The 144,179-nt window shown below is 36.5% G+C and overlaps 1 long non-coding RNA gene across 1 annotated transcript; it reads left to right on the plus strand.

The window, feature by feature from the left end:
- The first annotated feature begins 60,382 nt into the window (after positions 1-60,382).
- On the plus strand, positions 60,383-86,503 carry LOC109258941 (uncharacterized). The gene is made up of 3 exons (XR_002076516.2): positions 60,383-60,457; positions 61,783-61,918; positions 86,270-86,503. It is a non-coding gene; the product is annotated as an uncharacterized LOC109258941 (long non-coding RNA).
- Positions 86,504-144,179: the final 57,676 nt, after the last annotated feature.

Raw genomic sequence — 144,179 nt, forward strand, 5'->3', positions numbered from 1 at the left:
CATTTACTGACTTGCGTATGTTGAACCAACTTTGCATCCAAGGGGTAAATCCCATTTGATCATGACGTATGATCCTTTTAATGTGATGTTGAATTCAGTTTGCTAGTGTTTTGTTGAGAATTTTTGTACTTACATTCATGAGGAATATTTGCCTGTAGTTTTCTTTCCTTGTAGTGTCCTTATCTGACTTTGGTATCAGAGTCATGCTGGCCTTGTAAAATTAGTTTGGGAGTATTCTTTCCTCTTCAATTTTTTGAAAGAATTGGAGGATTGATGTGAATTCTTCTCTAAATGTTTGGTAGAATTTACCCATGGAGTCATCTGGTTCTGAGCTTTTCTTTCTTAGGAAGTTTTAGTTACTTATTCAATTTTCTAACTTGTTATTGGTTTGTCAAGATTTTCTATTTCTCAATGCTTAAATTTGGGTAGCTTGTATGATTCTAGGAATTTATTGATGCATTTCTTATCCCCTGATTTCCATCCACATAAGTGTTTTGTCTGTATATCCCTGCAGCATATTCCTCTGCATCCACTGGATTGGGAGCAGCAATGTAATGATATGTCACTCCAGCAATACTCTTGTTTAGCATTAAATGTGATGCTCTGCTTTCAACACCTCTGGCTACATCTAACACTGGGGTCCACATTATAAATGTTGAGGAAAGAAAAATCCTGGAGTTATTTGAATGATTACTATTTAATATTTTGGGTGAACCTGTGCCAGGAATCTCACATGAGACTGTCCAGCATGGAAAAGGCTTCATAAAGTCTGAGTAGAGAGAACTAAAAATCCCAGATGCAGAAATATGAGCTGTGTGCCCTGTCAGCTACATTCCTCCTTCCAGGCTTCTAATCCCCAGAATCCTTTCTTTGCTACAGGGTAGGAATGTGACCTTGAGATCTGGCTTCAAATGTTGATCTAATGCATGTGTGCATGTTTTAAATGGTTATCTTCTGAGAATTGTATTGTCCACGTCAATATTGCTATACATTGACAATTGGATTAGGGAAATAAGGAGTAATTGGGAATTTCTCCTTCCTCTCTATAATTCTAACCTTTAACTCTGGAGCTTGGTGCACAGTTAAGCCTGTGTCTTTTGTCCTTGTATTGACATACGACTCAGAGAACCTCCTTCTCTTTTTTAAACAGCCCCCTGATCTCACTCTATGCTATTTTGTGATTCTGTATAGAGTCACCTCTCGCCCAGATTTCACCATGGTTCCACCATCTATCCTCTCTTCCTCTAACTCCAACCTCTCCCATTGTGACTACACTGCAGGGAGGCTTTGTGGAGGCCTAGGAGGGATGTCATGAACAGTTTGATAACTGAAAAACTAATTAGAAACTAAAGGGAAAAAATGAGAATAGTATTTGGCCAGTAGCTATCCCTGGAATTAAAACAGGTTATTGGAACTCATTCCAAACCTACTGAATTGGAAACTGGATGAGGGACTCAGCCATATATGTTTCCCCAAGTTCACCAGATGGTTCTGTCTCATTCACTGAGGTAGACTATAGATTTATCAGGCCTTGAGTAAGAAGTAAATGAAAAGCACAGCTCTCTAAGTCTTAACCAGGATGTAGCCTTACTTAATAGTGACAAATGCTCTTCCTGCTCTCTGTTTTTGGGACAAGGCTGGATATTACCCCCATCTGGTCTCTGTAGTGACTGTACCTGTGCTCAGAACATATATGGGGAAATTTAGGAAGATAGAGAGAAGCTAGTTTATTTCTGTTTACTTCTTTGTAGGTTTTTTTGTGGGGGGAGAGGTTTTTTTCTACCTGACCATTCATCTCTCTCAGTCAATATAAATGATCTGCCATTTTATATATTCGCCCTGAATTTTGTCCCCTTTAGGTCCCCAAGCCCCACTGAACTCTTAAACCATTTTAATACTGAACATAGAATAGGCTTCACTGTGGTAACAAATAAGTCCCCATTATCAGAGGGGCTTATGAAAATGTATTAATAAAATCTCTAATAGTAATTCAAGACATAGATTGAAAAGTAAAGGGTGTTTAAGTTAAAAATCCAGTGCAGCCAACATGTTTCTTAAGCAATGAATGAGAAATAATAGGATGCTTGCTGGTACACCTCCCTTCATGACTATTAAGAGTTCCCTAGCTTTGTGCATTTCTCATTCTGGACCTCTGACAACTAGAAAATTCTTCCATGAGGTGGTTGAAAATGGCATATTTGTGATTTGGTTTCTGAGTGTTAAAGCCTTTCAATTGGATTCATTTATAGACACATTATGTAGACTTATAATTCTATAGATTCATTTTTTGAGAACACAGGAAGTTTGCAGAAAGTTAGAAAGGGAAAGGAGAGGAAAACACTTGGAGGCTTCTTTGCTAGCAAACATTTTGTTCCAGAGTCTTACTGGAGGTCCTACATTGTTTCTGTGCTTTCTGTTTGTATTCTCGAGGGCTTACTTGAAGAACAGAGATGTAGAGAGTCTGCCTCCTGCTTTCCTCTCCTCCCTATGCTCATCTATTCAGTTGTTTTTTGTTTTGTTTTGTTTTTTTGTCTTGTTGACTTGTAGAGAAAACAAGTAGGGTCATCCAGGGTTCTAAATTCAGATCAATTCTCCCCTGTCCACATGTATTTGTCAAACATTGTTTTGTTTAGGTCTGTGAGAATCCACACTGAAAGAATGTAGAGAGTTAAAAACTAAATTCTGATAAGTGTGTATTGAAATTAGAGGCTGTAAGGGAACAAATATCTGTGAGTGGTGAGGGATTTCCCAGAAGGCTGTGTGGATAGTTTATCTCTTTGGGAGCTTTTCTAATCACAAATATGAGCTGATGTTCCATCCATCCTCATTCTTTATGCCAGGCTGCTTTTTCCTTAAAGTACATTTTGTCTAGAGGCGTGTGGACAAAATACTCCACATGTTAAGCTTAGCATGGAAAAGAATGTTTAAACCAGAGATAGGATTTTATTTTTACTTAAACTTCCCAGTGTTTAATTTCTTTAAGTTTGTTTTTAATTTTATTTTTATTTTTTTTAATTTACATCCAAATTAGTTAGCATATAGTGCAACAATGATTTCATATTTCAAAGTATGGAAAGAGCCCAAATGTCCATCAATGGATGAATGGATAAAGAAGATGTGGTATATATATATACAATGGAGTATTACTTGGCAAACAAAAAGAATGAAAACTTGCCATTTGCAATTACATGGATGGAACTGGAGAATATTATGCTAAGTGTAATTTCTTTAAGTTTTTATTTAAATTACAGTTAGTTAATACATGGTATAATATTATAATCACATGAATATTAGTGATTTAGCACTTCCATACAACAACCTGTGCTTATCACAAGTGTACTCCTTAATGCCCATCACCTATTTAACCCATCCCCAACCCACCACCCCTCTGATAACTATCTGTTTGTTCTCTATATTGAGTCTGTTTCTTGGTTTTCCTCTCTCTCTTTTTTATCCCCTTTGCTCATTTGTTTTGTGTCTTCAATTCCACATATGAGTGAAATTGTATGGTATTTTCTTTCTTTTACTGATTTATCTCACTTAGGATAATACTCTGTAAGTCCATCCATGTTATTGCAAATGGCAATATTCCATTCTTTTTTTATGGCTGAGTTACATATGTGTGTGTGTGTGTGTGTGTGTGTGTGTGTGTGTGTGTATAGATCATGCTGCTATAAACTTTAGGACCCAGGTATCCCTTTGAATTAGTATTTTTGTATTCTTCAGGTAAATGCCTAGGAATGCAATAGCTGGATCATAGGGTAGTTCTAATGTTTAATTTTTTGAGGAACCTCCATACTGTTTTTCAGAGTGGCTACATCAATTTACATTCTCACCAACAGAGCAAAAGCGTTCTCCTTTTTAACATCCTCAAAAACCAGACAGCACGATGCAAAAGAATGAAACTGTACCACTTTCTTAAACTTACACAAAAATAAATTCAAAAAGAATTGTAGAGTTAAATGTAAGACATAAAACCATTAGATTCCTGGAGGAGAACACAGACAGTAACCTCTTTGACATTTGTAGTAGCAACTTATTACCAGATACGTCTCCTGAGACAAGGGAAACAAAAGCAAAAATAAACTATCAGGACTTCATCAAAATAAAAACTTCTGCACAGCGAAGAAAACAATCAACAAAACTAAAAGGCAACCTATGGAATGGGAGAAGACATTTGCAAATGACATATCTGATAAAGGGTTAGTATCCAAAATCTATAAAGAACTTATCAAACTTATCCAAAAAATGAATAATCCACTTAAAAAATTGGCAGAAGATATGAATAGACATGTTTTCAAAGAAGACATCTACATGGCCAACAGACATATGAAAAGATGCTCAACATCACTGATTATCAGATAAATACAAATCAAAACCACAAATCTCACACCTGTCAGAGTGGTTAAAATCAACAACATAAGAAATAACAGGTGTTGACAGGATTTTTGTAATTGAAGCCTTTAGGTATGGCTAGTGTTCAGGTGTCTACACAAACTATGTCAGCATGAAACTCATTTAACTCTCTGAGCTAAAAAAGACCATATGGAGACTTTGTTCCTTATTCTCTGTGACACATTTTTTGCACCTGCTTCCTGACTGGATCCCTGTACATCCCTGGTTGTGGATGTTAGGTGTGGTAGGATTGATTTTCCCATCTACTTGCCCCTCCCTTTATCTGAATCCAGGGTTTCTCAAGATCTGTGTTTTTACCTTTTACTGTGAAACAATTGTCAGGATAAACTTCTCAGAAGTTTGCCTTTTCTGCCCATATTTTACCCTTCAACATGTAACTTGGAGTTCTAGGAAAGGGCACTGGAGGGGCTTCAAAGATGTGGAGTTAAAAAAGAACCCTAATAACTTATGACTATATGAATGAAACAGAAACACAATCATAAGTTTAACAGGTGTGTGGTAAAGGCTTCAGAAGACAGAGAGGAGACTAGAGGATTTCTAAAAAGAACAACTGTGCCTGAGGAAACCTGATCTCCAAAAGCTGAGACCTTCTCCTGCCAGCTCAGTTCTTCACAACCAGTCTCTGATTTCCATAATTCCTCTCATCTAGGAGGCTGCTGTAGCTGCCTAAGTCATGCTGTGAAATGGGTTATACCAGGGAAATCTATTATAGACTGATAATCATGTTATTATATTTTCCCATGGGGGCAAAAGAGCTGTGTCTTTTGCAAGTGGAAAGGAGGCAAGTGGAAAGGAGGTGGAAAGGACATGGAGAACATCTGTAATCCTTTCTAATGAGAGAACTCTGCCTGGTGTCTGCTTGGTGTTCATGCGTCTCCTATGATTCTCCATGGCACCTACACTCACACAGTTTCTTAAAAAAAAAAGATGAAGCTGTGGCTCAGAAATTTAGGAGAAGTGGCCATGTCAATCCTCCCTTTAGTGGCATGCAGTCCATATTATACTCTTATACAGTCCCTTCTTCATTGTGTACTTACTGGTTTCTTATCTAGAATTGAAAAGCAACTCTCTGCCCACTCCTGACCTGACCCTGTCTCATTTTTGGCTAGGAGGAATGTGCATGGAGCCTGCACACTCTTCTTGGTAAACCAAGGATTTCCAGGGTCATAGCGAAGGCTGAATGGGTTTTGGGAAAATGATTCGCCCTTTTTTCCTCATATATTTATTTATCTCATGTGGTTTCTGATAAGCAATGTTAATTACTTTATCAACATAACTCATATAAATATATTTCCAATTTTTTGCCTCATTTCACCAAATCCTGACTTTATTCAGAAATAATTATATTTTATTATGCACAATTTTACATTTAATATCTTTAAATTAGTGAGACTTGAAGTTGGGTCATTATTTACTTGTTCTTTTTTTTTTCTCAATGCTACATAAAGTAATGGTGTACTTGAAGTCAGTGACCTCTTAGACTTAATGAAATACATATTTTTGATGATTTGGGACATTGGGTAAAATATAAGGATCCCTGCTTGTGATGTGGAGGTAAAAGACAAATTCTTAATACTGGTATTTTAAGATACAGAATTACAAAGCAAGTTTGAGGAAAGATGAGATAAAAGCTGGTGGTCCTGTGTCATTATTTAGAAAACATGACACTGATAACACTGAAAGACAGCCAACTGTGCTTATTGACATAACTGGAGGGGGCCATCTCTAGGAACCAAAATCCTCACTCCACACCTCTTATCACCAGAGGTCCCATCAGAAACATTCAGGATCAAAGCACTTGTATAGGCATGAGATTGTCCAAGGCATGTGAGATTCAATTTTCCGAGAGTATGAGATATATGGGTTATTAACCGTGTACATTATTTTTATGAGACTTCATAAAGTGATCTGTAGACCAACTGGGAAGTGGGAAAGATGACACACTTCTGACTTTAGTACTTGGGGCTTTGTGGAGCATGAGTACTTGTATTAGCATGTGGTAGGGAGGTTTGCATCTGAATCCTAACTTGTATTCTGTAGGGGGAAAGCTAGGTAAAGGAGTGTTGAGGGGTAACTTCTAATTGCTTTGTCCTTGCTGGCTCCTTCCTCCTCCACTAAGCTCAGGTGTCGTTCAAGGCTATTTGCTATCTTTCCTCTGTGAAATCAGAACAAAATATGGCCTAACAGAAATGTGTGTGTGCTCAGGTACTAACTTCTCCCTCTATTTGTATGTCACAGCACTGACATTTGGGACCCTCATGAAGGGTCCCAAATTTACCCTTACCAGGGTAACTTTTTCCTTAACAGGAAATTTACCATGAAATAAAGAATAACTTTTTTAAGTTTACTTATTTATTTTGAGAGAGAAAGAGAGAGCAGGGAAGGGGCAGACAGAGAGGGAGAGAATCCAAAGCAGGGCGTGAACTCACAAACTGCAAGATCATGACCTGAACCAAAACCAAGAGTTGGTCATTTAACCGACTGAGCCACCTATGTGCCCCAAAAATAATTTTTGTATAAGGTGTGAATTAAGGGTCCAGAAGCATAAGAGGATTTCTAGAAGACCCCTAAGCAGACTGGCTGCAGCTAATAAACAGATTTTCAGATTTCAAAGATGTTAGTCACATTCCTTGTTAATGGAATTCCTCATTCTTGGCTGCATTTTTCTAGAAGTTTTTCTAGTGATGGAAAGGGGACACACTGCTGAAGGAGCACTGTATGATTTATGTGGTACAAACTAGAGTCTTCAAATACAGATCAGGATTTATAAAATCAGTGCTTCTGATTAAAACTGATTTTCAAATCTATATATAAAATCTTTGTTTCTGAGGACAGAGCTCAGTAGCAAGCAGAAAGGGAGGTAACAGAAGGGGGATCCTGGGAGCACTGTAGACCTTTCCTCATTCTAAAAGGAATATTTGGTGCCACACCCTGGCTAGTACCCTTCCACAGAGAGGAATAGATAAGAATTTGACTATAGCCTGGATTTCTCAGTGGGGTATTTGCACATAGATAGAGAAATAAATCAATGAATCAAAGACAAGAGAGCTCAAAGCAGATACATGCATATAAAACAAATAATTTATAAGAAAGATCAATGGGGGGAAAAGATTTTCCCATAAATGTTTGAACAGATTGAATAGCCATGGGGGGAAATATAATCTAATCTTTCATCTTACATTATACACAAAATGAATTCCATATGGGTTCTACACCTAAAATTTATAAACAATTTAATACAGTATCTAAAACCTAATTTAAGAAAATGATATTATGACATTATGGTGGCTAAAATTTCTTAAACTAAATGTAGAAGAGTATTTTCCATAAAAGAGAAAAGGTATTCTAACACAGTTGATAGAAAGACTTGAGACAGAATGAGTTATGCTTAAGATTCTTCCAATTTTTCACTTGTAGGAATTTAGCTCAGATAAAAAAAATGGAACGTGGGACTCTTAGTGCCTGTCTCTTTAGATGTGAGGATTGAGTAAATTAATAATACATAAAGTATGTAGACTAAAACCAATTCTATAATCATGACCAAGTCAGTACTTGCTAATAATGACAGCCTTTTCTAAGTAATTACAAAATTTATTTGTATCAAATGTAAGGTGCATCATTATTGTGTATATCATGAGTAAAGAATAAAGCCTGTGACAAACTGTACTACAAATATTTCTTGTCACTTAGAATTATCATATAATTGTTGAAAAATCTCTCAAACTTATATAAAAGTGGATATTTATCTTCTGTCACTTTTATGATTACAAGAGATGAAAAATGTAAGCAAATAGCACTGACAGAAGTATTCCTAAAATTTCTCCCATTCAGTCAGACTCCTCTGAATCACTTTTCAGCTCATCGTATCTATGATTTTCCTATTATCATCATATGTGCTAATCAGAAGCTTTACAGATGCCACATTTCTTGAACAAGTCTTATACTTCTCTCTGTGAGATTATCTTCCAACTTACTGAAACCAAGCCTGCAAGTTTTGATAATGTTAACATTCCCAGAGAAGTAATGGAAAGTTTTTAGAACAAATTTCATGCATGTGCAGCAATGACAGCATCACTGTGATCAGTAGTGTTTGTACACTATCGGTTTTAAGATACATCTCTATTGGAAAGATGTGAAATGTGTGCTCTATCATCAATGGAATATACTATTTTTCTCTGTAACTTCCTATTTCTCAGTGTTAAATAATGGCGGCTTATCTGTTGCATTATGATCTATTACTGATGAAACATACTGAAATTTAGTTTTATATAAGTTGACAACTCCATATGCCTCCTACCTGATTATTAGAGATATTTGAATTTTGGGTGGAACTACTGATATTCCTAGATTATATATGGAGATGTCATTTTATAAATTATGGCTCAAGAATTCCACTGAGGGGCGCCTGGGTTGCTCAGTTGGTAAAGCGTCAGACTTCTGCTCAGGCCATGATCTCATGGTTCATGAGTTCTAGCCCCACACTGGGCTCTGTGCTGACAGCTCATAGCCTGAAGCCTGCTTCAGATTCTGTCTCCCTCTATCTCTTCCCCTCCCCCACTCGTGCTGTCTCTCTCTCTGTCCGTCAAAAATAAATAAAAACATTATTTTTTTTTAAAAGAAAGAAATCCACTGAGAAGGAAGGTAGAAGTGGCTAAGATTAGTTGAAAGTTTATATTGGAACAATAGCTTCCTAAAAACTTAGAAGAAACTTCATCTTGAGAATTTCTGTCCTAATCTTAGAAACATGAGCAATGATCTGTGTAAGTGGCATTCCAAATTCAATTCTTCAATCCATAACAATTGTATATCTATATTTTCCTTCTTTCATTCCTCCTTCTGATAAGATGGATGGTGATCATACAAAACACTTTATGATTTATCAGAGACTAAGCATATGTACTATGGTCTCCATAAAATGTTTTTTTTTCTTATCCTGCTTGCTACTCTGACCAATTCTACTTTGGGAATTGAAATAAGCTTCGGTGTCCCCTGATGAACTTATTAAGTGAAGAAGAAGTTCACCTAATTCATGATTTAGGATGTTGATGGAAATTGTAGGCAAAAGTTCCAGGCAGAATGAATTAAGTGTGCATCCAGTCCTGATCTCAAATATATGAGTCATGCATCCACTAGACTCCACAATTTATTCAAGCTAGAGTATGAAGACAGGGTAATGGGTTCTTGCATTGTGATGTGTTCTGAGACTTAGGGATGTTTTCAGTGGCATTTTTCTGAGAATTCTGGTAGCCAGATGAGACTTTGTGAAGTCTGGTCACAGGTGGCTTAATAGATTGTGATAGATATTAGACATAGTATCAGAGAGTAGTTTTGAGTACTGGGTACTCATTTGTGCCTGTGGACATCATGTCACTACAATTCTATTTATGTCTATCACCTATCTTCTCTGAATCCTAAGCACTTAGGGCTCATTGTTTGGTTCTTCTATTTGACAGTATTTAAAATTTATTTATTTAAATTAAATTTAGTTAACATACAGTGTACTACTGGTTTCAGGAGTAGAATTCAGTGATTCATCACTTCTATACAACACCCAGTGCTTATCCCAACAAGTGCCCCCCTTAATTCCCATCACCCATTTAGCCCATTTCCTCACCCACCTCCTCTCCAGCAATCCTCAGTTTGTTCTCTGTATTTAAGAGTCTCTTATGATTTGACTCCTGTTCTGATTTATCTTAATTTTCCTTCCCCTCTCCTACATTCATCTGTTGTGTTTCTTAAATTCCACATATAAGTGAAATCATATGATATCTGTCTTTCTCTGACTGACTTATTTTGCTTAGCATAACACACTCTAATTCCATCCACGTTGTTGCAAGTGGCAAGGTTTCATTTTTTATTGCTGAGTAGTATTCCATTGTGTGTAAATACACACACACTACAACTTCTTTATCCATTCATCAGTTGATTGACATTTAGGCTTTTTCCATAATTTGGTTATTGTTGATAGCGCTGCTATAAAATTGGGGTGAGTGTGCCTCTTTCAATCAGCATTTTTGTATTTTTTGGATAAATACTTAGTACTACACTTGCTGGGTCATAGGCTAGTTCAATTTTTAATTTTTTGAGGAAGCTCCATACTATTTTGCAGAGTGGCTTCACCAGTTTGCATTCCCACCAACAATGCAAAAGGGTTCCCTTTCTACAAATCCTCATGTACATCTATTATTTTCTGAGTTGTTCATTTTAGCCATTCTGACAGGTGTGTGGTGGTATCTCATTGTGGTTTTGATATGTATTTCTCTGATGATGAGTGATTTTGAGCATCGCTTCATGTGTCTGTTTGCCATCTGGATGTCTTCTTTGGAAAAATGTCTATTCTTGTCTTCTGCCCATTTCTTCATTGGATTATTTGCTTTTTGGGTATTGAGTTTGGTAAGTTCTTTATAGATTTTGGATACTAAGCCTTTATCTGATATGTCATTTGCAGATATATTCTCCAATTCCATTGGTTGCCTTTTAGTTTTGTTGAGTGTTTCCTTTGCTGTGCAGAAGATTTTTGTCTTGATGACATCTCAATAGCTCATTTTTTGTTTTGTTTCCCTTGCCTTCAGAGACATGTCAAGTAAGAAGTTGCTGCATCCAAGGCCAAAGAAATTGCTGCCTGTTCTCTCATGTAGTTTGTTGATAGTTTCCTGTCTCACATTTAGGTTTTTCATCCATTTTGAATTTATTTTTGTTTATGGTGTAAGAAAGTGGCCCAGTTTCATTCTTCTGCATGTAGCGGTCCAATTTTCCCAACAGCATTTGCTAAAGAGACTGTGTCCCCCGCCCCATTGGAAATTCTTGCCTGCTTTGTTGAAATTAGTTGGTCATATATTTGTGGGTCCATTTCTGGGTTCTCTATTTTATTCCATTGGTCTATGTGTCTGTTTTTGTGACAATACCATTGTATCTTGATGATTACAGCTTTGAATAAAGGTTAAAATCTGGGATTTTGATGTCTCCAATTTTGTTTTTCTTTTTCAACATTACTTTGGCTACTCAGGGTCTTTTGTGGTTCCATGCAAATTTTAGGATTATTTGTTCTAGCTCTGTGAAGAATGCTGGTGATATTTTGATTGGGATTACATTGAATGCGTAGATTGGGTGGTATTGACATTTTGACAATATATGTCTTTCAATCCATAAGCATGGGATGTTTTTCATTTCTTTTTTATCTTCTTCAATTTCTTTCATAAGCTATAGAGTATAGTCTTTAGCATACAGATTTTTTACCTTTTTGGTTAGGTATTTTATTCATAGGTATTTTATGTTTTTTGATTCAGTTGTAAATGGAATTGAGTCCCTGATATCTCTGTTGCTTCATTATTGGTGTATAGAAATGCAACCTATTTCTGTATATTGATTTTATATCCTGCAACTTTGCTGAATTCCTGTATCACCTCTAGCAGATTTTTGGTGCAGTCTTTGGGTTTTCCATGTAGAGTATCACGTGATCTGAGAATATTGGAAGTTTGACTTCTTCTTTGCCAATTTAGATGCAGTTTATTTCATGTTGTTCTCTGGTTGCTGAGGCTAGGACTTCCAACACTATGTTAAACAACAGTGGTGAGAGTGGAGTGCAGATTCAAAGGGGCACATGCACCCCAAAGTTTCTAGCAGCACGATCAATAATAGCCAAATTATAGAAAGGGCCCAAATTTAATATATATATATATATATATATATATATATATATATATATATTCCAATATATGTTTGTGTGTGTGTATATATATATATACACAATATATGTGTATATATACAATATGTGTGTGTGTGTATATATATATATATATATATATATATATATATATACAATATGTGTGTGTATACACACACACACACTGGAATACTACTGGGCAATGAAATATATATACTATATATATAAATATATATATATATATAGTATATATATAGTATACATATACTATATATATTATATATATATCCATATATATATGTATGGATATATATCCATACATACATACACAGACAATGGAATACTACTGGGCAATGAAAAAGAATGAAATCTTGCCATTAGCAACAACATGAATAGAACTGGAGTGATATGCTGAGTGAAATAAGTCAGAGAGAGACAGATATCCCATGATTTTACTCATATGTGTAATTTGAGAGACTTAACAGATGATCATAGGGGAAGGGAAGGAAAAGTAAAATGAAAACAGAGAGGGAAACAAACCATAAGAGACTCTTAAATACAGAGAACAAACTGAGAGTTGAATGGGATGGGGAAAATGGGTGTTGGGCATTAAGGAGGTCACTTGCTGGGATGAGCACTGGGTTTTTTATGTAAGTGATGAATCACTGAATTCTCCTGAAGCCAAGAGTACACTGTATGTTAACTAAATTGAAAATAAAATAAATTAAATAAATAAATAAATAAATAAATAAATAAATAAATAAAATTATTGTTAAAGAAAAAATATCAAGAGAATTTTTTGTAGGGCTAAAACAAAAAATCCCGAAATTTGTATGAAACCAAAAAAGACCATGAATAACCAAAACAACCTTGAAAAAGCAAGCAAAACTGTAGGCATCACAATCTGCACTTCAAGTTATTTTACAAAGTTGTAGTATCATAATAGTGTGGTTCTGGCACAAACACAGACACATGAATCAATAGAACTTAATAGAAAATCTAGAAATGAACCCACAACTATATAGCCAATTAATCTCCAACAAAGAAGAAAAGAATTTAGAATGGGAAAAAGACAATCACAAGAAATGGTGTTGGGAAAATTGGATAGCAACATGCAAAAGAATGAACCTAGACCAGAAGGTAGATGTTTGCAAATGACATATCTGATAGAGGGTTAGTATCTAAGACATATAAACAACTTATAAAACTCAACACCCAGAAAACAAATAATCCAATTAAAATTTAGACAGAAGATATGAATAGACATTATTCCAAGGAAGACATCCAGATGGCCAACAGACACATGAAAAGATGCTCAACATCACTCATCATGAGGGAAATACAAATCAGCACTACAATGAGATATCACTTCACATCTGTCAGAATGGCTGAAATCCACAACGCAAGAAACAAAGGTGTTGGTGAGGATGGGGAGAAAAGGGGCCTCTCTCAGACTGTCGGCAAGTATGCAAACTGGTGCAGACATTCTGCAAAACAGTATGGAGGTTCTTCAAAAAAGTTAAAAATAGAACTACCCTATAATCCAGTAATTGCACTAGTAAATATTTACCCAAAGAATACAAAAGCACTAATTCAAAGGGATGCATGCACTCTGATGTTTATAGAAGTATTATCTACAGTAGCCAAATTATGGAAGCAACTCAAATGTTCATCTACTGATGAATGGATAAAGAAGATATATACACAATGAATATTACTCAGCTATAAATAATAATGAAATCTTGCCATTTGCAATGAAATGAATGGAACTAGAGAGTATTATGCTAAGTGAAATATGTCTGTCAGAGAAAGACAAATACCATATGGTTTTTCTCACATGTGTATGAAACAAAAAAGATGAATATAGGGGGGAAGAAAGAGAGAGGCAAACCATGAAACGGACTTTTAACTATAGAGAACAAACTGAGTGTCACTGGTGGGAATGTGGGCAGGGGCATGGGTTAAATTTGTGATGAGTATTAAGGAGGGCACTTGTGATGAATCCTGGATGTTGTATGTAAGTGATAAATCAGTAAAGTCTACACCAGAAACTAATATTACACTGGATGTTAACTAACTGGAATTTAAATAAAAAACCTGAAAATCAAATTCACATTAAATTTCCTTGGCTAAATAGTCTTGGCAAATTTAGAAAAACAATTGACCAAAGTGTGAGGGTTTATTTTTGGACACTTAATTCTATTCCACTGATCAATATATCTATACTTATGCCAGTACCACAATATGTTATTATTATTATTATTATTATAGCTTTTTATGTGAGTTTTCAAATCAGAAAATTTGAAATGAGTACTCAAAATTTTGTTCTTTTTTGAGATTGTTTTTGCTATTCTGGATTCCTTGTATTTTCATCTGATTTCTATTTTTTTTATTTTTATATGATTTTTAGAATCAGCCTGCCAATTACTAAAAAAAAAAAAAAGGCAACTGGGATTTTGATAGGAGTTGTACTGATATGAATAGATAGAATTGTTCATCATTATTTACCATTAATGTAATTACTGTTAATGGAGGATTTATGTCTTCCATTTTACTATTTCCTTTTGATATGTCTTAACTCATTTTTGTTCCATACTTAACTACCATAGACTGTTTTTGTATTTTATAGTGTACTTTTTAATCACCTTGCTGTTTCCTTAGCTAAGTTTTTGGAATTATTTTCTTATTGGTTGTCCTGGTGGTCACAATTATTATCTGAACTTTAACCAATCTAATTCACATTAATACCAACTTAAATTTATTCCTGTGTGGACTCTCCTGTGTGTTAGTCTGTCTCTCAACCTTCTATGTGACAATGGCTCGCTCCCCTCTGTGACAGCCTTTACCTGTTTCTCTCCCGAAATTCATCTCTGCACTTGCTACCTTCTTTGATTTGTCCTTTTCTCTTTCTTTAGTTGTGGAGTTTGTTTTACCAGTCCTCAGGTTGATTTCTGGAGTATTTATGATGGTTTGATAGTCATATAGTTGTATATGTGGGGGAAGGTAAGCCTAGGGTCGTCCTCACTCCACCACAGTCTTCCCTTTCTCCATAATTTCCATTTTTAAAACAATTACTTTTACTGATATTATCTAGTTGATGAGATACATATATCTCATATTTTGGTTTAACATGGTTTCCTTTAAGTCTTTGGAATAATTGTAACAGCTGATTTTATACTTTTGTCTAGCAAGTTTAATATCTAGGCTTGCTCTGGGAGAGACAGTCTTCATTGACTGTTTTTGTTCTATGCACAGGACATCCTTTTTATTCATTTGTATTATTTTTTTTGTTATTTAAAACTAAACTTTTGTTATTGAAAACTATAATATGTGACAACTCTGGAAATTATAACGCTTCCTAGTGTTTATTGTTGTTAATATTCATTGTTGTGCAGTAATTTAGTGACTTTCCTGAACTGGTTGTATAGAATATGTATTATTTGTCATCTGTAGCTGCTGCAGTCTTTATCATTTAAGTGGTTAGCTAATGATTGGACAGAGACTTTCTTACATGACACAACCAATAAATTTTCCAGCTTTTGTTAATGGGCTTTGTGCAGGTATTAGGACACACATTCATTCCCTGACTTTTTACCCTTTCACTTTCTGCCCATGTAGAGTCTCAAGGTTAGTCACAAATGATAAATTAAGACTTTTTTCAAGGTTTTTCTGAGCTTTCATATAGCACTGAATGTGTACATGTCATTCTAGATCACTAAGAATATGTCTAAACTTTCCAAATTATCCTATTTCATTTCCTAGATTTTAGTTTTAAGTTTTTGTCATACCTTAGTTACTCCAATGGGTATTCCCATCTCAGGTACTTGCAATGTTAAACAAAGAACATTTATTGTTTTTAACAAAACCCCTTGGAATAGGGTATTCTCTCTAGCTCTTGGTCACATCAAATGAAGACAATCTCTGTGGATGGGTATTTTCCAGGGGGCTGTCTGATAAAACAGTGACAGTTCTCCAGGAATGTAGTGTTGGGTGAAGTTCAACACTTATTCTAATCTTCCAGTGGCTTCTAGAATGCTGGTTTTCACAAGCTACACTTGTTGCAGAGCTGCTAGATGTCAAGGCTACTGAGGAGTTCAGGAGAGAGGAATGGGGATAGGGCAAGTTAGAGTGACACAAATTTACTGTTAATTTATTTTTAATTCATTTTTTAAATAAATGATTTTTTTTCTTTGTTACAAGTCTTTGGTCGACTTCCAGAGTTCTGAAAAGGTTTATTTTGATAACTTTTGCCACATTCCCATTGCTGTTATGAAGGAACAGATTTTCAGAGGTCCTTAGTTGGTAATTCCAGGATGCTTCTTTTCTACTTCACTTTTGATGGATTAGTTAGCTCTCTCTCTCTCTCTCTCTCTCTCTCTCTCTCTCTCTCTATATATATATATATATATATATGTATATATATATATACATATACATATATATGTATATATATATATACATATACATATATATGTATATATATTTCTAGTTTTTTTTTCTCTTAACACTTTAAAGAGTTTACTTCACTCATTCCTTGCTTGAATTGCTTGTGAATAAAGCCCACTGTAAATCTTATCCTTATCCCTCTATAGGTAAGGTTTTTGTTTTCTCTGGCATCCATTAAAGGACCTCTGTCTGATTTTATCTAGTTAGAATGTAATAAACATAGGTGTTTTTTTCTTTTGTTTTACTATTTATATAGTTTAGTGTTTTCTTTGTTTCCTGGATATTGGTTTGGCATTTGTCAATAATTTTGGACGTTCTTGGCAATTATTACCTCAAATATTTATTCTGATCAATTCCTTCTTTCTTTTCCTCTGCTATTCTATATTATATATCTTGATATGGACACAGAGTTCTTGTATGCTCTGTTCTTAATTTTTAAATTTTTGTTTGTTTCTTTCATTTTAGTTGAGAACTTTCTATTTACCTATCTTCAAACTCATTGGTTCTTTCCTCAACCATATTAAGTCAATTGATTAACATAAGACATTCTTCATTTCTGTACCTTTGTTATGTACCAAATGTTTCTATATATTTGCATAACAGATTCATATATATGCATATATTTATATATGTAATAATTTATATATGCATATATATGTACCCAACATCCACCAAAGATTAGTTGGTTATACATTTGTGGGTCCATTTCTGGGTTCTTTATTTTGTTCCATTGATCTATGTGTCTGTTTTGTGCAAGTACCATACTGTCTTGATGACTAAATATTTGTAATAGTTTGAAGTTCTGAATTGTGATACCTCACGCTTTTCTTTTTCAGGATTGCTTTGGCTATTCAGGGTCTTCTGTAGTTCCATACACATTTTATGATTGTTCTAGCTCTCTAAAAACATGCTGGTGGTACTTTGATAGGGATTGCATTATATGTGTAGATTGCTTTGGGTAGCATAGACATTTTAACAATATTTATCCTTCCTAACTATGAGCATGGTATGCTCTTTACATTTCTTCTTTAATTTCCTGGTTAACACATTCATTCTTTAGTAGGATGTTCTTTAACCTCCAAGTATTTGTGGTCTTTACAATTTTTTTTTCTTATGGTTGATGTCAAGTTTCATAGTTCTGTGGTCTGAAAATTTGCGTGGTATAATCTCAATGTTTTTGTACTTATTCGTGGCTAATTTGTGACCCACCAAGTATGTAATCTATTCTGGAGAATATTCCACGTGCACTCAAAAAGTATGTGTATTCTGATACGATCGGATGAAATGTTCTGTATATATGTGTTAAGTCTGTCCGGTCCAAAGCCATTGTTTCCTTGTTGATTTTCTGCTTAGGTGATATGTTTATTGCTGTAAATTGTGTGTCGAAGTCCTCTACTATTGTTTTATTATTATCAGAGGGCTCCTTTATGTTTTATATATATATAATATATAATAATAATATATAATAATATAATAATATATATATATTATTTATTGTCAAATTGGTTTCCATACAATACCCAGTGCTCATCCTAACAGGTGCCCTCCTCAATGTCCATCAACCACTTTCCCCTCTCCCCCACCCCCCATCAACCCTCAGTTTGTTCTCAGTACTTAAGAGTCTCTTATGGTTTGCCTCCTTCCCTCTCTGTAACTTTTTTTCCCCCTTCCCCTCCCCCCCCCCGGTCTTCTGTTAAGTTTCTCAGAATCCACGTATGAGTGGAAACATATGGTATCTGTCTTTCTCTGCCTGACTTATTTCACTTAGCATAACAGTCTCCAGTTCCATCCACATTGCTACAAATGGTCAGATTTCATTTTTTCTCGTTGCCAAGTAGTATTCTAATGTATATATAAACCACATTTTCTTTATCCATTCATCAGTTGATGGACCTTTATGTTTGTTATTAATTGGTGCATATATCTGGGTGTTTCTAAGTTGGGCCATTTATATTTACTACAGCTCTATCTTCCTGATAGGCCCTGTAATTTGATGTAATACCCTTCTTCATCTCTTGTCACAGTTTTCATTTTAAAATCTATTTTGTCTGATATAAGTATGACTACTCTGGCTTTCTTTTAATGTCCATTAGCATGATAGATGGCCCTTCTTATCTTCACTTTTAATCTGCTGGTATCTTTAAGTCTAAAATGATTCTCATGGGGCGCCTGGGTGACTCAGTCAGTTAAGCATTCAACTTTGGCTCAGGTCATGATCTCGCAGTCTGTGAGTTCAAGCCCCATATCGGGCTCTGTGCTGACAGCTCAGATCCTGGAGCTTTCTTCTGATTCTGTGTCTGCCTCTGTCTCTCTTCCCTCCCCTGCTAGTGCTCTGTCTCTCTCTCGCTCTCTCTCTCAAAAAAATAAACATTTAAAAAATCAAAATGATTCTCTTGTAGGCAGCATATAGTTGAGTCTTGTTTTGTTTTGTTTTGTTTAAATCCATTCTGCATATGCCTTTTGATTGGAGCTCTTAGTCCATTTACATTCATGGTGATATGATAGATATGAAATTAGTGCCTTTGTGTTACCTGTAAAGTTGGTGTTTCTGGTGATGTTTTCTGTTCTTTGCTAGTATTTGTTGCTTTGGTCCTTTCTCCCTCACTCAAAGAGCCCTCTTTACTATTTCTTGCAGGGCTGGTTTAGTGGTCACATTTTTTTTTTTTTTCTGGGAAACTTGGCTGAATATTTTTCCCATTTAACACTTATATCATGCTACTCCCTGTCAAGTTTCTATCTACAGATATGCTGTGAACTTTATCTGGCTTCCTTTGTAACTTAAGAACCTTAAAGACCTTTTTCCCTTTGCTGCTTTCAAGATTCTTCCTAGTCTGTATATTTTGTGAATTTGGCTATGGTATATCTTGGTGATAGCCAGCTTTTGTTGAGTTTAATGGGAGGTTCTATGTGCTTCCTTTTCAATGTTTTATTTTATTGTTGAGAGAGAGAGAGAGAGAGAGAGACCAAGCAGGGGAGGGAGAGACAGAGACAGAGACAGAGACAGAGACAGAGATAGAATATAGAGCAGGCTCCATGCTGTCAGTTCAAAACCTAACGTGAGGCTTGAACCCATGAAATGTGAAATCATGACCTAAGTTGAAGCTGGAAACTCAACCAAATGAGCCACCCAGGCACCCCTGTGTGCTTCTTGGATTTCAATGTCTGTTTCATTCCCCAGGTTAGGCAAATTTTCAGCTATAATTTTCTCAGAGAAACCTTCTGCCCCTTTTTCCCTTTCTTCATCTGCTGGGACTACCATGATACAAATGTTATTATGTTTAAGGAGTTTCTGAGTTTCCTAAGCCCACATTTGTGATCTAATACCTTTCTGTCCCTCTTCTTTTCATCCTCATTATTTTCCATAATTTTATCTTCTATTTCACTGATTCATTCCTTTGAGTCATTCATCCTCATTGTCATGGCATTATTTCAGGCTTCCATATTGGTTATAGCATTTTTAATTTTGTCCTGACTAGTCTTTAGTTTTTTTTTTTTATCTCAACAGTAAGGTATTCTCTAGTGTTTTCTACTCTTTCTTTCAAGCCCAACTAGTGTCCTTATAGGTGTTGTTTTAAATTCTAGTTAGATATCTTGCTTATATCCATATAGATTAAATCTCTGGCCATTACTTTTCCTGTTCTTTCTTTTGGGGAATTCCCTTGTCTTGTCATTTTGTCAAGGTCAAAAAAAAGAAAAATAAACTAATCCTTCATGTATTTTGGTCTGTTTGTTAAAAGAAGGCATACCCAAATATATAATGCATACATATGCATATATGTAATTTATAATATAATATAAAAAATAAATAAAAATTGCTTTTTCTGTATCACATAGGGGAGCTGAAGCTTTGCATGTAGCATTCCATGATCAATAGACTTGGTACCTTCAAGGGGTTTGTGCTGGTCTTCTGGGGTGTGTGCCTGCTGTGTTGATTCTCAGGCAGACTTGCCCTAGTAGAGATGCATCTGCACAACACAGGGGGGCAGGGTGTGGTGTAAGTGGCTGGCACCTCCATTTGGTATATGTTTTGCCCACTGAAGTAGATCAGTGCTGATGGACGGGGTGAAAATGGTGTAGCCTGGCTCTCTTGTTTCTGGAGCAGGGAGATCCCACCCACCACTCTTCAGGAAGCCCTCACAAAAAAGCAAACAATTACCTCTTCTGCATCCCTGGTTTCTTCCAGATCTCCACCGTCACCCTGCTTACATCTGAGCTATTTGCCTGACAGGTGGCACAGCACTCCTGTATTTTATCTCAGTTGCATGGCTGGGTTTCAAAACTCCAAATTTTAGAGATCCCTGCAGCATGGTCTCATACTGATCCTCTGGATCCCATTGTGCTTTGGCCCATGCTGGTTTGTCCCAGAAATCAGTTGTGTGACTGCAAAGTGATTGGAGTTTATGGGTAAAGCACAGAAGAAAGCCTGCACCAAGGCTACTGCCCTCAGCCAGCATCCCCGTACCTATGTTAGTTAATGGAGCAGCTCAATGGCATCCACCAGGTCTTGTGTCCCTAGAGAGGCCATGTCACCTGCCAAATGAAGTCCAAGCAGGGGAACTTCTTCTTCCCATGTGATACTGGGTATCTTCAGACCAGCTGTGTGAATTTTGTTATTATACACACTTGTCATCACTTTTTTGGGACAACTCCCTTTCTGTTGACATGAAAGCTGAATTCATTGACTTCATTCTGTAATTTTTTATGGCTTTAAAATACATGCCCATTCATTTTTACTGCTAACCAGTTCCCATGGCTTCAAATGATTTTTGGAGTCATTCTGATTTAAAAAAAATTCTTGACCAGAATTTCAAGGAGAATGATATGAGGTAGGAAAATAAAATCTTTCCATGTCAGACTCCATATTGGCAATGTATGAATAAGGGTCTAAAACAGCAAAAATAAAAAAAAATGCATAAAGGTCATAGTTCTAGCAGCCTTGGGCCTTGAAAGACTGTGTGGGGGAGAAGCACCTCCCAACCTATGTGGTATATGTAGCATGAATAAGTAACAAACTTGTGTTATGCCATAGATACTTTGGGTTTAGTTTTTTTAACACAATATAATATAGCCTAACCTAATGTAGAAATCAGAGAATCAGAATACTACAATAACATTAAAACTAAAACATGTGGTATTAGCTTAGCAGTTCATAGTAAGCAATATAGAAACTGATATTTGAGCCCAGAAGATGATCATCTATCTTTGGTGGTGACAAAATATAGAGTTACTCAGCTGTCCTCACTAAGTTGTGAGGTGAACCACATGCTTCCTGAGCCAGCAGCTTGAAGGAAAGACTGGGAAATAGAATCTTAGTTCTGAAGTTGGCAGCTATTGCTTACAGTTAGTAAAATATCATAAGAAAGCAGTTAAAAGCACACCATTTTTAAAGAAGGAAAAATTGTCGGGACAGAAATGATATTTTAAATTATTTTTTAGAGAAAATGGCCAATAAAATCCATTGATTGGTTAACATAACTCACCAAAAATATCAAAAAATTATAGTGTTCCTCCTTTGTGTTCCTGATAAATATACCCCTTCTTTATAATTTATGTTGGAAGGGAAAGCCATGGGGATGAGAACAGGAAGAAACAGTTAATTGGCAAATTCTCCAAGTAATTGCGGGTATGGATACTGGTAAAAGGACCTGATTAGAAGCACATAAATGAAAAGTTTACTGAGTTCAAAAACTTAAAAATTCTTAAGGTAGTTAAACATTATGTCTCTTCAAGAGTTAAATTATTTTTGGGGCGCCTGGGTGGCACAGTCGGTTAAGCGTCCGACTTCAGCTCAGGTCATGATCTCGCTGTCTGTGAGTTCGAGCCCCGTGTCAGGCTCTGGGCTGATGGCTCAGAGCCTGGAGCCTGCTTCTGATTCTGTGTCTCCCTCTCTCTCTGCCCCTCCCCCGTTCATCTTCTGTCTCTCTCTGTCTCAAAAATAAATAAACGTTAAAAAAATTTTAAAAAGAAGTACAATTTTAAAAAGAAGTACAAATTTTCAAGAAGTACAATTATTTTCAAAAATGATTTGTCAGCTTCTTATGAGGTAAGTTAGACATACACTTATAATAGGAATTGGCAAACCTATACCTAGTTATTTATTTAACAGAAATGAAAATATATCTGCAGAAAGACCTGTTCACAAATATTCATGGCATTTTTCTTTAAATTAGTCCCAATCCAGGTAAAAACTGAATGTACTTCAACAGGTAAATAGACAAATACATAGTGATGTTTTTATAAAACAGGGTACTACTCCACAATAAAAGGAAAATGCCACATCATAGATGTCTATTAAAGACATATGCTAAAAAAAAAGGTTAGAATAGAAGATAACATATTGCGATTCTACTTCTTTAAAACTGTAGAAAGAAAAAACTCAAACTAGTGAAATAAAGACTGTTCATGAAGTCATAGAGCCCAGTGAAATATCTAAGTTCTCACTTTTATATAAAGTTTTATATAAGCTAGGAAAGAGAAAAGTTGGTAGTGAATAGAACAAGGAACACCCCCACCCTCAGAAAGACATTTCCTCATGATTCTATCCAGGATCTTTATTCAGCTTTTATCCTTTTCTGAGATCACTGCATGGGAAGATATATTTTTATTTTTCTACCAGCTCTTCTATATCACCAATTGCCACATTTGCCTCATATATATTTGCCCTATTACACACACACACACAGAGAAACACTGAATATATATACATATATATGTATATATATTCATTACATACGTATATATTCCATATTATATATTAATATATTATTTAGTGTGCAATCACTCAGATTAGAGGAGGCAGAGGTCAGCACTCATAGGGGTGGGATGGCTGGGATTTATGAAATATAGTAATAAAAGAAAGAAAAATATGCAGGAAAAAACCTCCAGAAATCTGCATAATGGTCCCATTAAGTCTGTTGCTAATCCATGAATATGTGGACAAAGAACAACCATACAGCTGTAACCTGAATAAATCCTAAACATGCAGAGCTGGAGAACATTCCAGTGCAGACCAGGCAGATTGGAATGACTTTAATGAAAAGACGTTCAGCGGAAAACCCAAAAAGTCTGCTTATTAGACATAGGACCAAACTCCCTCTAGAGTGAAAGCAACTCAAGACCTGCCCTGAAAATGTCTGAAAACAAGCTTCAGAATTATTGAAATGATTTACAAATTACTCAGTTGCCTATCAGAACAAAGCCCAGCAGAATCCAGATAATCAACACTAAAATATTCAAAATCACTAAATATGCTAAGTAGCAAGAAAATGTGACCCATAACTAGAATAAAAATATGTCAGTCAAAGCAGACTGAGAAACGATGGGATTAGCAGACAAGAATTTTAAAATATATAATAAATTCTGTTAATAACTCTTTTTATTCACAGATGGTATGGTAGTGTATATATAAAATCCTAAGGAATCTATAAATATCCACTAGAATTAAGCAGTGATTTTAGCACGGTGTTGGGCAAAAGTTCAAAATAGAAAAATTAATTGTATCTTTTATTTATTACCACCAATCCATTTGAAAGTAAACCTTAGAAACAATACCATTTATAACAGCAAAAAATTTAAATCAGGATATATTTTAACAAAATATTTGCAAGACTTTTGCAGTGAAAACTATAAAACATTAACATGAAAATCTAAAGAATCTAAAATGGAAACAGATAGCATATTCATGAACAGAAGGTCAATATTGTTAAAATATAAAGTTGTCTTCAAGAGTATATGTATATAAAACACAAATCAAATCAAAATCACACCAGGCTTTTTTAAAAGTTTTTATTTAAATTCCAGTTAGTTAACATACAGTGTAATACTAGTTTCAGGTGTACAAAATAGTGATTCAACACTTCCATACATCTCCTGGTACTTATAACAAGTGCACTCCTTTATCCTCATCACCTATTTAACCCATCCCCCACCCCCCTCCAAACTGGTAACTATCAGTTTGTTCATTATAGTTAACAGTCTGTTTCTTGGTTTGCCTTTCATTCTCATTTCTTTTCCCCTTTTCTCCTATGAGATATCACCTCACACCTGCCAGAATGGCTAAAATCAACAACACAAGAAATAACAGGTGTTGGTGAGGATATGAGGAAAGTGGAATCCTCTTACATTATTGCTAGGAATGCAAACTGGTGCAGCCACTCTGGAAAATAGTATGGAGATTCCTGAAAATGTTAAAAATAGAAATACCCTAAAATCCAGCAATTGCACTACCAGGTATTTGCCTGAAGAATACAAAAATACTAATTCAAAGGGATACATCCACCCTGATTTTTATATCGGCATTATCTACAAGTAGCCAAATTATGGAAAGAGCCCAAGTGTCCATCGACTAATGAATGGATAAAGATGTGGTATGTATGTATATCTATGTGTAGGTGTATGTGTGTATCTATATATATCATCTATCTATTATGGAATATTACTTACCCATATTATTTTTATAAAATAATAAAATCTTTCCATTTGCAATGATATGGAGCTAAAGAGAGTATTATGTTAAGTGAAATAAGACAGAGAATGACAAATAATTTCACTAATATGTGGAATTTAAGAAACAAAAAAAATGAACAGGCTTTTTGCAGAACATAACAGTCTGATTTTAACATTTGTTTGGATATGCAAAGGACCTACATTAGCCACAAAAGTTTTGAAAAAAAAATAATCAAAGTTTGAGTATTCTCACTGATTTCAAGTTACCATACAGCTAGCTTTCATTGGTCTAAGGATAAACACATAACTTGATGGAATTGTTTGGAGAGTTGAAATTTAATTCAACTATGGAGTCCTGAGAGTGCTGGGTACAACAATACAAGAGACCACATAATGTATAGCAGTTTTTATATTGGGCCTTTCAACAGAAATATGTTGCCCACGCCTGCAAATATGAGCTTTGTTCTTGGGAATAAAGTATTTATCATGTACCTAGAGAGGGGGGCAAAATGAGAGACAACAGACAATATGGGAAGGATATTCAAGGATCAAGTGCATCTTTACAGAGTAGTATGGGCACCTTCTTAGCACTTGTATTTCTCTATTGATAGAAGCCACACTGAACAGTTAGGAGAGAGATTAATGAGAGTAAAGAGAAGTTCCACTACTGGTTCATCATTCCTGCCTATTCTTCCATCCATATTGATTGTACTGATTTGTACTTTTCTTATCTAAAAGGTCAAGCTTAGGGGCACCTGGGTGGCACAGTTGGTTAAGGGTATGACTCTTGATTCTGGCCCATGATCTCATGATCATGAGACTGAGCACCGCATAGGGCTCTACAATGACAGGTGGAGATGCTTGAGATTCTCTCTCTCTCTCTGTTTCTCTCTCTCTCTTTTGCTCTTGCTCTCTCTCTCTACCTCTGCTCCTCCCCCACTCACACTCTCTCAAAATAAATAAATCAACTTTAATAAATAAATAAACAAATAAATAAAAGCACAAGCTTAGATTTATTATCATTTCATTTATGTGGCCCACTTTGAACACTATCTGTACAGATTTAAATATGTAGTACTGTTTTTTTATTGGGTTACTGGGTACTGTTATTTTATTGGGGTGCAGACTTTCCTTTACCTATAATTAACTTCAGTATTTTTGTGGCTTAATGAGTGGAGACAAAAAAGAGCCCGGAATTTGGCAAGGAGTAAGCTTGGAAGTGAGTAATGGCTTCATAAAGATGTAATTAAGAAAGCAGATGTGTCTTAGGAAGCTTTGCCCAGATCTGAGAAATGTGAGCAGTGCTCCCAGTCAGCTGCTTGTCAGCTGGTTTATGTTCTGACACTGTAGGGACTGAGTTAGGATGTAGGGACTGACAGGATTCTATGAAAACTTTCTTGCTCAGTGATCAGCAACTCTGGCTACATGAAACTCTGAGCTGTTAGGGTTGGACATAGATATTGGGAGATCCTAAAGCAGATATTTAGTGATTAATTCATGATACAAGACGTTGAACCTGGAGATTCACATAATTTTTAGGATAATTCTGGTGGCAGAAAAATATAACTACATTTCTTTGAGCTGTGGGCTCTTCTGGCTATATTTCACTGTTAAGACTTCTAGACCTAGATACTACTGATTAATAAGAATATACTCCAGATCCTCAAATCTTAATTCATGATTTGTTATAAGAAATTATATTTGAAGTTTGATTTTGGGGAAATGATTAAAATATGGCTTAAAGAGATATCAGGCTTGAAGTTTCCTTTATGTACCAGGAAGTTTCTGGAGTCTACACAAAAGGCCAGTTATTCTAAGACTTTCATGGCAACCACTATGGGAGCACTACTGTCTCCTCATAACATAGAACCCACTTGGCTCACTGATCCTCAGTCTCTACCTATCTAGTCACTCTGTGATCAAATATGAGCATGGTTTTACATCAAGCTTCTGCCCTCTTACCTGTCCTTACATGTGAATTGGACATAGAGAGCACCCATGCTGGATAACATCCTTAGGGAATGTGACAGTTGAATGGAAAACACATTGCACATTATGATGAAAGGTGTTTAATTAAAGTGGAATGAGACAAAGAAAGAACATGAAGTATTATGGAAACAAAATTCTTACTAAATAAAATGAAAAAAAAAAGTTTTCCATGATTTAAGCCTTGAATAGAATTGATGCTGCATTTTCCTGAGGAGTGAGGTCAGCACTTGGAGACTGTAGATGCTTTATGAATGATAAATGGAAAGAACAGCAATCTCTAAGGGAAAAACAAAAACAAAAACTGTGTTTTCTGTCTGTTGCTTTCCTTTTTCCAGGTCCCCAGCTCCCTGAAGAATGTTCTGCTTAAATCTGGGAATATAGTTTAGAGATATGCTATATCTGTTTATTAATGCAAAGAACAATATTTTATGTTCTTCACAAGGGTGGTGAGTCATGTGACCCTGAGGTTTTACTTCTCAGACCACAGGGGTTCTGAAAGAGAAGGTATGAGTGGAGAGGTGAGCAAGCAGCACTCCATGTAGGAGCATTGTCTTTTGAGCCCACACCTTTTTCCTGGCCCTCTCCAGATTATTCGTTTCTCCTATGTCCTTCTTTTATTTTTTAAATTTGTTAACGTTTATTAATTTTTGAGAGACACAGAGAGATGGAGCATGAATGGGGGAAGGAAAGAGAGAGGAAGACACAGAATCCAAAGCAGGATCCAGGCTCTGAGCTGTCAGCACAGAGCCTGACGCGGGGCTCAAACTCAAGAACCATGAGATCATGACCTGAGCTGAAGCTGGACGCTTAACTGACTGAGCCACCCAAGTGCCCCAACTATGTCCTTCTTTTAGATGGATGCACGGAGAGGTAGTTTCTCTCTCTTCTCCCCATACACCACCCCAAAACTCATGACATCTTTAATGCAATTTTCTGGTAGCTCTATGTAGTGGGATGCCCTGACATGTATTCAGAGAAATGTTCCTGTTTGGTCTTTCCTGAATACTCTGAACTCTGTTTAGAGCTTCGGACCAGTCCGTGTGCTTCTCCTAGTGTTTTAAGAAAACCAACTTGAGGTTATGCTTCAGGCCATAGCCAAATATCTCTTATTGGAAGAAACCTCCCGCAGATAACAAAAAACTAAATAAATGTATTTGGTTTCAATTATGCAAATATAAACATCTATATGTTTTTAATTATTTCATATGAATTGTGTATTGATGCAGTAATGTAAATATCATTAATATTTTAATAATAATATATTGTTCTAATATTGCATTATATTGTTAAAATACTTTAAAATATATTCTTTTTTAAGTTTATTTATTTTAAGAAAGAGAGAGAGAGAACAGCTTGGGAGGAAAAGTGAGAGAGGGAGAATCCGAAGAAGTATCCACACTCTCATGCAGAGCCTGATACAGGGCTTGAACTCACAACCGTGAGATCACGACCTGAGCCAAAATCAAGAATCCAATGCTTAATCAACTGAGCCACACAGGTGTCCCTAAAATATATTCTTTAAAATGTATAATATAAATAATTTTAAATAGAAATAGAAGAAAATGTAAAAACAACTCTGAAATCACTGGAGAGCAATAAAAAGTGGGCAGATACTGGAGGGGAGTTAACAGTTGGTTACGGGGGTATGGTGGTAGGTGAGTTTCCCATTGTTTTATGGTTTTTAGCCCAAGGGAATTTCCAAGTCCCTTCCCATTAAGGGAAGCTAAAATTCCAAAGGAAAAACCAAGACAGAAGTTTTACTGGTATGAAAAATCAGAGGATAGAGTTTAGGGCAATCATATAAGCTAGAAAATGAGGACAAGGTCTCAGAAAGGGGAGAGTCAGAGAGAGGGCTAAATCCTGTTTGTACACTCTTCTAACTCTCTGGATGAGCCCTGAAATAGGCACACAGTTGAGACTCTAAGCAATCTAGCTAAGACCTTAACTGAAACTACAGTTCCCACCGGCAGCAGGGGAGATGGAGTTTGTTACTATTGGTCCACCAAATGAACAGCCTGCTTTAAAAAAAATACATATGTAGATTAACTGTTCACAAAAACATCACAATCAAGACTGTTTATAATGTATCGTTCAAAATGTCTAGGACGCAACCCACAATTATTCAACATCTGAAGGAATAGGAAAATGTGATGCACACTCAAGAGCAAAGACAATAAACAGAGACCAAATAAACTCTGAGGATATGATATTTGGAATGGCTAGGATGCTGATTGTGACAATAATAAAGAAAAGGCCTAACAATTTACTTCAGGCACCCTGAAAAATAAGCATTACATCAGGTATGAAGGTTTTGGGTACAGAAGTGTGAACTTTGATCTGTCAGCCCCATTGCTCATTCAAAGCTCTTCATCTCCAGAAACCTTGACTAACTGGAGTCTATGCCATAAGACTTAGTACTGCATGAAGTGGCCAGATGGAAACCAGAATGTTTTAAATGGAGGATGTCTGAAAGAATTAATGCTCTTTCCTGCACCTGGTTACAAAGAGGATTGAGGGTGTATGGTCGCTCAGTGGTAGGCAAGTTGAAGGAAAGAAGGAAGGGGGATCTTTATGCTTGGAGGGATCTTTGTCAAGCATGTGTTTTCTTGATGCAGCATTCAAGATATTACCAGCACCCTTGCCTGGGCACCCTCCTGATGTCTGGGAGAGAGGTAGTAGAGGGTGCTGGAGCAGATGGCTCTGTGTGTGTGTGTGTGTGTGTGTGTGTGTGTGTATGTGTGTGTGTGTGTGTGTGTCTGTATGTTTTTTGCGTGTGGTGTCGTGTGTGTTTCCTGGCTTATCCATTTGCCTGAGCTTATGGCCCCTAAGTTTTTGTATTGTTTCTTGCTTTGTTTTTGCTGGTGCATTTGCATTTGGTTTTATTTTAAGAAAGGTATGGAAAATGCACACTGTAAGTGTAACTTTAATATTTTTTCACAAGGAGAACACACCTCTGTGTATATAGCACCAAGATCTAGATAAATAACATTACCAGCATCTCAGAAGCTCCTGTGATCTTGATTATCCCTACCTCCATCCTGTCATTGTCTTTCCATAAATTGTTTTTAATGTGCCCCAGCACAGAAAGAGGGGATTCCCCCCAACCCCCGGTCATTGAATGGGTACCCTGACCATGAAAATCTGGAAGGGATACTGTAGTCAGTAGTCACAGAGGGTAAAAAATGCACCCTGATAAACATGGAAAATAAGAACAGCTGTCTCTTTCATTAGAGTACTCAAAAGATGGATGATGAGATGATTCTGAAAGGCTGAATTAACTGAACAACAGCAAAACAAACAAAAATCCCATATCTGCACCTGAGCACCTCCATTCCTCTCTAACAAGAGGCCTAAATTAGAGGAGCATGGACTGGGATGGGGTTGGGAGGGACTGCAGATGGGTGTCAAACTCTGGTATAATTCAGGAGGTTCTAATTGCATCTGTCTGAGGAAATCTGGCGTTGAAAGCCATTTTCCTACAGTCTCCCCACCCTTTCAATAAAGCTAACGTCAGGCTTCAAAAAAAAAAAAAAAAAAAGGGTTGCCAAGGGGAGCAGAAGGTACCCAGCCCCCACCCTCAGTACAGGGAGTGGTCCTTCTGGAGCCTGCGCAGTTGCCTTGGTGCAGTGCAGGGGTGTCTTCTGCACCTGAGCCAGTTCTTGTAGGGAGGGAGCAGAAGGGGGCTCCAGAGGTGGAGTGTTGGTGTTTTCTCCCCCGCTTAACTCCTACCTCTCCCTTGAGCTCATGGTGGCTAATGCATTTTCTATTCTTACCATCAAAGACAAAGTGTGGCTCCTGCTAATTACTCTCAATATGCCCCTGAGATGTCTGCCTGAATATAACTGAATTTGGGTTTTCACATGTGCTAAGTGGGGCCCTGATGTGGAGCTTTGAGGGGAAGTCAGCAGAAGGTTTCCCAGTAAGAAAATAAAAAGAAGCTGGGGTATGACAAAGGGTGAATGATGAGCTGGGGGGGGGGGCAGGGTATGACTTTATACAGCTCAGATTTTGTTGTTGTTGTTGTTAATCAGAGCCATGAAAAATGCAGGGAAAAAAGACCGAAGGAAACCTGTCTGAAGAGGTCTGGAAGACTAGGAGTATATTGGGGTGTGGGTGAAGATAAAGATTCTGGGTGGGCAGGGTCTGCTGCATTTCAAGTCTCTGGGGCAGTGACACATATCCTTTAGATTTAACAACATGAACGTTAGCAGAGACTTAGCATGAGTCTTTGGGTGGAGAGATAAGAACAGAAACCTCTTAAAAGCAAACTGGAAAGTGAATGTTCCAAGACCCCTTCTCTCCCTATCCTATCTCTCTTCTGAAAGGCTCCAGAACACCATTTCCAAAACAGACTCCTAGAAGAAACTTACTAACCTTAAGTGAACATTCTCCTGCTAACTCCCAGTGATCCTGAGGGAGTAGATTGGAAATCTCTGACATTTTTCGGTGGCTTTAAAGACATACCATACCAGCTCTATTCTTGACATGGCAAAGGGCCCAGGGTAGGCTTCATGGATGGATAGGTCCAGCTGGAGGCCTAAATAGCCCCAAGTCCCTATGGTAGATATTTCTGCGTTTGGGTGGCACTGGAGAGGTGGGAGAACCATTGGAAGCTAATGATACAGTGATCCTCAAACTCATATTTTAAAAATATTTGGTCAAGGTTTATTTTGGTGAGAGTGAGCAAAAACTGTTCTAGATTAGAAAAAAAATGCAACTACATGTCCATTGTTTAATACAAGGAATGTATTATATGTTCCAAAAATTCTGTGACACTTCAATTGTTTAGAAATACTTATTTCACAAATGTTCTCTTTTAAAAATACTTTTTAATGATTTTTAATTCATTTTTAGAAAGAGAGAGAAAGCAAGTGAGCAGGGAAGGGCAGAGAGAGGGAGAGAGAGAATTCCAAGCAGGTTCCACACTGTCAGCACAGAGTCCGACGAGGGGCTCAAACTTAAGAACCATAAGATCATGACCTGAGCTGAAATCAAGAGTGGGATGCTTAACTGACTGAACCACCCAGGCACCCCTATTTTACAAATGTTTATAACTTTTTAAGCTTGCTTGTGACCAACTTAAAATTCCTGCAGATAAATGTAACAAAATGTTTTTTATCTCATTCTTCATCTCTTCCTTTCTTAATCTCTAATTTTATTTATTAAAGAATTTTTAAAAATAAAATTTCCTTACAATCACATAAGATAATAAAATGTTTGGTAAATAAAATGATTTGTTTATTCTCAGTTGACATTATTTGCTTCCAGAATTTCAGTTCCCTTGTACCCTGAGCTCTGACAAATGTCCCCTGGTGACTGCAGGGAAATAGTATATGTTTGGTTACATTGTTGTAGAATAGCAACATGCGCATATAAATTGCCCATACACATGTCTAATTCACATGTGGCTATGGATTGAATTTTCATATAATTTGCAGGTTTTCACATTGCCTTTTGAATATTTCTGTGTACACTTAAACACAAATTTAAACTGTTTTCTAACTCATCACTCATTTTGTAGTTTCTTCAGAAATAATCAATTAGAAAAACTCTAAATTAAGACCTGCAGGTACCAGCAGTCAGAAGTTCTACAACAATAGCAACAACAAAACGCTTACAACAGATTTTTCACATTGAGTAAAAACAGCTAAATTTGGGATAATTTGAGGGAATTTTTTTGAATTGATCATTATTGTCATATAAAAAAATAGTGTTTACTTTTGTAGAGAGACACACACACAGAGCATGAGCGGGTGAGGGGCGGAGACACTGGAAGACACAAAATCTGAAGCAAGCTCCAGGCTCCGAGCTGTCAGCGCCTAGCTTGACACGAGACTCAAATTCACGAACCACAAGATCATGACCTGAGCTGAAGTTGGATGCTTAACCCACTGAGCCACCCAGTCTTCCCCATTCTGGTCATTTTAAAGTCTATTATTTTCAAAGTCTATCATTTCAAGAGTCTTTTTTGTTTGTTTAGTTTTTTGTTTGTTTGTTTGTTTTGGGGGATGGACATTTTTTGAATGCAAAATGTGTCAGCACATCCCACATGAATTTCCCCTTTTGGCTCACTTCTGTAGATTCTAACCGAACAGGTCCTGAGGAGTGAATCCCAAACACATCCAAATCTGCTGCTTTAATATGATCTTCATTCACTCTTGAGGGATCTGTTGGGATAGTCTTTACCAATCAGGTTACAGCGCCACCTGGCATTCAAAACAGGGAACCCTGGGCAAGAAGCAAACTGCTTCAAAAATCCCGAAGAACTGCAGGGGGGAAAGGAGCTGAATTGATGGGAGGAGGTAAAAAAAAGACTCATAAAAAGTGCAGAGGGGCTAAGAACATAGTGATGAAGGAGGTGAGTGGAGCAGGAATTTGTAAATAACGAAACTAATTCATAGTTACTGCAAACATTCAAACATTGTAAGGCGTATAAACAAACATATTAATGAGTCCTATGCCAAATTTCTGTTTCATTTAACTTAATAGATGCAATCACTGTTAAAAATTGACCAGTAACTATAAGAGATTTATGCCTATACCAATATACTGAAAAATGTCTGCATAAATACACATGTTGCTTTTAATTACTTTTGGAATTGTTATTTTACAAATATCAGATAATTTTTCCATATAACCATATGTAGATCTTTCATTTTTCTGTCAGATGTTTGATTTCCAATAATATATGCACCTTTTTTGTAAGCCATCTATTTATACATAATAAAAACATCTCTAATTTTTCCACCATCACAAACAATGCTGTGGTGGACATACTTACTCCTCCTCTTCTTCTTTTTTTTTTAATCTGTTTTTAAATAGTTTTTAGTGTAAGCACATTTCACATTTTTCAAGATATTAAAAATATGTGCCTCAGAAGAGGCTTTTCTGAGGTCACATGAACAGAGCAAAGGCTCCAGAGTAGTCGTGTCCTGATCTCAAAAAGGGAATGCTGACTCCTGCCAATCTCCTTGCTCATTCTAGGCAACTAATCCCTCGAAGCCCTCCTTGGCTATGGGACAGGGGTGGACTTCTGAGGACAGACTATGTGATTCTGATGAGTAGAGACCAAAATATTCAAACTGAGGCAACTAATTGTAAAGTTGAAGCCTTCCAGGGAAAACAAATTTCATGTCCAAATGTGTACACATTTTGTTCTAGGGAAGCAAATTTGGCAAGCATCGTGTGGATCAGTTTATTGAGGCAGGAGGAAGACAGCAGCAAGCAGTAAGAGCAAATCTCTCTATTCTGGGGCTTTCTAGTGCCTGTACACGTTTCTTGCTTCTTTACAACATCTTATTGTGCTGACACTATCCTTTTTGCTCACAACTCAAAACAGGGCTTGGGAAGACTATTTATGAGCCTCCTAATTTTGCTATCCCCCTTTTTTCTCTTGTTATTTACTTCTCCCACTAACTTCATGGTTCCTAACCTGTCTTTTCATTTTATGTCTTATTCCTGAGACCTAAATATTCATCCATTTACTCATTCATTTAATTAATATTTGTTGAACACCTACTATATATTGAGTACTTTCCAGGGGCTTGAGATACATCAGTGTAAAAAACCAAAGCTCCCTGCTTTAGTGAAGTTTACAATTATAATTTATATTATACATTTATATAGTATGTATAATTATATAGGGGTAAAAAGGTGATGAGTACATTGGGGGAAAAACACACATGTATCAAAGTAATATGAATTGATAGGCTTTGCTGAGAAGTGCAAGTTTCAAAAGTAAATAAAGTGGTTGGGAAAAGACTCAAAAAAGTGAATTTGGATCAGAGATTTGAAGGAAGTGAAAGAGTTAATCAAGCAGGAGCAGAGTGGGGGTTGTTCTAAGCATAGAGCAAAAGACCTCTAAGAGAGCTCATTTGTCAGGGGAATGGCAAGGGGGGCCCTGTGGCTGGAGTGCAGCTGAAGTCAGAAGGGTCATTCATAGCCATTCATAGTGTTTAGGAGACTGTGGCTGCCACTGAGTGCAGTAAGCAGCCATTGCAGGGGTTTGAACAGAGGTTGTACAGAGTCTGAGTCATCCTGCTTTATTGATGATTATGGGCTGGAGGAGAGGAAAAGGAAGAAGCAGGAAGACATGCACGGAGACTACTACAGTACCCAAATGAGAGATGTTAAGGATCTAACCAGGTTTCACCTACATGTTATGTTATGTTATGTTATGTTATGTCTATCTCCTATTCAGTCTGATGAAACTACGAAGTTATGAGGGTCCCTGATAGAAGACGAAAGGGATAATGTGTTCAGGTTGTCTGTAATGTTTGAGTATGAAAAAATGCTGTACCTTAGGAAGTGTTGAACTAATATTAGAACTAAAAGCTTTGTTGCTGTGCTGTCTCAGATCTCTGCCGCCCAAGGAAGTCTTGCCTATATGGGGCTCTATCTTGGGGCAGGATGCTAATGGTTTCTGAGTCTATTAAAGAAATGTGGTTCTTAGACTGAGAACAAAGGCATAGTGAAGGGCAGGGTGCGACTTTGAGGGCAGATGTGGGGGAGGGGCCAGTAGGGAGGCATGCTTCCCCCACCTCTCCTTTTCCTGCCCTGGATCTCTGGTTCCAAATGGACTCTTCTCCCCTTAACAGAACTGCAGAGTCACTAGGCCCTCTTCTCTCCTACTATCCTGATTTCCTGTACTTGTGACATAGAGCTTTCAGAAGCAGCCCTGAGCCTCATTGATATAGGTGTATGGATTTTTTAACAACTGATAACAACATTCTATAATTTAAGAAGCAGAAAAAATGTAAAGGTCAGTTGTGGGCTTCCTAACATGCCATCTGCCATCTGAAGGCTGCAACAGTGACGAGTTTTGAAGAATAAGAGTGAATTGAGAATCTCAGTGTAAGACAGCCCTGATTTCAGAAATCTGAGCTTATCTGACCCCGGGCCACTGTTAGATCACTGCCCTATTCTGAACTCTATGGGATTGGGGACAGGGACTGGTATCTAGGTTATGTCGCAGTACAAGAATGTTTATGTCGCCTCTGTATTTGACAACACTTCTCCTAGGACCACCATTCTGCAGCCCTTCATCCCTTAGGCCAAGTCTAGTGTCAATCACCTAGAAGAGGAGGTGGGAGGAGATGGGTGGAGACCAGCTCACAGCCCTGAAACGGAGGGGGGCTCCTGGCGCTTGCGCACTTTTTTTTCACTGCACTGCCGGGGTCCCTTCACACAGGAAGGGGGTTTTGGGCACATGCGCACTCTTGATCCACTGCAGGGCCAGCTTCACGCGGGGAGGGGGCTTCGTAGAGCATGCGCACTCTATTTACAGCACTGCGGGGACAGCTTTGCGGCTGCGCAAGTTTGGCACCTTCCAGAAAGCTCGAGGGCTGGGCGGGGGAGATAGCGAAGGATGTTGGCTTGGCATTCTCTCCTGCTCCTCCCTCTACTGGAGCTTACAGCCCCCAAGTGTTCATTTTGTGACATGTTACTACATCAACAGACCACAACAGATTTACATAGGGATTGCCCCTTTCTGTTCTCTGACAGCATCTAAGTGGGATATTGTAAATTGGAAATGAACTCTGAGAGTCACTGAGTAGGATTAGAGTCAAGTAACAAACCCTAATTTTGGAAAGAGAGCAGCTGCGTGAAAGAAATTTGTGCAGTTTGGCAGGCTGGAGGTGAGTGGGCCCAAAGAAGTCTCACCTCAGCAACTGAATCCCCTGTTTATCAACCTCTCTCTCCCTGGGACTATATTCCCAGAAGCCACGGATGATTGAACAAAGAGTGCTTTCCATACCAGCAGCAGCAGCACTGTGAACTAGTTAAAAATGCAGATTCTCAGCTGCAGATCCCCTGTCCCTTCAAGCTGAAAATGGGAGTATTTAAACTTTGGCCAGCCAGAGTGCTGAGAGACTGTGGTGGAAACAGCCCAAGGAAAACTAGGAATTTTACCCCCATCCCCGCCACCCCCAAACCCTGGCCTGCTAGAACTAAGCTGTATCTGCCGCTTTGGGGAAGGAATGGGGCGAGAGAAGAGGCACAGGCTGACAACTTCTGAACTTCAGTGGGTCTTTCTGATGGATGTGTTTCATTCGTGCAATATGGCACCCACACTGGATCCCATGTCCCTCATGGCTGTGTCCTGAGAATTTGGGGGGGGGGGAAGCTTTTAACAAGAGATGTTGATTTTTTTAAGGCTTCTCACTGCCTATTCTTCCTTCTAGGATACTAATGATTAATCACCTATTTTCTGGTCATTTAGCTGAGAAAAAGACTTAAATATGGCTCTTTACATTTTGTCCCAATTTGTCCACTAAATACCTGTCCAAATTTCATGGAAGGGTGAAGGGTATCCAGTGGTTGAATTTGTAATGGGACGTAAACAGTAATGTGACAAGGGGTGAGTTATGAGTTTGCAAGGGCTTAAGGATGTCCTATACACCACACTTGAGTGAAAGCAATGACTTACAAAATCATAAACATTTCTCATATTAATATTCAAATATTTTAATCCTCTTATTGTATGTAGGCAATAATGAAAGCTAGAGACTGTTTCTCCCATAGTGTGTGTAACAGTTACTTCTGCTGTCCTAGGAACTTTCTTGCCCATATCCATGCCTATACAACCTGGCATTAATGGACACATATAAGTGAAAAGAAATGCAACATTCCTCTGTGTTCAGAGGAGTCTTCTCAGCATGGGAATTATCTTCCATTGTTGTGCTGCTTTGTTTTGTTTCAACTGGACATCTATGCCCGAGCCCTCACGTTAGTGTGATTTGGGGACAGACTCTTATATGCCCATTAGGACACATGCAAACACAAAGGATCGTCATATAATTAAGACATTCTCCTGGTTTGTATGGACCTTATATCTTTCTGAACTTCCTTAAAGTTCTCACCTCCATTCACCACAGAGTCTTTCTCACCATAAGATGTTGTCCTGTCTCTGGTGAACAGAAAAGACAGTGAGCCCAAGTCCCTTATGCTTTCCAGGTCCAATTGTGTTTTTCCCTTCCACGGATCCTTACATATTCCCTCAGCCCACAAAACTCTTTTTCAAGTCTGGTGGATGAAGTAGCTTAGCTTTCCTCCCTGCTTTTGACTGAGGTGTTTTTGCTTTATCATTAAATCCTCTCTCTCATATAGGGTGTAGGGTTTTTGGAAACAGAAGCTGGGAAGACTTGAAAAATATTACAGCTTTGATCCCTGCTGCATCCCACATTAATTTAACATGCAGAGATATGGCTATCTCCTTGAATTGAGTAAATGAAGGGAAAACTATCAGGAAGAATAAAATAGATTAGAATCCCAAAATATTTTCTGCTATTGATAGGTTTTTGCAGTAATCCAAGAAGGAGATAAAGTTGCTTGAATTATCTTAGTGATGAAAAAGTACATAGACTTGAGTTATATATTTCAACATAGATAGGTGAAATTTGGCAGAGGTGAATGGGTGGAGGGATTGGAGGGATTGAATCATCAAGAAATAGGAAGGATAATCTAGGTGTTTGGTCTAAGTAGCAGCTAATAATAAGGATAACACCACTTACTGAGATATAGAACGGTGGAATAGGAGTCTGTTTTGGGAGGAAAAAAGTGGAGCTCAATTTCTGATTTTTTATGTATAGGAAAAAATCTGTGAAAATTCAAGGGGATTTAAATTTAGCTGTAGATCATTGTATGTGGAGTTTAAATGGAGTCTGAGGTGGAGATAAAAGCATGGACTCATACCTACAGTGAAAGCCAATTGATAGCAAAAATCTATAAGTTTTTGTTGTGCCCATACTTAGTGTCTTACAGGAGTAGTCATTCATTATTTAAATTCTCTTCGTTTGCTTGAGATTGTGAGAAATAGTTTTATTTTTCAATTCAGCATATTCTCATCCATTTTTTGTTTCTCCTAAATTTTGCTTATGTACTGAACAATTAATTTTTTTTAAGATCAGCTGTCTCTTTTGTTGAACCTTATCATACTTAACTAAAAGGAGTCAATTGGCAATTTAACCATACTACCTGGAAACCATCTTTTTCAAGTTAGGTAAAAATCATTCAATTTACCACTGGCCATAGGTTTACCACTTTTTCTACCATTATATAACATGGATCACCATTTTTTGAACCTGTGACAATTGTTTCCCTGCCATTTTTTTCAGCCTCAAAGCACAAGAGGTTTGCTCTCCCTTTTCCAGCTTTTCTTAACAGTTTCTTCACTGTGTTTTCAGTTTGTACCTTCTACTCCACTACAAAGCTGGTGCTTCATATTTTTGTTACCACCACACTTCTAAGTGCCTATGTATTAATTAGGTTTGGTGCATATCAATCTATCCCCCAAATATGTGGCTTTAAACAACAGTATTGGACATTTCTAGTCAGTTTAGTGGTTCCTCTGATCTGAGCTAGACGTGGATGGTCTATCATGGCATCCTCTATATGTGCAAAGTTTGGCTTGGTGGCAGGTTCAGTGACAGGGATGATTTGCAATAGGTATCTCATCATAAAGCAGACTAGACTAGCCTTCTTAATATAATTATGGCATTTTTAAGAGCATCAAGAGAAGACAAGACTCAATGTGCAAGTACTTTTTCTGCATGTCTGGTTGTGTCACATTTGAGATATTCCTGTTTGCTAAAGCAATACATGTGTCCATGGCCCAGAGTTAGTGTGGCTAGGGACTACCCATTAAATTGGATGCAAGGAATGAAATTGTAACAATTTTCTCACATGTGGAAATGGATAATATGGAGGACCTTCCACATTTTAAGGTTATGAACAATGGAGAGGGAACCAATAAATGAGACTGAATTAAACTAGTCAGAGAGTTCACTGGGCAATAAGGAGAATGGAGGCTCAGAAACAGAGGATACATAGAAAAGAGGCTCATAAACACTTGAATATAGATGAGCAATCAAAGAAAATGGTGGGAAGTGCCTGCCAGTTTTAACAACACGAAGGTCCACAATAATGTTTGAAAGATTTGTTTTGATGGAGTGAGAGGGAAAACCCATCCAGAATAGGACAGAGACTTGGATGCGAATAGTGTCTGTACAATGACCCATTGTTGTTTACTACGTTATAGTTTTCCCTGTATAGGATAGGCTTTTTTAATTGTAACTGAAAATCACTCTAAATATTACCAACCACATGAAAAATAATCACAGCATCTATTCATGATTCATAGCAGTCACAGGGCACATGGTAATCTCCAATGCATTTCTATGGCTTTAAAAGACATGCCAGGCTCTATTCCTGTCCTGGCCAGAATCCTGGTGATGCAGTTGGTAGATGGATGGGTCCAGCTGGGAGCTCCAACATCAAGCACCTGAGGTAGATATCTATGTTTAGAGTGGGAAAACCATGAATAACATGATGACCCTTCAAAGCATTTTCTTCAAATTTTGTTCAAGATTGAGATATTGAAGACACAGAGAAAATTAAAAATAAAAAAATGTTCATTTCTTCCTTTCAGTTGAAAACCAAGGATTTATTGTATTCTGGGGGCACTCTATAACATTCTAACTATTCGGAGTTAACTTTCATTTCACAAATATTTCTTCAGCCATAGTGGGAATTAGTCAGCCATAGTAGTTAATGACAGCAATAACTTAACCTATCATTCATTATTTCTTCCAGAATCTTGGCTAGTCGTTCTCTGGGCAGTTAGCATAGACATTATGCACAATACTAATACCTAATACATTTGCACTTCTATAACCAATACAGAGAATACTTGTTTCCCCACTCCTTTGACCACACTGTATAAACTTTTTAAAATTGCCATTTCAATAGGTAAAAAATAGTGTATTTTTATTTTCCTGATTCCTACATAAGACTAAGTATCTCTTTATATGTTTCTTGGTAATTTGTATTTTCTGTGAATTTCCTGTTGGATATTAACTGTTATTTTCCCCCATTTGGTGGTTTATTTGTTAATCTTAAAAAATGTGAAAGTTGCTTATATATTCTAGAGGTGAAATCTGTGCTAATTATAAGTGCTATAAATATTTCTTCCAAATAGGATGATTTCCTCACTGTTTTATATACAGTTGCTTTAATTTAAACTCACTTTTGTAAATATTGTGATAGAGGGATTTCACCTTTTTTCCTAGGTAGTTTGAACAGTCACTTGTGCCAAAATTATTTGTTGTAACTTTTTTTATTATGATAAAATTTTAAACTTAAAGAAATGTTGCAAGAATACAACAGGGATTCTTGTGTTATATTTTGCACACACACACCCCACCTGACCTATCATTCTTATCATTCTCTCTACATATAGACATGGGTAGATATAGAATTATATGTGCATATGTATACCCACACACATAATAAATTTCCAAAACATTTGAAAAATAGTTAGATAAAGTATGTTCTTTCAAACCTAAATAGTTTAGAATACATTTCCAATAACACTGACATTCTCTTACATAACCATAGTTAGGAAATTTAGGATTGATTAAATGTTACTATCTACGCCACAATCCATACCCAAATTTTGTCAATTGTATCAATTATGTCCTTTACAACAGTTACTTTGGGATTCAGGATTGCATGGTGTGTTTCATTTTCATATATTTTTAGTCTCCTTTCACCTTGAGTAATTCCTCAGTGTGTCTTTGTGATTATTGACTTTTATGTGTTTGAAGCATCCAAGTCATTTTGCAATATACCTCTTAGTTTGTGTTTGTCTGATGTTGACCCATGGTTAGAATTATGTTATACATTTTTATCAACAATGTTGTTGAAATGATGCTTAGTCCTTCTCAAAGCATCATTTCAAGAGACATATAATGTTGATTTGTACTGATATTGGTGATGCTAACTTTGATTATTTGGTTAAGGTAAAAAGTTAAGATTCTCCATGATTAACATTTTCTATCTGTAATTAATAAAAGTAATTTATAGGAGACATTTTGAGACTGTGTAAATAATGTGTTGCTGATCATACTTCCACTCACTATTTTAACACAAATTGATGACTTTCTAATTCTTTATCATTCATTCTTGGTTGTAAGCTTGTATCCTTATATCTGGAAGAATTTTCACTTCGCCTTCGTTCATTCATTCATTCATTCATTCATTGTTTACATCAGTATGGATTCATGATTCTCATTTTACTCATTGGGTTCAAATCCATAAATACCTATATTTTTTAATTATTTCAAATGTACAGAAAAATGTATAAAACTTTATATAAAAGATAGTACAGAGAGTTCCTATACCCGTATTCAAAGTTTCTACTGACGTCCGACACCCAGTTCCCCTATTAATAACATTTCACAGAAGTATTGTATATTTCTTAAAATTAGTGAACCAATATTGATATGTTATTAACTGTAAGTTATACATTACTCAAGTTTCCTTAGTGTTCACCTATATGTGATTTATCTGTTCCAGGATTTCAGCCAGGATACCACATTATATATACTTGTCATGTCTCCTTACTTGTCAGTCTTTTGTCTGAGACTGTGACCATTTCTCAGAATTTCTTTGTTATTGATGACTTTAACACTTTTGAGGACTACTGGGCAAGTATTTTGTAGAATGTCCCTCAACTGGGATTTATTTCATGCTCTTCTCATGATTATACTGGATCTATGTATTTTGAAGAGGAGGATCACAAAGTAAAAGTACCATTTTAATCACATCATATCAATGGTACATACTATCAAAATGACTTATCACTGTGGATATTGACTTTGAATACCAATACTTGCTGAGGTAGTATTTGTCAGGTTTCTCAAAAGTTACTTTTTTTCCCCCTTTGGAGCAAGTAAGTATAGGCAGCCAGCACTTAAAGAATGGGGGTTAATGCTGTACCAGCTAGAGGGGACCATCTATATAAATTATTCAGGGTTATTATGCATGGGATATTTGTCTTATTTCCTTATTTGTTTATCAAATTATTTATATAAATGTGGACTCATAACGTGAATTTTAACTAAAAAAATAGTTATCCTCAGGGTTCACACATGTCTTCTGAGAACAGGATATTGACATAAATAAGTATAAGTAAACATTCATGGATGTTTATGTTATGTTTTTGGATATAATGCAACACTACTTTATTTATTTTGAGGCACATATTTTCCCAAATCTGCTTCCTTCAGGCTGGCTTCCATACTTTTTGGCACATTTCCATGTATTTTCAAGCACTTCCTTATTCCAACATTATTTTCCTCAAAGATTAACTCTTTGGTGCTTGCTTTTCTGATTTGAAATATTTATATGACTTTTTCATACATACATACTTATATCCAATGTTATAATATTTTCTCCAATATCCTTTCTTCACCAGCACTTGTAGGCCACCAAAAGGGTATAAATTTATTAGAAAATCATGAGGCAAGGGCTCCTGTAAGCCCATAAACTCTTGGAAACATCCTAAAATGAAATGGCTTATGCAAGATTTTTTTCACATCTTTAAAATTGCTAGGCTTAGGCTTAAAACATTTGCTTGGGCTTCAAACATTTTTTTCATTAGTAACTGACCTTCCCATTCAAGTCTTTCATTTTAAATGTATTTTTTTCCTTTTTATTTTATGGTTTTATGAAACTCACAGTTTTCTAGTACCTCTTCCACTGCTTTGTCTGCCCTTTTTCTACATATTCCAACCAACATGTGCCACATAAAACTTTTCCTCCCAGACTGACTGTTTAGTAATGGTTCTTGGTCTTTGAAGTTTGGGAGAGATCTTGAGCCCAGAAAAAATGCTAGATTATAAGAGAAACCACCTTCAAACTCTTCCAGTTAGTAGTTACAGGAGAGTTTATTTTGTAGCCTTTTCTCAGCACATGTAGAGTGTGCTGTTGTTACAGTGCTTAAAATTTCCCTAAAAAATTTACATCAATGCACCACTGTCAAAAAAAAATGTGTAAACCTTAGAACTCCATTTTCCTAGTTAATATTCACCTTATTCATGTGAGGTGTCAGTGTTAGAACTGTACGCAGCTATCAAAGACCCATGTTACAGCGCCATCTGTCATCCAGAAATGGAAGTATGGGAGCAAGAAAAAAATTAAATTGATGAGAATCCAGGCTCCCCGCTGCTGCTGTATATGTTGGTGTTATTGTGAGGAGAGCCATCAGAGTCCTAAAAAGAGCACGGTCCAAGTAACCACTGATGATGGACTTCAACAGAGAGAAGATTAGAATACTTTTAAATTTAAAAAATCAGGGGCGCCTGGGTGGCGCAGTCGGTTGGGCGTCCAACTTCAGCCAGGTCACGATCTCGCGGTCCGTGAGTTCGAGCCCCGCGTCAGGCTCTGGGCTGATGGCTCAGAGCCTGGAGCCTGTTTCCGATTCTGTGTCTCCCTCTCTCTCTGCCCCTCCCCCGTTCATGCTCTGTCTCTCTCTGTCTCAAAAATAAATAAATGTTGAAAAAAAAATTTAAATTTAAAAAATCAATATATTACTGCAAGTATTTAAGAATACAGAAGCTTACAAATTAAAAGTTAAAAGGTTTATACAAAGTATTCTTTTATCCCATTTCATTCCATACAATCTATTAAGTGTGGTTATGCATTCAAACTTTTAGTATGTTTACAAATATATTAAATACAATATATATATCTACTTATATAGAGTTGGATATATAGACACAAATATAGACATCAGATTTTTATAACATTTACAAATATATCAGCTGGAGATCTCTGTATATATCTACCTATGTATACATATTTCTATATGTTTACTATGCATAAACATATGTATATAATAAAACTAGATACATGATATTCACATTTTTTGTCCAAAATATTTTTTGTAGTATATCGTTTTTGTTTTTTGTATCACTAGATATCACTACATTATTTTCATCAACATTTCGTATTAGAAATTATGTATGACAATTAATTTGTCTATGCCCCACTGATAAACATTTTATTTCTTACGTTTCACTTTTTTGGAAAATGCTGCAGAGAGCATTTTCATAAATGTCATATTTGAGGGAAAATAGAATTGATGTGTCAAAAAAAGGCTACAGCAATATATACCTTACCTTAAAATGTGTAAGTACCAAATATACAGTTCTCAAACCTGAATATTAGCAACAATTCGTTTGTTCCCCAGTCAAGCTAACATGGCTTATTAGCTTATTTTAGTGTGTTTTTTGGTGGGCAGATACAGTGTTCATTATTTTTATGTATTTTGTTTCCTCTTCTGAAAAAAAAAAGTTCTTATGACATCATTTAATCTGGGATTTATGTATATTTATGGAAAATATAGAGAATCTAAGTTTATTTAATGAATGAATGGCGGATAATGTCAGAATATTTTAATTATCCATCCTCTACATTGTGGATTTTAATTAAAAGTTCCTTTTTATTAAGTCGTTATGCATTTAACAGAAAATATATTCAGTGAAAGACAAGTACTATAATACCCTGAAAGGTGTTGGACAGTGCTATGTTTTACCATTTTGGAGCATTTGCTTCTTACTATGCTTTTGTTGATTCTGACACATTACCTAAACATTTATCTTAAAGCAGGTGCTACTCTGTAACTTGTCCTTTTAACGTTTCAAATTCAGCATTTCAGATGAATGTAAGAAATGCAGCTGTAAGAATGCAGCTACAGAATCTCTAAACTGTAGTTTCTGACAAAGCGATCTGAAATTTTTTAACAATGTTAAAAAAAAAAAAGTTTACACTCTTTACACGTATCATACATTATGGTGAAAAACAGCAAGGAAGTGGAAATGAACTGTGGAGATACAGAGTCTTCTGGAACTGTTTTGTTCTTCTTGACTTATGAATAGCCCAGAGTGAACACTACCTAAGCCTCAGGTTTCCGGACAGTGAGCCCGTCAGTACCGAGACCGCTGCCATCACCTCAACCTAGAAAGAGAGTCGCTAGGAAAAGCGTCCCGGTCCGCCGAGCGCGCTCACTGGCTAAGCACTGTGGGAAGGTCACGTGACTGGCAGAGAAGACGGCAGCCTGAAAGCGCCAATCTCATGAGCGTCTGAGCGGTATTGGTGGGTGAGACGAGGTGTAGAAAGCTGTCCCTGTGGGCCTCCGTCTCTTGGACCTCTGCCGATCCGTTCAGGTTTAAGGCTCTAAACTGGGACTCTAAACTGGTGATTTGCGCCTGGGAGACACTGGCGCTAGATGTCGCTGACTGTCCCATGGCTGATTCGCTTTGAGCCCTTTGTTTCCCCAGATTTTGATGTTTGATTTTCAGCCTATAAAGAGGTTGACTTTTTTTTGAAAATGTGAAAATGTGTTTTTAGTATCATCCGCTTTGTATATTTATATGAAAACACGTAAATAAAGTTGTTTACAGTATTCCTTTTTAAATAGTGCTTTCTGTTTATTTACTTTAAATTAATTCCATTGGTCTTTTTCCAAATGTTTAATTTAGATTGATGTGGAGGTTTTTATGTTTTGTTTTGTTTAATGGAAAGCTAACAGCACTTAAGGTCATTGTAGACTTGGGTACTGATTACTTTAGTGTTTTGCAGACCTATTTATCCACGCCAGTGGTTCCAAGAACTAGAATTCAACACAGTTCCTCAAAAATCCTGTGATTGTTGCCAGTATGCAATTTTGCTTCCACTTAAAACTTTTAATCTTTTAAGGTCAATTTTATTTTGATTTAAAATAGCTTAAAATTGTTTGATTAATTAATTTCAAAATAACTGTCGGACTTTCCTTTTAAACTTCCCCTAATACACAACTCCCTCTCTTCTTAACCACTATCCCTTAATTTCATCTTAGAACTACTGGACCTCAGAATTTTGTTTCAGGTTTACCCACCTTTGTCTCTCTGTGCTATATCCTAGCTCAGTCTTCTGCGTTTGTTGTAGAAACCTCTTTAGTAGAACATCACACAAAATGGGTCTAGGTCTGTTTTCCATTTATTATAAATTATTTGGAATTTACTTATTTGGTCTTCTTCATTCCAAAAATTATTCTAGAAACATATTAAAAATATAATGGAGAAACAGAAGCAGGGAAAATCCAAAAACATGAAATTCCCGATATGTTATTCAGTATTGACTTTCAACTCTTGTTTTTATAGCCCTATAATTTTCCTTCATAGAATATTTAGAAGTATATAATTTGCTGTATTAATTTTCTAACTTTTGAAGTAATAAATTTATGTTGATAAAACTTCAAATTATACCTAGACAAAAGTTACATAATTAATGACTGTCATCTACCTTCTGATTCCTGCAGTTTGTAACCACCAATATCCATACTTTGATGGCTCTTTTTTCAGACTATGCTTGTAAGACACATATATGTGTATCTCTCTGTTTTCACATGTACAACTATATAGAGACCATATAATATATTATAATTTTCAGCTACATATACTGAGTCATAGTATTGTCACACATTATTATTAGTGTTTTTTTTTATTTTGTTAGAATGTTATTACTCAGATAAAAAGTACATGTATATATTACCATTATACCCACTGCACAGCTCAGGATACCAACGATGAGGTAGGTAGTGTAACTGGTGAAAGGTTACACAGGTATTAAGTGATGTAATCAGAACACTGTCACCTTTGTTCTCTCTACACCATTATCCTCCTCACCACTGTATAAGCATAAACATCTCATTGTCCTATTGTCATGTACTGTGGATGTGTTAACACTAGACTTGTTACTTATCTCAAGTATTTATTGTATTCCATTGCCATATGTTGCTTACCCAATCATCCATTACTATTTGATAGGTATATACAGTATTTACTTTGTTTCTATTTTGGGTTTTTGTTTGTTTTTGTTTTATTTTATTTGTTTGCTTTTTTTGTCAAAAGAAACAGTATTGGAGTACACATAATCTCTACATTTATCTACATTACAGGTCCATTATGTATGGAATTATATATGGAATTATATATGATATATTTGTGGATATATTTGTATGTTTGTATATATTTGTAGACTTTTAACTGCTAGGCCAAAGAGTGTGTATCTCTTCAATCTTACTACATAATGACAAATCACTATCCAAATTATATTATTTCCTATTATAATATACATATTTCTGTAGAGTTATGCTATATGTGACATGAGAAATATTTTGCATCTTATTTACAAATTAGAGTATATAATTCTTTATTTTGCTTTAACAGCTATTTCAATACTGCCTATTGCCTTTATCTAAACTCTTTGAACTGCTTCAATAAAGTTTGGGAGTGACATGATTTGTGAACTGATCAAAAAGTGACAATAAACCAGAAAAGAACAAAGAGAAAGCAGAGCACAAGGTGATATGAGAACCACTACGAGACTTTCCAGAAGGCTTTTGTGTAGGAGTTTGGTGTAAGTGCTACCCAGTTGTAATACAAACTAACTGACCATATTTTAAGAATTCTAGTATTAAAGAAAAAACTCTACTTTAGTTTCTTATAAATGTAATGAAGACTTTATTCTATTCTATTCTATTCTATTCTATTCTATTCTATTCTAGAGTGAACATGCAAGCAGGGGAAAGGGGCAGAGGGAGAAAGAGAATCTCAAGCAGGCTCCACACTCAGCGTGTGAAATCAAGAGTCAGTTACTCAACCAATTGACCCACCACCACGTGCTCTCAGAATTTATTTTTATAACATCAAAAAGTCCAATCATTGTAAGCAAACAAAGACTATTATAGAAACTCAAGAATGTCCTTAGTCTCAGCCTCCTTCTAGTTTTCTTTTCCACCATCCTCAATATCTAGGCCTTCATATTATTACAATTATGCAAAAAGAGATAAAGAAGGCAATAGGGATTACTGTTGCATCTCTTCAGATGGCATGTATGTGGATCACGTGTCCAGTGTAAAAGATGCTTGTTCCACTTACATACCTGCCAGTTGAGTTGTGGGTTTAGCACAAGGGCTTAATGTTTTCTTGTAGAAAGAATCTATGTTAAATTAGAGTTGTAAAAATTACTAGATGTGGCATGACATATTTCATGAAAAAGGCTTTGAGTCACTCTTGAAGCACAGACGTAATTTAACAATTATTTAGCCATTATCTTAAGAGCTACATGCACTTAAAAATAAAATATCATATATCAAATAAAATAACATACCTTAAAAATAAAAACAAGAAATATATAAGCATTCAAGAAAACCAATTTGGAGAAGCAATACTGACTGAGAGCTAATTACTTAAGGTCACACTTTTTTGCCAGAGAACTATATTAGCCCAAAGAATAAGTGCAACCAAACTCAATTTTACATGTTTAATAGTGATATCTTCAAGAATTTTACATAAATTGTTCCTGTGCCTTATTATTCTCTATTTCTTATTGCATCGTTGCCCTTCTTATAATGATGCATTTTTGGAGTACTATACTGAAGTATTGCCTTATCTCTAACTTGGCCCTGGTCATGAGTGAACAGACACATCTCAATAGTTCCTGTTTGGAAAAATCCTTAAACATATTCATAAATGGGAAGTGGCAGCCTACAAAATTAGTTAATTCTCAATGTCATGTTCACTGGTATGCAAAATTGTCAAGAGTAAAATAAGAAGCTTCTGTTTTGCCAAACTAAAGACGTAAACTTTGGTATCAAAGGCTCTGTTGCCAATTGATAACTCAAAGTGAAAAGTGTGTTCAAAGTATATATTTAATTCACCTAAGAGTAGGTATTAGAGAATCAAACAGCACACAGAACATGTTGGCTCTTGCTGGGAACCTGATAAGCAAAACAGAACTGTAAGCCATGTTTAAGCATGATAACTTGATAGAGTATAAGAACAGAGTTCCCACATACCCTTCATGCAGGTCTACCAATGAAAACATTGTATACTTATAGTTCAATTATCAAAACCAAGAATTGACCTTGGTATTACCTAAACTACACAACTTATATGGATTTCACTTATTATTATTATTATTATATTTTTTGAATTTCATCCATGTTTTTAAGATTTTATTTTTAAGTAATCTCCACACCAAACATGGGGCTCGAACTTACAACCATGAGATCAAGAGTCACATGCTCTACTATCTGAGACAGCCAGGCGTCCTAGATTACACCCATTTTTATATGCACTCTTTTTTGTATATAAGTCTATGAAATTTTATCACCTGAATAGGTTTGTGTAACAGCCATCACATTCACACTGTATACCTTTTCCATCACCGTAAATTACTTTCATACACTATTCTGTGATAGTTGCATGCTTTCTCAACACTAATCTCTTTCCTCTTCTGATCTCTTCCCCATACCTACAATTTTATAATTTCAATAATGTTATATAAATTAAATCCTATGGAAAGTAGCCTTTTGAGATTGACATTTTTTTCACTCAGCCAATTGATTTGAAATTCAGCCAAGTTTTACATGTATAAATAGTTTATTCCTTTATATTTCTGAGTAGTATTCCACTGTATGGGTATACTTTTGTTGGTTTTTCCCTTCATCTTTGGAAGAATATTTGGTTTATTTCCTGCTTTTGGATATTACGATGAAGCTGCTATGAACATTCATATGGTTTTGTGCGAACATAAGTTTTCATTTCTACAAGGTATATTCCCATTAGTAACATTGCTGGAGAACATGATAAGTACATTTTTGTACTGTTTACCAGAGTGAAACTGTTTACCAGAGTAGCTGTAAAATTATATATTCCTAATACCACTTGATACCATAATTTTTTTAATTTTTAATTTTTTTTTCTGAGTATACTTCACACGCAATGCTAATTAGTTTCAGGTGTACAACATAGTGATTCAACTTCTCTATATGTTATGCTATGCTCACCACAAGTGTAGCTACCATCTGTCACCACACAATGCTATTACAATATTATTGACTGTATTTCTTATGCTGTGTCTTTTAGTCCCATGACTTACTGATTCTATAACTGGAAGCCTGCATCTCCCACTAGCTTCACCCATTTTGTTCATTCTCCACCCCCTCCCTCTGGCAAACACCAGTTTATTTTCTGTATTTAGGGTCAGAATCTGCTTTTTGTTTGTTTATTTATTTATTTTGCTTTGTAGATTCCACAGGATTGAAATGACATGGTATTTGTCTTTGTCTGACTTATTTCACTTAGCATAATACCCTTAAGGTCCATCCATGTTGTCACAATGGCAAGATCTCATTCTTTTTTTGGCTGATTAATACTCCATTATTTCTATATTTATATCTATATCATCTATATCTGTATCATCTATATTTATATCTATATCTATTATATGTATCTAATCTATCATTATCCATTTGCCTATTGATGGATACTTAGGTTGTTTCCACACCTTGGCTATTGTAAATAGTGCTGCAGTAAACTTAGAGGTACATATGTTTTTTGAATTCATTTTTTAAAAAGTTCTTTGAGGGGCGCCTGGTTGGCTTGGTCGGTTAAGCGTCCGACTTCGGCTCAGGTCATGATCTCACGGTCCGTGAGTTCGAGCCCCGCATCGGTCTCTGTGCTGACAGCTCAGAGCCTGGAGCCTGTTTCAGATTCTCTGTCTCCCTCTCTCTCTGCCCCTCCCCTGTTCACTCTCTGTCTCTCTCTGTCTCAAAAATAAACGTTAAAAAAAATTTAAAAAAAGTTCTTTGGATAAATCCCTCTGGTGGAACTAATACATCATATAGTATTTATGTTTTTAATTTTTTGAGGAACCTCCATAGTGTTTTCCACAGTGGCTGCACCAATTTGTATTTCCATCAATAGTGCACAAATGTTCCTTTTACTATACATCCTTGCCAACATTTTTTGTTATTGTTGTTTCTTTTATTTTTTATCCTAGCCATTCTGATAGGTGTAAGGTAATATCTCATTGTGTTTTTTATTTAAATTTCTCTGATGATTTAAATTTCTCTGATAATTCTCTGATGATTAGTGATATTGAGCATCTTCTGATGTGTCTGTTGGCCATCTTTCTGTCTTCTATGGAAAAATGTCTACTCAGGTCGTGTGCCCATAGATTTGGTGTTTAAGTATAATTAAAAATAAGTTTTATTTTAGTTTCAGGTGTACAATACAGTGATTCAACAATTCTGTATCACTCTGCCCATTTTTAATTAGATTGTTTGGGGTATTTTGGTGTTGAATTTTTTAAGTTATTTATATAATTTTGGAAATTAACCTCTTATCACATATATTATCTGCAAATATACAATCCTATTCAGTAGTTTACATTTTGCTTTGTTGATAGACTACTTTGCTGTGCAAAAGCTTTTTATTTTTATGTAGTCCCAATAAGTTATATTTGTCTTTTTTTCTCTTGCCTGAGGAGACATATTTTGAAAAATATTGTTACAGCTAATGTCAAAGAAATTACTGCCTCTTTTCTTCCAGGGTTTTTATGTTTTAAGGTTCCACATTTAGATCTATTTTGGGTTAATTTTTATGTATTGTGTTGGTACTGTCATGTTTTAAAAATATATTTTATCAATTTTTGTAATACCTTATCGTGGTTTTAATTTGAATTTCCCTAATAGCCGAGAATGTTGAATATCTTTCATGTGCTTATCTTATATTTGGTATACTGTCAATTCATGACTTCCTCATGATTTAGTTATAGACAGATAGATAGATGATAGATAGATTTCTTAATTTTCTTACTATTTGGTGTAGAGAGTTCTTTGGGTTTTTTTTCTGGATGTGAGTCCTTTACCACACATATGATTGCAAATGTTTTCACCCATTCTGCACCTTGACTTTTCAGTCTCTTATTGATGTCTTTTACAGAGCAAAAGTTACTCTGTAACTTTTGTAAAAGTACTTTGTACTTTTGTAAAAGTAACTCTGTAATTTTGAAGAAGTCCAATTCATGTATTTTTTCTTTTATAGATTGTCCTTTTGGTGTCATATCTAATTTCTCTTCTTCTAAAGAAAAGTCAACAAATGTACTCCTTTTTGGAGAATTTTACAGTTTTACATTTTAAACTTAGATATTGAATCCATTTTGCATAAAGCATGAGGTGTGACTTGAGGATATGTGTGTGTGTGTGCACGTGTGTGTTGAATATACAACTAATACCATCTATTTTAAAATTAGATCTCCACTGAATTCCTTTTGTTTAATATTTATTTATTTTTGAAAGAGGAAGGGGCATAGTTAATGGGAGACACATAATCTGAAGCAGGCTCCAGGCCCTGAGTAGTCAGCACAGAGCCTGATGCGGGGCTTGAACCCATGAACCCCAAGAACATGACCTGAGCCAAAGTTGGACACTTAACCTACTGAGCCACCCTGCCGCCCCCACTGAATTTCTTTTGTAAGCTTATCAGAAAACTTTTTGTTTAAAAAAAATGTTTTGGTTATTATTGCTTGAGTCTATTTATAAATTCTATTCTGTTCTATTGATATATGTCTTTATTCTTTCACCTGTATCACAGACTCTTGATTACAGTACCTATACACTAAGTGAAAATCAAGTTGTGTGAAAAAGAATTTCAAAAATGCATTAAATACCTAAATGTGAGACATGAAACCATTAAAATCCTAGAGAAGAAAACAGGCAATAATCTCTTTGACGTCGGCCATAGCAACTTCTTTCTAGATATGTCTCCTGAAGCAAGGGAAACAAAACCAAAAACAAACTATTGGGATTTCCGTAAAGGTAAAAAAGCTTCTGCACAGCAAAGGAAACAGAAAAACTAAAAGGCAACGAATGGAGAAGACACTTGGAAATGATATATCTGATAAAGGGTTAGTATCCAAAATACATAAAGAATTATCAAACTCAACACCCAAAAATGAATAATCTGGTTAAAAAATGGGCAGAGGACATGGATAGACATTTTACAAAGAAAACATCCAGATTGCCAACAGACTCATGAAAGGATGTTCAACATCACTCATTATCATGGAAATATAAAGCAAAACTACAATGAGATACTACCTCACAACAGTCAGAAAGACTAAAATCAACAACTCAGGAAACAGCAAATGTTTGCAAGGGTGTAGGGAAAGAGGAACCCTCTTGAACTATTGGTGGGAATGCAAAGCAGAGCAGCCACTCTGGAAAACAGTATGGAGGTTCCTCAAAAAGTTGAAAATGGAACTACCCTATTATCCAGCAATTGCACTACTAGGTATTTACTCAAAGAAACAAAAATACTAATTCAAAGGGATACATACACCCCAATGTTTATAGCAGCATTATCTACAATAGTTAAATTATGGAAACAAAAAGTGTCCATGGACTAAGGAATGGATTAAGAAATGGTATACATATATCATAGAATATTCCTCAGCCATAAAAAGATTGAAATCTTGCCATTTGCAGCAACATGGATGGAGCTAGAGAGTAAGCAAAATAAGTTAATCAGAGAAAGACAAATGCCATATGATTTCACTCATATGTGTAATTTAAGAAATAAAATAAATGAGCACAGGGAAAATAGAAGCAAACCAAGAAACAGACTCTTAACCATAGAGAACAAATTGATGGTTACTAGAGGGGAGGGGGTATGAGTTAAATAGGTGATGGGGATTAAAGAGTGTACTTGTTATAAGCACCAGCTGTTGTATGGAAGTGTTGATCACTATATTATATACCTGAAACTAATATTACACTGTATGTTAACTAACTGGAATTTACTTTTTAAGTTTATTTATATTTTGAGAGGGAGAGAGAGAACAGGTGGAGAAGGGACAGAGAGAGGGGAGACAGAATCCCAAGCAGGCTCCATGCTGTCAACGCAAAGCCTGATAATGCGGCTTAAACTCATGAACCATTAGATCATGACCTAAGCTGAAGTCAATAGTTGGACACAACTGACTGAGCTACCCAAGCACCCTTTAACTGGAATTTAAACAAAAACTAAAAAATCAGTTTGATTACTCCTATGTTATTGTTCTATTTCAAAATTATTTTATCTATTTTAGTTACTTTGCCTTTTCATATAAAAATTAGATTATGCTTGCCGATGTCCACAAAAACTCTTGGAATTTATTTACACCTATAGATCAATTTGGGAAGAATTGGCATCTTTGCTTTGTTGATTCTTTCATTATATGAACAAGGTATATCTTTCCACTTATTTTGGTCTTGTATGATTTTTATTAGTGTTCTGTAATTTTTATAATAAATATCCCACATATGTTGTATTAGATTTATACCTAAGGTGGATTTTTTGTTATTATTTATGGTATTGCATTTTCAGTTTGAATTCCCAATGTTCTGTTCACTGTGTTGACATCCTACTTGCAAACTAGCTAAATTCACTTATTAGTTCTAGGAGTTCCTTGGTAGATGTTTTAAGACTGTCTACATAGATATCATATCATCTGCAAAATACTTTTACATCTTTATTTCCTACCTCTATGACTTTTATATCTTTTTGCCTGATTTCATTAGCTAAAACATGTATTACTTTGCTGAAAAATCAGTTAGAGTGGGATATCTTTACCTCATCTCAATCTTAAAGATAATACATCTGTCTTTACCATTATATTTGATACTGTTTTTTGTTTTGTTTTGTTTTTTCCAGGCTGGGTTCTGTAAATGTTTTTTTTTTTTTTTATCAAGTTGAGCAAACTCCTTTCTTTTGGTTTTGAGCTATATCAACTTTTATGATAGATTTCATCCAGAATAAATGTTACAGTTTGTATGCCTTGATCCCTGTAAATTTATTTAGACTTTTTGACACAGAATATGTGCTATCGTGGTAAATGTTCCATGTTCACGTCAAAGGAGTGTCCTTTGCTGCTGTTTTAGTGAAGCATATAAATATATATATATATATATATATATATATATATATATCAATAAGATCAAGTTAGTTGATAATGTTTAAATATTCTATATTCTTCCTGGTACCTTTTTCTATATGTTCTACTAAATATTGGGGGGCAGATTGGAATTTCCAAATATAGTTTTGGATTTGTCTATATTTCTTCTTGAGGCACTATCAAATTTTTTTTTAGTTGGCATACATTTTGAAAATCTGTTATTTTGTGCATGAAGGATTAGGATTATGTCTTATAAACTGACCAGTTGTTATGATAAAATAACTCTTGAGAATGCCTGGCTAGCTCAGTCAGTAGATCATGCGACTTGACCTCAGGATCATGAATTCAAGTCCCACAATGTGTATGGAGCCTATTTAAAAAGAAAAAAAATAATTTGTGAAATAATCTTCTTTAATACTGGTAGTATTCTTTTAGTATAACATTTACTTTAAGGGGCACCTGGGTGGCTCAGTCGGTTGAGCATCTGACTTCGGCTCAGGTCATGATCTCGCAGTCTGTGAGTTTGAGCCCCGCGTCAGGCTCTGGGCTGACAGCTCAGAGCCTGGAGCCTGCTTCATATTCTGGGTCTCCCTCTCTCTCTCTCTCTCTGCCCTCTCCCGCTCATGCTGTCTCTCTCTGTCTCTCAAAAATAAATAAACACTAAAAGAAAAAAAAAACATTTACTTTAAATGATATTAATATTGCCACTAAAGGTATCTTGTTTTTTGTTGGAATTACATATATTTGTCTATCCTTTTACCTTCTCCCTATTTATACCTTTATATTTAAAGTATATTCTGCAGGCAACTTATGGTTGGCTCTCGTGTTTATGTCCAATCTGACAATGTGTCTTTGAGTTTGTGGATTTAGACCCTTTACATTTAAAATTATCATTAATATAGTTAAGTTAAAATGTATCATTTTTCTATTTGTCACATATATTACTTTATCCCTTTTTCTTATTTCTCTGCCTTATTTGCAATAATATTGTATGTCTAATGACTCCACTTTTTCTTCTTTATTGGCTATTTTATATCTATAACTCTTTTTTACTAGTATTGTTGATTTAGGATTTATTGTATGTAGGTTTAGCTTATAAGATTTTGTCTTGCAGTGATATTATACCACTTCATGTAATGCATAAAGCCTAAAAATACAATAGTTCCACTTCTCATTTTCCAACTTTTATGAATAAAGGTTGTAATAAATTCTACCTTTACACAAGTAACCCCATACTACATTATAATTATTTTTTCTAAACTGTAAATTATATTCTGTTATTAACTAATAAGAAAGTATATATGTTTACTCAAACAGTTACAAATTCCTGTGCTCTTAATTACTTGGTGTAGATTCACATTTCCATCTGGTGTTTTGTTCTGTCTGCCTGAAATTTAACAATTCCTGTAATGAGGGTCTATTAGTGATGAATTCTTTCAGCTTATACACATTAAAAAGTCTTTATTTTATTTTGTTTTGGAAAGATTTTTTTGCTTTGTACAGAATACAAGATTGACATTTTTTTCTTTTTAGTATTTTAACAATATCACCGCACTCTCATATTTTTTTTGTGTGTGTTGCTTCCAACAAGAAATATGCTGGCATTCTTACCTCTATTTAAAGGACCTCTTCAGAAAGAACATGCGAGGATTGGTCCTGACCACTTAGCAGGTCCCTGTACATTGCCAAGAGGGTACTGGGTTTGGGAAACAGCAAGGGTGGAAGGGATTTCACAGACTTGCATACTGACCTTGAGTGATCCTGTTCATCTTTCTATTTCCATTCCTTTTACCCCACACCCCACCTGAGGGCAAGCTCCTTTCCCCTCAACTCATTTTGCCAGTGTACATGGAATTCATGGATTTAAACATTCTGAGCTGCCGGCTCACCGCGCCATCTGGCGTCCACATCCTGGAGGCCAAGAACAATCTTAAAATGCTGAAAATAAACCTGGTCTGCAGCTGCACAGGCTGTGTTTCAAAATAACTTGATTTTATAGAAAGTTGGAAAATATTTAAGAGCATTAGATTGTTATTGCAATTTGTGGCATTCTAGTACTCTTATAATTTCAGTTCTAGTACCTTTATCATTTTTGTATATAATTTGGCACATCGTTCTTGAATTTAAAATGTTTAAATGTATAATAAAAATTGATACTTTTAGAAAAGCAAAAGGAATAGTAAAATTAACACCTATCCACCTCAATCCAAAATCGTTAACATATTTCTGTAATAAGCTCATTGTATACCTAAGTCTGAAGTAGACAATTTTAAGCATCTTGGCATTTCTGCCTGCATTTTGACAAAATTAAGGATATTCTTCTGTAACCACAATACCTAGATCACTTCTATCGAAAAGGAAGGGGATCGCTCCCTAAGGCCATGATTTTGTTCCATATGAAAATTTCTCCAACTATCCCCCAAGATCTTCACTGATGATTTTTTTTCCCCGAGACAGGAAACGATGGAAGATTCTGCATTTCCACGGACTTCAATGTCTCTAAAACCACTGTGAATCCTAGGCAATCTCCCCAACACCATTCCCGCTTTAATTTTTTAGTACATTCTCATTGAATTTTGTTCAAAGGCACGCCTCTTTTATCCCCGCCTTCGTTCCCCACCCCCCCCCCCCCCCGACTTTCTGCAGCCTAAGGGACTTTCCACTCTTTGCGCCAGCAACAGCCAGCTGTGGCGGGAGCCCCAGGGGAGGAGTCCCAGAGAGGCTACCGAGCAAGCGCAGATGACCTAGTAGGTGTGGACCTTCTCCGAACCCCGCCCAACAAGGGCAGGGCCCTAGCTGGCGAGGCTGATTGATATGAGTACTTCTCCGCGGGGTCGACTGTGCAGGCGAAGCTAGCTGCTCCTTGCTTTTCCCTCAGGATTCGGTCGGAGAATTTGTATAAAGAACGTTTGTTCAGAAATCATACCGCTTGCTGTGCGTTGTTGCTTCAGGCCTTGCCTTGTAATATTTGTTCTTGCATTTTGTTTGGCATGTAAATGTCTTTAACACATGCGTATAAATTCTTACCGTAAAAAAAATTACATAGACATCATCTACAAACAGACTCATATTTTTTGTATTGTGTATGCCTTTCTTGCTTTTTAAATGCATGAATAATCATTTTTCAAAGAATTTTGAAATCATTTTTACTTAATGTTTTGAAGCATTACTCTTTACTAAATTGATTTTTTAAGGAAGACAGATGTGACATTTTCACTGTTTTAGTGTTTTCCAGAATTTTTCTCAGAGTCTCATGCTTTGAAACGTGCTGTGAATATTTTATTATATGACTTAATTTGTTCTAATTGTGAAAGATTCAGAAAGGCATTCATTTGTGTAAACAGAATACTAAGACTCCCTCTCTGAATATGGAGACCAGATACTTATTTGCTGTGCAAGTATGAATTTAGTAACATTGTTTGCTTTTTTCCTTATCTAAAAGCTGTAAACCTTAGTTGGAGCCTGTGGTTATTTCCACATCATTTTTTTAATGTTTGCATGATTTTTTTAAATATACATGGCCCATAATATAGATATATATTCTTTTCTTACTCTTTAGTAAGAGGATACTAAATGCCACTCAAAATATGTGTATACACATCTGTTACAGGTAGCACATACTTTTGTAATATGGTCTTTTAGAGAAGAAATTGTAATATTTTACCAATTACCATAATATTAAAGTATGTGTGCCTGTGACTTTTTAAATTATCATTGTATTGACTTAGTCAATTATTTATCCACATTTCTATGACTTAGCTGATTCATCAATGTTCATTGTTTCAACCTGAATCTTTGACACCTCTGTGACATAGTTTGTTTGTGAATAGGCTGATGAGTATCCTGGAGAGTCCAGATGGGATTCCTTGATTGGGTTAAATAGATATTTCCTCACCCCAAACCACCAAGAGACACAAAAGCATGAAGAGGTAGAAACAATTCAGGCCTCCAACAAGCAGACTTAAGATTTATTTGAGGCCTGAAATGTGGAGAGCACAAATGTGTTTAAAGGAACACATTCTCCTGTGAAGGAAGCATCCTCACAGGTTGCATCTCTGAGACTCAATAGCTATATTTGCTATGCAAGCAATGAAATTCTTGATCTAATGGTCTAAAAACTGTTCTGGGGTGAGGAGCATCATTTGTTCTAGGTTTGTAAGATATGAGCAAAACAGAGCAAAATCATGATGTTTTTATGGATATCTGTACTCCAAATTGTATGGCTGCAGTCAAGATGTCAATACTGGAGATTAGTACTCTATACAGAGAATTTAAAGGCCAAATCTCATTTAAAAAATTGTGCCTCATCTTCACCTCATTTGATTATTTCACCATTAACCTTAATTTTCCTGCATGTGAAGAACAATCCACTGTTTCAATGCAAACTACATAGAATGTAGCATTTATATAGCAAAGGAAAGAGACAATTCCCAAGTTTAAAGGAAACTAGAGGATTTGGGAAGAAATAAATAGAAATGATAAACCTTACAGGTTGCTCTGTATTTTGATGAGAGTTATGTCTTGCTCTTATAAATAAAAAAACTCTAATTGAATTATTTAATAAAAATTATTGTAAGTTTATTGACCTCAAATATGAAATCACAATAAAAGCAGATTAGGGTCCCTATAAGTGGTTCAACCTACTAATAGACATCATTTCCTTTGTCTCTAATATGTAACTCTTCACCATTGGGCTTGCTGAAAGATAACAATGACATGTAAAGACCTCTATATTTTTGTAGTCAGGAGGATTAAAAGGTTGAGAGCCAAGTTCAAATGACATTTCCTAGTGTCTTTGCTTTTTTTTTTTTTTTTTTCCTGCACAGTTCCCATAGTTCTGTGACCCATATCTCAGTGGATAATGATTCACATAGCAACCCTATCTGCAAGGTAACTGGCATGATTATCATCTCTTCTTATCGCTAGATGTGGATAATGGTTTGATAAAATGTACTGAGCTAGATATTGAGTGAACCAATATGTAGTGTCTTGTCATATTTTCCTCTTCTGCATCTGAGGAATGTTCTAGACCAGTATAGGCAGAAGGTAGTGCCACATACCAAGTATTATTTTCAGTTTTATATAATTCTAAAATTTGCCTAGTTGTAAAAAGCTGGTAACAGAAATATGGGGAATTGACTGAGGCATTTCTGTTTCTACTACTTATTAGATCAAAGACTGCCAGTCAGTTGTTCAATATCTGATTTTGTTGTATGTTCTATGGCAATAACAACAATTACCTCCTAGAGATATGTGAGAGTTAAGTACGTTAATAACTGTAACTAGTATGTAACTGTGATCAATAAATGTTTGTTATTGTTATTTTTTGAGGAGATATGTTTATTAAGTTGGTAAGCAGCAGTGCAGAAAGAAAAAGCCACACAGAACAAAGGATGTATCTTCCTGGGGCACCTGAGTGGCTCAGTTAGTTAAGGAGTGGTTCAGTCACTCCTAGTTTTGGCTCAGGTCATGATCGCATGATTCATGAGTTTCAAGTGGCACATAGCCTACACACTGGTGGCTTGGAGCCTGCTTGAGTTTCTCTCTCTCTTTCTACCCCTTCCCTGTTCTCTCTCTCTCTCTTTCTTCCTCTCTGTTTCAAAATAAATAAATAAGCTTTTAAAAAAGAACAAAAGATGTACCTTCTTGGGGCGCCTGCGTGGCTCAGTCAGTTAAGAGTCTGACTCTTAGTTTTGACTCAGGTCTTGATCTCATGATTCATGAGTTTATGCCTCATCAGGCTCTGCACTGGTGGCTCAGAGTCTGCTTGAGTTTCTCTCTCTCTTTCTGCCCCTCCCATCGTCTCTCTCTCTCTCTCTCTCTCTCTTTCAAAATAAATAAGCTTAAAAAAAAAAAAAAAAAGAACAAAGGATGTACCTCCTTTACCAATCTCCAAATTGGCTAGAACTTACTGTTTAATTCTGGATGTAGAGTCAATGGGAATGTGGACAGATGGGGAATTTGGTTTGTAACTTCTCACATAGAAAATTGACTGCCAAAGTGTGATTTGCAGTTACTTCCAGGAGATAGAACCTGTTTTAATACCTAGTATTTGTACCCAACATCCCCACAGTGAGAACATTCTTGGAGAGTTCTCAGAATTGTGTTTGACAATACAGATACCAGTATATATTAACTACAGTGTTAATATCCAAATGTATTATCACCTTTCAATTTCAAAATATCTTATCAAGACTCTCATTGCTATTTTACAGATGAGAAATATGAGGCACATCCAGGTTAAGAAACTTCACTAAGTCACACAGAAAATGGCAGAATTGGGAAATCAGCACAGGCAGCCAGATTCCACAAATATTACTCCTCAATATGAAAACCCACTTCCAACAGCACGTAAGTAGCAAAAATCTGGAATTTTAAATGTCTTGTCTGCCTCCCTCTGAGGTTATTACTCTAAAGCTATTAACTTGATTCTCCTGTCCTCTAGCAGCACTTTATTTGAACACTATGCTGAGAAACTGCCTTGGTAATTCCTCTTTGGACTGATGGCAATACTACTCTCAAAATAACCTCTATATGGGGAATGGCCTCAAGCTATGGCCCATAAGAGCAAATGTCAGCTTCCAAAATCAAAGAACCTATCATATGGTGTTTACTGAAATGCCAAGATTTTTAAAGTAAAATATGAGATCCAAGTGTGTCTTTGCACCAACCCCTCCTCCCCGAATACAACGTAGTAGTATTGTCAAATTTAAACAAAGCTGGACACCACTTCATGGTAAGGAGAGATTTCAATCAATAGTACACTACTGCAATAGAAATGATGGTCTAACATCTGTTTGTACAGAGAAGACTTGGCATTTTAAAGAAAGAATAAGGGAAAAAGAGAGAAGTGAACAGTGGCTTGGTAGAGTCTGGGAAGTAAAAAATGATGTAGTTGGTCAGTATAAATATGATTAGGCCAGCTGTGTCTGTTAGCTGACAATTATTAAAGTTAAGATTCTATACCCCAACAGAGGCCCTATCCTTCCTAATTTCATTTCAAACTAATGATTTTCAGGTACTTGAGAAAGAAACCTCTGAGTTGAAAGAGATACATACATATATATGTCAGTTATTTATAACTCAAAATAACTCAAAATTTTAAGTATTTTTTGTAAGTGTCTAATAAAAAGATCAGGGATCTATCATCAGGTGTTGATTAGAACAAACGGTAAATTATTTTGGCAGCAAAAGTCATCCTAGGTATTGAGCTGTTAGAAACTTTTATAATCTTTAAAAATTTTAATGTATGTGTAGGAAGATGAACAAAATCATTTATACTGAGAGTCTATAGTTTTATAGGCCAAGATGTGGGCTTAGAGAAACCTGACTAGAGATTTGAAAAAAGGATGATTTTTACCAGTATCAAAAAGAACCATGCATCCCAAAATACATATAGAGTCTCAAAAGACGCCATTAAATAGTAAATAAAAAGTAATAATAATAATAAAATAATAATAATAGTAAAATAATAACAGTAAATAAAATAATAAGTAATAATAAGTAAATGAAATAGTAAAAATAAATAAGCATTAAAAAATAAAATAGGAAAAAATAGGAAAAAAAAAATCCTGAAAAAGGACAAAGTTGAAGGTTTCATAGCTCCTGATTTCAAAAGTGATTGCAAAGCTACAATAATTAAAATAGTGTGGTACTAGCATACAGACAGACATATAGAACAATGGAACAGAATAGGGAGGTCAGAATTAAACCCTTTTATGCATGGTCATATTATTTTGACAAAGGTTCCATGATCATTCAAGGAGTGAAGGACAGTCTTTTCAACAAATGGTATTGGAAAAACTGGATACAAAAAATATATGAAAAAGTATAAAGTATAAAAAACTCAAAATGGGTCAAAAACCTAAATATAAGGTCTAAAAACTGTAAATGTCTTTGGAAAAAAACACATATAGGGACAGCTTGATGACATTAAATTTGGCAGTGATTTCTTGGATATAAATTAAAAGCACAGGCAATAAAAGTAAATATAGATACATTGGAGTACACTAAAATTAACAAATTTTGTGCATCCAAAGATACAATCCATTGACTGATAAGGCAATCTATGGAATGGGGGTAAATACTTTCAATAGATATTACTCCAAAAATGATATGCAAATGACCAGCGAATACATGGAAAGTTACTCAGTATCAACAATCATTAGGGAAATGCAAATCAAAACTATGATGAAATACCCCCTTACACCCATTAGGATGGCTTCTAAAAAAACATAGACATCAAAACAGAAAACCAAACAAACAAGTGTTTGTGAGGATGTGGAAAATTAGAATCATTGTTCACTGTTGATGGAAATGTAAAATGGTATAGCTACTACGAAAAAGAGTATGGTGGTTCCTTAAAAAATTAAAAGCAGAATTATCATATCATCCCACAATTACATTTTAGGTATGTTTCTAAAAAAATTGAAAGCAGGTCTTGAAGAAATATTTGTGCACCCATTTTCATTGCAGAATTATTCACAATAGCCTAAAGTTGGGAGCAACCAAAGTGTTTATCAACAGATGAACAGATTGTGGTGCCTGGGTCACCCATTAGACTCGGGGTCCAACTTTTGATCTCAGCTCAGGTCTTGATCTCAGGGTCGTGATTTCAAGCCTTCCATTGGGCTCTGCACTGGGCTCTGCGCTGGGTGTAGAACCTATTTACAAAACACATACACTCACAAATGAATGGATAAACAAACAGATAAATAAAATATATAAAACATAAACAAATAGATAAACAAAATGTATATATATGGCAGTTATGTGAAAAACAACAACCATAACAGCAACAGAACATGGGGATTTTTGTTATAGATGAATAATGAGACAAACTCAAAAGTTAATGAAAGTAAAAACAGATAAAATGGGGATGGTTTCTGGTTATTGACTACACTGTGAGGTCACAGGGAAGCTTCTTGAAAGCTTAGTTCCATTTATCCTATTAGTAATAGATGTGACCATCATGTTTATGACTTTTATAGTTAGCCCCTGGAAAACAAGAATTAGACTGTAAGCCCTTTGGAGACGAATTATTCTATTTTACCATTCAATTACGTATCCCCAGGAACTAGGATATTTTCTCTGACCTCACTGGTGAAAACACCTAGATATTGAATTAATATATAGATGAAATACATAGATTTATGTATGAAGACTTGGGTTTATAGCTCAGACAGAAAATGCATCCTTAATAACTCAGTTTTCAAAATCATCTAGTCAGGGAGTCAGTTTCTAAAATGATATAATGACTGAGTTAGTTATTAGAGCATTGCATTAGTTTGCTAGAACTTCCACAATACATTACAATACACAAGACATACTGGGTGTCTTAAACAAAACTAGTTTATTTTCTCACAGCTGTAGAGACTATAAATACAATATCAAGGTATTGGAAGTTTTGTTTTTTTTTTCCCTGTGGACTCTCCTTTGGCTTGCAGATGACTGCCTTCTCAGTGTATCCTCATGTGTTCTTTCAGTGTTAGCATCCCTGATATTTCTTTGTGTGTTCAGTTATTTTCTTCTTGTAAGGATACCAGCTGGAGTGGGCTAGGATCCACCCTAATGGCCTCATTTTAACTTAATCACCTATTTAAGGGCCTTATCTCCAAATACATTCACATTTTGAGGTATGGGGGATGGGATTTCCAGAATATGAATTTGGGGAAGATATAATTCAGCCAGTAGCAAGCACAGAAATTTCAAGGCTACAGAAATAAGGGAATGATACCCAGATGTAAAGATGTCCAAAGTTAATAAGGCAAAAATAATTACCTAGTCATAAAATTGTGAATGGCATTGGGACAAGAGATGAGTCTGAACATGTAGGTAGGACTGTTACTATTTTATCTCTACATGGAAATGTAAGTTGAACATTTCTACTATGCAAAATGTGTAATATATGTTTTTTTAAATGTATAAGGCTACTAATTTAAATAAGCAAGGACTAAAAGTAAGGAGATTGATAAATAATCCACTTATTCTTAAATTGGGTTTATTAAGATGAAATTCATCTTTTTTCAGTATATAGTTCAATGCATTTTAACAAATACATACAGTCATGCAACCACCACCATAATTAAGATACAGAACATTTTTCTTCACCCTTAAAACTTCTGTTGTGTCTCTTTATTGCAATTCTCTCCCTTTACAGCCTTAGCAATTATTTTTCATATTTCTCTTGATTGTTTTGTCTTTTTCAGAATGTTATATAAATGAAATTATTCTGTATGCAAGCTTTCTGTCCAGTTTTTCTCACTTAGAATAATGTTTTTGATATTCATTCATACTGCTGCATGTATATGTGGTTTGTTCCTTTTCAACATTGATTTGTAATCTACTGAAAAAGTGTACTAGAATTTATTCATCTCTTTTACAACTTGTTGGATATTTGGGTTGTTTCCAGGTTTGGATTATTATAAATACATTTTCTATAATAATTTAGATACAGCAGGGGTGCTTGTGTGGCTCAGTCAGTTAAGACTCCAACTTCAGTTCAGGTCATGATCTCATGGTGGGTGAGATTGAACCCCATGTCGGAATCTGTGCTGACAGCTCAGAGCCTAGAGCCTGCTTTGGATTCTGTGTCTCTTTCTCTCTCTTCCCCTCCATCACTCGCACTCTGTCTCTCTCTTTCTCTCAAAAAAATAAATAAACATTAAAATATTAAAAAAAAGAATTTAGATACAGCATTTTATGAACATATAGTTTTGCTTATCTTAGGAAAATTCTTAATAGCAAGGTTGCTGGATCATATAATTGATTTTTATTCACTTTACATAAACTGCCAAATTGGTTCAGAAAGCTGCTATACCATTTTACATTCCCAACAGCAAAATAGGAGAATTAAAGTTGCTTCACATATTTCCTGGCATTTGGTATTGGCAGTATATTTTGAATTTTTTAAAGTTCATCTAGTGGATGGGTAGTGGTATCTCATTGTGGTTTTAATTCTCATCTTTCTGATGACAGTGGTGTTAAGCATATTTTCATACACTTGTTTGCCAACTTTTTTTTGCTTAAGTATCAATTTTCCTGCTTTAAAATTTTGTTTCTTGTTTTATTGTTATTAAAATTATATATATAATATATATTATATTTATATAAATTCTTGATATAAGATTTGTATCAGTTAGATATTGAAAATATTTTCTCTAAGTCTATCGTATCTCTTGTTATTTTGTTAACAGAGTCTTTCATAGAATATAACTTATTTTTAATATTAAGTACAATTTATCCATTTTTCTTTTGTGACTTATGTTTATTTCCTACCCATGAAATTTTTGCTCATCCCAAGACCACAAAGGTTACCTGCTATGTTTTCTTTTAGACATATATTAAGGTTTTATATTTATATCTATGAAACATTTTGAGTTAATTTTTAATATAGTGAAAAATGCAATTGGATGGTTTATTTTGTTGCTGTTGTTGTCAGCATACAGATGCTCAAATGTGCTAGCACCATTTGTTGCAAATACTATTATTTCTCTCCATTGACTTCCTTTAGCTCACTTATCAAGACCTACTGACCATATGCCTGTAGGTTTTTTTCTGGATGCTATGATATTCATTTATTTAAATGTCTATCATCACCTCAACTTTCCTTTATATTAAGTCTTGAAATAAATCATGTGAGTCCTCTAACATTGCTTTTCATTTTCTGAATTGATTTGGCTTTCTAAGTCTTTTACTTTCCTATGTAAATTTTAATGTTTTTTAAACTTATTTTTAAGACAGAGAGAGACAGAGCATGAGTGGGGATGGGGCAGAGAGAGAGGGAGACACAGAATCCGAAGCAGGCTCCAGGCTCTGAGCTGTCAGCACAGAGCCCCAAGAGAGGGCTCGAACTCAGGAACCATGATATAACCCCAGCCGAAGTCGGACACTCAACCCACTGAGCCCCCCAGGCACCCCCTATGTAAATTTTAGAATACACTTGTCAGTTTTTACAAAAATTCATAATGAGATGTTGATTGTTGATTGTGTGGAAATATTTAGATAAATATGAAATAATTGATGTCTTAAAATATTGACCCTTCCAATACATGAGATTGGGGTATTTCTACATTTACTTCAATATTTTTTATTAATCTTATCTAATATTCATAGTACAAATTTTGCACACATTGTGTCAGATTTATCCCTAAGTTCTAATTTATTATATTTTATACTACTGTAAAATATAATTTTAACTTCAATATCCATTTAGGGAGCCCCCAAATATCCATTTATTCATTGTTGGAAAATATGAAAGCAACTGATTTTGAACCATTCAATTTTGAAAACCAAAGAAATTAAGTGATAACCATGTCACATGTATTTTGCTATATATTAAGAATGGAGAAATGAAACATTAATGTAATGTTTCCCTTTTTACTTGAGACATAAGGCAAGTGGAGATTCAAATAGGCAATGGAAATAAGATTAAATATGCTGGAGGAGGGAATGTGCATTACTCTGCTGCAATCCACAATATGTACTGGAATGAAACCTGAATTTAAATGGTCATTGAAGATTTGTTGGAGAAAACATTCTATGCTTGAATACATAAAGCGTTAGAAGCCCATGTAAATTAGAGCTAGAGAAGCCAATAACGAAATTGTATTCAGGTATAAAGGACAAAAGATGTGAGAAATAACATGGAAAGTAGCATTTTCAGGAATTTGAAGAAAGCTGGAAACATATGCCTGTGGTAGATTTTTGAAGGAATGTATTCTCTGTTACTGAACTTGGATTTATAGTTTTTAACATTTTATCAGACTACTGTGGGGTCTACTTACTAGAAACACAGCTGGTGTAACTGTAAAATGAGAATTTGGGAGACTTGTAAATTTGAATAACAAAATTTATGGGGTTTAGAGACAGACTAGGCAACGGAAAAGCATGGGGTGAAAAAAAATGAGCCTAAGGTCCTGGAAAAATAGCCACAAAAAAATTTAGTGTTTGCAGGGTACAGCCTTCTCTTGATTGAGTTAGACCTCCATGTGAAAGATGCCAAGTCAGACCATGAACGCCCCTCCTGTAAGCAGGCAATTCAGCTCCAAACACAGGTTACTTTCAAGCCTTAAACTAAACTTCTCATGTTTCAGAAGTACGTGCTACACTGATTTTGGAATCAGGACCCCTGGGCTCATAGCGCCATCTAGCATCAACAGAAATGGGAGGCCAACAGCAAATAGGTGGCTGCGGAGGGGAGTGGCGGGGGTGCGGGGGGGGGGGGGGGGGGGGGGGTGACCCGACCCAGGAACCAGAAATGCCTGTGTTCATTTGAGCAGGATTTTTAAATATTATTTGAAAAGTGAAACATAATGAGTAATTGTTGCAGGGGGAAAATAATGTGATTTTATGATTATTCTCGATAAAGATATAGAGAAGACTGGCCCATATCCACTTTACATTTTACAAGTAACATAAGGGTTAAAAGACTGATGTGAATTCTATTAGATTGATTTCATTTACAAACATGGATTAAAGGAGTGGATTACCATGGAGATATATATATATATATATATATATATATATATATTTCATGTTTGGTATAAAACTAATTCAGTTGACTTCTCACGGTGTCACACTAAATCCTTGGAAATATGTATGTGTATTTACAAACACCATTTTCCTCTTTAGTTACATTATAGTTCATGAGCATAATTTTAGGTTGAGGCCTTTATACGTTATTATTCTTTAAACCATTTTTCCAATCTGATAGGCCTGGCGTGTTTGTTTGAGGCTCCCCGGGCGGAGCCTTGTACTCTTAACACCCCAGGGTTCCGACTCGTACAGCACAGGCAGCCTTCGCCGCCTCCTAGCAGGGCTTCAGCCGGCAGGAAATGCGCCATTGTACAGTGCGGCCGGCTGGCTCTCGCAGTGCGCTGTGGGAAGGTCACGTGCTTTTCCGGCGACTGCAAAGGCCGATCCTGTAAGTTCCCCGGCGCATAGGCGGGGCGTTATCAGGTGCGTCACTCCTTACCGTCCGGTTTTCATTTCCGTGCTCTGCGCTATGTGCGTTCCTCTTTCTGTCACCCTCCGCGAATTTCCTGTCACCCTCCGCGAATTTCCTGTCATCTGCACTGTAAAGACTTTAACAAATTATTTAAGTATCCCCCCCCCCAAAAAAAAAAAAAATTCTCCCAGACTTCTTATCATGGTTTCGGGTCTTGATCTTTAACTTTATATTAACTTCGGGTTATTTGTTCCCGCCCCTGAGAAAAGTACAAACTGATGTTTCCACAGCATTCTCTTCCTTTTTTTTTTTTTTTCTGTACAGTTATATAGCATTACTAAAGCCATAATTTTATACCCTTTCTTTACATTTCATTTATTGCATCCATCTGCAAAGTCTAAATATTTTTTAAAAATACTGATCTTGAGTGTTTTTTATGGTATACTATTTTAATCATTTCCATGTTTTCCTTTAGATTCTGTATTGCTTCTCTAATTGTTTTTTTCTTTCTACACCAATTAAATATCTTTAATATACGAAGACTTTAGGGGCTTCAAAGTTAAACTTTCCCAAAGTCTCAATATTCACATTTTATTTTTTTTAAGATTCTTAAACAATTATGGCGCAAAGTTGAAAAAAGTTTTACGACTTTTAAAATACCTACTGAATCTTGGTTTTCTATATGTCCTGACTTCTCTTACTCCATTGTCCTAGCGGACTTCTTAGAACTGATCATTCAATCCCCAAATTGTTCTGATACTGCCTCTGCTTCCCCTCTACTATCCTCCCAGTTCTGGTTCGGTTTTCCTCCCTCCCTCCCTCCCTTCTTTCCTTCCTCCCTTCCTTCCTTCCTTCCTTCCTTCCTTCCTTCCTTCCTTCCTCTTTCTCTCTCTCCCTTTCTTTCATTCTTTCTGTTTCATAGAAAATATTCCCCAAACTCTAATTCAGAGGTCAGCATTGTTTTTGTTTTCTGTAAAGGGCCAGATATTAAGCATTTTAAGCTTGGAAGGTCCACTATGGTCTCTGTGACAGTTATTTATCTCTGCCATGTAACATGAAAGCAACAATAGACCATATATAAATGAATGGACATGACTCCATTCCAGCAAAGATTTATTTACAAATGTATAAACTGACCAATGAAGGTGGTTTCTGACTGTAGCTTAATCAGCACCTTGCTTATGGTAAACGACATTGTAGTTTATACAACTCAAAAGTCATGTTTTATTTTTGTTGTAAATTATTTTGATTTTACCTGTATTTTTTGCATTAAGTTGAAATATTTAAGCAATATTAGAGAAGGTAAGGGAAATGGAGGGAATCCCAACATAAAGACACTATGGTCTGCTATAATTCATTAGTTGATTCTATTATTGTTCTATAGTCTTGTATACTTACTTTGTCATATTGACTACCCTATTGTTTTTGTTTGAAATGGGAATACATGCTGATTATAATATTAAAGAAAAATATTCAATGAAACTAGTTAAAAGTGATGTTAGGTTTTATTTGGGGCCATTATGACAGGTATGGGGATCACTGCAATGGGATTTTATAGTAGGAGAAAGAAGTTAGGCTCAACTATTGAATATAGGATGGGCAAGTGGGAATATACAGACAAAATCTAGGGTAGGAGTCAGGTAAAATTTCAGAGTTCTGGCTCAATCAACCTAACAGGATCCTTGCTGAAGAAAGGCCAGGTTCAACAGATATGAACTGGGGGATAGTGGAGGATAAGGAAACTGATTAAGGATGTTCAAGATCTTCAAATATTTAGGGTGGGAGTTTCTTGTTAAAGTATCTTAGTGGAGTACTTGCTAAAACTAGCTTTTACAAGGAAGAGCATAGATAGGACCAGGAGAAGGTTCAGGACACTGACTGAAGTTTGGCCAAGCAAAGAATCCTTGTCAGTAACAAAGAAGAAACAAAATGGAAAAAGAAAACACTGTAATTTTTTACAGTTAAGGAATTTCCGCCTTATACCACTGATCCAAAAATTAATCATTGCAGTACATTGCCACCATTAATACTTTGGTGCCTTTTTAAACTTATATTTATAAAATACATTAATGTGTCTCACTACATTTGTTTCTTTGTATGTGTTTAAATAGATTATACACAATATATAAAGATAATATTGATTTAAACAAATACTTATTGAAAAGTTATTTGGTGCTGTGTATTTTTTCTGAAATTAAAGCTCATAAAAGGTACATGGAGTTTGTTCTATGAATTTAACCATTATATAGATGAGAAAACAAAGGTAAAATGCATTCACAACATTGAAGCAGCAATTGTTGGAATAACAATACAAGATTATTATTTTACATGCTGAGACCATTTTATTAACTCCTGTAAATCACAGTATCACATATTTCTGTTGACTTATAGCCTGAAAGGTTAATTCTGCCTCAAACCTGTTTTTGTAAATAGAATTTTAATGTAAGAGGTATGCAAATTTAATTGTGTATAGCTGTTTTCATGCTGCAATGGCAAAATTCAGTAGTTTTGAGAGAAACAATATGACTCATGAAGCCAAAATATTCACTATCTATTCTTTACCCCACCCAGAGTTCAGTTTAGAGCCTAGGCTGTTCAGTCTTTGGTATGTTAATTAGGAAGAAATCCACACTAAGACAGAGGAGGCTGGTGAGCCTGTGAATTCTTGTACTACTTCAAAGAATCCCTTTCTCAAGCTCCTTTCTCTCCACAAACTCCCAATACTTTCTGCTTCCATTGGTCCTTTTCAGTTCTCAGTCCATGATTTTGACCATGTTTGGGATGAAGTGGTCAGAAGACATAGAAAACATAAAAATAATAAGTGTTGGCTTTTAGAACTACAACTTCTAGCAGCAAGGAAAGTTCCCTTACTCTTACTTTTTTCTTCTTGTCAGCTCCCTTAGCTGCCACTGTCACCATGACAACAGAGTGACCTCAGGGCTTGGGACGGAGAGATTGGAGAAAAGAAAGGGGGGAAGGGAAGACAAATTCTGCTCTTAGCATTAGCAGTTCCCTTTGCAATTCTCAAATTAGAATAAGAGGGCTCTGAAGCATTCTATCTGCACCACCGTGCTCATTTTTGGGTTTCTGTATGTGTTAAATACAAGCTGGGAGATACATGTGTATCTCAGGCCAGGAAATACACAGTGGGAAAAAAAGAAAGAAAAAGAAAGAAAGAAAGAAAGAAAGAAAGAAAGAAAGAAAGAAAGAAAGAAAAGAGAAGAGAAAAGAGAAAAAAGAAAAAGAAAAGAAAAGAAAAGAAAAGAAAAGAAAAGAAAAGAAAAGAAAGAATAAAGAAAGGAAAGGAAAGAAAAGAGTAAGAAAACACCAATTTAGTACTACTTCACAATCCATTGTCCTTCCTTGATTCCCGCTAATGTTTATTTTCAGTGTTTAAATAGCTGTTCCATATATTTTATTCAACATTTATAGTTATATTCAGTGGAAGAAACAGAGTGGAGTGTGCTTGCTCCCTCTTACTTGGAAAGGAACCTTGAATGCAGTCTATTCCACCTTTGTTTTTAAATTTTGACCAAAAAATGTTTAATTTATGTTCACAAATTCATATTTATATTTATAAAATATCATGTTAAAACCAAGTTCTTCATTTTAGTATCTATGTCTTTCAATTCTGTTTTGATATATTTGTATTCTTAGAAAATTTTCAATTATCAATTATAATGATATATAGGCTATCACTTTTTTATATGAATGAGAATGCTACTTCTAGTATGAAATACAGATTTTAGTAATGTTTCTTGTGTTAATATTTTAAAATTTTTCCACAGCAATATATCTAGAGGATATCAAGATGAGTGGGAAACTTTGCTCTGAGTCTCATTATATTTTAAATTTCATGAATTTTACATGATATGATGTTATTTATTCTAATTTTAAAATGTGTTGTTTGATCTACCAACAACTACAAAATGGGCCCTTTACACTTTAAAGTCAACTTTCATGGAGCTAAATATAAAATTCAGAACTTGGGTCACCTGGCTGGCTCAGTCGGTAGAACATGTGACACTTGATCTCATGGCAGTGAGTTTGAGCCCACATTGGGGGTAGAGTTTACTTAAAAAAAATAAAAAGAATAAAATAAAATTCAGAACTTCCTGAACATATATTTGTGCCAGAATAGGTTATGTCTACACTGTTCAGCCAATTGCCAAACATATTCTTGTCATACCCCTTTTTATATGCTCCTTGCCCTTTATTTCTCTCCCCTCACCCCAAATTGACAGTAACAATTATGTTCTAACCTTCCATTTGCCTTTAGAGTTGTCTCTACTACAGGATCCCCATACTATTAAGCTAATAGTCTCCTCACTAAGGTGTTCCTGAAGCCTTTTCATTGACACCCTATGAATTTGACTATTATTGTGATTATAATTACTATTTTGTTTTCAAAAACTTAATTTTTCTTCTCTCTAATCAGTGCTCCAAAGTTTATAAAAACCAGAATAAGCAAGCAGAATATAATCAGAAAAAACATAGAATAACAATTATAATTTTTAGATATCCTTTCTAATACTTACAACTTATGCATATATATATATCTTTCACTTCATTGATTTTTTTAATTTTATCTTAAGTGTAGAAGTCTCAAATGTAGACATTAGCAATCTGCATATATCCTAGATATCTTCTGATATCACCTTTCACTGGTGACCACTATCAAAATCTTCATGTATTTCTTTCCTAAGGATGTACTCTGCTTATAATATTTTTTAATTTTATTTTTTTAAATTTACATCCAAATTAGCATATACTGCAACAATGATTTCAGGGGTAGATTCCTTAATGCCCCTTACCCATTTAGCCCATACCCCCTCCCACCCCCCCCTCCAGCAACCCTGTTTGTTCTCCATATTTATGAGTCTCTTATGTTTTGTCCCCCAACCTGTTTTTATATTGTTTTTGTTTCCCTTCCCTTATGTTCATCTGTTTTGTCTCTTAAAGTCCTGATATGAGTGAAGTCATATGATATTTGTCTTTCTCTGACTGACTAATTTCACTTAGCATAATACCCTCCAGTTCCATCCATGTAGTTGCAAATGACAAGATTTCATTCTTTTTGATTGCTGAGTAATACTCCATTGTATATATACATCATATCTTCTTTTTTTAAATTTGTTTAATGTTTATTTATTTTTGAGACAGAGAGAGACAGAGCATGAATGGGGGAGGGTCAGAGAGAGAGGGAGACACAGAATCCAAAGCAGGCTTCAGTCTCTGAGCTGTCAGCACAGAGCCTGATGCAGGGCTCGAACTCACAGACCATGAGATCATGACCTGAGCCAAAGTCGGCAGCTCAACCGACTGAGCCACCCAGCCACCCTACACCATATCTTCTTTATCCATTCATCCATCGATGGACATTTGGGCTCTTTCCATACTTTGGCTATTGTTGATAGTGCTGCTATAAACATGGGGGTGCATGTGTCCCTTCGAAACAGCACACCTGTATCCCTTGGATAAGTACCTAGTAGTGCAATTGCTGGGTTATAGGGTAGTTCTATTTTTATTTTTTTATTTTTTGAGGAACCTCCATACTATTTTCCAGAGTCGCTGCACCAGCTTGCATTGCCACCAACAATGCAAAAGAGATCCTCTTTCTCCGCATCCTCACCAACATCTGTCATTGCCTGAGTTGTTAATGTTAGCCATTCTGACAGGTGTGAGGTGGTATCTCATTGTGATTTTGATTTGTATTTCCCTGATGATGAGTGATGTTGAGCATTTTTTCATGTGTCAGTTGGCCATCTGGATGTCTTCTTTGGAGAAATGTCGATTCATGTCTTTTGCCCATTTCTTCACTGGATTATTTGTTTTTTGGGTGTTGAGTTTGATAAGTTCTTAATAGATTTTGGATACTAACCCTTTATCTGATATGTCGTTTGCAAATATCTTCTCCTGTTCTGTCAGTTGGGAGAATGCAAATATCTTCTCCCGTTCTGTCAGTCTTTTAGTTTTGCTGATTGCTTCGTTCACTGTGCAGAAGCTTTTTATTTTGATGAGGTCCCAGTAGTTCAGTTTTGCTTTTGTTTCCCTTGCCTCTGGAGATGTGTTGAAGTTCCTGTGGCCAAGATTGAAGAGGTTTTTGCCTGCTTTCTCCTCAAGGATTTTGATGGCTTCCTGTCTTACATTGAGGTCTTTCATCTGTTTTGAGTGTATTTTTATGTATGGTGTAAGAAAGTGGTCCTGATTCATTCTTCTGCATGTCGCTGTCCAGTTTTCCCAGCACCACTTACTTAAGAGACTGTCTTTATTCCATTGGATATTCTTTCCTGCTTTGTCAAAGATTAGTTGGCCATATGTTTGTGGGTCCATTTCTGGGTTCTCTATTCTGTTTCATTGTTCTGAGTGTCTGTTCTTCTGCCAGTAAGTACCATACTGTCTTGATGATTACAGCTTTGTAGTGTAGCTTGAAGTCTGGGATTGTGATGCCTCCTGCTTTGGTTTTCTTTTTCAAGATTGCTTTGGCCATTTGGGCTCTTTTCTGGTTCCATACAAATTTTAGGATTGTTTGTTCTAGCTCTGTGAAGAAAGCTGGTATTATTTTGGTAGGGATTGCATTGAATATGGAGATTGCTTTGGGTAGTATTGACATTTTAACACTATTTGTTCTTCCTATCCAGGAACATGGAATATTTTTCCATTTCTTTGTGTCTTCTTCAGTTTCCTTCATAAGCTTTCCATAGTTTTCAGCATACAGATATTTTACATCTTTGGTTGGGTTTATTCCTAGGTATTTTATGGATTTTGGTGCCACTGTAAATGGGATCAATTCCTTGATTTCTCTTTCTGTTTCTTCATTGTTGGTGTATAGGAATGCAACCGATTTCTGTGCATTGATTTTATATCCTGCAACTTTGCTGAATTCATGAATCAGTTCTTCTACTTATAATACTTATGTGGATTATTTGAGGGTGGATTTATGAGTGTGTGTGTGTGTGTGTGTATACTTGTGTGTGTTTGCGTGTATGTGAGTGCACATTGATCATAATAATTGTTAGACACAATCATTATAGATAAAATTCCAATGGTATCGTATGTGTCAGAACTCTATTTTAGGTCTTTCTTTCCTTTGACCACACACACACATACACACACACACACACACACACACACACACAATTTCATCATAAACTATTATTTTACCCATTAAAGTATTATTTTACCCATTACCCATTAATGTGAAGACATTAAGGATATAATTCAAAACCTATCTTTCTAAATGCAAAGACAACCCTCTTTATCATGGTGATGGATAAACTCTTCATATCTGTTCAGTTTCTTTAGACCCATTAGTATGATGGGTGTATTGTATTTCTTGGAGTCACAAAGCTGTCCTTACCTCTTCCTCATGGAAGATTTTATCACTGAATCAATCAATTGAAGACAAATCAGTGGATAAATATTTAAATATATATAAAAACAATTATGTAGTAATGTATGGTTTTACACACACACGTCTGTGTGTGTGTGTGTGTGTGTGTGTGTGTGTGTGTGTGTGTGTGTTACTAAGTGACTAAGTATATATAGTTACTAAGCATGATCTAGAGATCAGGGCTTAGACATGAGGTCTTCTTTACAACTACAATCCAGAGTCCTTACTCACAAGGAAGAACTGGATTTCCTAGGATTCATCTGGTATGTATCACTGTGCTGGATTCTGGCTATTGCATAAATTTGTGGTTAGTTCAAGTCATGCTTTGTAATGGTCTTTACTTCATGTTAAAACAAAACAAAACACTATAAACCTCTGAACTTCAAAAATCTCTGAGTCCTAAAATATTTCACCAACAATGTAACCAGGAAAAAACAGTTGGAGAGAAGTGTTTAATTTCTTCTTCATGTTAAGTCCAATAACTAGGAGGCCCAAGAAAACTCTAAATAAGTAACCATGATTAGAATGAAAATACAAGATCCATAAATATTAGTTGTTTATTTTACCCTGACCTGGTATTTTTCTATCTACAGTGATGAGTGATCTAAGAAAGAAACACACACACACACACACACACACACACACACATCCTGGACAATGTGATAAAACTAGTTATCACTAAATACTTAATTTTGAAGGTTCATACAAGCAAAATAATTGTGATTTCCTCAAAATTCCTTGATCACCCACATAGAGGTTCATGTAACTAATGTAACAATGCAGTATATTTAGTAAATTGCAAAGAAATCATGTGCCATATTCATGGATTTATGAGTAGAATGAGCAGAGATGGGGATAAATCAGTAGACAGGACTCATGTCAACTTTATGTCTACGTATCAGAATGCTACTAAAGAATTTTGAAATAAAAAAGACCAAATTATAATTTTTGTACTTGTGTGGGTTATTTAAATAAGCATAGAGAGATTGATGCAGCATTTCAGTCACTTTTACAAAATGGAATATTGGGCCACCCACATGGCATCTACTCCACTGTGCACGGAGGATACACAAATGTTCTGAATAGATGAAGATCCTGTTGCTCCAGATACAGCAACCAGTGGTAATTCTGACGGATAGAGAAGTGATTTCCATTGCCATAGATATTATGCAGTATAAAAAGTAACAGTAAAGAATGTTATGGACTGAATGTTTGTGCCCCCCCCCCCTCATATGTTGAAGACTTACTCCTCAATGAAATGGTACTTTTGGAGATAATTGGGTTTAGAGTAGATCTTGAGGATGAGGCCCCCCCCTCACCGATAGGATTAACATATGTGTATTCAGTATGGGCACACAATAAGAAGGCAGCTGTCTACAAGTCAGTAGGCTGTATACAACTCACTGCTGGTGCCTTGATCTTGGGCATACCAGCCTCCAAAAGCATGAGAAAAAAAAGTCTGTTGTTTAAATAATCCAGTCTGTGCATTTTGATATACTAGCCTGAGCTAAGACACAGGTCTAGTAGAAGGAGGCAAAAACAAAACAAAACAAAAAACAAACAACAAAACAAAACAAAAGTCGTAGTGCCACAACATAAGCCTAAACATGAAAAAATTTGAAGTACTGTGGAAATATTAACTATTACATAAATTACATCTAGTTTCTGAGATCACTGTATGCCATATTCATGAGTGCTGAATTTATTAACTATTCATCAACTTTATTGGGAGTATCAGTCTTAGGAATGCTGTATATACAATTGTCAAGACTTAGGTCTGAAAAGGTGCTGAAATAAAGCCTGGGGTTCAAGGACAGAGGCCATGTAAGCAAAGGAAAATTAGAAAGCAAGCCAACACTTCCTTCCCATCAAAAGTGGCCACAGGTTTTCAGTTGACAACCTTCTCTTCACCCACTTAAGCCTCCCTGGAAAGCTCTGAGAGTTAGGCCATAAAGGTACCCCTGAATTCATATTCTAATTGTCTCTTCATAGACTTTGTGTATTATTTCTCCAGATTTTTGGGGTCCTGGTAACTGAATTTGAATTTTTTATGTTCTTCCGTGTAATGAATGCTTAAATGTTAAATATAAAAGTTTATTGTTTTTTCCAGAACCATTATTTCTGACTTTTTATTTTGTAAAACAAGTCTTTTTTTTATCAGCCACATTATATTGAGATTTTAACTAATTATTATTATTATTATTATTATTATTATTAATTTTAAGTAAGCTCTACACCCAGTGTGGGACTTGAATTCATGACCCTGACATCGAGTTGCATGCGCTAACGACTGAGCCAGCTGCATGCCCCAAGTAAATATTTTGAATGCAAACATATTACATTAAATTTGAGTAAAAGTGAGAGAAATTATCACCAAAAGATCATATCGTTGTCTACTCTTAATATTTTACCAAGCATGCATTTTTTAATAATTCAAAATTTTCTAGTATTATTGAATAATTGGCATATAACATTATATAAGTTTAAGGTATAAACATGTTTATTTAATACACTTAAATATTTCAAAATGATTATTATCATTACATTAGCTAATAATCAGTCATATCACATAATTACCATTTTTTTGTGGTTGAGAACAAAAGATCTTAAGCAACTTACAAGTAAGAACCATTCTGCTCTCTGTTTCTATGAGTTCACCTTTTGGAATCTATATACAAGGGATATCACACAGTGTTTGTCTTTTTCTGACTTATTTCACTTAGCATAATGATCTCATGTTTTATCCAAATTGTTGCAAATGGCAAAATTTCCTTCTTATTGTCACTAAATAATATTCCATTGTACACATACATACCATGTTTGCTTTACCCATACATACATTGACAGATGTACACTATACAACTGTAATAAAAGTTTTTATAGTATTTCATTGTAGTGATGGGCCACAGTGATTTTGAAGTTTACCATTTTTTCTTGATATTTCAATATTTAGGGAATTTTTGTCTGTTATTATTATCATTGTTTGATACAAGAAACAATGTTGAAACAAACATACTCAAACATAAAATAAACATATATGTTAATATGTATACATTTTTTGTAGCAGATTCTTAGGGCCAGAAGGTGTTCATTTAAAATATTGCTGGATATTGCCAAAATTGCTTTTAAAATCTTCTCATGTCATAAGATGGCATGATTGTTTTACTCATTTTTCTAAATGGGCTCAGAAACATTTTGATATTTATAAGATATAACCCCATTTATAACTTTGAATAATTTACTATTTTGACCATTTCATTACTCTGTTTTTACCTAAATCTTTCTCATCTGCAAAATTATGCTAGTCCCCACCTAAACCACAGGAGAACAGGAGAGAACAGAGGAACAGAGCTGAGCAGAGAAGACAATGTTGGGGAAAATACTCTAATGTTGCTTCTTGTAGATTTTGTTTTTAGAATGCTGCCCAGGTGTTACACAGCTATATTTTAAGTATGAAGGTATAAAACAATACATTATTACAGTTACATACAGAAGCAATTAGTTTATTTTTCATGTGCATGGCAAAATCCTAGAACATGTGAGCCAGATCTCTTGTAAAGTTTAAGAATATCCTGGGGCACCTGGGTGGCTCAGTCGGTTAAGCGTCCGACTTCAGCTCAGGTCATGATCTCAGGGTCCATGAGTTTGAGCCCCCCGTCGGGCTCTGTGCTGACAGTGCAGAGCCTGGAGCCTGTTTCAGATTCTGTGTCTCCCTCCCTTTCTCTGACCCTCCCCCACTCATGCTCTGTCTCTCTCTGTCTCAAAAATAAATAAACGTTAAAAAAATTAAAAAAAAAAGAATATCCTCATGGACCCAGCATTCATCTGATTTCTATATTTACATTCTTAATTGGTAACTTTCTACTGTTTCCTCCAATACTCCAGTATGCTTTGAGGAAGGACATCAGGATTCTGCTCAAATGCCCAGACAGAAGGCAATCATATGGGATACTTATCCAGGTAAGAATTGTCCCTGCTTCATTTCCATTGCTGCCCATTGAATTGTGGCTTCTGTGTATGGGTTTAGGAGAAACATACTTGATGTTTAGTTAAAGCCATGGCACACATTACCTGTGCTGTGACGCGGGTTATGAGAACAGCTTTGAACAGGGTAGGATATCTGCAATGAACTCAGTGAATATTAACAATGGTCTTATTTCTCACATGCATTGCTTGTTTACATCTTCCAACGAATCTCAATGGTATGTTTATTTTCTACATATTAGAGAAGAACAAACTGAGATTTTCCTGGAACCTTGCCTTAGTAGCAGGACTGAGATATTAAGTAGCACAATAAAAAATTATTAAACTTACTTTTAATCATTAACTATCATTTTCATCACAAACCACTTGACATGGTTACTAATTCTTTAAAAGTCCTTTACCTGTCTTGCTTTCTCCTTTGTTCCCTGTATGTTCTTCCCATCCTATAGCAATGCATTACATGAGCACAACTGAGGTCTTATGTTGATTCTAACTTTGGTTCTGTCCCTGAGTGTCAGTCCACATAATAGATTCTGTCTGGGCTATCATTAAAACCATCAGCAAAAATGTCCTTTTGTAGATCTAAAATTAGAAAAGAATGCCCCATACAGTAATTGCTGGAAGGACAGAATCCTCTAAGAAAAAAAATGTGATATCTGGGCTTTGCAAGGACAAAGATTCAACATGTTGGTAGCTAGAACAATATTGTCACCCATGACCTTGAATTGAAAAAAACAAAAGTGTATCTCTGTTAAAAGTCCATGCTCCATTCCATTGGGAAGAGGATTGTAATAGGTAGGTTAAAATAGGCCACAGAACTCTGAGTGTATCCTTAGGTAAATTGGAAGAGGACAAACACAACAGATTATGAAAACTCCTGCAGGTCAGTTTAGCATCCTGGTAGGTGCCAGGAACCATGAAGGATATGCCTGAAGCTTGGTGTCTGATCTCACTGTGCTGTTAAGAGGCACAAGGGCATTCTTGCAAGCTTATATCCAAATGTTTTTTTTAAGGAGGTTCAAAATGAATCTTAATTTTTTGAGATATAACATTGGATAATTTTAAGGTATACACATGTTAATTTGATACAAGTATTATTGTAATAGGATCATTACCATAACATCAGCTAACACTTCCATCACATAACATAATTATCTTTTATTTTATGTAATAAGATTTAAGATCTATTTGCAAAGAACTAGATCTTTAATGTTCTCATTACATAAAATAAATTATATATATATATGGTACTTAGTATTATAAGTATATAATACAATATGATTAACTGTAATTATTATGTTGTACCTTGTATCCTCAGAACTCATTCATCTTCTTACTGCAAGTTTGTACCCTTTGGCCAGCATCTCCCTTATTTCCCCTACACCGCAGCCCCTCATTACCACCATTGTACTCACTGTTTGTTTTTTTTTCTCAATATTTGAACTTTATTGTCAAATTGGTTTCCATACAACACCCAGTGCTCATCCCAAAAGATGCCCTCCTCAATACCCATCACCCACCTTCCTCTCCCTCCCACCCCCCATCAACCCTCAGTTTGTTTTCAGTTTTTAAGAGTCTCTTATGCTTTGGCTCTCTTCCACTCTAACCTCTTTTTTTTTTTTTTCCTTCCCCTCCCCCATGGGTTTCTGTTAAGTTTCTCAGGATCCACGTAAGAGTGAAACCATATGTACTCACTGTTTCTATGAGTTTGGCTTTTTTAAGTTCCATATACAAGAGATATCATGCAGTATTTGTCATTCTCTGTCTGACTTATCTCTGAATAGATGCCTTTTTTGGGGGACACTATAAAACCAAAGAGAGGAAGATTTCATAATATACACAAGTATCTGGAAAAAACAGTAGACACTGAACATGTATTATAATAGAGTACAGTGCAGGTAATTCTTCTCTTTTGATCACAGTTTTATCACCATTCCTACAAAGAATCTGGAATACTTTTGGCATCAAATATGTATATGTATATATAGGTATGATTAGATTATGCAACAAAATTTTGTTAAAATGTGAACAGAGCTGATGATGTTGCTCAAACTCAATAATCTGTCAATTCAGGCTTTATGATAATCTTTATCACCACATTTATGGTGCAAGAACATATTATATTTGAAGAATTACTTAAATAATTATCTATTTCACTTCTTCATAAAAAGCTAAAAGAACAATTATAGGATTAAAATTATATTCTTATCTTTGTATAATTTATTTGTGTAAGTTATGAGAAGTAGCATTGTTATCACCAGGAATGATGTGTTCCTACTTCACTCAATCTAGTCAAAATGGGTATTTATATGTTAAACAATTTTCCTTGGGAATTAATTTTTTTTCAGTACTTATAATTTTTAGGAGCCTACCCTTTGCATCTCAAATCTTATTTCATAGAGCACTTCAGTAGCCATGTTCTTTCTGGTAGGTTGAATACTCAGTTGCCCAAACCATGCTAATATATTCCAAATTTTCAGGTGGAATCCCCTTAGAATCTTTCATCTGTTAAAAATTTATTTCCCAACAATTTTCTGGTTCATTTCTTCTGCAAACCTATATTAAAGACTTCTGTAAACCAAGTTTTAGGCTTTCATTAATAGTATTTACTTGAAGGAATAATTCAAATAAAATCCACAAAATGAGACAGATTAAAAACCTGGCAGTTGTAATACAAATAGGAGTATAAGAGTTAGATATTGCAAGATTTCCCTTTGAGTGCAAGTGAGTGGGACTCAGAATATGTCATCCTCTCAACAAATCATTAATTTAAGATGTATATTAAAGAAAAAATGTTCAGTGTATTATATAATAATGGTCATAATCCTTATTTTGTACATATAAAAAATCTCTTTGAAAACTATATACATATAGCCCTCATATACATTAAAAAAGAAACAAATTAACTAGATTCTCAAAAGTATATGAACAGTCTGCATCCAATTCTTCAGAATCAGGTTTAGACTCAGAGTCATCAATGTTCATAATGTTTAATGTAATATCTCTAAAAGTGTTGTTAATATAGATTGTGATGTAATGCTTCTTAATAGAATACACTTTTTTGTCCCTGAGACTTTCCTCCAAGACACTGGCACCAGTTCTGCAGAACTTCATGCTGGTGATCTAACTAGAAAATATCAATGTAAGGATTTTCAGACTAAGTTTATATGTGTATATGCAATGACGATGTGCTCTCTATGAAGTTATATTAATTATAAGAAGTTTTTTTTTCTCTACCCAGGATGAAAAATGTAATAAAATGTGCATGTTAAAATTGATGAAACTGAAAATTGATGTTTTAAGTAGTTTATAAAAGGAGCACTAATTACCAAGATGATTCTTGGTGAATGCATAGTTAACTCGGATCCAGCAAGGTGAGACTCCCTAACCAGAAAGAAAGAATGGTTGCAAAAGAGGTGAGAAGAACAAATGCATATCATGGTGATTTATTAATATAGTGGTGATTTGTGAAGAAGCAATCTCAGCCAAAAAGCAAGGCCTCATCCTGTGGTGCTATCTACCTGATGAAGCATCTTCAGATTCAAATCCTGTTTATAGTTGCAAAATTCTATAGTCTAGAAACACTAGAGGTCAAGGATGTGAAAGATTGAAATAGACTTATTTGATTTTAAACTACAATTAAAGGAAATCTTCTCTGTTACTCTGTGTCCAATACATGTGAGGGGCCTCATGGGGGATTAACATAGATGAAGTTTCCATATTCTCTGAGATTTTGGTCCAGTGGGAATTCCCAAAACTTAACAGGAAACTAAACTGTGGGTGGAGAGCTGCACTTGGGAACTCAGATGTGAGGAATCAGACTTACAATGGGATGCACAAGGAAGACCACTTGGAGGACCATATTTGAGGAAGTGTTGAAGTATGGGGAACAGCCAGTTATGCAAAATGGGGAGGGCAAAGAGAAGTAAAAGCATGTCCTCATCACAGGCAAGGGTATATGAAGAGGCCAGTGGTTTCGAAGGACCTTTGGGAACAGTAATTTGTAAGGATATCAGAAGCATTAAGGGAAGAGCATGGTGGGACTAGCCAGTGGGAGAGGAAAGTCAGGAAGTATTGCAGGGGCAGCCCACAGAGGAATGCATGTGGTGTCGGGGAATTTCTAACGCCTGGGTCTTGTTCCTTGAGACGTTATGCCCTGCCCACGAGGTCTGTCAGGAAGACAGGAAGACAGGAAGACAGTGAAAACAAGTGAGGATGGCTCCAATCCAGTGGACAGGTCCCTGGACATTACCAGGAGTGGTTCTGCACCAGGAGAGGAGCCACGCTGGAGGGGGCAAAGAGAATTTCCAGGCTAGTGGACGGCAGGGATCCTGAATGTCCCTGTTTACATCCCTTTCTCCATACCTCACAACTCTCCCCCATCTGAGTGCAGGCTCCTGTTTCTTCGCCATTTTGCATGTGTGCATAGGGTGGATATTGAATGTTGAGTAGAATATTCAAAGGGGCTGGGTCACAGCGCCCTCTGGCGTCCACAGATGGGAGGCCAAGAGTGGACTTAACAATGCTATGGGAAAGGGTCCTCCGCCGCTGAGCACAGAAGAAACTCGACGGGAGCGGCACAATTGACGCCGGCAGGGGGCGCTGAGGTACCACAGCTTGGCAGTGGGGGCGCCTCTTTGAGGCCATTTCTCACTGGAGCATATATCCTCTGTGCATCTTTTCTCTTAGAAGCTCTTTGATTTTCCAACACAAACCTCGTGATTTTCTCCATTGTCTCACAGAACAGAATTTTCTTGCTACATTATCTTCATCTGCTCCTTGCAGGGCTGAAGTAGTAATAGCCAAACCTAAATATTGGTATATTATTAATACTTCATATGTCAAGGATAAATTGTATGTAGCTGAGTATAACAAACTTGGCCTACAGACTTGGACGAAAGCTGATATAGCTTCTGAAACCTCAAGCTGCATCCCGAGGATGACCCTAGACTCCCTCTTCCTTCCCCACACTTGACCCCACCCCCACACTGTCATTAAAGTGCCTGAGAAAACTCAGCCAAAAGCATTTTCTGTTTGTTGCAGCCAACTCCTGATGATAAGGGTCCTGGTTTTCCAGTCTATGTGGGAAGGTAGGAGCCTAAGTTTGATAAGTGCTTGTTAACAAACCCAGATAGGTTCCATATGGACTGAATCATCCTCCCACTGTTTGTAATTTTTCACTTCCATGACTCTACTGAGACCCTGCTCAAACCCTCCCTTCTACCTCATTCTCCTTTAAAAAGACCATTCACTTCTGAGTAAATACAAGTTGAACTCAAATCACACTGGACTCTTATCACTATTGCAGTGGTATACTTCTAATTAAAATCAGCCCTTGCCACTTTAACTAGTGCCCAACTTTGTTTATCTTTGACAGTTTGGGGCTCCACAACTTGGATCTGTATTGTAACCACCATTAGACCCTCCTCAGACATGACAACTGGACTTCTCAGCTGCATAGAGACCTTTGTATCATCTTCAAACTTCTTGTTCCTATTGTGGTAAGTCCAAGTCCTGATCTAATGCTCTGGACAAATGTCTGTTGAAGCAGGATGAGGAACAGTTTTGTTTCTTACAATTTTGAGTACATACTGGAACTAAGTTAGACAACCTCCCCGCTTGCCCCAGACTTCTAATGAAACGTATCTGCTTGAATGGATGTCCCTGATGGCTTCTTGTTTTGAGTAGGGCTCATACCCTGACTCCTGAGCTAGAACAAAGTTTTTTTTTTTTTCTTCCTGCCTCTTTTTTCTAACTGGCATATAACATTATATTAATTTTAGGTGTACAACATAATGATTTGATATGTATTTTTATTGTGAAAAGATTACTATAATACATTTAGTTAACATCCATCATACAAAGGGTTTTCTTGTGATGAGAATTTTTAAGATTTACTGTTTTAACAACTTTCAGATATACAGTACAGTACTGTTAACTGTAGTCACCATGCTGTATGTTATACCCTCACGACTTGTTTATGTTATACCTGGAATTTTCTACCTTTTGATTATCCTCACCCATTTCACCTATCCCCAAACCTCCACCTCTGGCAACCACCAATTTATTCTGTCTATTGGTTTATTTATTTGTTCATTTGTTTGTTTTAGATTTCACTTATAAATGAAATCATACAGTATTTGTCTTTCTCTGTTTGACTTATTCCACTTAGCTTCATGCCCTCAAAGCCCATCCATGTTGTCACAAATAGCAGGGTCTCCTTTTTATGACCAAATACTATCTCACTGTGTGTATGAGTGTGTTTGGTGTGTGTGTGTGTGTGTGTGTGTGTGTGTGTGTATTTTACCCATTTATGTGTCATTAGACACATAGGTGATTTCAATGTCTTGGCTATTGTATATAATACTGCAATAAACATGGGGGTACAGATATCTTTTCAAGATAGCAACTTCATTACTATTTCTTGTAAATACCCAGAAGTGGAATGCTGGATTATATGGCAGTTATATTTTTAATTTTTTGAGGGACCTCCGTACTGTTTTCCATAGTGGTTGCATCAAATTACATTCCTACCAACAAGTGCACGTGGGTTTCTTCTCTTCCACATCCTTGGCAATACTAGTTAGTTCTTGCCTTTTTTATAATTGCTATTTGCTATTTGATTCTGGTTCTTTTGAGGTCTCTTTGTTCTCTATACTTAATCCTGCTTCCCCAATGGGAACTTCTCAGTTGTCCAAATACCCCCTACCTTAAACTACAAGTGACAAAAATGCCACGACATCGCTCTCTACTTCTCTTGGTGTCAGTAACTGACTAAAAATAATGTGGAACTTCAGTGACTTCTTTGGGAAAGTTAAGATCCCCTAACACTAGCCCCTCTAAGGACTCTGTCTTTCCATTACCCCCACTCCTCCTTTTACTGCTGTTTATCTTTTCTTCAGATCCTTTGCATCCTTTTGCATGTCTTCTTTCAAGTCTTACCTCCTCCACCCCTCTCTTTACTCCTGCCAGACCTTTCCTTTCTGACTCCAGCTCCTAAAGTCCCTATATTCACTGGAACTTTAGGTGCTTTGCCCTATCAGGGGCTCTCAAAAATGTGGAGACTCCAAAAAGCAAAACTATCTGAGGCTGAAAAGAAAAAAAAAACAACAACAACAAACTGGAAACAGAATGGATATTTTATTCACTCAGATAGGCTTTAGAGATGTCCAAAGAGCTGCTTCCTGTCACCTTAGTCCCTCATCTAAAATGTATTCCACAATCCTATAAGATAACATATAAGAGCACAGGAAACTTAAAAGTCTTCTCCATAAATATTGGTAGTTTTACCCTCATATTGAACAGATGACATTTAACATTTCTCATTTGCCCTAAACACATTTCCAATAAAAAATATAAAATGGAGCAAAAACAAAGAGAACCAACTCAGATATAATTAATGAGTTTTGTATTACTGCATTTATGCCTGACTCATGGCTAAAATTTTTGAAATGAAAATCATAAAGTCTCTATTTGCATTTGTATGTATTTGTGTGTATGTGTGTGTGCAAGTGTGTATTTTCTCTAACTTCTGACATTACTAATTAATTTATAAAATCCCTTAAGGGAGTTCCATCATAATTAACTTAGGGAGAAATCAACACTTGTATAAATTAAATATTCCTAAATTCCAAAAATATAAGAACCAACTCAAATGTTTTACAAATTTACATGGGTTGGGAAAATATTTGGTAAATAGGACTACTTTTTTAAAGTTTTTATTTTAATTCCAGTTAGTCAACATACTGTGTTATATTAGTTTCAGGTGTACAATATAATGATTTAACAATTCCATATATTAATAAGAATACTTTGATATTGTTGATTTAATAATACAGGCATGTCCTCAGAGTTGTAAGCATTAAACATAATGCAAGCATACATTCTACTTTCATTTACTAGTCAAATAAACTAATATTATATACACTAGTGTTTAAGATTATAAAAATGATGAAATTAATTTTAATAAAATTGTATCCTTATTCTGACAAACTTCATTTAAACAATAATTGCATTTTTATTTATTATTATTTTTTTTATTTTAGAGGGAGAGAATGCATGAGTGGAAAATAGGGATAGACAGAGAGACAGAGAGAGAGACAATCTTAACCAGGCTCCACACTCAGTGCAAGCCTGACATGGGGCTCAATCCCATGACCCTGAGATCATGACCTGAGCTGAAATCAAGAGTCAAACACTCAACCGACTGAACCATCCAGTCAAACACTCAACCGACTGAACCAACCAGATACCCCAACAATAATTGTGTTTTTAATATGTTTGCCTAAAAATATTTTCCAAAATATTTTGGTAACCTCCAAAATTCAGTAATTAGATATCCATTGAATAGCTAAATAATTTCCAGATAAGCTAGCATGCTGGAACTTTTATTATTAAGTGTAAGTTTAGGTTTATATACCATTAGCTTCCTATTTTTATATGGTACAAAGAAGATAAATATATTACGTTTTGTTGATAAACATGTTCTTGCTACATTAATGAATTTTAATACAAAACATATACTTCTAGAGACTGTGAGATAGTATATTCATAAAATTTGTTAATCTATTACAGAGTATTGGTATATGACAATTTACAATTGTTTACTTTGTAGTTTTCCCTGTAAAATAAAGGATGCTAATTGTTATTATTTATAATCAATACATTAAAATAAAACTATTAGAAAAAGTGAAAGAAAAACTTCATTACACAGAGTATGAAAGGCAACTTGGATGTGTTTTTACATGAAAAAAATATTAGGAATATAAGATATGCATTTTTTGTTTGTTTAGGAAAAAATAGGAGTAATTTTGTCCTTAAGTAAAATGTGAAAAAAAAAAAATTGAACCTGAATGGGTACAGAAGATTTCAGGTTTATGGGAGAAGAATTTTGTGCTGTGAGGTCAAAGCTGGATAAGATTAAATGGATATATTTATAAGATTCATTTTATTTATTTATTTATTTATTTATTTATTTATTTTAGAGAAAGAGAGAGTGTGAGCTGGGGGGAGGGGCAGAGGAAGAGAGAGCAGGCTTAACATAGAGCCCAACGCAGGGCTCAGTCCCATGACTCTGGGATCATGACCTGAGCCAAAAATCAAGAGTCAGATGCTCAATCAACTGAGCCACCCAGGAACCCCTCAAGCGTTTTATTTAAATTCCCATTAATATACAGTGTAGTATTAGTTTCAGGTGTAGGATCTAGTGATTTAATCATTCCACACATCAGCCATTGCTCATCACAAGTGCCCCTCTTAATCCCCATCACCTATTTCAGTGATTCCCCCATGTACCACCCCTCCAGTAACTCTTAGTGTGACCTGTATAGTTAAGAGTCTCTTTCCTGGTTTGTCTCTCCTTTTCCTCCCCAAAGTTCATCTGTTCCATTTCTTAAATTGCACATGTGAGTAAAATCATATGGCATTTATCTTTCTCTGACTGACTTGTTTCACTTAGCATAAGCCTCTCCAGTTCCATCCACATAATTGCCAATGGCAAGGTTCCATTCTTTTTAATAGCTGAATAATAAGTGTGTGTGTGTGTGTGTGTGTGTGTGTGTGTGTGTTTGTACCACACCATCTTTGTTCATTTATCAGTAGATGGACATCTGGGCTCTTTCATCATTTGTTGTTGATAATGCTGCTACAAGCATCCAGGTGCATGTACCCCTTCAAATCAGTATTTTTGTATCCTTTGGGTAAATACCTAGGAGTACAATTGGTGGATTTCAGGGTAGTCCTATTTTTCACTTTTTGAGGAACCTCCTTAGTATTTTCCAGAGTGGCTGCACCAGTTTGCATTCACACCAACAGTACAAGAGGGTTCCCCTTTCTCTGCATCCTCACTAACATCTCTTCTTCCCTGGGTTGCTAATTTTAACCATTCTGGCTTGTGTGAGGTTGTATCTCATAGTTTTGCTTTGTATTTTCCTGATGATGAGTGATGTTGGGCATCTTTTCATGTGTCTGTTGGCCTTCTGTATGTATTTTTTGGGAAAAAATTTCTATTCACGACTTCCGCTCATTTTTTATTTGTGTTTTGGGTTTTAGTTTTATAAATGCTTCATATATTTTAGATCCTAACCCTAAATCCTAATCCTAAAAGTGGACCAGTTTCTTTCTTTTGAATTTTGTTTTCCATTTCCCCCCAAACCATTTATTGAAAATATTGACTTTTTTCATTGAATATTCTTTACTGCTTTAGCAAAGATGAGTTGACGATATAGTTGTGGGTTCATTTCTGTTTTTTTTTATTGTGTTCCATTGATTGATGTGTGTGTGTGTGTGTGTGTGTGTGCACGCCAATACAAGACTGCATTGATCAGCATAGGTTTGTAATGTAAATTGAAGTCCAGAATTGTGATGCATCCAGTCTTACTTTTCTTTTTCAAGAATGTCTTGGCTATTTAGGGTCTTTCATGGTTGCATACAAATTTTAGGATAGTTTGTTCCAGCTCTGTAAAAAATGCTGGTCATACTTTGATAAGGATTGCATTGTATCTATAGATTGTTTTGGGTAGTGTAGACACTTTAACCATAATGGTTCTTCCAATATATGAACATGAAATGTTTTCCCATTTCTTTATGTCATCTTCAGTTCCTTTAATCAGTGTTTTATAGTTTTCAAAATACAAATCTCTTTCTGCTTTGGTTAGGTTTTCCTAGGTATCTTACTGTTTTTTTGTGCAATTGTAAATGGGATTGATTCTTTGATTTCCCTTTCTGCTGCTTCATTATTGTATGGAAATACAACAGATTTCTGTATCTTGATTTTGTATCCTTCAACTTTACTGCATTCATGTATCAGTTCTGGCAAATTTTTGGAGCAGTCTTTTGGGTTTTCTGTATAGAATATCATTTCATCTGCAAAATGGTCAAAGTTTGATTTCTTCCTTGCCCATGTGGATACCGTTCTTTTTGTTGTCTGATTGCTGTGGCTAGAACTTCCACTACTATATTAAATAACAGTAGTGAAGGTGGTCATCCATGTTTTGTTCCTGACCACAGATAAAAAGCTCTTAGTATTTTTTTCCTGTTGAGGGTAATATTAGCTGTAGGTTTTTCATATATTATCTTTAGGATGTTGAGATATGTTCTCTCTATCCCCACTTTGTTGAGAGTTTTTATTATGAATTGATGTTATACATTGTGAAATAATTTTTCTGTATATATTAGAGGATCATATTATTCTTATCCTTTCTTTTATTAATGCGTTGTATCAGGTTGATTGATTTGTGGATATTGAACCCACTTAATCATGCTGAATGATTCTTTTAATGTGCTGTTAAATTTGATTTGCTAGTATTTTATTGAGAATTTCTCCATTCATGTTCATCCAGGCATTGGCCAATAGTTACTTTTTTTAAGTGGCGTCTTTGTCTGCTTTTGAAATCAGGGTACCACTAGCCTCATAGAATATTTTAGAAGTTTCTTCCATTTATATTTTGGGGGATACTTTGAGAAGTACAGACATTACTTCATCTTTAAATGTTTGGTATAATTTGTCTACGAAGCCATTTGCCCTGCACTTTTGTTTTTTGGGAGATTTTTGATTACTGATTTAGTTTCTATGCTGATTATCAGTCTGTTCAAGTTTTCTATTTCTTCTTGTTACAGTGTTGGAAGTTTATGTTTCTACAAATTTACCCATTTCTTCCAGAATGTGGAATTTGCTGGCATACAGTTTTTCATAATATACTCATAATGTTTTTGTACTTCTGGGGCATTGTTATTTCTCCTGTCTCATTTGTGATTTCATTTATTTTGGTCCTTTCTCTGTTCTCTGATAAGCCTGGCTAAAGGTTTATCAATTTTATTATATTATAAATTTTATATATTTTATTATAGAACCAGCTCCTGGATTCATTGATCTCTTATATTTTTTTAATTCTATATATTTTATTTCTGCTATAATCTTTATTATGTCCCTTCTTCTCCTGGCTTTGTTGTTCTTTTTCTAGCTACTATATGTATAACATTAAGTTGTTTATTTGAGATTTTTTTTTTACTTTTTTTTTTAATTTAGGTTTAAATTAGTTCACATATAGTGTAGTATTGTTTTCAGGACTAGAATTTAGTGATTCATCACTTACATATAACACCCAGTACTCATCCCAACAAGTGCTCTCCTTAATGCTCATCATCCATTTAGCCCATCTTCCCACCCACCTCCCCTCCAGCACTCCCTCTTATGGTTTGCCTCCCTCTCTGTTTTTTTTTTTTTTTCTTTTCCTTCCCTTGTTTATCTATTTTGTTTCTTAAATTCCACATATTTGTGAAATCATATGATATTTGTCTTTCTCTGACTGACTTATTTCGTTTTGCATAACACACTGTAGTCCCATCTATGTTGTTGCAAATGGCAAGATTTCATTCTTTTTATTGCTGAGTAATATTACATTTGTGTGTGTGTGTGTGTGTGTGTGTGTGTGTGTGTGTGTGTGTGTATCTTATCAATTCATCAGTTGATGGACATTTGGGCTCTTTCCATAACTTGGCTATTGTTGATAGTACAATAAATCAGTGATATAGAAGATAAAATTATGGAAAATAATGCAGCTGAGAAAAGAGGGAAACAAAGGCAAAGTGTCATGATACAAAACTTAGAGAACTTGATGACTTATTAAAGAGGAATAACATTCATGTTATAGGAGTCACATAAGATTTAGAGAGAAAATAGGGGCAGGTTTATGTGAACAAATTATAGCTGAAAACTTCACTACCCAAGGAAGGTTGCAGACATCAGAATCCAAGAAACACAGAGAACTCCCATTAAATTCAGCAAAAATCAACCATCATCAGGGCATAGCATAGTCAAATTCACAAAATACACAGAGAAGGTAAGAATCATGAAAGCAGCAAGGAAAAAAAAGTCATTAACCTACAAGGAAAGATAGAACAGGTTAACAGAAGATTTGTCTACAGAAACTTGGGAGGCCAGAAAAGAGTAGCAGGATATATTCAACATGCTGAATGGGAAAAATATGCAGCCAAGAATTTTTTATCCAGCAAAGCTGTCATTCAGAATAGAAGGAGAGATAGTTTTTTAGACAAACAAAAACTAAAGGAGTACATGACCACTAAACCAGCCCTGTAAGAAATTTTAAGGGGGACTCTTTGAGTGGAAAAACCAAACCAAACCAACACAAAACAAAACAAAGAGACCACAAGTGACAAAGACTAGAAAGGACCAGAGAACATAACCAGAACAACTATGGCACTAAATTAATATCTTTCAATAAAAACTCTGAATGTAAACGGACTAAGTGTTCCAGTCAAAGGACATAGGGTATCAGAAATGGTGAAAGAAATAAGATCCATCTCTATACTGCCTACAAGAGACTAATTTTAGACCTAAAGACACCTGCAGATTGAAAGTGAGGGGATGGAGAACAATATGCCATGTTAATGGATGTTAAAAGATAGTCCAGAGTAGCTGTACTTACATAAGACAAACTAGATTTTAAACCAAAGACTATAATAAGAGATTAAGAAGGGCATTATATCATCATTAAGGGGTCTGTCCACCTAGAAGTTCTAACAATTATAAATATTTATGTCCCCAACTTGGAAAAACCCAAATATGCAAGTAAATTAATTAAAAACATAAAGAAACTGGGGCACCTGAGTGGCTCAGTTGGCTGAGCATCATAATCTTTGGCTCAGGTCATAATCTTGCAGCTTGTGGGCTCAAGTCTCACGTCAGGCTCTGTGCTGACAGCTCAGAGCCTGGAACCTGCTTCAGATTCTGTGTCTCCCTGCCTTTCTGTCCCTCACCTGCTCAGGCTCTGTCTCTCTCTCAAATATAAAATAAAACATAAAAACTTAAAAAAAACATAAACTAATTCATAATAATACCATAATAGTAGGGAACTTTAACACCCCACTTACAACAATAGATAGAGCATCTAGGCAGAAAATCAACAAGGAAATAATGGGTTTGACTGCCACACTGGACCAGATGGACTTAACAGATATATTCAGAACATACAATCCTAAATAAACATTTCTTCTTGAGCACACATGGAACATTCTCCAGAATAGATCACATACTGGGTAACAAATCAGAAGTACAAAAAATCAAGATCATACCATGTGTATGTTCAGCAACACTATGAAAGTTGAATTTTTAAAATTTTTTAATGTTTTATCTATTTTTGAGACAAAGAGAGATAGAGCATGAGTGGGGGAGGGGCAGAGAGAGAAGAGACACAGAATCCTTAGCAGACTCCAGGCTCTGGGCTGCAGCACAGAGCCTGACGTGGGGCTCAAATCCATGAACCGTGAGATCAAGACCTGAGCCAAATTTGGACGCTTAACTGACTGAACCACCCAGGCACCCCAACACTATGAAATTTGAAATCAACCACAAGAATAAAATTGGAAATACCACCAATACTTGCAGACTAAAGAACATCCTACTAAGGAAAGTATGGGTTAAACAAGAAATTGAGGAGGAAATTAAAAATTACATGGAAGCCAATGAAAATGAAAACATATATTAAAAAAATCTTTGGGATGCAGCATAGGCAGTCATAAGAGGAAAGTATAACACAATCCAGTCCTTCCTAAATCCTTCCTAAAGAAGGAAAAAATGTCACAAATATTTGAGATTTGTCTTGCTTCCTAGGTAGCCCTGTATTCCTATATACTTTATCCTCTTAAGACCAATTTTGCTGGATCCCAAAGGTTTGATTGCCATGTTTTCATTTTTATTTTTCCATGTATTTTTGTATTTCTTCTTTAATTTCTTGGTCAACCCATTGATTCTTCAGTAGAATATTATTTAACATCCATATGTTTGTGGTCTTTCCAAATTTTTTTTGTGGTTGACCTCAAATTTCATAGGGTTGTGGTCACAAAATATGCATTGTATGATCTCATTTTTTTGTACTAATTAAGGTCTGACTTTTGACCTATTCTGTGATATATTTTGAAGAATGTCCCATGTGCAGTTGAAAGGAATTTGTATTCTGCTGCTTAGGGTGAAATGTTTTGAACATATCTTTTGAGTTCATCTGATCCAGTGTGTCATTCAAAGGCATTGTTTCTTTGCTGATTTTCTGCTTAGATGAACTGTCCATTGTTGTAAATGGAGTGTTAAATTCCCTACTGAAAGAGCAGACCTATGCCGGCCGACTCCATCTTGTTCTGTGTCCTCCATCTTGAGTGACTATGTCCTCGACCTGCCCCCTTTCTGGGAAAATCGCAGAAACCTCAGACCATGCCTCCTCCCCTTGAATAACCTCCCGCTCACCCGTTCAAACTTCCCGATCAAAACACACCCAGCAACCTGCGTATCAGGACTCCAACCCTTCCCCAGCCAATCGGCCGAGGCCACGACCCTTCCCCAGCCAATCGGCTGAGGCCACAGCCATTACCTCACCAACTGCCCCTAGACCCCTATAAAACCTCTGTGCTTTTGAAACTTGCTCTCTCTCCTCGGCATCTCACCGATGCATCGGTGCAGGTAGGTGATTGAGCTCGAGTTAGCTCGAATAAAGGCTCTTTGCTTTTGCATTGGACTCGGCTCCCTGGTGGTCTTTGGGGATCACGAATTCTGGGCATAACACCTACTATTATTGTATTATTATTATTAATGAGTTTCTTTATGTTTTTGATTAATTATTTTATACATTTGTGAGTTTCAAGTTGGAGGCATAAATATTTACAATTGTTAGACTTTCTTGTTGGGTAATCCACTTATTATGTACAGTGTCCTTCTTCATCTCTTATTACAGTCTTTGGTTTAAAATCTAGTTTGTCTGATGTAAATTTTGCTACTCTGGCTTCATTTTTGACATCCATTTGCATGATATATGTTTTTCCATCACCTCACATTTATTTATTTATTTATTTATTTATTTGGAATTTATTGTCATATTGGTTTCCATACAACACCCAGTGCTCATCCCAACAGGTGACCTCCTCAATGCCCATCACCCACTTTCTCCTCCCTCCCACCCTCCATCAATCTTCAGTTTATTATCAGTCTTTAAGAGTCTTATAGTTTGCTTCCCTCCCTCTCTAACTTTTTTTCCCCTTCCCCTCCCCCATGGTCTTCTATCAAGTTTCTCAGGATCCACATAAGAGTGAAAACATATAGTATCTGTCTTTCTTTGTATGAGTTATTTCATTTAGCATAACACTCTCCAGTAATCATCACCTCACTTTTAATATGCAGGTGTCTTTAGCTCTAAAATGAGTCTTTTGTAGGCATGATAGAGATGGATCTTGTTTTTTCTTTCCTTAATCCATTCTGACACCTTATGTCTTTTTATTGGAGCATTTAGTACATTTAAAGTCAGAATAATTATTGATAGGTGTGTATTTAGTGCTATTTTATTATTTTTGTTGTTCTTTTCTTGGAGACTTTTTCTGCTCCTTTCTAGCCTTTGTTACTTTTGTTCTTTCCTTCCTACTCAGAGTCTCCTTTAGTATTTCCTGCAAATCTTGTTTAGTGATCACAAATTCCCTTATTTTTTGTTTGTTTAGGAAACTCTTTATCTCTCCTTCTATTCTGATTGATAGCCTTGATGGATAGAGTATTCTTAGCTGCATGTTTTTCCCATTCAGCATGTTAAATATATCATGCCACTCCTTTATGGCTTGCTAAGATTCTGTGGAGATATCTTCAGCTAGTCTTATGGGTCTTCACTTGTAAGTTAATGACTTATTTTGTTTTGCTGCCTTTAGGATTTTTTTCTATTTTGCAAATTTAAATACAATATGTTTTGGTGTTACCCTGCTTTTGTTGATTTTGATGGGAGTTCTCAGTGTCTCCTGGGTTTGGATGTCTGTTTCTTTCCCCACATTAAGCAAGTATTCAGCTATTATTTCTTCAAATATGCCTTCTGTTGTTCCCCCCCCCCTTTTTTTTTGTTTTTGTTTTTCTTCTGGGACTCCTATTATATGAATGTTATTACATTTGATGGAGTCACTGAGTTCCCTAAGTCTATTTTCATGATCCATAATTCTTCTTTCTCTTTTGTTCAGCTCTATTATTTTCGATAATTTTCTCTTCTATATGGCTTATTTGTTTCTCTGTTTCTTCTATCCCTGTGGCCATTAACTCCATTGGTTTTGAATTTCAGTTATTGCATTGTTCATTTCTGCCTGATGATTTTTTTAACTCTTTATTCTCTGTGGTAGGGTCTCCCTGATGTCTTCCATGCTTTTCTCAAGCCCAGCGAGTATCCTTATTATTTCTGTTTCAATTCTCAGGCATATTACTTATATCTATTTTGATTAGTTCTCTGGCTGTGACCTTTTCTTCTTTATTTGGGGGTGAATTCCTTCACCTTTGCATTTTGTCTAGGTCTCTCTTTCTTCTATTTGTTAGAAAAGCCTGATATATTTCCTACTCCTGAGAGTAATAGCCTTATGAATAGGTTGTATACTGTCCATGGCCTTGTGCTTCAGGGAGTGTCTGTGTTGTGTGATGCATGCACTCGTTGCTGTTTTGGCCACTCTGTCCCTCAGGTCTGTCATATGTGGAGGCTCTTCTTGCTTGCCCTGTGAAGTGTATGGACTTTGGCAAGAATGTGGTAAGTCTTAACTAGGAGAACTCTGATATGCTTGTTAACTGAGATATCATGCTATTTTCTCTAGAACTGAAGCCTTGCAGAACTCAATGGTCAGTAGATGTGCGTGTGGAGTTTCTGCTGGCCTTCAGAAGAAGAGGCCCACTGGTCTGGCCTTTAGGAACACTTGCCCATGAAAAACAGTACCAGCAGAGTACAGGGGGGCAGGACTTGGTGTAAACAGGTTAGGCAACCAGTTTTGATGCCATGCTGCTTACTGAATTTGGTTTAAGCAGAGCGGCAAGGGAGGGAAATGGCATGCAGCAAATGCAATCCTAAGGGGAAAATACACTGAAATCCAGGCCTATCTAAAGAAACAGAAAAATCCCACTTCTCCAAAGAAGACATCCAGATGGCCAACTGACACATGAAAAAATGCTCAACATCACTCATCATCAGGGAAATACAAATCAAAACCACAATGAGATACCACCTGACACCTGTCAGAATGGCTAACATTAACAACTCAGGCAACAACAGATGTTGGTGAGGATGCGGAGAAAGAGGATCTCTTTTGCATCGTTGGTGAAAATGCAAGCTGGTGCAGCCACTCTGGAAAACAGTATGGAGGTTTCTCAAAGAACTAAAAATAGAACTACCCTATGACCCAGCAATTGCACTACTAGGCATTTATCCAAGGGATACAGGTGTGCTGTTTCGAAGGGACACATGCACCTCCATGTTTATAGCAGCACTATCAACAATAGCCAAAGTATGGAAAGAACCCAAAAGTCCATTGATGGATTAATGGATAAAGAAAATGTGATATATATATATATATATATATATACACACACACACACACACACACACACACACACAATGGATTATTACTCAGCAATCAAAAAGAATGAAATCTTGCCATTTGCGACTACATGGATGGAACTGGAGGGTATTATGCTAAGTGAAATTAGTCAGAGAAAGACAAATATCATATGACTTCACTCATATGAGGACTTTAAGAGACAAAACAGATGAACATAAGTGAAGGTTTAGGAAACAAAAATAAATAAAAACAAGGAGGGGTACAAAACAAAAGAGACACATAAATATGGAGAACAAACTGAGGGTTGCTGGAGGGGTTGTGGGAGGGGGAATGGGCTAAATGGGTAAGGGGCATTAAGGAATCTACTGAAATCATTGCTTCACTATATACTAATTTGGATCTAAATTTTAAAAAATAAAAAATAAAGTTAAATTATAAAAAAAAAAAAACTAGACCGAGAAAAAAAGAGAGAAAGAAAGAAAGAAAGAAAAATCCCAAACACAAAACCTAACCTCACACCTAAATGAACTAGAAGCAGAACAGAAAATAAACCCCCAGGCTAGCAGAAGAAGAGAAATAATAAAGATTAGAGCAGTTATAAACAATATAGAATTAAAAAAAAAACAGATCAATGAATCTAAGAGCTCATTTTTTTAATAAAAAATAAACAAAATTGATAAACCCCTAGTCAGACTTCTCAGAGAGAGAGAGAGACAGAGAGACAGAGAGAGGACCCAAATAGATAAAATCATGAGTGAAAAAGGACAGATCACAACCAACACCACAGAAATACAAAGAATTATTAGAGAATGCTATCATAAATTATATGCCAACAAACTGGAAAACCTGGAAGAAATTAACAAATTCCTCAACACCCACACACTACCAAAACTCACATGGGAAGAAATAGAAAATTTTAATAAACCCATTACCACCTAAGAAATTGAATCAGTTACCCAAAATCTCCAAACAAATAAGAGTCCTGGGCCAGATGACTTCCCAGGGGAACTCTACCAGTCATTTAAAGCAGAGTTAATACCTATCTTTCTCAAGCTGTTGCAAAAAATATAAATGGAAGGAAGGCTTTCAGACTCATTCCTTGATTCCCAAACCAGACAGCAATCCCACAGAAGAGGACAATTATAGACCAATACCCCTGATGAACATGAATGCAAAAATTCTCAACTAGATACTAGCAAATCGAATTCAATCGTATATTGAAAGAATTTTTCACCATGATCAAGTGGGATTCATTCCTGAGGTACAGGTTCAATATTTGCAAATCAATCAATGTGATATATCACATTAATTGAAGAAAGGATAAGAACCATATGATCCTGTCAATAGATGCAGAAAAAACATTTTACAAAATCCAGCACCCATTCTTAATAAAAACCCTCAAAAAAGTCGGGATAGAATGAACGTAACTTAACATCATAAAAGCCATATATGAAAAGCCCACGGTTAACATCATCCTCAATGAGGAAAGACTGAGATCTTTCCTCCTGAGATCAGAAACATGATGGGGACATCCACTCTCACCACTGTTGTTTAACATAGTGTTGGAAGTCCTAGCCTCAGAAATCAGACAACAAAATGAAAGCATCCAAATTGGAAAGAAGTCAAACTTTCCCTTTTTGCAGGTAACATGATTCTCTACATGAAAACCCAAATGGCTACACCAAAAAGCTGCTAGAACTGACACGTGAAATCAGCAAAGTTGCAGGATACAAAATCAATGCACAGAAATAAGTTACATTTCTATACACCAAGAATGACGAAACAAAAACAGAAATCAAGAAATTGATCCCATTGACAATTGCACCAAGAACCATAAAATACATATGAGTAAACCTAACCAAAGATGTAAAAGGTTTGTATACTAAAAACTATAGAAAAATTACAAAAGGAACTGAAGTAGACACATAGAAATGGGAAAAAAATCCATACTCATGGATTGGAAGAATGGATATTGTTAAAATGTCAATGCTATCCAAAGCACATTCAATTCAATCACAATCAAAATTGCACTGACATTCTTCTCAAAGCTAGAACAATCTTAAAATTTGTATGAAACCATAAAAGACCCCGAATAGCTAAAGTAATTTGAGAAAGAAAAAACAAAGCAGATCACAATCCTGGACTTTAGCCTCTACTACAAAGCTGTAATCATCAAGACAGTATGTTATTGGCACAAAAACAGACACGTAGACCAATGGAATAGAATAGAGAACCAGAATTGGACCCACAGTTGTATGGCCAACTAATCTTTGACAAAGCAAGAAAGAGTATCCAATGGAAAAAAAGACAGCCTCTTTAGCAAATGATGTTGGGAGAACTGGAAAGCAACATGCAGAAGAATGAAACTGGACCACATTATTACCCCACACACAAAAATAAACTCAAAATTAAAGACCTAATTGTGAGACAGGAAACCATTAAAATCCTGGAGGAGAAAACACGCAACAACCTCTTTGACATTAGATGCAGTCATTTCTGGCTCAACACGTCTCTGAAGGCAAGGTAATTAAAAGAAAAAAAAAAGGAACTATTGGGACCTAATCAAGATAAAAACCTTCTGCACTGCAAAGGAAACAATCAATAAAACTAAAAGGCAACTGAAAGAATAGAAGAAGATATTTGCAAGTGACATATCGGATAAAGGGTTAGTATCCAAAATCTATAAAACACTTACCAAATTCAACACCTGAAAAACAAATATTCCAATGAATAAATGAGCAGAAGACATGAATAGACACTTTTCCAAAGAATACATTATGAAGACCAACAGACACATGAAAATGTGCTCAACATCACTCACCATCAGAAAAATACAAATCAAAACTACATTGAGATACCACCTCACACCAGAGTGGCTAAAATTAAAAAATCAGGCAACAACAGATGCTGGAGAGGATGTGGATAAATGGGAACCCTCTTGCACTGTTGTTGAGAATGCAAACTTGTGCAGCTGCTCTTTAAAACACTGTGGAGGTTCCTCAAAAAATTAAAAATAGAATTACCCAATGACCCAGCAATAGCCCTACTAGGAATTTATCCAAAGAATACAGGAGTGCTGAATCATAGGGACACATGTACCCCAATGTTTATAGCAGCGCTTTCAACAAGAGCCAAATTATGGAAAGAGCCTAAATGTCCATCAACTGATGAATGGTAAAGAAGATGTGGTTTATAAATACAATGGATTACTACTTGGCAATGAGAAATAATGAAATCCTGCCATTTGTAACAATGTGGATGGAACTGGAGGGTATTATGCTAAGTGAAATAAGTTAGTCAAAGAAAGGTATCATATTTTTTCACTCTATGTGAAATGTGAGAAACTTAACAGAAGACCGTGGGGGAAGAGAAGGGGAAAAATAGTTTCAAACAGAGAGGAAGACAAACAATAAGAAACTCTTAAATGCAGAGAACAGACTGAGGGTTGATGAGGGTGGGACAGGGGCGAGGGAATAATGAGTGAAGGACATTGTTGGGATGAGCACTGGGTGTAGTATGTAAACGAATAATCATGGGAACCTACCCCCAAAACCAAGAGCACACTGCAAACACTGTATGTTAGCCAAATTGACAATACGTTATATTTTTAAAAAAGAAAAAAATTGTGTGTCTGCATTCTATGTGATGATGGCAACTCTAAAGATACGCAATTTTATTGAAAATGTTGCCCAAAATTAGAAACAGCCCAGATACCTATAGATAGAAGAATGGATAAACCAACTGTAGTATATTTAGACAGTGGAAACTTTCTTAGCAATAGAAAGGGACAAAGTACTTATACATAACACAATATGGCTGCATCTTGAAAGCCTCATTCTTACTAAAAGAATCTAGACATACAAGAGCACAGATTATATGGTTCCCATTTATATGAAGTTCTAAAACAGGCAAAACCAATCTATGGCCAAAGACCACCAGAACAGTGGTTGCCTCTGGAGGGGATTTGGGGCAGGGGCCAGCAAGGAAATGATATCAGGGAACTTTCTGGGTGATTGTAATGTTCTGTATCATTTTGTTAAATTAATTAATTTATTTACTTATTAATTTACATCCAAGTTAGTTAGGATATAGTGCAACAATGATTTCAGGGGTAGATTCCTTAATGCCCTTTATCAATTTAGCCCATCCCCCTTCCCACAACCCCTCCAGCAACCCTCTGTTTGTTCTCTATATTTAAGAGTTTGCCCCAGTCCCTGTTTTCATATTATTTTTGTTTCCCTTCCCTTATGTTAATCTGTTTTCTATCTTAAATTCCTCATATGAGTGAAGTCATATGATATTTGTCTTCCTCTGACTAATTCGCTTAGCGTAATACCCTCTAGTTCCATCCACATGGTTACAAATCGCAAGATTTAATTTTTTTTTGTTTGCTGAGTAATCCTCCATTGTGTGTGTGTGTTAGTGTGTGTGTGTGTGTGTGTGTATGTGTGTGTGTGTGCGTACGTGTGTATACCACCTTTATCCATTCATCTGTTGATGGACATCCAGGATCTTTCCATACTTTGGCTATTTTGATAATGCAGCTGTAAACATTGGGGTGCATATACCCCTTTGAAATAGCACAGCTGTATACCTTGGATAACTACTTAGTAGTGCAATTGCTGGGTTGAAGGGAGTTCTGTTTTTAATTTTTTGAGGAACCTCCAAACTGTTTTCCAGAGCAGCTGCACCAGTTCACATTCCCACAAGCAGTGCAAAAGAGATCCTCTTCTCTGCCTCCGCACCAACATCTGTTGTTGCCTGAGTTGTTAATGTTAGCCATTCTGATGGGTGTGAGGTGGTTAAAGATATTCCTTCTTATATTTGATGATGACAACTCTAAAGGTATGCCTTATTTATTTTGCCAACAATTTTTATTTTTTTATTTTTATTTTTTTTAATTTTTTAACGTTTTATTTATTTTTGAGACAGAGAGAGACAGAGCATGAACGGGGGAGGGGCAGAGAGAGAGGGAGACACAGAATCGGAAGCAGGCTCCAGGCTCTGAGCCATCTGCCCAGAGCCCGACGCGGGGCTCGAACTCACAGACTTTGAGATCGTGACCTGAGCTGAAGTCGGACGCTTAACCGACTGAGCCACCCAGGCGCCCCTTGCCAACAATTTTTAAATCTAGTTTTATTTACCAAAGATTATGCCAGGCCATAGGAACTTAAGAAAAATTGGATTTGTGTTAAAATTTCATATAGATTTAGGATACTTACTTAATTAATTTTTTGATATGAAATTTATTGTCAAGTTGCTTTCCATACAGCACCCAGTGCTCATCCCAACAGGTGCCCTCCTCAATACCCATCACCGACCCTCCCCTCCCTCTCACCCTCTATCAACCCTCAGATTGTTCTCAGTTTTTAAGAGTGTCTTATGGTTTGGCTCCCTCCCTAACTTTTTTTTTCCTTCCCTTCCCCCATGGTCTTCTGTTAAGTTTCTCAGCATCCACATAAGAGTGAAAACATATGGTATCTGTCTTTTTCTGTATGACTTATTTCACTTAGTATAACACTCTCCAGTTCCATCCACTTTGCTACAAAAGGCCATATTTCATTCTTTCTCATTGCCACGTAGTACTCCATTGTATATATAAGCCACAATTTCTTTATTCATTCATCAGTTGATGAACATTTAGGCTGTTTTCATAATTTGGCTCTTGTTGAAAGTGCTGCTATAAACATTGGGGTAAAAATGCCCCCATGCACCAGCACTCCTGTATCCATTGGGTAAATTCCTAGCAGTGCTATTGCTGGGTCATAGGGTATATCTCTTTTTAATTTTTTGAGGAACCTCCACACTGTTTTCCAGAGTGGCTGCACCAGCAAAAATGAACTATTGGGACCTCATGAAGATAAAAAGCTTCTGCACTGAAAAGGAAACAATCAACAAAACTAAAAGGCAACCAATGGAATGGGAAAAGATATTTGCAAATGACATATAGGACAAAGGACTAGTATCCAAAATCTATAAGGAACTCACCAAACTCCACACCTGAAAAACAAATAATCCAGTGAAGAAATGGGCAGAAAACATGAATAGACACTTCTCTAAAGAAGACATCCAGATGGCCAACAGGCACATGAAAAGATGCTCAACGTCACTCCTCATCAGGGAAATACAAATCAAAACCACACTCAGATACCACCTTATGCCAGTCAGAGTGGCTAAAATGAACAAATCAGGAGACTATAGATGCTGGAGAGGATGTGGAGAAACAGGAACCCTCTTGCACTGTTGGAGTGATACTTAATTTAAAGAAATGATTTATCTCTAAGTTTATGTGAATAGAACTTCTTTATAGGGTTTATAAATTAATTTGGTAATATCATCCATAGGTAGGAATATGTCACCTAGGCATAAACATATGCATTCATGTGTACATAAATGTATATAAACATACAGACATTCCAACAGAGATCTTACAGCTTTTATTTTAAAATATGAGGTGAGGGGTGTCCGGATGGTTCAGTGGATTAAGCATCAAACTTTTGATTTTGGCTCAGGTCATGATATCACACTTGGTTAGTTCACGCCCCTCGTAGGGGTCTACTCTGGAAGCATGGAGCCTGCTTGGAATTCTCTCTCCCCCTCTCCCTAGCCCTCCCCCATTCATATGCTCATGCACGTTTTCTCTCTCTCAAAATAAAAAAAAATAAATTAAAAAAAGACTAAAAATAAATAAATAAATAAATAAATAAATAAATAAATAAAATTTGGGATCAATAAAACATAGTAATACAGTTGACCCTGCTTGCACTTTATATTTTTATCTAAATTGTTCTGACATGACACAAAGTGTGGTTACCTGTTTATCAATATTTATGGAGAAGCCCTTTAAAACGTTCTTTTGCCCTGACAAAAAATCCTATACAGTTTCTGGATTCAACTTAATCAGTGCCTGAAAGGATATTTAGCTGCTCTCTGGGTGTCTCCAAAATGTATCATAGACAAAACATCCAGTTCTCTTCCAAATAGCATTTTGTTCTTTTTTTCAGCCTCAGATGATTGCTTTTGGGGATCCATAACCCCTTGAGAGCCCTCAAGGAATGGCAGTAGGCTTAAAGCTCAAGTGAATAGGGGCTAACATGAGAAGGGAAAACTCTGGCAAGCTGAACAGAGAGAGATGTTGTGGTAAGGGTTATAAAGAGGACATATCAAAGGATTCAAGAACAATTGGAGTAAGATTCAAAGCAGTAAAAGGAGAAAGCAGAAAAAAAAATGATGTGAAGGGAGAAGTTTTAGAAAAGCTAGTTTGAATAGACATTAAATTTCTCCTACAGTTGATTAAAGTTCCAAATTATCCTTAGTAAAATCATAATAACAGCATGGAATCAGAATTAGTGAGGAATATTTTCAGTGAGAGTTCAAGAAAGAGGCTTTCAATACACTGACAAGCTACCAGGTTCTTAACTATGAATATCTTTACATGTAAGGAAAGAGAAATTTGGGACTTTTAACTTAGTTTCTTTTAGCCTGGCACTTAAACCTGTTTCTTACACAGGCGCTTGCTGTGTACTCTTATCCAGAGTTTAACAAAGAAACCTAGCATTCTGTACTGCCTCTCTTTGGGACCCTAACATATCTTCTAATTAGAACCCAAAGTTTTAGTAGCAAACTTTATCCATAACAGCTTTAAGAATATTTCTGAAGCAATTGTTTAGGAGTCAGTCACTAATGGATCTCAAATAGGAGTGAAGATAAATGTTTCAAAAGTGCACACTCAGGGTCCTGGGGGATGGTCTGGAGGTCCAAAAATGTACCTGACCTTATCTGAGTCTCATAACATCATCATCATCATCATCATCATCATCATCATCATCATCATCAAAACAGATCCAGACATTAGTTAAAGTAAGAAAAACATACATTATCCAGGACTATGACAATAGAGGGAGAGAAACCTCTTTACAGAATTGGGCTCAATTATAAATACATCAGGAGCAAGTGGTAGTTTTTAGCCAGGAAGCCTGGTGGGTGTCTGTAAATGAAAAATTACTAAAAGGAAACATCAAGGCTAAAGGAGTAGTTGACTAATCTACCCACAAGAGTCTTGGTGAATACAGGGAAGGCTTATTTTACACACCCTGATAGATGGTGGAGGATAAGGAACTTGTTCAGACAATGACAATGCTCAGATATGGAGGAAGAAAGACTTTTGCTAAACTGACTTAGCTAAGGATTTTACAGTGGATAGGTGGGCCTATGGGAAGGCTTAGGAGCCTAAGGTCTGGTGAATAAAAGAATCTGCATTATTAGCAAATGAAAATAAAACAACTGATCCACAGTGGAAGTGAGAAAGAATATGTCTAGAATACAGAACATCACTTAGACATTCTCTTAGTATTAACTGATATGCCCCGATTTGAGAGACCCCCCGAAAACAATCCACCAGAGTCCAGAGTCAAAGCCAAGCGGCAAGGGTCATTTATTGCGGGTTCGAACCTGGTCCTCCGCACACTCGTTGCTGGTGATGCTAAGAGGCCCCGAGCGAGGATCTTACAGCTTCTTTTATAGACAGGCACAAACAAGTTAGGGATTTTTTTTGCGGTTACAGAGCTGTTATTGGTTGACATTTAAATTTGAACACTCAGCAGAACTTGATTGGTTCCCGCCTTTTTTCAAACCACTCAGGAAACTTGATTCGTTCCCGCCTTTAGGTCAGACCACAACTGGGCACGCCCTGGCTGGTCGCGGGAACAGCGGGGAGGGGAGGGAGGGGGAGGTCTTTTCTTTGCAGTTGTGAGTACACCTGGTAATTTTTCTCTTAGTCTCTCATTCCCCCCTCTCTTTGGTGCCTTAAGAGCCAATCTTGGATCTTATGTGTCTGACTCAAATATTTCGGTAATGACGGGTTGGTATTGGGTCCTAAGGACCATCAGTTGGATTGTGTTAACTCTGTCTTTGATAAAGGCAACTAGTTTAATAATATAAGGCCCGAAGGTGAGGAGGAGAAGGAGGAGTAAAAGGGGCCCAGCTAGAGCAGAAAGCAGGGTAGCTAGGCATGGGGACTGATTGAATCAAGACTCAAACCAGCCTTGTTGTTGTTCTTGTTCATGCCTCCATTTGGCCAGGCCTTCTCTAACTTTAGCCATGGACTCTGGGACTACTCTGGTGTGGTCAGCATAAAAACAACATTCTTCTCTTAAGGCTGCACGTAAACCTCCCTGTTGGAGGAAGACTAGATCTAGCCCCCTTCGGTTCTGTAGGACTACTTCAGAAAGGGAGGTCAGAGATTTTTCGTGGTGCGAGATTGAGTCCTCAAGTCTGGCTATATCCTCATCAATTGCTGCCCTTAGGCTATTGAACCCTTGGTGCTGTATGGCTAGTGATGAGATCCCAGTTCCTGCCTCTATGGTACCGAGGCCAAATAAGGTGGCCAAGGTTATGGCCGTAAAGGGTTCCCATTTTGTTCTTATTGACTCTCTTGCTTCTGTCCCTTCTGTCCACAGATCATATACAACATTTTCTTGGTGGTAAATAACCTTTGGAAATATTAATACCATGATAACAATATTCGGGTGATGAATTAAAAACATCTCTGCTAACACATGGGGTGAGCTCTGTCTTAGAACAAATCCACCAACTGTCAGGAGCTGGAATTATCCATTTAGATTCATCTATAGAGTAATTAGTTGGGGCACAGAGCTGGATATGGCTAGAGGGGACCTTTCCTATACAAGTCCCATTGCCAGTGACCGCTTGCAGTGTGAGGCCGGGGCCCTTTTGATTCCACTTGCAAGCTGCTGGCGACTCTTCTCCTGATTGTGAAAAAGGGGCAGCTAGACCTATGGCTTCATAGAAGGGGGGTTTTATATCATAACATAGCCAGCAGGCCCTTGTTGCCTCAGGGTCCGATCGGTTTAAGGCCTCATATGCTGCTGTTAGCAATTTCCATAGGGAGTCTATGCCTTCTGGGTTCTGATTTTCTTGGACAGCTTGTGCTTTTACTCCTGGGGTAAGGACAGGGGTCCTGCTGGAGGGAGTAGTGGGGATCTGCCTGGGGATAGGCTCGTCTCTTTTTTTTTTTTTTTTTTTTCCTAATATCTGATTTGGCCCCACCGGTTGTACAAGAGGGGTGACTTTTAATTTCATTTGAATGGCAGTCCCAAAGAGGGGATATTGATATAAGTAGAGTCCCCAAGTGAGTCCTGAGACCCACCGCCTGTCCTTTTTCCCCTCCTCTGTAAATCTTACACAAATAACGTTACAGTTTTCATCATACCTGGTGCAGGTACATGGTCAGACATAGGACATTTCAATAAATTGGGGTTTTACTTCCCCCTTCCATTCCCCATCATTGGAGGTGACACAACTCCAGGCTGTGCAATAGAGGGTTTCAAACCCTCCACATGTGTGCCTCATCGCCCCCGTCCTAAATCCCGGACATGCATAAAATCCATTTCTATTTACTGATACCCTCCTTTGCAGTTGCCTCCATTTACCTCCTTCCATTTCTTCTAATGGACTAATTTTTTTCTAAATTAAAATATAAATCTGGCCACCAGGTATTCAATGGGGCAGTTCCTAGGGTTTTGTTGTAGACTTCATGAGTCTCTAAATTAGTAATTTCCCATGTCAAATTATAGGGGTTGTGGGGGTTTGGATTTACAGACAGAATTTGCAGAACAATCAAGAGGAGGGCAAGTACCATAGATATGGCTCAGTCCATTGGCGGCGTAGGGTCAATTTTAAAGGATTGTCCTTAGTCTGATCAACAGTCCAGGTTGTCTTTGAAGGTCCAATGAGGTCTGAGAACGGGTCCACTGGTTTGGTGTGGGCGAAATGGATCCAGGTGGCGATTCTGTCTACTTGGATGGCAGAAGCATTGTCAGGATGACCTGGAAGGGTCCTTTCCACCTGGGCTCCAGAGTTCCCTACCGATGACGTTTGATGAGGACCCAATCCCCTGACCGGAATTGATGTGGAATAGGCGGGGGTCCAGTCTCATAGAGTTCCTTTAATTTGGGCCATACATCTTCATGAACCCTCTGCAAGGCTTGTAGGGAGAACAAGAATTCAAGACTATTATCGTTCTCAACTTTGACAAGGTTATCTGTTAGGTTAGGGATGATGGGGGGTGGTCTACTATGTATTATTTCATTGGGTGTGAGTCCCAGTTTGTATGGGGAATTATGCACCCTGAACAGAGCGTAGGGGAGAAGGACCACCCAATTAGCGCCAGTCTCCATGGTCGATTTGGTTAGGGTCTCCTTTAATGTTCTGTTCATTCTCTCTACCTGTCCTGAGCTTAGGGGTCGGTATGCACAATGTAATTTCCAATCAGCCCCAAGTATGGAAGCCAGTCCCTGACTTACCTTAGAGATGAATGCAGGTCCATTGTCTGACCCTATCATTACTGGAAAACCATACCTGGGCAGGATTTCTTCCAGGATCTTTTTGGCTACAATCTGCGCCCTTTCATTCTTGATTGGAAAGGCTTCAGTCCATCCTGAAAAGGTATCTACAAAAACTAGCAAATACTTATATCCATATTTCCCTGGTTTTACCTCAGTGAAATCTACTTCCCGATAGGTCCCCAGTCTGCTCCCTCTTTGTCTTACCCCAGTTGTCTGAGGATTGCTACTCGCATTGTTGAGTTGGCACACTGTACATTTAGTGACTACTTGATCGACCTTATCAGAGACATTTCTGATTTTTAGTCCAGTCTGCCTCAGTAAGTCCAACATTCGCCGGGAACCTAAGTGGGTGCTGCGATGGATCCGCTCTAGAACTTGCCATCCTAGTTTATCTGGGAGTATAATGCTGCTTTTGGAGTCTCTCCACCAGCCATCTTTGATTCGGGTCATAGGAAGTTTACTCATCCATTGAATGTCGCTTTCTGAATACTCAGGGCTGGGGGGCAATTCCCGGGGTCCAGGGTCTGGCAGCTGTACAATCAGCAATTGCGCTGGGGGCCGAGCTATGTTTTATGCAGTCTGATCGGCCGAATTGTTGCCCCGGGAAACTGGGTCGGTTGTCTTCTGGTGTCCTGGGCAATGCACAATCGCTAGCTTTTTGGGTTCCCATAAGGCTGCTAGCAGGGCTAGAATCTCTTCTTTATTTTTGATGTCTTTCCCTTCAGCTGTGAGGAGCCCCTGTTCTCTGTATATCGCCCCATGTACATGAGCGGTGGCAAAGGCATATCGACTATCAGTGTACATGGTTAGCTTGCGGTCTCTCCCTAATTTTAGGGCCTGGGTTAAGGCTATTAGTTCAGCTTTCTGGGCCAAGGTTCCAGGGGGTAGGGCTTCTGCCCAAATCACCTCGGTTTCTGAAATTACGGCCACCCCCGCATACCTTTGTCCTTGGTGAACGAAGCTGCTTCCGTCGGTAAAACAGATGGCGTCCGCATCCAATAATGGTGGTCCTGCAAGTCCTCCCAGACCCCATAAACTTGAGTCAGTATGTCGGCGCAGTCATGAAGTGGGGTTCCCATGTCTGAGTCTGGCAGCAGTGATGCTGGGTTCAGGGCCATTGGGGGGGTGAAGATGACCCTGAGGGGGTTCAACAGCAGTCCCTGGTAATGAGTGAGTCGGGCATTGCTCAGCCATCAGTCAGGCGGCTACTTGAGGATGCCCTCGAAGGCATGCGGGGTGGTGACTTGTAGCTCTTGGCCCATGGTCAGCTTATCAGCGTCCTTTACCATTAGGGCAGTGGCTGCAACCATCCGGAGACAGGGTGGCCATCCGGTGGCCACTGGATCTAGCTTTTTAGACAGATAGGCTACTCGCCTGCGCCAAGGGCCCAAATGCTGGGTTAGCACCGCCTTGGCTATGCCCCGGTTTTCATCTACATATAGGTGGAAGGGTTTGGAGACATCGGGGAGTCCCAGGGCAGGTGCTGATAGCAGAGCAGTTTTGATTCGTTGGAAGGCCTGTTCAGCTTCTTCCATCCAACTAAAGGGCTGTTGATCTTTTGTTGCCTGGTATAAAGGTTTTGCTAATTCAGCAAACCCTGGTATCCATCATCTGCAGAACCCAGCCGACCCTAGGAATTCCCTCACCTGTCGGGGTGTCTGCGGTCTGGGAATATGAAGGACAGTCTCTTTCCCGGCATCCGTTAGCCAGCGTTGCCCCCCTCTCAGTAAGTAACCCAGGTAAGTTACCTCTGACTTGCAGATCTGAGCCTTCTTTGCTGAGGCGCGGTAGCCTAAGGTTCCCAGAGTTCGCAGGAGACCTTCGGTTCCCTGGATGCAGGCTTCGGGTGTCTCGGCAGCTATTAAGAGATCATCAACATACTGTAGGAGAATTATATTAGGGTGTTGTTGTCTGTACTCACTTAAATCTTCGTGTAGAGCCTCGTCGAGCAGGGTCGGAGAGTTCTTGAATCCTTGTGGCAGTCTGGTCCAAGTGAGCTGGCCATTTATGCCCCTGTCTGGATCTGTCCACTCGAATGCAAATAGCTCTTGACTTTTAGGCGCTAGTGGTAGGCTGACAAAAGCATCTTTTAGATCCAGAACAGTATACCATTGTTTTTGTGGGCTGAGGGCGCTCAGGAGAGTATACGGGTTAGGAACGGTTGGATGTATGCCCATCACCCGCTTATTGACTTCTCTCAGGTCCTGCACTGGTCTGTATTCCCTGCTGTTGGGTTTGCGCACGGGCAGCAGGGGTGTATTCCATGCGGAGTGGCAGGTGTGTAGGACCCCAAAGTCAAGGAGGCGGCGGATATGCGGTGTGATGCCATTTTTGGCTTCCGCGGGCATAGGGTATTGGCGCATGCGGACGCGGTCCGTCCCGGGCTTGACCTCTATAAATAGGGCTGGGCGATGTTTTGCTAACCCCATACCACCCGTTTCTGCCCACGCGTCTGGGAAGCGTTGAAGCCAGGGCTCGATGCCCTGAACCAGAGGAGTGGGTTCCTGATGGAGCCTATATTCATCTTCTAGTTTCACAGTGAGTACAGATATGGGTTGGTTGTGGACGTCAGTCACTGTGGGTCCCCCGGTTGGAAATGAATTTGGGCACCCATTTTGGTAAGCAAATCCCTCCCCAACAGGGGCAGGGGCTGTCGGGAATGACCAGGAAGGAGTGGGTTACCTTCCCAGTTCCTAAGTCCACAGTCCTCTGAGTTGTCCAGGGGTACTTCTTTATTCTGGTGGCACCATGTACCCAGGATGATTTTTCAGATACTTTTCCATGGGGCTTGACCAGAACTGAGTGCTGTGCCCTGGTATCAACTAGGAACTGGACCGGGGTCCCCTCCACTTGCAATGTTACCCTAGGTTTGGGGAGGGGATCCGAACCCCGTCCTCCCTATTCTGTATCTTGGGTAAACAGTATGGGGGCTATTTTAGGCTGCCATTGTCCTTGGCTGGGGCGGGGTTGTTTCTTCCTGGGGCATTCTCATATCCAATGGCCTTTTTCTTTACAATAGGCACATTGATCTTTATCTAAGTGCCGCCTGGGAGGGCGTGTTGTTTGAGTGCCTTCTGGGGGTGGCTGTTCTTTCTGGACTCTAGCGGGCAGGACTTTAGTCATTTTCTCTGTGACCTTGATCTGTCTGTCTTCTGGGGCATCCCTGTTGTTGTAGACCCGTTGTGCCATACGGAGCAGATCCTGGATCTGTTTACCTTCTAAATCCTCTAGCCTTTGGAGTTTTTTCTTAATGTCAGGAGTTGCTTGATTTACAAAGGACATAACGACAGCAGCTTGGTTCTCAGGGACTTCTGGATCCATGGGTGTAAACTGCCTAAAGGCTTCCATTAACCTCTCTAAGTAAGCAGCTGGACTCTCTGCCTTTCCCTGTAAGACCGAATATACCTTAGCCAAATTGGTGGGCTTGCAAGCTGCAGCCCAGAGACCAGCCATCAGAGTTTGGCAATAAATGTGTAGCCTTCCCCTACCTTCTGTCGTGTTGTAGTCCCATTCGTCCTGTGGAGGTCTGGTTAGGGGGAAAGCCGCATTAATGAGGTCAGGGTTAGATGTCTGCCGACCGCCGTCTCCGGGAACCAGCTTTCTTGCTTCTAATTGGATCCTCTCTCGCTCCTCTGTAGTGAACAGGATGCGGAGGAGCTGCTGACAGTCGTCCCAGGTGGGCTGGTGGGTGAACATGACACTGTCTAAAAGAGCTATTAGGTCTTTAGGGTTATCAGAGAATCGAGCGTTCTGTGTTTTCCAGTTGTAAAGGTCACTGGTGGAAAAGGGCCAATACTGGAGTCGGGGTTGCCTGTTTCATCGGGGGGTCCTATTTCCCGCAGGGGTAGGGCCACAGTGGAGTCGGGGAGGCGAGGGTTTGGCTCACGCTGGGTGCGCCCGCGGGTTTGGCCGGCTGGCCCCTCGCGGTTGGTTTCATTTTCAATGGGGCCCAGCACGGCTGCTGCCTCCTGTCCTCCTGGTTCCAGCGCAGCTGCTGCTTCCCGTCCTCCCGGTTCTGCTAGGGGGGCAACTAGCGGGGCGACTGGTGGGGTGGCTGCTGCAGGCAGGGCCTGGGGTACGAGGGGAGGCGGATGATAGGGTGGAGGGTCTAAGGATAGTAGGTCCTATCGGGCAATATGGGATACAAGGGCACGGCTGGCGTCCTTGATTTTGGGGGATCTGCAGGCCGCATGGCAAGGACCTTACACGTTCCCGAGGATAGGAAGGGGGCCAACCAAGGGGGTGGATTTTCCACTAAATTCCACCATACAAGAATGTAGGGGATCTGATCCGGGTGTCCCTCGCGACTCGGTAGAAAAATCTTTGATTTCACCTTAGCAATTATAAGGAGGCAGAAAGTTCCTTCGGTTGGCCATCCAACGCTGAAGGTTGGCTATTCAGAGTGGCAGAGCGTTATTAATTTTCCCCGCCAGATATCTAAACTCAAATTCTGTCCTCTGGTTCTAACATCCCTGAATTTAGCAAGAGGAGAGAAAGGGGAGTGCTTTGAGATTGGCCCATCTATATCCTGGAGGTGGAGGAAAAGATTAAAAGGAGAAACAGTAAAGTTATGAGGATTTCTGGCTGGGCCAGGCCAGGTCACCTGTGAAAGAGAAGGAGTTTAACACTTAAAGGTTATAGAATAGAGAACACAACACTTAGATCGCTAGCGCGTTTGAGGTGTCTGCCACCCGAACAGAAAAATTCTGATGGGCCCAAAAAGGTGCCCCAGATGGGTGCCAGTGGACGTCTCCTACTGGACCCGACCGACTGCCCTATAGCGCGTCCGCCAGGGTTGTGTCAGTCACCGATACAGATCCCGCGCGGGAGAGCCAGAAACGAACAGACAAACAGAAATGGACAGAGCCGGCTCACTTACCGATCGGTCTCAGGGATGACCCGTTGACTTGGGGTCTGGTGGGTTTGGGGGGATCCCGGACGAGCCCCCAAATGATACGCCCGGATTCGAGAGACCCCCCGAAAACAATCCACCAGAGTCCAGAGTCAAAGCCAAGCGGCAAGGGTCGTTTATTGCAGGTTTGAACCTGGTCCTCCGCGCACTCATTGCCGGTGACGCTAAGAGGCCCCGAGCGAGGATCTTACAGCTTCTTTTATAGACAGGCACAAACAAGTTAGGGATTTTTTTGCGGTTACAGAGCTGTTATTGGTTGACATTTACATTTGAACACTCAGCAGAACTTGATTGGTTCCCGCCCTTAGGTCAGACCACAACTGGGCACGCCCTGGCTGGTTCCAGGAACGGTGGCGGGGGGGGGGGGGGGGGGGGGGGGGGGGGGAGGTCTTTTCTTTGCAGTTGTGAGTACACCTGGTAATTTTTCTCTTAGTCTCTCATAACATGTTCTAAGATTAAGGGCAATGTAAAACTGATAACATAATCCAAGCAGGACAAGTATACTATAGTCCAGATGCTTCAGGAATAAAAATTTGGGTTAACCCATCAGGTAAAAGACCATCCTGAATCATTCCTTCCAGTTCAAGAATGCATAATTAGAGTAGCATACTTAATAGATGTAACAATTAACATTTATTTCCTGACCTGCAGAATGAGGCTATTATCATGGGAAAGGCCACATGGAAGCCATAATAATTACCTTTACCTAGGAAGATAGTAAATCAAAAGCAATACCTAACATTCCTTTAGGGATTGCAGAGATACTTGCCAACATCAAAGATGCAAGATGCAAGATGCAAAAGTGGTGATTTCCATCACATCCACATTCAATATTTCTATTTGGCTTTGAGGTACAGAGGTTGATCTGTGTAAGAAAAAGAATGGATTATTACTAGCTTAACCAAGTAGTGATCCTATGGTAGTTGCTATGCCAGTTGTAATTTCATTTCTTGAGCAAATTCACATACCTTCTCGTACCCAGTATGAAGCTATATCTTTTTCTCTATCTTTCCATAAAGCCCACCAGTAACAATTTCTTTAATTATTCAAGGACAAAAAATATATTCATGGTCATACTTTAGAAGTATATTAACTCTCCAGCCTTATCACAGTTTAGTTCTTCAGGGATCTTGGTTTCCTCTTTCTTACAAAGATACTACATTGATATATTGCACTGATGACTTTATATTGATTGGACCTACTGAGCAAGCAGGAATATAAACTTCTTGATAAAACATTTGGATTTTAGCTGGTATAGAATATAGCAAATAAAATGAAAGCATGTACTAACTCAGTGATATTTTTAGGAGTCCTGTGGTATAGGGATTGCCCAGATCTCCTATGTAAAGTGAAGGGTAAGTTTTTTCAACGTGTGTGTGTGTGTGTGTGTGTGTGTGCATGTGTGTATATGTATTTAAATTCCAGTGTAGTTAATACACAGTGTTGTATTAGTTTCAAGTCTACAATATAATGACTCAACAATTCTATATATTACTAAATGGTCACCAAGAGAAGTGTTCTCCTATTCCCCTTCACCTATTTTGCACATTTCTCCTACTCACTTCCCCCATAGTAACCACTGTTTGTTATTTACAGTTAACAGTCTGCTTTTTTTTCATTTTTCCCCTTTGTTTGTGTTTTTTTTCCTACATTCCACATATGAATGAAATTATATGGTACTTGTGTCTCAGACTACTTCATTTTGCTTAGAACTATACTCTCAAACTGAGAACAAACTGAGGGTTGATGGGGGTGGGAGGGAGAGGAGGGTGGAGGATGGGTATTAAAGAGGGCACCTTTTGGGATGGGCACTGGGTGTTGTATGGAAACCAATTTGATAATAAACTTCATATTAAGAAAAAAAAGAACTATACTCTAGATCCACCTATTTTGTTTCAAATGGTAAGATTTAATTCTTTTTTATGGAGAAACAATACTCTCCTCTGTGTGTGTGTGTGTGTGTGTGTGTGTGTGGTGTAACATCTTCCTTATACATTCATCTATTGATGGACATTTGGGCTTCTTCTAAAACTTAGCTATTGTAAGCAATGCCACAGTAGTCAGGGTTGTGGATATTCCCTCAACTTAGTGTTTTTGTATACTTTGGGTAAAAAACCAGGAGTGCAATTACAGGATCATATGTAGTTCTACTTTTAATTTTCATTTTCTTCCTTTTTATATTGTTATTTAATTCCACTATAGTTGACATACAGTGTTATATTAGATTCAGGTATACAATAAAGAAATTCAACAATTCCATACATCACCCAACAGGTATTGTCCTTAATACCTGTCACATATTTAATACATATGCCCACCCCACCCCCCTAGAAACCATCAGTTCTCTATAGTAAAGGTCTGTTTCCTAGTTTCTCTCTCTCTCTTTCTCTCTCTCTTTTTTTTATTTTGTATTTTTTAAATTCTAAATATGAGTGAAATCATATGGTATTTGTCTTTCTCTGCCTTATTGCACTTAACATTATATTCTATAGTTCCATCCATGTGGTTGCAAATGGCAATATTTCATTCCTTTTTAATAACTGAATAATATTTCACTATACCTGCATCCAAGAGGCTAATTTTAGACCTAAAGACACCTGCAGATTGAAAGTAAGGGTATGGAGATCCACTATCATGCTAATGGATATCAAAAGAAAGCAAGAATAGCCACAGTTATATCAGACAAACTAGATTTTAAAACAAAGAGTGAAATAAGAGATTAAGAAAGGCATTATATCATAATTAATGGGTCTATCCACCAAGAAGACCTAGCAATTATAAATATTTATGCCTCCGACTTTGAAGCACCCAGATATATAAATCAATTAATCACAAACTTAAAGAAAGTCATTGATAATAATACAATAATGCCATGGGACTTTAGCACCCCACTTACAGCAATGGACAGATCATCTAAGCAGAAAATCAACAAGGACACAATCGCTATGAATGACACAATGGACCAGATGGATTTAATAGATATATTCAGAACATTTCATGCTAAAGCAGCAGAATACACATTCTTCTTGAGTGCACAAGAAACATTCTCCAGAATAGATCACAAATCAGCCATAAGAAGTACAAAAAAATTAAGATTACACCATGCATATTTTCACACCACAATGCTATGAAACTTGAAGTCAACTACAAGAAAAAAAATTGGAAAGACCACAAATACTTGGAGATTAAAGAACATACTACTAAGAATGAATGGGTTAATGAAGAAATTAAATAGTAAATAAAGAAGTACATGGAAGCCAGTAAAAATGACAAAGTGGCAGTCCAAAACTTTGATGCTAGGTGGTCATAAAGAGAGAAGTACATAGAAATCCAGGTCTTTCTCAAGAAAGAGGAAAGGTCTCAAATATACAACCTAACCTTACACCCAAAGGAGCTGGGAAAAGAACAGCAAATAAAGGACAAAAGCAGCAGAAGAAGGGAAATAATAAAGATTAGAGCAGAAGTCAATGGTACCAAAACCAACAACAACACCAACACCAACAACAAAACAATAAACAAAAACAGTAGAACAGATCAATGAAGCTAGGAGTTGGTTCATTGAAAGAATTAACAAAATTGATAAATCCCTACCAAGATTTATCAAAAAGATAAAGGAAAGGACCCAAATAAACACAGTCACGAATGAAGGAGGAGAGATCACAACCACCACCACAGAAATAGAAACAATAATAAGAGAATATATAAGCAACTATATGCCAACAATATGGGCAAACTGAAAGAAATTGGTAAATTCCTAAAAACATATAAACTATAAAAACTGAAGCAAGAAGAAATAGAAAATTGGAACAGACCCATAACCAGGAAAGAAATGGAATCAGTAATCAAAAATCTCCAAACAAACAAGAATCCAGGGCTGGATGGCTTTCCTAGGGAATTCTACCAAACCTTTAAAGAAGAAGTAATACCTATTCTTTTGAAGTTGTTACAAAAAATAAAAAAGAAAGGCAAACTTTAAACTCATTCTATGAGGCCAGTATTACCTTGATTCTAAAACCAGACAAAGACCCCACTAATAAAGATAATTACAGACCAATTTCCCTCATGAATATGGGTTCAAAAATTATCAATAAGATACTAGCAAACCAGATCCAACAATACATTAAAAGAATTATTCACCATGATCAAGTGGGATTTATTCTTGGGCTGCAGGAGTGGTTCAATATCTACAAATTAATCTCACATGATACATCACCTTAATAAAAGAAAGGATAAGAAGAACATGATCTGCTCAATAGATGCAGAAAAAGCTTTTGACAAAGTACAGCAACTTTTATTGATAAAAGCCCTCAAGAAAGTGGGGGTAGAAGTAACATACGTGAACATCATAAAGGCCATGTATATAAAGACCCACAGCTAATATATCCTCAATGGGGAAAAATTGAGAGGTTTCCCCCTAAGGTCACAAACATGAAAGGGATGTCTCCTCTGTCACCACTGTTTTTCAACATAGTAATGGAAGACCTGGCTTCAGCTATCAGACAACAACAAGAAATAAAAGGCATCCAAGCTTAGAAGGAAGAAGTCAAACTTTTACTCTTCACAGATGACATAATACTCTATGTGGAAAACCCAAAAGACCACAAAAAAAACTGCTAGAACTGATACATGAATTCATCAAAGTCATAGGATATAAAATCAACTTACAGAAATCAGTTGTATTTCTATCCACCATTAATGAAGCAGCAGAAAGAGAAATAAAAAATTGATCCCATTTACAATTGCACAAAAAAAGATGAAATACCTAGAAATAAACCTAACCAAAAAGGGAAAACATCTGTCTTTTGGAAACTATAGAAAGCTTGTGAAAGAAATTGAAGGCACACAAAAAATGGGAAAACATTCCATACTCATGGATTGGATGAACAAATATTGTTAATATGTCTATATTACACAAAGCAATCTACACATTCAGTGCAACCCCTATCAAAATAATATCATTATTCTTCCCAGAGCTAGAACAAACAATTCTCAAATTTGTATGGAATCAGAAAAGACCCTGAATAGCCCTGAATAGCCAAAGTAATATTGAAAAAGAAAATCAAAGCTGGAGGCATCACAATTCCACACTTCAAGCTGTATTAAAAAGCTGTAATCATCAAGACAGTATGGTACTGGCATAAAAACAGACACATAGATCAATGGAACGGAATAAAGAACCCAGAAATGGACCCATAAAGTATGGCCAACAATCTTCAACTAAGCAGAAAAGAGTGTCTAATGAAAAAGTGAGAGTCTCTTCAGCAAATGGTGCTGGGAAAACTGGACAGTGACATGCAAAATGAAACTAAACCACTTTCTTACATCATACACAAAAAGAAATTCAAAATGGATACTGTATGTGTGTACACACACACACACACACACACACACACATACACATTCATACACTGGAATATTACTCGGTGGTCAAAAAGAATGAAATTTTGCCATTTGCAACAATGTGAATGGGACATGAATGTATTATGCTAAGTGGAACAAGTCAGTCAGATAAAGAAACATATCATACGATTTCACTCATACGTATAATTTAAGAAACAAAACTGATGAACAGAAGGGAATCAAAAATAAGATAAAAACAAAGAGGGAGGCAAATCATAAGATATTCTTAAATACGGAGAACAAACTGAGGGTTGCTGGAGGGAGGTGGATGGGAGGATGGGCTAAAAGGGTGATGGGCATTAAGGAGGGCTCTTCCTGATGAGCACTGGGTGTTATATGTAAATAATGGGTCACTAAATTCTACTCCTGATACCATTATTACACTATATGTTAACTGACTTGGATTTAAATTTTATTTTTTTCTATTTTATATATATACATATATACTACCTCCTCTTTATCTCCTAATCTATCAATGGACACTTGGGCTGCTTCCATAATATGGCTGTTGTAAATAATGCTTCTATAACAATGCAAGAGCCTGTATCCTTTTGAATTTTTTTCCTATTTTTTGGATAAATACCCACTATTGGCAATTACTAAATCATATGGTAGTTCTATTTTTAATTCTTCTAGTAACATTCATACTGTTTTCCACAGTGGCTACACATAGTTGAATTTACACAAGAGTGAAAGAGGGTTCCTTTTTCTTCACATCCTCACCAACATTTGGTGTCTCATGGGATTTTGATTTTAGCGATTCTAGCAGGTGTGAGGTGAAAATGCATTGCAGTTTTGATTTGCATTTTCATAATGAGTGACGTTAAGAATCTTTTCATGTGTCTGTTGACCATCTGTAGGTCTTATTTAGATAAATGTCTGTGCCTGTCTTCTGCTCATTTTAAAATTGTATTATATGATTTTTGGGTGTTGAGTTATATTAATTCTTTATGAATTTTGGATAATAAGATTTTATCATATATTTATCAGATATCAGAAGCTCATACATAATATACTATTTTTCAAGTTTTTACTTAAATTCCAGTTAGTTAACATATAGAATAATAATAGTTTCAGGTATAGAATTTGGTGGTTCATCACTGAAATGGTTTATCACAGCACCCAGTGCTCAACTCAACAGGTGAACTCCTTAATCCTAATCATTCATTTAACCCACCCCTGACCACTTCCCTTCCAGTAACCCTCACTTTATTTTGTGTAGTTAAGAGTCTGTTTTCTGGTTTTCCTTTGTTTTATGTTGCCCCTATGTTCTTCTGTTTTATTTTTTTTGTTTTTTAATTTAACATATAAGTGAAATAATATGTTATTTGTCTTTCTGTGACTTATTGCACTTAACATAATACTCTCTGGTCCCTTCCATATCGTTGCAAAGGCAAGATTTCATTATTTTTATGGCTAAGAAATATTCTATCTATATTTATATCTATATTATCTATATCCATATATCTATATCTATCTATTCATCAGTCAATGGACACGTGGGCTGTTTGCATCATTTGGCTATAGTTGGTAATGCTGCTATAAACATTGAGGTGCATGTATCTCACTGAATCGTTTTTTTTTTTCAATCCTTGGGGTAAATACCTACTAGTGCAATTGCTGGGCAGTAGGGTATTAGGTTTTCTATTTTTAACTTTTTGAGAAACCTCCATACTGTTCAGAGTGGCTGCATCAGTTTACATTCCCATCAACAGTGTAAGAGGGTTTCCTTTTCCACTTTCTTGACAACACCTGTTGCTTCCTGTTTTGTTAATTTTAGTCATTCTGACTGATGTGAGTTTGTATCTCATTTAGTTTTGATTTGTATTTCTCTGATGACGAATGATGTTGAACATCTTTTCATGTCTCTCTTAGCCATTTGTATGTTTTCTTTGGAAAAATGTTCATTGATATCTTCTTCACACTTTTTAACTGGATTATTAATTTTTGTGGGTGTTAAGCCTTATACATTCTTTATATATTTTGGATAGTAACCTTTTATCAGATATGTCATTTGCAGATATATTTTCCCATTCCGTTGATTGTCTTTTAGTTATGTTGACTGTTTCCTTCACTGTGCAGAAGTTTTTATCTTGATGAAGTCTCTCTATACTTTATGTGTGCTCTTTCTCCTCTCTCATTTACGATTTTATCTGAGTCTTCTTTTGTGTGACAAGCCAGGCTAGAGAGTTATCAATTTTATTTTCAAAGAACCAGCTCCTGTTTTTATTGATGTAGTCTATTGGGATTTTTTGTTTGTTTGTTTCTATATTATTTATTTTTGCTCTGATCTGTACTATTTCCTTCCTTCTCATGTTTTTAAGTTCTGTATGTTGTTGATTTTCGAAGTGTTTTATGTCTAATGTTAGGTTATTTGATATTTTTCTCGCTTCTTGATGTAGGTCTGTATTGCTATAAACATTATTTTCAGGAACACTTTTGCTGCATCCCAAAGGCTTTGGAACATTGTGTTTTCATTTTCTTTTGTTTCCATGTAATTTTTCTTTCTTCTTTTATTTACTGGGTGACCCACTCATTGTTAAGTAGCATGTTATGTGATCTCCATGTTTCTGTGTCATTCCGGTTTGTTTTTTTTTTATTATTTTACTTGTGGTTGATTTTTGGTTTCATAGTGTTGTGGTCAGAAAATATGTGTGGTATGATTTCACAATTTCTGTACTTGTCTGAGCCCTGTTTTGAGACATAGTAGTGATCTATTCTGGAGAATGTTCCATGTGCACTTGAGTGGAATCTGTATTCTGCTGTTTTAGGGTAGAATATTCTGAATGTATCTGTTCAACCCATCTGTTCCACTATGTCACTCAAAGCCATTGTTTCCTTGTTGATTTTATGCTTAATCTTTTCATTGATGTATATGGGATATTAAAGTCCCTCACTATTATTGTATCATGCTCCATCATTTCCTTTATGTTATGAACTGTTTTTGTATTTTGGGTTCTTCTATGTTGAGTGCATAAATATTTACAATTGTTACATCTTCTTGTTAGATTGTCTCATTATTGTATAACATTCTTCCTTGTTTATTGTTACAATTTTTGTTTTAAAGTAAATTTTGTCTGATATTAGTATTGCTACTCCATCATTCTTTTCACGTCCATTTGTATGATAGATGTTTTTCCATCCTTTCACTTTCAATCTGCAGATGTTTTAGGTCGAGATGAGTCTCTCATAGGCTTCATATATGGGTATCTTGTCCTTTGTTATTGTTGTTTTTTTGTTTGTTTATTTGTTTGTTTTAACCAATTATGTCACCCTATGTCTTTTGATTGGAGCATTTAGTCCATTCACATTCAAAGTAATTATTGATAGATAGTAATTATTTATTGTCATTTTATTATTTGTTTTATGGTTGTTTCTGAAGATATTCTCTCACTCTCTTTTGCCTTTATGTCTCTCATATTTTTTCTGATTTTCTTTAGTGATATATTTGAATTCCTTCTCTTTATTCTTTGCATATTTTTAGTGTTTTTTGTATATATGGTTACCAATTGGTTTGTATAAAACCTCTTCTGCCTGTATCTGTCTATATTAATTTGATGATTATTTAAGTTTGAACCCATTCTTTACTGCTCTCCTCCCCATGTTTTGGATATATGTTGTTATATTTTACCACCTTTTATTTTGTGAGTTCCTTGCTTTTTTTACAGAAATATTTATTTTTTTACTGTTTTTACTGTAACAGTCTTTGTATACTGTTACTTCTGGTCTCTCCTTTCCACTCAAAGATTCCCCTTTAATATTTCTTGCAGGGCTGGTATACTGGTCATGAACTTCTTTAGTTTTTGTTTGTCTGGGAAACTCTTTACCACTCTATTCTGAATTATAGCCTTGTAAGAGAGAATTCTTTGTTGCAGGCTTTTCCCATTCAGTACTCTGAATATATCAAGCCACTCTCTCTGGCTTGCAAAGTTTCTGACAAAAAGTCTGATATCTATATGTGTTTTCTTTTATAACTTTCTTCTCCTCTTATCTTGTTGCTCTTAATATTTCTCCTATATATACATTTTTCAATTTTAATTACAATATGTCTCAGTGTGGGTGTGCTTTTGTTGATTTTGATGAGAGTTATCTGTGCCTCTTAGATATAGATATTTGTTTCCTTCCCCAGATTAGGGAAGTTTTCAGTTATTATGTCTTCAAATAATGTTCTGCCCCCTTTTCTCTGTTCTTTTTCTTCTGGGACCCCTATAATTTGAATGTTATTATGTTTTATGGAACCACTGAGCTCCCTAAGACTATTCTTTTGTTCCATAATCCTTCTTTCTCTCTTTTGCTCAGCTTGATTATTTTCCATCACTGTCTTCTTGGTCATTATTTGTTCCTGTGCTTTTTCCACTCTGCTGATCATTTCATCCAGTGTGTTTCTCATTTTGTTTATTGAGCCCTTTATCTCTGCTGTGTTATTCCTTATCTCTGTGTTAAGGGCTTCACTTATGTCTTGACTCTTCTCAAGTCCAGTGAATGCACTTATGATCTGGACTCTGAAAACTATAAAATAATGGTGAAAAAAATTAAAGATTGCATAAACAAACAGAAAGATAATCCATAGAAATCCACAGATTCAATGCAATCTTTATCAAAATATAAACAGTATCTTTCACAAAAGTAGAACAAATAATACTAAATTTGTATGGAACCATGAAAGAACATGAAAAGCCAATGCAATCTTGAAAAAGAACAAAACTGGAAGTATAACAATCCCAGATTTCAAGATATACAACAAAGCTCTAATAATCAAAACAGTGTGGTACTGTCATGTAAATAGATACTTAGATCAATGGAACATATTAGAGAACCCAGAAATAAACCCATGCTTGTGTGGTCAGAAATCTATGACAAAGGAGGGAAGAATATACAATCAAGAAAAAGTCTCTTCAATAAATGATGCTGGAAAAACTGGACAACTACAAGTAAAAGAAAGAAACTGGACCATTTTTTAACACCATACACAAAAATAAACTCAGATGGATTAAAGGCCTAAAGTTGAGACCTGAAACCTTAAAAATCCTAGAAGAGAGTAGAAGCAGAAATTTCTCTATCAGCCATAGAAAAATTTTCCTAGATATGTCTTCTAAGGTAAGAGAAACAAAAGCAAAAATAAACTGTTGGGACTACATTAAAAAAAGAAAGAACAGATTCTCACTGAATTTGTACAATAACCATATTACCATAAAAATAAAAATACTTGCCGAGTTTTCAAATTCTGGGGGGGATCTTCTATGGAGAGAAAGTAATTGTTTGATCTTAGGTCACAAAGATAAACCTTACAAATTTCTACAAGGTATACATAGCTTAAGAGAGAAGTGTTTATTTAATTCTGGAAGGCAAAACATTTTTTAAAAGACAAAGCTTCAAACAGAAAGTCATAAACAAGCATAATCATTCTTATTAGTTCCTTCATCCCCATGGATTTAATTATTGTTCTGTTATCTTAGATTAGCAGTTTTATAAATCCATCAGCTTCTTCAGTAATTTTTTTTTAATATTTAGGGCACAAAGTTTTATAAAGGAAGCAAAGACCTGATAAAGACAATCTGAAGCATAATAAATTATTTTTAGACAAAAATCTTGGTTTCACAGGCATAAAAGAAAAATTAAAGAAAATTTTGATCCTTTCCACTAAGAAAATATCAATAATCTAAGAAAACTATGTTGTTTTTGTTGAGATAACCAAATTGTGATTTTGTGTCAAAGCATAATATTGATCCTAAGTCAATAAATCCAATCATTGTTAGTTTTGACTGTATGAGGCAAGATAGCTTTTCAAAGATTCCTTTCCCACAAGCATTCTACAACTTTTTGTTTGTTTTTGTTTGTTTGTTTTTAATGTTCATTTGGTTTTTATATTACTCTTTTCATCTCTCTTCTTCTGGAATAACCAATTATTCTGCCTTAGGACAAAGTTATTCTCTTTTGTCTTAAAAAAAAAAAAACACCCTTCATGTCTTTCATTATCAACAAGAAATCTTATATTCCTTGCACACAGACTTTTTCTTTACTATTGTTAGTCCTAGCAATGCCATTTACAAATATTGAGTCAATTTTTAAATTACTAGTCACCTTTTACATAGAATCCCCAAAAGTAACAGTTTGAAACTGTCTGCCATATACTATCATTTTGTAGCAAATTTATGAACATATCATTTCATTATTTCCTAGAGACATATGCCTTTTTCCTTGTACAAATTACATGCTTATTAACAGACACAAATACATTTAGCTTCTCTGTATTGTATAACATAAGATGCCAAAAGTAGAGAAACTTATATTCAATTAGTAATGTTTAAATAGTTTAGGGGCACCTGGGTGTCTCAGTCAGTTAAATGTCCGACTCTTGGTTTTAGATCAGGTCATTATCTCATGGTTCATGTGAATGAGCCCCACATTGGGCTCTGCACTGACAACTCAAAGCCTACATGGGATTCTTTCTCTTCCTCTCTCTCTGCCCCTCTCCTGTTCTCTCTCTCTAAAAAAAACTAAAATAAATAAACATTAAATATTTTATCTTATTTGGAAATCATCTAGACATTTATTACTATCCATCATTTACCTTAACTTAATATGATTTCAGGTTTTAAGTCACCAACTTGTGCTGTGAAAATACTGTAAGCATATTTTGAAACATAGTAATTGCAGAAATGTTCATTTATAAGCTTTTGTCCCATTTGCATCTATTTAATCCAATTAGCAATTTAATTGCCAATTTAATTGGCAATTGTTTTTGCCAATTATTTTCAAATAGTGATGAAAATTTCATGAGCTAAACAAATGAATGTAGCTGTTATCTTGAGTTATTGTTCATGTTGACAAATTATGAAGTATTAAAAGAAAACACAAAAGCAAAGACCCTAAAAAGTTAAACATGATGCTTTTTTTCTTTATAATTTATTACTACATTTGACATCCATCAAGCACCTTATTTAATGTACATTTTTTTCTTATGTTAGATTTATATTTTTATAATATTAAAACATCTAGTAGAGATAACATAAGCTTGTTTGATTACTAAACATAGAAAGAAATTTTTATGTGCATTATATTTAATGCTGACAACTCTAAGGCGTACTTATTTTTATTTTACCAACAAATTTGAAACTTACGTTTTATTAGCAATGTTTATCCCAGGTAAAGTTTACTTAAATATATTCAGTTTTTTGTATATTTCTGAGGGTTGTAAGAACACTTATAGAAGCAATCATTACCCTAAGCCAATTTGAATAGAAACACTTTAAGAGATTTTATAAATTAATTTAGTAATATTATTAAGAAATAGAAAGTGTAACATATATGCAGCAACATACTTAAACTTAGAGACAGATGAAGAGATCTTATAGCTTTCATTATAAAAATATATCCTGACTCATATAAAATATAATAATACAATCTCACTGGTGTATCAACACTTTCTATTTTTATCTGAATAGTGTTTCTGGAAAGTGGACAATTTAAGGTTACCTGTTTGCCAATTTTTGTGGGAGAGATTGTTACAATTTTCTTTTGCCCTGAAATATAACCTGATAATGCTATGGACTAAATTCTAGGCCAATGACCGAAAAGACATCTAGCAGCCCTCTGGGTGTTTCCAAAAACCGTCTGCATGGACAAAATATGCAGTTCTGATTTCAAATAGCTTTTTGGTCTTTTTTTTAATCATCAGGTGGTAACTTTGTTTGGGGGAGTGTGTCCCATAGTCTGTTAAGAGCCATCACTAGAGGAAATGGGATCTAAAGTTCACATGACTCTAGTGAATGGAGGGGCTGAAGTGGGAATGGAAGAGTGACCAGAGTGGACAGAGAGATAAAGAAGATAAGGTTTTGAAGGTGGATATATCAAAGGACTCATGGGAACTGAATTAAAGTTCCAAAGCAGTGAAGGAAGGAAGCAGGAGCACCTGTGATGAGAAGGGAGCAGCTAAGGAAGAAGTTTAGGAAGATTTTAAGTTTAGTGAAGAGTTCCTTGAAGTTCCCAATTACCTTTAGTAAAATCTTGGCAGCAGAAGGTAAGCAAACTGAGCTGGCAGTGCATCTAATAAACAGTGATTCAAGAATGGGTTTTGTAATGCACTAAGAAGCTCCCACATTCTTAGCTAATGATAATTTTATACTTAGTAAGAGAAACTTGGGACTCTAACATAGGTTGTGCTTGCCTGTGACTATTTTGTGCTGGTCTCAGCCTATTGAGAATGATGTGACCAACTCAAAATGCCTGTGGGTGCTCACTTGGACCCAGATTCCTCTTTCAGAACCAGTGCTGTAGCTGGACTTGCCCCTATGATTCTTGTTATGATTGCAAGATGCCTACAGCAATGAAAATCAGGGAACTTTTAAAGAAACAAGATTACTCACAAGTCCTGGATGGTACACCGTATGCTTGGGGCCACACAATGAAGTTGCAGGTAGAGAGACAGAGACACAGGGAGGTGTTCTCCTTTTATTTGGGTTAGGGAGGGAACCTAGAGTTGCATGGGTTTACTCGTTATTGGTGAATTTAAAACTTGGTGGTTCTTTTAAAAAAATAAAGTTTACTTATTTTTGAGAGAAAGAGAGAGAGAGAGAGAGAGAGCATAAACAGGGGAGAGGCACAGAGGGATGGAGACACAGAATCTGAAGCAGGATCCAGGATCAGAGCTATCAGCACAGAGCCCAACATGGGGCTTGAATTCATGAACCATGAGATCATGACCTGAGTGTAAGTTGGATGCTTAACTGACTGAACCACCTAGGCACCCCAAAACATGGTGGTTCCTAAAGCATGAGAAGAAGAATAAAGGAAAATAAAACAAAACTCAAACAAGCAGATAGATATATAAGCCAAGTTAACATCTCTAAGCAAAGGAACCTCATATGGGGCATCCTACCTCTTTGTCTATTCCTATGCCTGGCAATGTGGTTAATGGAGATAGCTGCCTTTGAAGTGGATGCCTTAAAATACAAAGCTTAAGTGAGGCACTTGCATTAAGTGAGTTTTAAAAATTGGCAAGTTCTTACATGATATGGACTCTTAACCAGCTTCTTACAGAAAAATCTAGTACTCTAATCTACCTCTGTTTTTCTGTGACTCTAGAGCATATTTACAATCTCATGAATCAAAATATATCCTTAATATTACAAGTAATTTTTGCATGGAACAATTATACAGGGACTGGACTCACTCATTGGTAATTAGGTGATCCTTAATCAGACAGTCAGAAGTGAAGACAAATACTTCAAAGGTGAATATGTAGGGTTCTGGGTGAAGTTTCTGCAGCTCCATGATGAATTTGCACTATCTGACTTGTGGCATTATAACTGTCAAAGAAAAACTAGATGTATAAAAGGGTAAAAATAGATTTAATTCAGGGCTTTTGCAATAGAGGAAAAGAGATCTCTGCAGAGAAACAAAATTAAATTCAAATACAGCATGGGCAAGTGGAGACTGATATGGGTCTGTGGGTAGAAAATTAACAACAGCAAAATTAATAACAGTAAGGAAGATTCTGTCTAAACTGACCTAACAGGATTCTTGCTGAAGACAGGGCAGGTTGATCAGTCATCACCTGGTGGATGGTAGAGGATGAAAAAGCTGATTAGATTTTGATGATAATCATACATGGAGGATGTGAGCCTCTTGACAACTGAGTTAGCGAGGTTCACACTAAGGATTTTACAAGGAAGTGCACAGAGGGTTCTAGAAGTTTCATGAGCCTGACTGACTAATGTTTGGCAAGCAAAAAAATGTATGTTATGACCAAAAAGAATTGAACAACTATTCCAGATAGTTGTATTCTGTCTGGAATACAGAATGGCCCTTAGGGTTTCTTATAGTATTAATGTGCAAGTGATTAAGGCCAAAGGGAAATTGTAAAAAATCAATCCAAGCAGGACTAGTAATGATCCAGATCTTTCTGGAATAAAGGTTTGGGTCACTCCACCAGGTAAAAAGCCACCACTGGCTGACGTGCTTGCTAATGGAAAGGGGATACAAGAAAGGTATTAGAAGAAGGTAGCTTTAAATAACACGTACCACTACATGACTGGATATGTAAATGAGAGATGTAATTATCATGAATATTTCCTTCTTTTTTTGATGTTGATATGTGACACTTATTGATACATTTGTTGTGTGTGCCAATATCTTTTTCTTCTATCCTTTCTTATTCCCTTATAATGAGACATATGACATATAATATGAGATATAATGGCTTTGTAACATAATATTTGAGTATTGTTAGTTTTGCATCATACTATTTTTATGAGATATCTAGGAGAAGAGTAAACTTTCACGGAATTTACCTTCTTTTCTGGGGAAAATGTTACTGTATTTTCAGTATTATACAGGATACCTCTATCATGTTAAGGTTTGCAATCTTGTCATTGTCTTTATTTGAAGATTGAGTATGGTTGAAGGCATTGGGTACAGGTGTCACATTGAAAAGGGTGGGCTTGCGATGTTATGTGTTAACTTGTTTGGGATATGGGAAGTCAGTTAAATTGTAAAACATTGTTTCTTAGTGTATCTGTGAGAATGTTTCTGGAAAGAACTAGAGTAAAGAGATCAAGTAAAGAGATCTTCTCTCACCAATGTGGGAAAGCAACATGTAATCTGAATAGAGAGTCACAATAGAATAAAAAGACAAAGAAAGGGTGAATTCCTTCTCCTCTCATTGAGCTGGGATGTCTGTCACTTCCTACCCTAAGAGAAATGAGATCCTGATTATTAGACCTTTGGCCTCTAGGACATTACACCAAGGGCCCCTTCATTCTCAGGGCTTTTCCTTGGGACTAGGAGTTTTGCCATATGCTCCCAATGTTTCTCAGAATGTCAGACTGAGAATTATATCACTGGCTTTGTTCTCCACTTAGCAGATGGCCTATTATAGGACTTCTATTCTCCATAACTGCCTGAAACAATTCCTGTAATTAATTAATCTCATATTATATCTATCTATCTATCTATCTATCATCATTATCATCATCATCATCATCTATCATCATCTATTCTATAAGTTCAGTTTTTGTTGTTCTTTTTGGAGAAACATGAAAATTTTAGATTGGGTATAGAGAGTAGTTCTAAAGGATATAATTTTAAAATCGGTTTTCTGGATTGGTTCTAGGGTCATTGAAATTTCTCTCTAATTTTACTGGATTTGATGATGTTAATGATTATTTTCATTAATAAAGGTAGCACTGTGTAAAGTGTGAACTGTATATTAAAATATGCAGAATATCTGGATTAGCTATATGTTCTATATTAGAAATGTATTTAATTTCCTTTTTTAGTTTTTAAGTAATAGTTAATATACAGTAAAATATTAGTTTCAGGTGTACAATTTAGTGATTCAGCATTTTCATACAGTAATAGTTGCTCATTATAACAACTTCACTTCCTAATCCATATCATCTATTTAACCCCCCCCCCCACCACCACCACCATCAGTTTGTTCTCTGCACTTAAGAGTCTATATCAGGCTGGATAGCTCAGTTGATTAACCATCTCACATTTGATTTCAGCTTAGATCATGATCTCATAGTTCATGGGATTGTGCCCCACTTTAGACTCTGCACTGACAGTGTGGAGACTGGTTAGGATTCTCTTTCTCCCTCTCTCTCTCTACTCCTCCCCAGCTCATGCATGTGCACACACACACTCTCTCTCTCATTAAGTAAATATATATTTTTAAAATATTTTTAAAAAGAGTCTGCTTCATGGTATGCATCTTTTTCCCACTATGTTTGCTTTCTTTCCAAATCCCACATATGAGTGAAACCATATGGTATTTGTCGTTCTCTGACTGGCTTATTTCACTTAGAATTATACTCTCTATCTCTATTCACATTGTTGCATATGGCAAGATTTCATTGTTTTTTATATACACACACCATATTTATGGCTGACTAATGTTCCATGGTGTGTGTGTGTGTGTGTGTGTGTGTGTGTGTGTGTATTTTTTTTTCTTTATTTCTTTATCCATTTTCTTTATTTCTTTATCCATTCATCAGTGGATGGACATTTGGGCTATTTACATATTTTAGCTATTGATAATACTGCTATAAACACAGGGGTGCATGTACCCCTTTGATTCTGTATTTTTGTATTCTTTGGGTAAATAGTAGTGCAATTGCTGGATCACAGGGTAGTTCTATTTTTAACTTTTTAACTTTTTGAGGAACTTCCATACTGTTCTCCAGAGTGGCTGCACAAGTTTGCATTTCTACCAATGAAAGGGCGGGCCTACGCCGGAGACTCCATCTTATTCTGTGTCCTTCACCTTGACCACCCCTCCTCCCCTTGAGTAACACCCCCCCCTTCACCTGCCTAACAGGACTCGGACCCTTCCCCAGCCAATCGTCTGAGGCCACAGCCATTACCTCACCAACTGCCCCTAGGCCCCAATAAAACCTTTGTCCTTTTGAAAGTCGCTCTCTCTCCGGTATCTCACCGCTGCGTCGGTGCAGGTAGGGGATTGAGCTCGAGCTAGCTCGAATAAAGGCTCTTTTGCTTTTACATCGGAATTGGCTCCCTGGCAATCTTTGGGGATCATGAATTCTGGACATAACACCAACAGTGTAAGAAGGTCCCCCCTTCTCTGAACACTCGCCAAAACCAGTTGTTTACTGTGCTGTTAATTTTACCCACTCTAACTGGCGTAAGGTTGTGGGAGATGCTAGAGAGGAGCATCAAAAGAAAAGACTTCAAAAGGAAGGGCTGGAGAAGGTGCAAGGCCTTAGGACATGTTTACACAACTGAACTCGGCTGCAGCACATAAGGAACGCCTAGAGTCATTAACATTGTCCAGGGCCAGATCCTCCTTCACACCTGACCGTTCCTAGTGTTATAGAAACCAATTAACTAAAAATTCAACCTTGAAAAGTTAACCAGTAGATTGATTAACACACTTGCTTAGCTGACTTTATGCACATAGTCTTTAGCAATTATCCTAATAAAAAGAAGCTTTATTCTGGAGTTGGGGACTCCTTCTGATTTGAGTATGAGGACCTTCACTTAACTGCACTTTGTTTGTGGACTCATCTTTTGTGACTCTGGCCATACTCCCTGCAACTGAGTTTTTCGGTTTTGTTTTGTTTTGTTTTGTTTTGCAAACAGCATATGGAGCTCAAACTCTGGGATTTGGGAAGTGCATGGACTTTCCCTAGAGTGGAGCTGTGGTGCAAGTTCCTGGGGAGAAGGAGGGTCCTGGCCCTGAGAATGGTATAGGGACCTCCTGAGTTGCACTGGGAGAGAAAATTCCCCTTCCTGGAGTACATTTGGAAAAGAGTATATTGCCTCTCCAAGGACGAAAGACCTACAGGCACCAGTAAAAGGTTGTTCATTGGTAGGGGACAGAGGGGCACACAGAGGGCAGATAACCTGATTGCTACTTTTTGTGGTGCTAAACCAGATTCCACACGTGAACAGGCATGGGGCTGTTTTTTTGGGGGGGTGGGGGACAAATGACATCAGACACAGCATGCTGTGTACATGATGTGTACACATACTCTGTAGGAGAGGGGCAGGGCCATGTGGTGCTGGGCACTTTAAGTTTCCCGGTTTTGAATCCTAGCCCTGTGCCAAAGAAAAAAATGCAGGAGAGTTGTGGTGTGGAACATGCTGACTGCCCAGACTTCAGAGAGCAACACAGTGGCTCATAGTGGAAGCAGGACCTACTTACACCAAACCCTATCCCCTTATACCTGGCAACTACTTATTTACTGGGGCAAGACTGATGCTGAACCAATGCAGTGGGCCACTTCTACAGACCAGCACAGCCACCATCCCCAAGATTTTTTTTTCTCCGCAGCACCCAACATTCACCAAGTATACAGAAAATAAAGTGCTTCAAAGCATCAACTGCAGTTCTGGTGGAAATTGAAACTTTTTTTTTCTTCTTCTTTTTAATTTTCCTTTTGAAATCAGACTTATAGTTTCTTTGTGTGTTTGGTTTTGTTTTTAATTTAGTTTCCTTCTCTCTCTCTCTCTCTCTCTCTCTCTCCCCCTCTCTCGTTTTGTTTTCTTTGGAATCAGGGTTACAGTTTTTAATTTTAAGTTATTTTTCATTCCTTTTCCTTACTCTTTTTTTTGGATCAGACTTTTTTCTGTTCTTTTTTTTTTTCCAAGACTTATTTTTCAAGATAATTTATTGTCAAGTTAGCTAACATACAATGTATACAGTGTCCTCTTGATTTCATGGGTAGATTCCTATGATTCATCTCTTGCATACAACACCCAGTTCTCATCCCAACAAGTGCCCTCCTCAATGCCCATCACCCATTCTCCTCTCTCCCATGCCCCTCCATCAACCTTCAGTTTTTTCTCTGTCTTTAATAGTTTCTTCTGGTTTGCCTCCCTCTCTGTTTGAAACTATTTTTTCCCTTCTCTTCCCCCATGGTCTTTTGTTAAGTTTCTGAAGTTCCACATATGAGTGAAAACATATGATATCTGTCTTTCCCTGACTGACTTATTTCACTTAGCATAATACCTTCCAGTTCCATCCATGTTCTTGCAAATGGCAGGATTTCATTTTTTCTCACTGCCAAGTAATATTCCATTGCATATATAAACCACATCTTTTTTATCCATTAATCAGTTGGTGAACGTTTGGACTCTTTCCATAATTTGACTATTGTTGAAATCACTGGTTTCCTGTGCCCCTGTGAATCAACACTCCTGTATCTTTTGTATAAATTCCTAGTAGGGTTATTTCTGGGTCATAGGGTAGTTCTATTTTTTAATTTTTTGAGGAACCTCCAAACTTCTTTCTAAAACAGCTATACCAGTTTGCATTCCCACCAATAGTGCAAGAGAGTTCCCATTTCTCCCTATCCTTGCCAACATCTGTTGTTGCCTGAGTTGTTAATTTTAGCCTCTCTGAGCAGTGTGAGGGGGTATCTCAATGTGGTTTTGATTTGTATTTCCCTGATGATGAGTGATGTTGAGGATCTTTTCATATGTCTGTTGGATGACATCTGGATACCTTCTTTGGAAGGTATTCATGTCTTCTGCCCATTTCTTCACTGGGTTATTTTTTTCAGGTGTTGAGTTTGGTAAGTTCTTTGTAGATTTTGGATACTAACCCTTTATCCATTATTTCATTTGCAAATATCTTCTCCCATTCTGTTAGTTGCCTTTTATATTAGTTGATTGCTTCCTTTGCAGTGCAGAATATTTTTATCATAAGGAGGTACCAATAGTTCATTTTTGCTTTTATTTCCCTTGCCTTCAGAGGTGTGTCAAGCAAGAAATTGGTCAAATAGATTGTTGCCTATTTTCTCCTCTAGGGTTTTGATGATTTCCTGTCTCACATTTTCGTCTTTAATCCATTTTGAGTTTATTTTTGTGTATTATTAAGATATTGGTCCAGTTTCATTATATTGAATGTTGCTGTCCAGGTCTCCCAGCACCATTTGCTAAAGAGACTGTCTTTTTTCCATTGGATACCCTTTCCTGCTTTGTTACTGAAAATACAGTGCTTCAAAGCTCTTTCTTTCTTTCTTTCCTTTTCTTCTTCTTCCTCTTCTTTTTCATTTTCATTTTGAAATCAGGCTTATAGTTTTTTTGTGTGTTTGTTAGTTTATTTTTTTCATTGCCTTTTCTTTTTTGGAACAGCCTTCCTTTTTTCTTTTATTTTTCTTTCTTTTTTTTTTAATTTCTTTTTCTTTGGAATCAGGCCTATAGTTTATTTTTTTTTTCATTCTTTTTCCTTGACTTTTGTTTTGGGCCAGAATTTTTTGTTCTTTTTTTTTCCTCTGGACTTAGTTTTAACAGACAAATCATAGCACAACTAGTTAAAGGTTCAAACGATCCCCACTGTATACACCAGAAACACTTCCTGAAATGCTGTACCTTTGGCAGTGTATGACCCCTTTTCAGTACAGCATTGCTTTCAGGTGCAGGAAACATAAAAATATTTCAAAGATTCAAAAGACAGAAACAGCCAAAATGACAAGATGGAGGAATTTTCTTCAAAAGAAAGGTCAAGAAAAAATCACAGCCAGGGACTTGCTCAAAACAGATGTAAACAGTATATCTGAAAAATAATTTAGAACAATAATAATAAGACTACTATCTGAGCTTGAAAAAATCATAGAATACACCAGAGAAAGCATTGCTATGAGGCATAAAAAGTAGTCAGGCTTAAATAAAAAGTACTATAACTGAGATGCAACACCAACTGGATATAGTCACTATAAGAATTGAAGAAGTAGAGGAGAGAATAGGAGATATAGGAGATAAAATTGTGGAAAATAATGAAGCTGAAAAGAGAATGGAAAGAAGATCACTAAGAAAGACTGAGGGAACTCAGTGATTCCAAAAAGCAAAACAATATCCATATCACCGGAGTCCCAAAAGAAGAAGAGTGGGAAAAAGGTAAAGAAGGTTTATTTGAACAGATTTTTGATGAGAACTTCCCTAGTCTGAAGAAAGAAATGGGCATCCAAGTCCAAGAGGCACAGAGAATTCCCCTAAGAATCAATGAAAACAGGTAAATACCATGACATATCATAATGAAACTTGAAAAATACAAAGTTAAAGAGGTAATCCTGAAAGCAACTAGGGACAAAGGGTTTTAAATTACAAGGGTAGACACATAAGGTTAGCAGAAGACCAGTCCACTGAAACCTGGCAGATTAGAAGGGAATGGCAAGAAATATTTAATATGCTGATTGGTAAAAAAAATATGCAGCCAAGAATTCTTTATCTAGCAGGACTGTCATTCAGAATAGGAGAGATAAAGAATTTCCCAGACAGAATGCAAACTGGTGCAGCCACTCTAGAAAACAGCCACTCTGGGAAACACTCTGGAAATTTTTTTTTAAAAAAAAAATAGAACTACCCTATGAGTCAGCAATTGTAATACTAGGTATTTATCCAAAGGATACAGGAATGCTGTTTTGAAGGGGCATATGCACCCCAATGTTTATAGCAGCACTATCTACAATGGCCAGATTATGGAAAGAGGCCAAATGTCCATCAACTGATGAATGGATAGAGAAGATGGAAAGGAATATTATTTGGTGATCAAAATGAATGAATCTTGCCATCTGTAACAACGTGGACTGAATTAGAGTGTATTAGGCTAAGTGAAATAAATCAGTCAGAGAAAGACAAATATCATGTGCCATCACTGATATGTAGACTTTAATATACAAAACAGATAAACATAAGAGAAGGGAAGCAAAAGTAATATAAAAACAGACCAGGAGATAAACCATAAGAAACTCTTAAATACAGAGAAAAACTGAGGGTTGCTGGAGGGGTGTTGGGTGAGGGGATGGGATAAATAGGCAAGGGGCATTAATGAGGACACTTGTTGAGATAAGCAGTGGGTTTTATATGTAAGTGATGAATCACTAAATTCTATTCCTGAAATCAGTATTATGTTAACTCACTTGGATTTAAATTTTTAAAAAGTTAAAAATTAAAAAAAAGTATTTCCCAGACCAAAAAAAAAAAAAAAGGACTTTGTAACCAGTAAACAAGCCCTGCAAGAAATTTTAAAAGAGACTTTTTGAGTAGAGAACAACAAAAAACAAACACAAAGCAACAAAGACTAGAAAGGACCAGATGTATCACCATAAACACCAACACTATATGTAACACAAAGACAATAAATTCATATCTTTCAACAATCACTCTGAATGCAAATGGACTAAATCCTCCAGTTGAAAGACAAAGGGTGTCAGAATTTATAAAAAACAAGGTCCATCTATATGCTGCCTACAGGAAACATTTTAGATCTAAAAACATCTGCTGATTGCATGTGAAAGGATGGAGGGGTATCTGGTGGCTCAGTTAAAAGGCCAACTCTTGATTTTGGTTCATGCCAAAATCTCATGGTTGTGGAATTGAGCCCCACATGGGGGTCCATGCTGATCATGTAACCTGCTTGGATTCTCCCTCTCTCTCAGTCTCTCCCCCACTGGTGTACACACTCTCTTTCTCAAAGCAAATAAATAAACTTAAAAAAAAAGAAATAAGAGAATGTAGAAACATCTATCAGGGTAATGGATGTCAAAAGAAAGTGAGAGAAGCCATACTTACATCAGACAAAATGAATTTTGAAACAAAGACAGTAACAAGAAATGAAGAAAGGCATTACACCATAATTAAGGGTCTATCTATAAAGAAGATCTAACAATTGTAAACATTTATGCCCCCAAATTGGAGAACCCAAATATATAAACCAATTAACAACATACATAATAAACTCATTGATAATAATTTAGTAATAGTAGGGGACTTTAACGTCCCACTTACAACTATGGTAGAGTATTTAAGCAGAAAATCAACAAGTAAACCATGGTTTTAATTGATACACTGAACCGAGTAAACTTAACAAATATATTCAGAAAACTTCATCCTAAAGCAGCAGAATACACATTTTTTTCTCGAGTGCACATGGAGCACTCTCCATTCTAGATACATACTGGATCACAAATCAGTCCTCAACAGGTACAAAAAGATCAAGATCTTATTTTCATGTTACAACATTATGAAACTTGAAGTGAATCACAAGAAAAAAAATTGGAAACACCACGAATACATGGAGGTTAAAGAATATCCTGTTAAAGAAGGAATGGGTTAATCAGGTAATTAAGTGAGAAACAAAAAATATATGAAACCAAATGAAAACAAAAACAGTCTTAACACTCAGTCCTAACATTCTGGGATGCAGCAAAGACAGTCTGACAGGAAAGTATATTGCAATTCAGGTCTACCTCAAGCATCAAGAAATTTCCCAAATGCACAATCTAATCTTATGCCTAAAGGAGCTATAAAATAAACAGCAAATAAAGCCTAAAGCCAGCAGAAGAAGGGAAATAATAAAAATAAGAGCAGAAATAACTGATACCAAAACAAAAAGAAAACAGTGGAACAGATCAACAAAATTCATAGCTGGTTCTTTGAAAGAATTAACAAAATTGATAAACCCCTAACCAGACATATCAAAAAGAAAAGAAAAAAACTCAAATTGACAGAATTATGAATGAAAGAAGAGAGATCACAACCAACACCACGAAAATGCAAACAATTATGAGAATACTAGGAGAAATTATATGCCACAAATTGGGTAATCTGGAGGAAATGGACAAATTCCTAGAAACTGACAAACTACAAAACTGAAATGGGAAGAAATAGAAAATTTGAACAGACACATAACCACCAAAGAAATTGAATCAATAATAGAAAATCTCCTAGCAAACAAGAGTCCTGGGCCAGATAGTTTCCCAGGGAATTCTACCAGACATATTAAAGAGTTAATACCCATTCTTTTCAAACTGTTCCCCCCATACACACACAAAAAAAGGAAGGATAATTTCCAAACTCATTCTACTAGGCCAGAATTACCTTGATTTGAAAACAAGACAAATATCCCACTAAAAAGGAGAATTACAGGCCAATTTCCCTGATGAAGATGGATGCAAAATTTCTCAACAATATACTAGCAAAGTGAATTCCACTCTACACTAAAATAATTAATCATCATTATCAAGTGGAATTTATTCCTGGGCTGCAGGGCTGGTTTAATATCTGTCCATTCATCAATGCAATACACCATATTAAAACAGAAAGTATAAGAATCATATAATATTCACAATAGATACAGAAACAACATTTGAAAAAAATACAGCATCCATTCTTGATTAAAAAAAAAAAAAAACCTCAACAAAGTATGGATAGAGGGAACATGCCTCAAGATCATTAAGGCCATATATGAAAGACCCAAAGCTAACATCATCTTCAAATATATATATATTTGAAATATATATATATATATATATATATACACGTGTATGTATATATATATATATATATATATATATATATATATATAAAGGAAATTTATTCATTCATCAAAAAATGAAATTTTGCTATTTGCAATGATGTGGATGGAGCTAGAAGATACTATGCTAAATAAAATAAGTCAACCAGAGAATGACAACCATATGATTTCACTCATGTGGAATTTAAGAAACAAAACAGATGAACATATGGAAGCAGCTGGAAGAGAACAGAGGCAATCAAACCACAAGAGACTTAGTGATAAAGAAGAAACTGAGGATTAATGGAGAGAGGCAGGTGGGAGCTGGGCTAGATAGATGATATTAATGAGGGCATTTGTTGTGGTGAGCACTGGGTGTTGTATGTAAGTGATGAATCACTGATTCCTACTCTTCAAACCAATAGTGCACTGTATGTTAACTAACTAAAATTTAAATAAATAAAAAAAGTTTGAAGTATATAGCAATATAGGCCTACCTCAAGAAGCAAGAAACATCTTTTTTTTTAATTTTTAAAAATGTTTTAATTTATTTTTGAGACAGAGACACAGAGCCTGAGCAGGGGAGTGTTAGAGAGAGAGGGAGACACAGAATCTGAAGCAGGATCCAGGCTCTGAGCTGTCAGCACAGAGCCCAATGCAGGGCTTGAACTCACAGACTGTGAGATCATGACCCGAGCTGAATCAGACACCCAACCTACTGACCCACCCAGGCACCCCTAAGAAAATTCTTAAATAAACAACCCAACCTTATACCTAAAGAAGCTAGAAAAAGAACAACTAATGAAACCTAAAGCCAGTAGAAGGAAGTAAACAATAAAGATTAGACTAGAAATAAGTGATAAAGAAACTAATAAAACAATAGAAGAGATCAATGAATCCAGGAGATGGTTCTTTAAAAAAAAAAATGAAATTGATAAATTCCTAGGCATAATTATCAAAAAGGACAGAGAAAGTACTCAAATAAATGAAATCACAAATGAGAGAGAAGAAATAACCAACACCACAGAAATACAAACAATTAGAGAAAAGTATGAAAAACTATATGCCAACAAATTGGACAACCTGGAAGAAATGATACATTCCTAGAAACATACAAACCACTAAAACTGAAGCAGGAAGAAACAGAAAACATTAACTGATAACCAGCAATGAAATTGTATCAGTAATAAAAAATCTCCCAACAAACAAAAGTGTGAGGCCAAATAGATTCACAGATTAATTCTACCAAACATTTGAAGAAGAATTAATATGTATTTTTTCTCAAACTACTCCAAAAAATAAAAATTGAAGTAAAATTTCCAAATTCATTCTACAAGGCCACCATTACCCTCATACCAAAGTCAAAGACTCCACTGAAAAAGAGAACTTGATGCCAATATCCCTGATGAACATGGATGCAAAGTTCTCAATAAAATACTAGCAAAGTGGTTCCAAGAGTACATTAAAAGAATCATTCTCCACAATCAAGTTGGATTTATTCTTGGTCTGCAAGTGTGATTCAATATTTGGAAATCAAACAGTGTGATACATCACATTAATAAAATAAAGAATAAGAACAATATGAGCCTTTAAATAGATACAGAAAAAAAGTTCTGACAAAGTATCCACTCATGATAAAAACTCTCAACACCTCAACATCATCCCACAGCTGATATCATCCTCAATGGGGGAAAAGTGAGAGCATTTTCTCTGTGGTCAGGAAGAAGACAGGGATGTCCAGCCTCACCATTGTCATTTAACATAGTACTGGAAGTCATAGCCTCAGAAATTAGACAACAAAAATGAATAAAAGGATCTAAATCAGCAAGGAAGAAATCAAACTTTCACTAGTTGCAGATTACATGGTATCATATACATAATCCCTGAAAGACTCCATGAAAAATTTGCTAAAAGTGATGCACAAATTCAGGAAAGTCACAGGATACAAAATCAATGTACAGGGATTTGTTGCATTTTTATACTCCAGCAATGAAGCAGCAGAAAAAGAAATCAAGGAATCAACTCCATTTACAATTGCACCAAAAATCATAAGATATCTAGAAATAAACCTAACCAAAGAGGTAAAAGGTCTATAGTCTGGAAACTATAAAACCCTGATATAGGAAATTGAAGATGACAAAAAGAAATGGAAAAACATTCCATTCTTATGTACTGGAAGAAAAATAATATTGTTAAACTGTCAATACTATCTAAAGCAATCTACACACTTAATGCAATCCCTATCAAAATAACAAGAACATTTTTCACAGAGCTAGGACAAACAATCCTAAAATTTGTATGGAACCACAAAAGACCCCAAATACCCAAAGAAAATTTGAAAAAGAAAAGTAAAGCTGGAGGCATCACCATTCCTTACTTGAAAATATATTACTAAGTGATATAAAACTTTGGGTGACCAAAACAGTATAGTACAAAAATAAACACATAGATTAATAATAGAACAGAATAGAAAGCCCAGAACTGAACCCACAACTATATGGCCAATTAATCTTTGATAAAGCAGGAAATAATATCCAATGGAGAATAGACAGTCTATTCAACAAATAGCATTGGGAAAACTGGACAGCAACATGCAAAGAATGAAACTGGTCCACTTTCTTATACCATACAGAAAAATAAATTATAAATGGATTAAAGATATAAAGGTGAGACAGGATACCATTAAAATCCTGGAAGAGAACACAGGCAGTAACTTCTTTTACATTAGCTATAGCAACTTCTTACTATGTATGACTTCTGAGGCAAGGGAAACAAAAGCAAACATAAAGTATTGAGACTTCATCAAGATAAAAAACAAAACAAAACAAAACAAAAATTCTAAACAGTGAGGGAAGTCCTCAACAAAACTAAAAGGAAAGTTTTGGAATAGGAAAGGTTTTTGCAAATGACATATCCAACAAAGTGTTAGTATCCAAAATAGAGAAATAACTTATAAAACTCAACACCCAAAAAACAAATAATCCAGTTAAAAAATGGGAAACCATGAATACACAATACATATGGTTAACAGACACATGAGTAGATTCTCAATATCATTCATCATCAATGTAATGCAAATTAAAACTACAATGAAATATCACCTTATGTTGCAAGGAATATGGTCTGAGTCACAAAAGATGAGTCTGCAAACAAAGTAAAGTGAAAGTCCTCCTACTCAAGTTGGAATGAGGCCCCAACTCCAGAATGAAGCTTCTTTTTATTAGGATAATTGCTAAAGACTATGTGCATAAAGTCAGCTAAGCAAGTGTGTTAATCAATCTAATGGTTTAGCTTTTCAAGGTTGAATTTCGAATTAATTGGTTTCTATAACACTAGGAAGGGTCAGGTGTGAAGGAGGATCTGGCCCTGGACAATGTTAATGGCTCTAGGAATTTCTTAGGAGCCCAGCTGCGTTCAGCTGTGTAAACGTGTCCTAAGGCCTTGCACCTTCTCCAGCCCTTCCCTTTTGAAGTCTTTTTTCTTTGATGCTTCTCTCCTG

The sequence above is a fragment of the Panthera pardus genome, unplaced genomic scaffold, assembly GCF_024362965.1.
Source record: "Panthera pardus isolate Hobbes unplaced genomic scaffold, ASM2436296v1 HiC_scaffold_24, whole genome shotgun sequence".
Taxonomy (NCBI): domain Eukaryota; kingdom Metazoa; phylum Chordata; class Mammalia; order Carnivora; family Felidae; genus Panthera; species Panthera pardus.